We start from the raw sequence: 144,179 nt of genomic DNA, 5'->3' as shown, positions 1-144,179 counted from the left end.
GGTGGCAAAACACACTTACTTCTCTGTCCTTATTGTGTCTGCAGATAACTCCCCAGTAACCCTGTTTCACATGCCTAGGTCTCTTCTGGATAAGGAGATGTGAGGGAAAATCTTACAGGGGTGTTGTAAAGAATATTCTCAAGATCTGCTAGACAATGTCACTTGACTTCGTTCAGAGTGTGAAGATATGTTGTATGCCATGTGCTGTATGCAATATGATGTCTGCAATACGCTGATGATACCAACTGTATATCTTCACCCCGATTCACATAGGTAATTATGTCACAGAGCTGTCCAATGCCTGGAGGCTGTGAGCCTTTGAATGGGGAGGACTTAGACTCCACCCTGGGAAGATGGGGTGGATTTGGGATTTTGGCCCCTAGCGTTTCAGTATAAGCCTGGCTCTCAACAAGGTTGTGCTTCTGAAGGTGGAAATGGTGCACAATTTCAGGGTCCTCCTGGACCTGCAGCTACTGCTCAATGAGCAAGGATCATCTATGTCTAAGGAGAGGGCCTTTGATATCATTTCATTCAAAAGCAACAATCCAAGAATAAAATGAAAGGAGATTAATTTAGCAAAGTTGACTGAATGTCGATATGGTTGTTAGCATTATTTTAATCCAAAAAAGGGAGAATCATAACATTCCATTGCTTTCTAATCATTTGATTAAGAAAAATGGTTTGAGAAGAAATGTATAATAACCAAACAGCAAAGTTTTGCATCATATTCAGTCAACTTTCAGTTAAGGAATTAATTGCCTAAGGGAGCATGAAAGGTTATAAACTGACATTTATTTATACAAAAAATTGTGATCTTTATGTTATGAAGTGGCATGGTAGCTAAATAAAATACCCTAGTCCATATTTTCTGTAAGATTTATGTAACATTTTTTTAAAAAATAATTGACTGTATCTAATTTATCCATGTGGGTTTTTTTTTTGCCTTATATCAATGGCTCTGCTCTGTAATGGAGGGGATGTTGGTAACATTTCAGCTGCAGGTGTTGGCTTCACATCCAGTTGTTTTTATGGGTCTTCTAGAATCTGCCATGTAATGTGTAATCATGTATCTCAAATTCCTCACTATGCAAAGCTTCCTCTTTACAATGTGAAGTGTTGGGTAACTAGCTATTTCTCAGTTAGGGTGGATGTAGATCGACCCATACTTCCCTCATATGTCTTGTGTATCTTGCATATCTTCTCTCATTAAGTCTAAATTTCTTCAATTCTAGGTTATCTTTTCTTGTGTGTGTTTATTTTGATTGACCTGAAACTTCTTCCTCCTCTTCCTACAGATTTTTACCATCTAATTTCCATAAATAATTTACCCTTCTTGCTGAAAATGTTTCCTTCATTTTTTCTGATTGCTGTTGCTTGCTCTTATTTTCTTTTATACTGATTTCTCCATTGTGATGTCATTATGCAAACAAATTTGCTTAGTTTTGTTAATTCACATAATTTTATTCATTTATAGCTAGAGATATATTCGGTCAGTGAAGGAAACCTATTGATAACATCATCATTCTTTGACATCATCCTGTTCCTTACAATATCCAAACGTTAGAATTCAGAAAAAAAGGATGAAACCACACTGCTAGAAAAATGATAAATTTATGGCATGCATTTCTCTTGCACAAAAGAAATCCTTTGTGGCAGCTTACATTTTTTTAAAGTAACTTCTTAAAATAGTTGGGGGAAAGTAGTATTTAATGGTAACAATATCTCCAAAACATTTCATAAGAGTAAAGGATTATACAGTCTGGGTTTTTAGCTAAAACTGGTAATATCAAACTGTAAATCAAATAGAAATGTTCATCGTGACCTTTGGCTGAAAGTAAAAGTCATAACATTCAGCAGTTAATTTTCTGAGCTGAAATTTAATGCTGAGAGACAATGAATTCACATACAATGGATTTAAGAAATTTTGTGTACAGTGTTTCAAGTTACAATAGGTTTCACTAGACTTAGCTCTGCAAAATTAGCACTCAAATATACAGTAGATCAAATAAAAGATAATCTATTGAACTTCTAGTAGTAGCTACATACCATGACAAACTGTAGTTCAATGATTGGGCCATTGTACCTGAAAATCCATGAATGAGCTTACTATGATTTTCACTTTTATGTGTGTTCTCAGATGTTCCACTGACAATATAATATAAACAGAAGCCAGGTGCCAATAATCAATATTATCATATCCCTCATAGAAATCCCATGAAAAGCTGCTATTGAGAAGAGAAATGAAAAGGGAAAGAGACAGAAAAGGCACACAATATTTAAGGAGAGAGATTTTCTTTTCCTTTTAAAGTAAGTTTTCAGAAAGAAGAATGGAGGGAAGGGAGGACCACTAGGCCTGTGTTGAGAAATAACTTAAGATGTCACAGGAATCTGATCTGTCATCCTTTGGATGACTTGGAGGGTGAGTAAAGCTTCTGAACCAGATACCCACTTACCACGACACAATCTTGTCATTATTTATTTATTTATTTTATTTAGTTGCATTTGTATACCGCCCTTTCCCTGAGGACTCAGGGCGGTTTACAGGGAATTAAAAAATCCAATATACAAAAGTTAAAACCATATTAAAAATATTAAATTAACCCTGTACACAATTAAAACCCCAATTAAAAAATTTCTCCTCAGAAATTTTTATGTGTTAGGCAGTGTCATTTGCAGTTGTTTTTCCAGTGGTTTGTGACACTGGGTGAGGGAACAAATAAAGCAAGTGGAATCCAGTAAGTATTGTCCTATATGCCATTTATAAATACAGCACCCTTTGCAGGCTTCAGGCAGACTAGGCCTTAGTAGTTGAGACAATGCAATGTATTTATTTAACAATTAATGTAAGCCATCCTAATCCAGTGATCTGGACAGCATACAAAAGTTCAAAATATACCCTTGCCATCCAATTTGACCGGTTAAAATAATAATGACAATGACAATAATGACAATGACATTATGAGAGTCGCTGAATAAAACTCAGATCCAATGGCTCACCTATTAGCCAGTGGTGGAATTCAAATACCTGAACAACCAGTTCTCTTATTCGATGCAGGCCTGGGCCTCCGAGGCCATGAATGAACTTCTGGAGGTGGCATCCATGCACTTCTGGTGGGCCATTCTAGGCTTGGGAGGCCTCTGAGGTTGAGAACGAACTTCCAGAATTGGCATCCACACACTTCCAGTGGGCCGTTCTAGGCCTGGGAGGCCTCCTCCAGGCCTCCCAGACCTACACTGGACTTCTGGAAGCCAGCCAGTTCTCCAAATGCAGCAAAATTTAGTTACTGGTTCTACCGAACTGGTGCAAACTGGCTGAATCCCACCACTGCTATTAGCCCTTCAGGAGTAGATTGCACTTGAAAACCAGAATTATGAATGCTAATACTATTTTATTATACAATTATTATGTATAATCTTGTAAGTCTGAATATGTTTCCTCCTTCTCTTCATCTTCAAGAGATATTTTCACAAATTATACTTCTACCCCAGACTGAAATTTATTTTATCTGACCATTGAGACTGTCCATATTTCAGGGGTTGTTATTCTATAAGGTGGAACTACTAGCAGGAAAATCTGCCACCTGATCCATGCTCCATGAACCTCATAAAGAAAAGGAGAAATGTACTTATGTACTTGAGGTGAGCAAGTTAAGGGTAATTAATCTGAGTTTTTGTCCTCACAAAGAATAAAGATCCATTTTAAGCCAAAGGACAGATTGTACACAAGTTCGTCTTATGTGTTTTGACTCTTACTCTGGGCAAGCCATCCCACGTAGATTATGAAAAATCAAATTACATTATCAACTTAAAGTTTAGGATAGGACACATGAGAAACTTTGCTTATATTCTTTACCATCTTTTTATTTTTTCCCCTTTTTATGTTATATACTGTATGATTCACAATTCCAGGGCTGCAAATATTTGGATGTTTTCTGGATGGTAAAATGAAGGTTTTGAAATCTTTTTTCTAATGCCCAGCTGGAGTTTTGCAACTAAAATACAGTAAGTCTAAGATAAAAGTAATCTAAAACAATATTATGGTTTTGGATGGGACAATCTTTCTTTGTTTCCATAACTTAAACTATTTTGGAAATAGAGTAAGTTATTGTTGTGTGTAACAGTATGTGGACAAGGGTATGTGTAAGTAAGGTGATTTTTTGTTTTGTTTTGTTTTATTAAATCCTGCCTGAGCAATAGTACTATTTGTTCTTCTGAGCGGATAGAAATAAAGATGAGGAGTTAAATCTCAGATCTCATCCTAAGCAAAGTTAACTGTTAACTTTGCTGGCTTGGTCATAATAATCACATTTTTAAGTCTTCCATAAAGTTTAAGAAATAGGACACTGTTTTTTAAAAATGTGCAATGTAATCCACACAAGGTGAAATTTCCGGGCTTCTTACTCTTTCTAAATTTTCCTTGTAAGATATTTTCAAATAATGTAATTTCCATGGAAGCACTGAGGAACATACATATGACCTGAACTGTGTTACTTAATACCCAAATCTGTTGAATATTCTTTTTTTCAACCTTGTCTGTAAAATTCCTATAGGCATGTCCAGCCAGGACTTAAATAATGGCAAATAAATTTCATAATATAACAAGCTGTTTTCATTCCTTTTGTTGCCCCCTCTATTTATGTTAAAATGAAAAGATGATGATTGTTATTACCACATTTCTGTATTATCCTTATCATTAGGGATCATATCAATGTTTCAACTGTTAGAACAAATAACATTGTTTTTGCTCTCAGGGGAAACTTCCTCATCATTTCTATTTGCATGTGAGTTAATTAAGCACTCTTCACTAGCCCTTCAATTCTCACACTAACTGCCAGCTCCTTTGGAAAAAAAACAAACTTCCACTAAACAATCCTCATTATTTTTATTTGCATTATTTAATGTACATCTTTCTTTTCTGTTAATGGAACATTCAAAATGGGCAGCATAAAAATACCAAAATTAAAATACTAGAGTTTAAATTCTAAAATATTATTTCTATTATTGCCAAGAAAAGCCCTGTTTAATTATTGCAATTAGAACTGTGAGAAGGAGATAGTAGTGAATCTGCTAATTCTTCACCAATTCTACTTACTGCTACCCACCGATCAGGGGCCATCTTCACAGTCTGAAATTTTGAGAATTGAAATCCAATTCTTTGGATGGCACCAGATGGCGAAGATTGTTTGTTGTTGCATTTTAAGAGAGATGTATTTATTACAGCTTAGTTGCTGAGTTAAACATATAGGTTCTGTTGGAGGCTGAAGTGTTTTGTGAGTGTTCCTGAGAGCAGGAATCTAACAGAAACAATAATTAGTGAAACAGGTTTTATCACTACGAAAGAATTTGTATTCTTTACAAGAAATACTTTATAGAATAGGCAAAACCTAGCATCTATCTTACTTATATCCTACCAAGAGGATAGTCAAAGGGTATGTGTTCTGCATATATGTGCCTAGGAAGAATAGTAGAAGAAAATGATATTTGGTTAACAATCTCTTAGGGAGGGAAATAATTTTTTAAAAAGCCCAAACCAGGCCATTCTCTTAAGGCACCGAAGAATCAATACCATTGGATTTGGACCTACAACCAATTTTTAGCTGATGCTTGCCAGCAGCACAATTTAAAACTAACTCAGCTAATGAAAGCTGGCCAGTTGATTCTTAATTGCAAGCAATATCTTCTCTTGATAAAACTTTAATCAGCTGGAACTAGAATTTCCAAAGGGTAAATAATCCAATTTGTTTGTTTTAAAGAATCTCCTTCTTTAAAACTATTCTTAAAATAATCCTTTTTGGTTTAGTAGTTAATCCTTTTTGGTTTAGTAGTTAGTATTAATGGGTGATTTGTTTCTATTGACTTGGGATCAGTAACAAGGACAGTATTTAGTGCTGTAGAAATGACCTTAAGGCAAATATATTCAATGTTTCAGAAATGATTTATTTTGCACAATTCTATAATATAAAATAGTGTTCTATCAAACAATACCACCATGCTTTAGCATTTTACTAAATACATTGTTAGAGTTCTGCTAAAAAATAAAAATGCAGAAGATATAGGTTGTGTAAAACACGGCTAAATAGATTTTTGAGAAAGCCTAATGCATCACATAAAGGTAAAGGTAAAGGTTCCCCCGCACGTGCGTGCTAGTCGTTTCCGACTCTAGGGGCCAGTGCTCATCTCCATTTCAAAGCCGAAGAGCCAGCGCTTGTCCGAGGACGTCTCCGTGGTCATGTGGCCGGCATGACTAGACGCCAAAGGCGCATGGAACGCTGTTACCTTCCCACCGTAGTGGTCCCTATTTTTCTACTTGCATTTTTACATGCTTTCGAACTGTTAGGTTGGCAGAAGCTGGGACGAGTAACAGGCACTCACTTTGTTACGCGGCACTCAGGATTCGACCCGCCAAACTGCCGACCTTCTGATCGACAAGCTCAGCGTCTTAACCCACTGAGCCACCGCGTCCCTAATGCATTACATATTTCCTCATAATTCCTTGTTCACATAACTATAGATATCTAAGTTCACCTTTATTTGGGTTCAGGAAAACTTAGTGGCTGAAAGATGTATTTTGTTTCAGTGACTATGCAAATTTGTTTCCACAAATATTCAGCTTGTGTAAAACCAAATTACATTTATATGCAAATATATACATTGGGGGGGAGGACCTATAAATACTTCAAGGTTTGACATTAGCATATTCCACACAGCACTTTCTGTGCCTGAACAATATGATGTTGTAAAAGATTCCATTTTGGCAGAGCATTTTGCTAGGCAGAGAAAAAAAATCTAGCACAGATTTTTTTTAAAGACCCACATGAAGGTTCTTTTGAAAGAAAGTAACAAAATCACATAGGTTGCAGAGATCATTTAAACAAACATTTCTTGATTAGTGTGCTAGATCCTTATTAAAGGAGCTTTTGTTTAATCCTTTTCATGTTATCATTTACTTTGACCTGCAGATACCTATTGATAAATTGGTTAATCTTCTTGTCTTGAAAGATTATTTAATTAATTGATAACTTGCTATCAAAAACAAATACTAAATGTTTTATGGCCACAGGGTCAATTAAAAATTCTACATTCAAATATGGTAATCCTAAAGAAGATATTCTGGTAATGTTAACAGCTGTTAAGGACAAAGGCTTCAGTCTAGCCTGTCAAATACCTGCAGATATATGGAAGAATCATTTTCATATATATTTACAATGTGACTTAAAGTGCTCTTCCTGACTACTTTCTGTATCTCTGTCTACTTTCTGAGGTTAAGGATCTCATTTCACAGTTAAGACCTGGGAAAGCATCAGGAGAATAATTTTTCCCCTCACCCCCCAAAATTATTAAAAGAGGACAAGGATTAATGGCCTTTAGGGTTGGATGCTTTACTTGTGCATATTAACAAATTAGTATGCTTTCTGTCAGACTGCAACCAAGCCATCAATCACATTATGTGAATATTGTGTTTCCTGGGATGAGACAACGGTGCTTTTAGCTCCCTTACTTTTAAAATGGGAATATTAATTCAGTAATTCAGCCTCTCCCAATTCCTAATTATCACCCTCCTGTAATAGTAGATGAATAATTCCAACAGTTTTGCATACAGGTGAAGTTGTAACCATGTTTGCTTCCAGATTAGAAGAAAAAACATTGAGGATATTGGCCTCTTTTTGCCTTAAAAAAACTTTATGTAAAAATCAGAAAGCTAAATTTCTAGTATTTGCATGAAATTTCCATAACATCTATAGTTGGCAATTTAATGAGAATTCTATTAAGCAGGTGTGTACCTATGAATAACTTTTTGTTCTTCCAGGCCTCTAGAGAACATTTTCCCCATCTAGCTAGCATTACTTATTATAGCTCTTCAGCTAATCTGAGATTTTTTTTTTCATTCAAAAGATCCCTGTGGTTTCCAAGACCTTTGTAGCCAAGGCCATGTCTCCGTTTCTCTACTGCGCCCAAGTATGTACTTTTACAAAGATTGACATCATTGAAATAATATAGTCTAAGTTTCTTAGAGCTATTTTGGCAGTTCCAAGATATATTTAGAATGCAGCTATACATTTACAGATTGGTTTGGTCTCCATTGATGCTACAGTTTGCAATCTTTTAAACTTCGGCTTAAAGTTACTATTTTTATCTAGTAGTAGTCCCATCGGTTCTTCAAGACCATTTTAAGTGAACTTGATTTTTGTTATGTTTTTTGTTGTTTTTTAAAAAAAAATTGGAAAGCTCCACTCCCTAACTCCCTAGGACTGTCATGGGAGAACCTTTATGAATTAGGCCTTGAAAGCCAGAGATGTACTAAAGCAGTATATCTGGGTTATTGATTTTCAAATCAATCTAAACCTGGTCTGTTATCTTACAGCTTCTGGGAATTTTTCAGATTGGTATGTCCTGAATGGTTTTCATTCATCCCATTCTGACAAGATTCCCAGGGTAACTTCTATCTGTCACTCCTTCTATTTGACCAGGATTCAGTTATCTCCTCCAGAACTGCTCAATTTGGTGTCTCTATATGTAGCCTTTATCTTCCACTGTGACTGAAAATTTGTCATATTTTTCTTTCCATTTAAATTTTAATAAATAAATCTATTAATTTAATTCATTTCATTTTCTTTTTTTAAAAAAAAACATTGCATGCTCATTCACAAGTGCACACATGCACACAGAGGTATTCATTTACATACCATACAGAAAGTCATAACCATACAGACTCACACATGCATATTTTATTGTATTTTAATTCTGTATGTAGCTACAATAATACATTGATCCATGGATTGATTGATGCCTTTCATCACTGACCCAAAACTGGAATGTAAATGCAACGGATAAATAAATTAGGGCAGCACAGCAGTTTCATCATCCTGCTCCAAATCTCTTAAATGAAATGCCGTGATGAGAAGAAAAGAAAGAAATCTATCCCCAGAGTAACTCATTCAAACACTTTCCCATTGATTGCCCTATCGGACTGGACTCCACAATCAAACAACCAATTACAGTGCCTCAAATGGGGCAAGATCAGGGGAAGACCTTATCAGGCATCGGTTGGGAACAGAGACAGCAAAAGAGATTGGACTGCAAGGAACTGTGAGGACCAATGTTTACTGTATTGTAAGTTTGGGAAAGGTGAAAGTGATTTGATGAAGCAGTTGCTAGGGTGTGAAAAAATAAACAACATGCATTATGAGACTCTGGATTGAGAGAAAAGGTTTTCCTTGAGGCACATGGGATTCACTAGTACTTAAAGGAAGGCTAGGAGGGAGTCAAGAGGTTATTTTTTGTCACATCTTCCTCCCATCTTTTTACATGGAAACTTGCCTTTACAAAGCCATTTATTCATAAAATCATTTCTATGAATTAAAATTAATCATATTTAAGATATGATTAATATGTTCTTAAATGTATACTTACAGTACTATAACTTTTTGTCTTGATGAAAAATGTTGGTTCAGGGAATATCTTTATAATCACAAGCATCTGGCTATTACCACAATGAAGGCATCCAAACATAAATATAAACTAAATACCTAGGGAATGTTGTACAAGGGGCATTTTTGTGGCCCTACACAGAACTATCCCATTCTCACACCCTAGAAAACTGGGTGATAGTTGAGGGGGGTATCCAATCTTTGCCTGGATCATTTAAGACAACTTTTCTAGAAAAGGCTTCTGTTTAGAGGCTCTGAGTGAGAATTTTAAATTTTAGTTGTAAATTGTAACATAGTTTGTTGTGTTTGAACCATTTCTTTTAAAAAATAGAAAAATGAAGAACATTTTTAAAGAGAATAATCTTCAAAAAATACCACAAAGATGATAATTCCAGATTCTCAACTGAACTCTGCTTTTCTTTATTATGTTCTGAATCCAAAAATGATTTGAACAAAACTCCAAGCTGGATAGGTTAGTTTAGAGTCTTGGTTTGAACTTTGAAGTAGATACATACTACCCATCTATCTGTCTATCCATCCATCCACCTGTCCATCCATCCATCTATCCATCTATCCTCTATAAATCCATCTATCCTCTATCCATCTATCCATCCATCATTTATTATCCATCAATCCATCTATTTTCTATCGTCTATCATCCAGCCAGCCAGCCATCAATCTATAATCTATCATCTATCATCTATCATCTATCATCTATCATCTATCATCTATCATCTATCATCTATCATCTATCTATCATCTATCTATCTATCTATCTATCTATCTATCTATCTATCTATCTATCTATCTATCATCTATCTATCTATCTATCTATCTATCTATCTATCTATCTATCTATCTATCTATCTATCTATCTATCATGGTGGCTCAGTGGCTTAATGACACTGGAGATGGTCTTTGCTCCAGGACACAATAATTCCAGATAATTCACTTATTATAAAAAAAATTAACTGTTTTTGTACGTTCTGTATCAATAAGTGAAGACCAAAATGTATGGAAAGCTATTTGTAGAGAACTGCATTCTACATCTTTAATTTCATATCACAAAACTGTTGAGCTATTAAACAACATACTGGAGAGTAAAATATTATTTTAGTCTACTTTCTGGCATTGTTTCAGAATAATCAAAGACTATTAACAAATCAAAATGCAGTACACTTTTAACCAGAAAATGAAATGTCAAAAAGAATGTTACCAGATGTTGCAAATACATAGGACTAGCATTAAAAGCATCTTTTCTTTCTGCTCTCTAATATGTGGGGAAACATGTTCTGCATCTTGATGACATCACATTATGCATTTTTCACTTTCTTCAAGAGGTAGGCAATATTATAAAGCCAGATTAGAAAAAAGCTGGATGATTTCAAGAGGAAATCAATATGTTTTACATATTTATATATAGGTGGGGGAAACACTCTACCTAGGTGGTATTTGGGATATTAGACCTTGGGGCAAAAGACATATGTAGGCTTTAGAGGGGATGATACAGACCATCTCACTAAAAGGCTGCTAGACAGTTGAAATCTGCACATTCATCAAATAGATGTCATGGTGGGCATGGCTGGTCTCAGATTCTCAATGAAACAAGGTTAGCTGGGTTTATTTATTTCACAAATGAAAAAGTTTTAAAAAGACAAAAATGAAAAATGAAATAATTAGTGACTTTGATATAAACCAACCAATTCCCTCCTCCACCTTCAATACAATAGAGGCTCAAATCTTCACATTCCCCCAAAGCCTGGAATAATGTAAGTGCCAGATGTTCACTAGCTTCCTGAATGCCATCAGTGGGAGCTAGTCTGATTTCTGGATGGATATTGTTTGGATGTTGTCGCCATTCACTGTATTATTTGGATGTTGTCATAATACATTGTATGCTTTCTATTCTGTACATCCATCTAATGGTCTCTTCTTTTCTTTAGACTCCTGTTCTTTTATACTTTTAGTTTTAATACATTTATCATTTTAGAATTGTAAGCCATTCAGAGTGACTTGGCTGGGTGATTATAGAAACAATGAGTGAATTAATATTTTCTGACTTCTAGCTTTTCATAATTTCTTTAGATTCTGTTGTATTTTCTATGCTTTATAGAAAATACATAGACCCCTATGCTCTTCTGTGACCTTGATGAAGATTTGATTTTACTCCCAAAAGGTCATACAAACTAAATTTCTGAGCACAATACTTGCTGTCTCAAAAAAAAAAAACTCTGAAACAACTCTCAGACTTGAAGTAGGAATGCCTCCCAAAAAACTTTAGCTTGAAAGGCAGTTTTGACAGTGGTTGAAACTTCTGTTTTTCCTATAGGCCTAGCACTTTTAACTTTAATGGATGATTATCCTTCTCCATAGGACTTGACAATAATAATAAAAAAAGAATTAACCACCATTGATTTATCTGAGGAACAGTTTACCTTTGATGGATACAATCAAGGCAAAATAAGTATACATCAAAGGCTGGAGGATCTAGAATAACAAACTTAAATTAGCTCCCTTAACATTGAAGCTCCAGAGTAGTAAAGTAGTGGGCAGTAGCTGACATAATTTTAATTTTATTCTATAGTTTATACTTAATATATAAATATCAAAAATCTAATGTATTCTCCTCCCTTACTTAACAAGTCTATGAATAGTTATAAACATTCCCGTCCGTATTTGACAAAAATATTACATAAAAAATATTCCTGATGTGGAATCTATTGTCTAGTAATTGAATCAACCCAACCTCTGTTCTCTCTCTCTCCCTCTCTCTCTCTCTCTCTCTCTCTCTCTCTCTCTCTCTCTCTCTCTCTCTCTCTCTCTAACAAAGGATCCTAAAGTTTTTTTTTTAATATGAAGGGAAGGGTTTTCAATTGCCTCAGTTCAACCACCATCTTAGTTTTTTACACCCTCTGTGGTGCCCTTCTGAAAACCTCAGGATATATGATAATGGGTTCATTATTTTTCCTTCTTTGTTGGCGAGGAAATGCATTTGAAGACTCATATGATTTAGACATACTATCTGGATATTCTATATTGGTTTAATATCCTTAAACTTGTTAACTCACTTGTCAGAAGTATAGTGGTAGTAAAGTGTATTCCAAAAATTTGGATATTATTTATGAAGAACATTGGAACTATTACACTTGGATTGTTAACAAAAGCAGTACAATATGTTCTTGGAAAGACACTGGAAGTCATAGACTCTCAGTCTTTGTATTAGCTTTCTCTCATCTTAATGGGAATGCTGGGAAATAGATTTTGCATTGTCAAAGTTTAATTTGTTGATTTATACAGGTCATCCTCACTTAGCAATCACAATTGGGTCATTACTTTTCTTATATATGTTACAAAATTCAACAAACAGATTGGAATTAAGTATGAACCACTTGTCAATTCTGGCAGAGTGAGCAAAAATAAATTCCCCATGTGAGGAAAGTAAGACCTTATCATTTTTCTTCTTAAAGGAGATGTAGTCTGTGATGTTGAACATCTATGTCTTTATGTCCTTGGATTTCATCAACTCAGACCCTAGAGAATGAAACTTATTTTCTCTTGTGATCCAAAAAGATACTAGGCATTTTTAAAAAGGAAAAGGATTAAGACTGTTTTTCTCCAAACAATAGGTAACCTGAAGCTGTAAAAAAAGCTCTTAAGTATATCTATTATATTTTCCGTCACTTCTTTCTTCATTATTGTATGACTAATGAAACAGTTGAGACATATCAAGAAATTACAGCAGAAGTAAAGGTTTTTGGGGGCAGAAAAAAATGTTTTATTGAGCAGTAAGTATTTGCCTTATATTATTAAAATTCTCTCTATATTTAATATAAAGCCTGAGTTTTGTTTCTTCATTCCCTAGAACAGGCATGTCAAACTCGTGATGTCACGTGATGTTGCATGACATATCATGACTTTTTCCCCATTGCCAGCAATGGGGTGGACATGGTTGTGGTGTGACGCATCCGGCCCATGGGCTGGCAGTTTGACATGCCTGCCCTAGAGGATTTCAAAAGATTCTCCCCAAAATTTGTTAGCAAAATAGTTATTTTCAGCAATATCTTCCTTTCCATTTCACTTTGTTCCACTAAATATTATTCAGATTGGAATTACTGGTTGAGACCTTTTCACAAGTTCACATAGTTCTAACGCTTAGTAGTTACTGCTTCTGAAATCAGGAAGTTTTGGTCTTATATTCTTAACACTTTGATTTTCTAAACTCAGTTAATTATATAGTATGGGACTGAAAATCTCAGCACAGCTTTGGCTAAAGCAGGGGTCAGCAACCTGAAACAGTGAAAGAGCCACAAGGAAAAACTAGGAGCCGCAAAAAATGTGTGCGCATGCGCGTACATGCACACATGTGCAGAACAGGGTTTGACTGAAGAGTGGAGCCAAGGCGAGATATGCACCTACCCTGCATATTTGAACTGATTGGTTGAACTTTTTTAATCCCACTTTTTTTTTGGACTACACATAGCAGAAGACTGGGAGCCGCAGGAGACGAATGAAAGAGCCGCATGCGGCTCTGGAGCCGTGGGTTGCAGACATGTGGGCTAAAGGAATAATACACTGATGCCCCCATAATGCCTGTTTAAAAAGCAGAAGATTAGTAGATGATCGCCAGGTACAGTATGTCAGTAGAAAATGAGGTTATAGATTAATTAAGCATTTGATCTTTTTGAGTTAATCACTGTTTTAAACATTTGCAGTGATTTAGGTTGCAACTGACAATGAGTCTGGGATTTTCTATTCTATTCTGATTTCACTAGGGAATCATCTCTTACATCACTCATAAAAAGTGAATCAAATACAAACAGATTTTGATTTCATATTCATTTTAAAAATTGTTTTTGTTATAATCCAACTGGTCTGGTGCTGTTCAAATGCTGAGTATTTTGGCCTGCTTAGTCCCAACACATCCAGAGGGCAACATACTGGGGGGAGCTGCTATAATCCATTAAAGATATCTCTCTCTCTCTCTCTCTCTCTCTCTCTCTCTCTCTCTCTCTCTCTCTCTCCCTCTCCCTCTCCCTCTCCCTCTCCCTCTCCCTCTCCCTTTTCTTCTTTGTGTGTACACGGTACATGAAGTCTGAATTTTTCATTCTACAATTAATTCTTACCATTCAAGAGCCAGGTTTGAAGTTACAGCTGCATGTCTCAAATACCCCACTCAAACTTTGTAGACAACAAAATTTTTCTCATTTTGGACAAATAATTCTCTAATCATTCAGTGCTGGGTTTGCAAAAGAAGCAACTGAACTGGCAGACTAGCAGCATCAACTCCATAGTGCCTGAGCCTAACTCCTGAGAGGAAATGACAACTCTCTGCTCCACCAATCAAACAAGTATAGTGTGGGGAATACTTAGAAAACAATTTGTAAAGTAGTTCCTTTCAATAAGATGCTCTGTCAAGAGGAGGAGAAGATAAAATTTCAGAAATGTTCAGTCATCCTCATGAATAGCATATTACCTGTCTTCTGAGAGAAAATTGTCATTCAGTTTTGGAGGTAAGCATAAACGTGGTTTAATAGAACTATATAATGTAGAGGTGCTTAGATACACAAACCCAAACTTTGACTACAACCAAAGAACTAACAATGCAGAAGATAACAGAAGAAGTGGAACAATCAAATATTAAGACAGAGGACTCAACTGACCAACAAATACAGTTAATGGAAAATCCAGAAAAGGGACTGACAACACTGAAAATGGAAAAGACTTTATATAAATCAGAAGAAATTTGAGAAAGAAGAAGAACAGATTGAATGGAAGATATACATATCAGGGCAATCATGGGAATTGGAATAATAGAGAGACAACTTAATAAATACAAATGGGCTAGCCCTTCCAAAAAAAAATAGCAATTAAATGGTCTCTTTTATTTCAAATAACATATATAATAATAGAGGGAAATATATTTGATGATCTAAAAGCACTGATATGGAAGGCTGAAGGGAAAAGAAAATCAGACGAAGGGAAAGGAATTCAGACCCCGGTCGATAAGAGTTGTCCTGAACCAGCCAGGCAGCCTCGTCTCCAAAAAGAACTCCCCCGAGCACTGCCCACTGAACTTTTATTCACCTCCATCATTACAAAAAAACTACATCAGTCTCATACAAAATAGGATACATAGAAATAATTGGATTACTCAGGTGCCTATGAGATCACACAAAAACAAGGTAGCATAAGATGTATGTGAAGGCTTTATCATAGCGTTTCCCAAACCTCTCACATGCTAGCCCCCCTGCCAGCCAGGAGAGTGTGCTCTCACTGAAGCTAACAGAGGGCCTGCTAGCGGGGAACGGAATGTCTGAAGGGTGAGAAACCAAATTCTTGAGAGACCAAATTCTGGCCATTCCCACAAAGGCTAGTTTGCAAAGGAAGAAAGCCAGAATAAGGCTGAGAAAAATTGGGGTTTTGATTTATTAGAGGAGATTTCATATTATTAATTAGAGAATTAAAGGGAAAAGTTGAGATAAGAGGAATTTTGGTCATTAGATTTAAAATATTTGGAAATTGGTTGAAAATAAGGATTTTATCTGTTTAATATTTAAAAGTTAGACCTAAAAGAAAAAAAAATATTATGAATATGTTTGATTTATTGATTAACCCAGGCAATATATATAATGGTTTTGATTTATTAAAGGGGATATTATATTAATAAATAAATGATTTAATATGGTGGGAAATAGATAACTTTTAGGAAATAGAACAAGACTATATTCAAATAGATAAAATGTGTATTTTGAATAATAAATTCTGTTATGAATTGAGATAAGGGAAATTTTGGTTACTTAAAGCCTGAAAATTATAAATATCAAATGTTAAATTGGAATATTGATGGGAAACTAAAAATTGGAAAAAATAATAATAGGATATGGACTGTTTATGAAGATTGCATGTAAAAAGTAATTAAGATATGTATATGTATAAGCTAAAAAGATTCATAATGATCAAACAGGATTTATAAGTGGTAGACAAATGAAAAATAATGTGAGACATATTGTAAATTTATTAGAATTTTTGGAAAAAAATAATCAAGTCCCCACAGCGCTGATTTTCTTGGATGCTGAAAAGGCTTTTGATCAATTGAATTGGCAATTTTTATTTAAAGTATTGGAGAAGATGGAGTTTGGGGATAGGATTTTACAACCTATTAGGGCAATATATCAGAAACAAAGAGCCCAAATAATAATTAATGGTAGTTTAACAGAAGCTTGTAAAATTGAAAAGGGTACAAGACAGAGATGTCCATTGTCACCTTTGTTGTTTGTTTTAACATTGGAAATATTATTGATCAAGATATGTGATTCAAATAAGATAAAGGGAATTAAAATAAAATATCAAGATTATAGATTAAGGGCGTTTGCGGATGACTTGGTTATTATATTAAGTCAACCGACTTTGTCGGTTGTAGATTTGATGGAGATAATTTTGCAATATGGAAAAGTTTCTGGATTTAAGATATGGTAAATAGGCAAAAAACTAAAATACTGTCTAAAAATATGACTATAGAACAAAAGGAAGTCCTAGGAAAATTAACAGGATTTGAAATTGTTAAAAAGACTAAATATTTAGGGGTATATATTTCAGTTTCAAATGTGAAATTATATAAAAATAATTATGAATTGTTACGGTTAAAAGTACAAAAAGAGTTAGATAGTTGGAGAAAATTACAATTGTCTTTATTGGGAAGAATTGCAGCAGTGAAAATGAATGTCTTACCAAAATTTTTATTCTTTTTTCAAATGATACCTATACTTAAAAAAAGACTCAAATTTGGAAGAATGGCAGAAAGGTATTATAAAATTTGTTTGGGCAGGGAAAATACCGAGAGTAAAACTTAAGATAATGCAAGATATACGTGTAAGAGGTGGTCTTAAAATGCCCAATTTTAAATTATATTATGAGGCTGCGGTTTTATCATCAATTAGTGATTGGTTTAATTTAACACAAGGAAGATTATTGAATATTGAGGGATGTGTTTTATTATATGGTTGGCATGCATATTTGTTGTATGATAAGAAGGTGGATAATATCTTTAAAACTCATATATTAAGATATGCTCTGTTGCGAGTTTGGGAAAAATACCGATACAAATTAAATTATAAAATACCAATTTGGGCAATACCTAAACACGCAATAGAAAATATAAGCGTGGGATTTAAACATGATATATGTTGTCGAACTATTGATTAACCCAGCCACCATGTTGCTTTTTAAATACTTAAATGTAAAATTGGAAAATTAATAAAATGTTATTTTTTAAAAAAAGAAATACATATATTTGTGTGAGAGAGTGAAGAATTTGACATAGAGCTTAACCAGTCCTATTAGATGACATTCCGGTATAAAATCCAAAATCTGGATAGGACAAGTTAAATGTATAAAAATGTCAAAGCAAGGTTGACAGCAGAATGTGAGCGAAGGATTTAAGGATTCTAGGTGAACACTGACTGACCAAGAGCAAGCAGTGTGATGCAGAACACAAAATTCCAATGTAATTTTGAGCTGCGTTAAGATAAGCACTGCATCCATATCATGGTAGAAATAATTCCAATGTATTTTGCATCGGTTAGATCACACTTGAAGTACTGGGTCAAGTTTTGGTCATTGTATTTTAAAAACAACAACAACAGCAATATGGAGAATTTGTAGCAGGTTCAGGGGGAAACAGTCAGAATGTTGAAGAATCTGAAAATCAACTCCTATTAGTCCCCAGGAGTTGGATACTATAGAAATTTATGAACTAATTAATTTATTAAAGGAGTTGGGACCTGCTTTCCTTGCAGAGGAGAAGACAGGAAAGATAGGGTAGGGGAGTACAAAAATATAAAAGACTATAATCTGGAAGAGGGTTTGCTGTCTGTAAAAGAAAGAACATGACAAAAACTCAGATTGTTTCTTAGGGGAAAAAAATGATAAAAGCTGTTACACTTTGGAATAGTCTACAATGGAATCCTCCCCACTGAAGATTTTTGTAAGAATAACTTGGGGTTCCAACTCAAGCTGGGGCTGCACAAGAATAAATAAAAAATGAGATCCAGGCAGCTGTGAGGAAAGAAGAAATATGTATTCCTAAAAGCAAAGAGTTTGCCTTTAGGGGCAGCTGCAGAGAAATGGCATAGATTTGGAAGTGTCTATGTGATGATTCTAGGATAACACTTGAGTTGTGTGTGTGTGTGTGTGTGTGTGTGTGTGTGTGTGTTATGTCATCTATGGTGTTTATTCTTGTGAACCTAATTTAATTAACTGTATTTGTGTTTACAGACCTTATCCTTAGATATGTGAATTACATCTTATTTGGGGATATGAGGAAGTCTGAGTAAAAGATTTTTCCCCATTTGCTATTTTTATTTGATTAAATTAACTTAGCTTCATCTTGACTGTCAATTATCTAGTGGAGATGCTGATTTTCAGTCCATTGTGGATTCTATTATAATGTTTTAAGCGAAGATAGAAACACTATAAAAATAATATATATATTGATATAAAACTTTACAGTTTTCAAAAGGAGGTGGGATCACCATGTGTCTGGATAATTAAGTGATTTACATTACACAGTGTGTTGGACTAGAGGACCCTATAACATCCCTTCTTGCTCATGCAACCCATGATTCCATAATCCTTTGGGATAAGACAGACAACAGATCTCTTCCAGTGTAAGTGGTTTAAGGATTAAAACTTAAATCCTTAACAGAAGCAGAGATGAGTTGGTGCAATTTTTCAACACAGAAGAATGTGGCACTTTAGGTGCACTGCCAGCTGAGAGATAATATGTCATTCATTAGGTGTGTTTTATGGTTGGGAAATTCTGAATGTTATGCTGCAGTTAAGCTGTATAACTATTGATGTGACAAAGTGAAAACAACATCCTATAACATTCTTAGCATTTTAAGCTGGAATGAAGCTTATTTGATGCCTGTATTTAATATCTGAATCCCTGCCATGAACAGCAAGCTTCAACAAGACAAGGTGAAAAAGACTGCCAAGTTAGTTTTTTGGCACTAATTCTCCAAGATGATCATAAAATGAACCAAGTTGTCTTGTCATCAATATATTCTATTTGTTCCAGCCCAGATAACCTGCAGAGTCTCCAGAAGAATATCCGGAAAGAAGATTTACAAAATCATTACAGTCAAGGTTGTTTCATTCATAAAGGATCAAAAACTAATCTGCTCTTTAGCTGCGGAGAAACAGACTTGGTGGCAAACATTAAAACTGTCTTCCCTATGTAACAGTTCATCTTTCACATTTACACAAATTTAAACTTGAATATATGGTGACCTAAGCTGGATGATGTTCTAAACCAAGGGTCTTCAATCCTGGCCCTTTGATAACTTGTGGACTTCAACTCCCAGAATTCCTCAGCCAGGCACACTGGCTGAGGAATTCTGGGAGTTGAAGTCCACAAGTCATAAAAGGACCAGGTTTGAAGACCCCTGTTCTAAGCATTCAATCATCTTTTCAAACATGGCTCCAGAAGATGGTGGGTTTTACTTTATTTAAAAAATAAATAAAATGGAGGGAGGAAATAAATTTGATCTGCCTGGATAGATGGATGTAATGAAGAATCAGCCCCCTTTCAATTTTCAAATGAAATATAAACTTCTAAATTAAAATATATTAATCTGTTCATGCTGTATTACATTTGTTTATGTAAAGAAGGTAAGCAAATTTCTTTTTTAAAAAGGTCATTGTCAATATTAGAATCACAGAAACTGTCTCTCACAAACTCAGTCTGGCATTAATTTTCTTCAAGCATGATCTCCTTCCTAGTCTTTAAGTCATCATCTTTCCTGCAATGTAAAACATATTTGTTTATGAAATTCATCTAGTATTTTGGTCACTGATGCTTTATTGCAAAGGAAAACAACAGCTGCATCCTTTTTGGGAATAAAAATACTTATAAATGCACGTTACAGAGACTTAAACATATTTGCTCAGAGCACAATATTTGAGTGCACAATTTCAAAAGGCTTTATTTCCCAATCAGCATGTTCTGGATACAAACAAAATCTTTAGTGCTAAAAGTAATTCCAAAAATGAAGTTTAAGGATTTGGGGTTGGTGAAAAGGGGAACCATTTGAACATCAAATTTCCATGACACTGTCAATAAGCATTCCTGTAAGTGCAGCAGTCGGATTGGGGGTTTGAAAATATCCTTGGACTGTAGCCAACGAGAGATTTGTTGTACAAATTGCACAGGTCATGGAAATATAAGCTGGAATGAACTATAAGGATCATTTAATCCAATCCTCTGCAATGTGCTGAAATACACATATTGCATGTACAAGGAAGCAAGAACTGGTAGATAATTCTGGTCAGAATCCGAAAGGTTCAGAGGTGCAAGACACAAACATCATCCATAACAATCCAAGAGACATACGTACCAGGAGTTAATCAGGTGGTCCAATTCAAAGAGCCAAGAGGCTGAGAAGAAAGCAAAGACACACAAACATATATCCAAGATCAGTGAATTGGCCCCAATGCAGAGCTGATGGCTGGCAGTTACATGAGATGCAGGTGGCTACACCTGTTCCTGATGATATAATGCTGAGCGATCCTTAAACATCTGAATGCCAACCAGCTTCTGAGACTGACAACCTTATGGATCAAAGCTTCTTATCTTGACTCCAAGAAATCAAAGTAGTCTATAACAGCACGGTTGAAATATTTATTTCCTATACAGGTGGTCCTCAACTTACAAGAATTTGTTTAGTGACCATTTGAAATTATAACAGCACTGAAAAAAGTGACTTATTTTTCACCCTTATGACCATTGCAGCAGCCCTGTGGTCACATGCTTGACATTTGGATGCTTGACAATTGACTCACATTGATGATGGCTGCAGTGTCACGTGATCCCCTTTTGTGACTAAGCAAAGTCAGTGGGGAAGCTAGATTCACCTAACAACTGTGCTATTACTTGAACAACTGCAGTGCTTCATTTAGAAAATGTGCCAAGAAAAGTTGCAAAATGGGGAAAAACTCACTTAACAACTGTCTTAACAACTTAGCAACATAAACACTGGGCTCAATTGTGGTCGTAAGTGGAGGACTACTTATAGCTGTCTTTTATTTTCCTGGATATTTCTGTCCTTTCTGAACCTCTACAATTTCCTGCAACTATTTAGTGGAGCTTTCTACCCATGTGATGCCATTTAAAAGTACATTGTGAATAGGATTTATATAATGCAGTAAATGTCAACAAACTGTACCAGATGGTAATAGCATTATATTTAATTCATAAATACTACAAAATGTAAATAACCTCTGTCCAGTTAGCATGATTCCCAGTTAGAAGAACTCTTAGATTTATTCCCGGTCAGTTTCAAAATCTGCATCTCAGAGACATACCTTATTTTAGAATGCACATTTTGTATTCTGGCATGCAGACTATTTACATCTGCATTGTTGTTTAGAACAATTAATTTCATCTCTATAAGTAATGTCTTATGCCCAACATTGAGTTAACTGGTAATTCCCTTTCTCCTCAATTTCTTAGGGAAATTAAATGGCTATCAAGGAAATGGAACATCAGGTTTGAGCAAAGCAGGGGATTTCACATCATTTTTATAGCTCTCTGAAATAAACACTTATTTGTATGCGTAACTAAATTATAAAGCGTGGAAGTGTATTATTATTACTTACCCGACTGTTGAAATGTACAAAGGTATTACTTCCAACTGACAAAACCTAAATAATGCAGTTTCAAACACCGAAAGATTAAATTAATCTACTACTCATAAACATACCAACTTTCCCCTCAGTGTCTGCCTTGAGTAATTAAATTTTACAGCTTTTTTACTTGCAGCATCTGTTTCATATTTTTGCTCTGTAGTTAAGCTACTCATTTTGGCAGTATAATAACAGCATTGAGATGGTAGCTCATGTTAACTCTAGCAGTATTGACTTAGCAGTTATCCCTCCCTCCCTCCCTCCCTCCCTCTCTCCCTCCCTCCCTCCCTCCCTCCCTCCCTCCCTTCCTTCCTTCCTTCCTTCCTTCCTTCCTTCCTTCCTTCCTTCCTTTTTTCTCCTTCTCTCTCTCTCTCTCTCACACACACACACACACTTTTCCCCAGTTGCTCTCATATTATTAATGAAAATGTGCCATGTATAATGTGAGTGCCATGTTTTAGAATTTCAAAAATAGGATTCTTGGCAACAATTGTTTCTTTTTTCAATATGTTTGATGAGGGGTACATTGAAAACCTAACCAATCCTTACTTGGTGTTTCTATTGAAACATCTGTTGGAATCTGTCCAGCTCTTGCACTAGGAGTAGGTCTTCCCTTAGGTATAGAGATTGGCTGGTTGACTGTGGGCCAGTCACTTTCTCTCTCTCATTGAGAAGATGAAAAATATCATTGAAGAGTTCCTTGATAGTGAGATGGGTGGTATGTAAAACAAACAAACAACCCAAAAAACATATAATTAGTAGATTCTGGTGTGTGTGCACACCTTTTGAGTTAGTGTTTACTCCTGGCAACTGGTTGGACAAGTCCCTGCAGTCTTTTTCGCAAGATTTCAGAAGTGATTTGTCATTGCCTCCTTCCTAGAGTTGATAGAGAGGTCACTCAGATGGTTTTGTGCCTACACTTGGATTAGAACACAAAGTCTCCTAGTTTCTAGGCTGACACCTTAACCACTATACTAAAGTAGCTCTCTCTTCCTCTCTCTAAAAATCTGTCTGTTTGCACCCTGATAGGACTTGCCATTTTAATGTCATTTACTATGTATATGTATAAGTATAATGTACAGTATATGTATACATGTAATGTATGTGTATGTATACCTGTGTGTTTTCACACACATACACATGAATGATGATGATGATGTCCATTCAGTTGAGTGTGACTCTTGGTGATTCTATGGGCCAGGTCCATGGACCTGTAAATTGAGTATATATCAACAATTGTCAATGGAATCAAAATGGATACTACAGACAATTGAAGCCCAATTCTTTTTTAACATATGTCAAATTCCCTCTTCCATTCATGACCTCCATTTTGATGTTGCTGACCATTGCTGCCTATAGGCTACTGTGGCAGGATTGGGGGATCTGGGGCTTCTGAGTTGCCTTCAAATGCTAAGCCTCTTTTTTGACTCCTACAAATATTTTTACACAAGATGCTCTAAAAGACCTCTTACTTTTCCCAAAGTTGGGAGAAAATGGAATCTGCCCATGACCATAAGAAAATCCAGCCAATTTTGTATCACCATCCTATCTACTATGGTCTGGCTCTTGTTTATATGTAACATTTTAACAGCAGCTCTTAGCCATCACAACACTGATACACAATGGCTTTATATACGTAGCAATAAATACATGAACACTAAAACCTAACATGGTTGAGCTCCCACCATTGCTAATACTGAGAAATTGCTAGAAAAGTTGTAGTCTTCCTGGAGTAAACTAATGAAATGTATCTCATATTTCTTCTCCCAGAATATTGTGTGGAACATTATTAAGAGGCAATGTCTGCACGTTCCTCCCTTTTTATTGCTATTGTTGAATGTCTTTGTTAAGGAAATAAAGGAAAAATGTATCTTGTACAACAAATGACAACTCAATGACAAATGATACAAATGGTACGTGTGGAAGAATTTTCCACGTGCCTAGGTGTATTTCATCCGACACTGCATTAATGTCACCCTTTTGTACTTTGAACATTTACCCTTTCTTTTGATCTGTTTTGTCACTGCGTTTCGAGAAATAAAAACATATCCTTGAATTTTCAGGTTAATTCTGCTACGTGTATGAATATCTCTCACATGCAGGTGTAAAGTGTGAAGGTTTTCTTCTCATTATTATTATTATTTTTCCTGTATGTGTCTTCCTCACTCCCTTTCTCTAATACCACCTCTCCCATTTTGTCTTTTGCCCCCCCTTTGCTTTTCTTTTTTATTTTTCTTCATTTTCATTCATTTCTTTTCTTCCTCTTTAAATATTTGTATAAAGTTGAGGGAGTAACTGAAGAAGATGGGGATGAATGCACAAAATAATTTGAGTCTTCCTTTTGATTTTTCTCTTCTAGAAAATCCAAGGAGTTAAAGCTTTTTTTAAAAAAAAATGGTAACAGAATCAGTTTTGATTTCACTTTAGATAAGATTGGCCATTATAAGGAAAAAAATATGTGTTTTTGAAAACAAAATAAAAATATTTACTTAGCCGGATAGTAAATAATTGCTGCAACTTTTATCATATTGGTGATTCAGTAGAAATATATTCAGAAGATGTTTCTTTGCCTTTTTAGGACATCAATAATTTGTTGAGACAGCATGGCACAAGAGCTGCTTAACATGTAAGCTGACAAATGAACTATTAAGATTCTTATTAAATATATTGCTGTTTCCTATTTTATACACAGTAGACTGAATTTTGTTAATCATGTATTCACCACACTTCCTGATGCTGAAAATTTTTCTTTCCATGCAGAAAAAGTGAACTCCTTTTTAATGTTAGCTTATATTTAATAAGAAGTACAGATTCTGTTAAAACCTGAAACTGATGAATCAGACATCCCAAAATATACATGTGATGAAAAAGAAAATTTTCAAAGCCGATCTCCTCTAAATAAAAGTGCTTTTCTTAGAAAAAGCAAAAGATTGGCATAACTTTTGTCATGTCTGCTTCCTTGGATTTAATCAGATATGGTGAGCAAAACAGGTGGATTTTTCCTTTTGTGCACATTTTTTAAAAAATAAGTAGAAAATTATCATGAATACAGACTTGTGATTTTTGTTGAAAAAAGTACCAAATCACAGGGCCCTGGGCATTATATGAATCATGTGAAAGTAATTAATATCACTACAGTAGTAGCTAATATATTACTGAAACATATATCAAAATGAATATTAATGCAAGGGTTGCAAAACCTATTAGAAAAGAAACTGGAAAGGAATGCAGGTTTTAGAAATTACTGAAAATAAACACTTGTTTTATTTGTTTAATCACAAAGTGGATGTAATATGTAGCCTACTGCAGCTAGAAATTACTGTGAAGTTTGTGAGATTCAAATTTTTTGTTAGATAACAGCTGAGAGTGACCAGACAGATATGCAGAATATGCTTGTTTATAGAACACTGAGGAGCAATTATTTCATTTTCTCATTTTAGATTACTATTTACTGTCCATGAAACCATAAAGCAAGGTTGGATACACATGGCCTACAACTCATAAATAGCATCAGGAGATCTGGTTTTTTTTATACACAAGCACCTATAACCCCTCCCCTGCCCCCAAAGATTTGATGCCAAAATTGTGTAAGAAAAAAAAAAACTACATTATAGCTTCCCCCCTTTGTATGTGCTTAGATAAACAGTTAAATAGATGTGCCAGGATCATGCTATGCATCTGACCCACCTCCACAGTTCCAAAACAAGAAATAAATGGCTGAGGATATGAGGCCCATCTGATTTGGTGACATCTCTGCATTACTACCTCATTTCTACTACTACCATAGAGCCTAGGGGGACGGAATAGTAAATGGAAAAAAAAATGATGCCATACCACAAAAAGAATCCCAGTCTCTACTCTAAGATGCCACAGGACTTTCAGAATGCATGATGATATGATAAATCCTTACATCGGTAAGCTGGATGGAAGTGTTCAACTGATCCGACTAGGATTCTATTCAGAGTCAGAAATAAGATAGAAATACGAGAACATTAAAATCTCCATTTTATTGCTAATGCCTGAAATAAAGGACAAGATCCCTCCAAAGTCAGTACTCTTATGGGTCAGAGAGCAATGAAGGGCTAGGAATAAGCACTGTGATATCTCTCATAGCAGAAGGGGTGCATTATCAAAAGATACTGCTGTACAGAGTTCAGTTTTCTTACTGGACTACAATATTATGTCAATCTATTATCTAACACTAATGAGAATGAAATATTTTATCTGGAGGTTTAAAAATATAGACTTTTACTGCAACTGGAGCTAAGTTTAACATTTACTTTGTTATCTTAAGAGGATTATTAGTTTCCCCTTCCAACTCCCTCTGTTCACCACCCAACACCTCTCCTGGATGTTGCTTGTCTGACATAAAAAATGCCTTTCAGTCTTTCTGTGCTACTGATTTTCTTTCAGCTCCTTCTTACTTGTTGTTAACTTGTTTTTTAAGACAAAGCACTGGGGTTCATATAAAAAGGAAGAATGTGCTTATTGACAACTTGCTTCAAAATCTCCTGGCAAATGTGGCTTTTCTTTTGAAAATGTGAACAACTTAATCAAGTGCTAAGATATACTGTTTGGGCCCCAACATCAGAGTAACTATTACATTCTGTCAAAAGTTATTGCATACAGTGGTCTAAAGTCTGACATACCCTCACCACATTGTTGCTCTTTCTAAAATGATTTCAGATTTGAATCAATTTCCCTTAATGTAAGTAAAGGCTTTGATTATATTATTTTCCAAACCACAGGCTCCCATTTAATGTACACTCTGGCAGCACCAGACTTTAGTGTCTATCAAAGGGTAGAGCTCAAAGTTTGCATATGGAAACTGATACTGTCCCACAAGGATGACCACTAAAGGACACATAGGGGTCAGAGCAGAAATAAGGAAGACCTCTAGACTGGGAGGTTGCTATGCAACAGAGAGGCTCGTACAACAGCAATATTCCCAACCAGTCTCTAGTGGTCAACTTAAATGAACTTAATGAAGAGAATCTTGCATATGTTGACCTGTAGTGCAGTGGCCCTGAAAGCCATAAGGAATTCCTGATGACAATTGCCACTGTCAACCGTCTGACTAGCGAACTCAAAATCAAGGAATCTTCAAGGCTTTGAAGCACCATAAAAGATAAACTCGGAACTGAAGAAGCAAAACCGCTTCTGAATATAATAATAATAATAATAATAATAATAATAATAATAATAATAATAATAATAATAATAATAATAATAATAATAATAATAATAATACAGTCAACCAGATGTTCAGACTGGATTTGGCATTTTTGTCTACCTATCGAGACCTGGGATAGGCAGATGTGGATGTTTGATGGTATTATAGATATTGTCGCTGGATGGAAGCAGTTCCTAGTGAGGCCACCTTTTGCAATTCACTGATGGCAAATTTGTCAGTGCTAATGGTGTTCAGGTGGTGCTCCAGCTGTTTTGAGATTGCACTCTAGGTACCTATTATTATTGGTACTACCCTTGCTTGCCTTTGCCACAGTTGTTCTATTTCTATTCATAGGTATGTCATTATTTTCTCCAATTCTTTCTCTTCTCTTCTGCTGTCTCCAGGCATTGCCAGGTCCACTATCCAGATTTTTTTGTCTTTCTTATCAACAATTGTTAGGTCTGGGGTGTTATGTAGTAGGTGCTTGTCTGTCTGAATTTTAAAGTCCCAGAGCAATTTAACTTTTTCATTTTCTACTACTTTCTCTATTTTATGATCCCACCAGTTCTTGCTTGCAGGCAAATGATATTTCTTGCAGATCTTCCAATGCACCATTGTTGCTACTTCATCATGCCACTGCTTGTAGTCAGTCTGTATGATCTTCTTGCAGCAGCTTACCAGATGGTACACTGTTTCTTCAGCTTCTTTGCATAGGCAGCACTTGTCTTCTCAATTTTGACTTTGTATCCATTTGTGTTTAAGGCTTGGTCTTGTGCAGCCAGAATTAGTCCCTCGGTCTCTTTCTTCAACTTTCTTGCTCTTAGCCATTGCCAGTTCTTGTTATTATCTGCTTTCCCAGCTATTTTTTTAATGTAATGGCCATGTATTGCTTTGTCTTCCCATGCCTCCATTCTGTTCTTCATTTGGTCTTTCTTGTAGGCAAGTTTGGTCTCTCCAGTAGTCAGTAAGCCTTCCTGATATACTAACTTCAATGCATCTTCATCATTGTCCTTCAGATATCCTTCCAAAGCCATTTTTCTTCTTCAGACATCTGATATACTTGCAACATTCCATGCCCACCTATTTGCCTTGGTAGATAGAATCTGTCAATGTTACTGCATGAGTGAAGGACATGATTCATTGTCATTATTCTTCTGGTCTTCCTATCCATTGCTTTTACTTCTGCTTGAGTCCAGTCCACTACTCCAGCTGTGTATCTAATGACTGGAATTGCTCAGGTGTTGATTGCTTTCATGTATTTCCTCCATTGAGTTTGGACTTCAAGATCTTTTTGACTCTCTTGATATATTCACCTCTGATCTTTTTCTTGACTTCACTGTGCTTGATGTTGTCAGCTTGAAGGATATCCAGGCATTTGTAGCAATCTTCCTTATCCAGACTCTTAATAATATTTTTGTGGGGCATCTTGATTCCTTCAGTTTTCACTATTTTTCCTTGTTTCATAGTGAGTGTGGCACATTTGTCCAAGCCAAACTCCATTGCAATACCTTGGCTACATATACGGACAGTGTTGAGCAGTGATTCTATTCAGATGATGTTTTTCCATACAGCTTAGATTGTCCATTTAAAGGAGGTGGGATAGTCTGGCAGATGTTTTTGATGTTTGATAGCCATGGCCTGAGTTCTTCAGTATTGTTGACAGAGGAAACCATGCAATAACAAATAGCAGTGGTGATAGTGAACATCCTTGAAATATTCCTCTGTTGATATTAACCTCTCCCAATCTCTTACCAATGACCTGCAACTGTGTCTTCCATTGTGCCATCGATCTTTGTACAAACTTTCTGATGTTTCTAATGACTCCTGTTATTTTTAGGCACTTGATTATCCAGTCATGTGGCAAAGAGTTGAATGCCTTTTTGTAGTCAATCCATGCTACATTCAGGTTGGTCTTCCTTCGCTTGCAGTTTTCCAAGATCATTTTGTCTATTAGGAGTTGATCTTTTGTTCCTTTTCTGTTGGGGGGGTTTCTGCTTTCTGCTCAGGTGGAAATAGGTTGTTTTCAAGTAGATACTGTTGGACTCCATCAGCTACCACACATCATCATCATCATCATCATCATCATCATCATCATTATTATTATTATTATTATTATTATTATTATTATTATTATTATTATTATGGAAGGTTATATCTGAATGAAATAATCTATTTGAAGAAGAGAGACATGCACTAACAGAAGGATATTGATATTTTAGAACACCCGCAAATACAAACAAACACATATATAAATAAATATTCTGCACTTCAGAAGATTAAGAAAGATTCAGCATACAAATATTAAACATTGGAAATATGGAGAGATTGGATTAATTGTCAATGAACCGATGATAGAGCTAGCAGAGTGGAAAAGCTGTAATCAAAAACATATTATATTATGTTTCTATATTTGGATTTTTGGGTAATTTTTCCAAGCTATTAGGGGGAAAAAACTAATAAAAAATGGATAATTATTTCATTATTTATTTATTATTTATTTATTAATTTAATTTGTATACCGCCCTTCTCCCGAAGGACTCAGGGCGGTGAAAAGGGCAATAAATACTAAAATACCAAAATACAAAAGTTAAGAAGAGATTAAACGATAATGCCCAGTACAACAAATAAATTACATAAAAACAGTAATAAAACCCAAACCCATCAGACAAGGCCAGCTTGTTCAAACAAATAGGTCTTTAGCTCACGTCGGAAGGAGCGAAGGTCGGGAGCCATCCGGAGCTCAACCGGTAAACGGTTCCACAGATCAGGCGCACCCACAGAGAACGCCCTCCCCCTGGGGCCATCAGTCAGCACTCTCTCACCTGCTGCCATTCCCTAACGTCATGGGAATAGGTAATCCCACAACCTGCTCCAGAGCCCCAGAGGCAACCAACCCGAGCTCCCCCCACATGATCAATCCCGGACCTGGCCTGAACAACAGTTGGTGGACTCCCCCCATTTCCATCCAACCACGAAATCCCTCCCCCCTCCCTAACCCCACAAAAAATTAACTAAAAAAGTAACCAGGGTCCTCTTATTAAATTTGTACTGGAGGCCCCTGTCCCTGCCCAGCCATCTCTCAGGGTCCCAACAATTGGGGCCTTCATCAAGAGGCGGAATGGAAAAAGAGGCAGGTCGCACCCAGGATGGGTGGGCCCCCCAGAGGGCGAACAAGACTGTGCTGGAATAGCTAAGACGCGTAATGATTATCGAAATAAGTCCAGCAAAAAGGCAATCCCTAGATCAAACAGGAGGATCTTAAATCAGTAGGTAAGTGTCCAGTCTGCGAACCCAGCTCCACTGCCACTTGAGCTGGGTATAACCCCGGGACAGATCAACCCCCGTCCTCTCACGACAGTCAGGTCCGGGGAGCAGCATGGAACACACAACCGGGATAAGGCATACCACCTAGAGCTCTCACCTCTAGGAAGGTAGCAGATGGTAAGTCTTGGCCACTCTCCCACAGTGGTTTTGTACCGGGTCCTTCCGAAACCTTTGGGGAGGGGGGGCGACGGGCAAAAGAGTCAGCAAATTAATCCAAGGCATAAAAGCCTGCAGAGTCGCAAAATGGTGAAAAATCCTGGCTGCAATGTTCTTCTCCGCGTCAGGAGAGGACCAGGGGATGAATAAGCCAATAGAGGAGGAAACCAGGAAACCCATAGTACTTCCGCTGGGCCACAAACTTGGTCTAGCTGGTTTCTGGCGGTGCAAAGCTGGTTTGTGCCTCCCAACCGTCCAAAGCACAAAGCGTCCGCTCTCCACCATTGGGGCATAGTCTCCATACCGGAGCGGCTGCGGCACTCCAACTCCCCTCGCCGCCAGCCACCCCAGAAGCCACCACAATGTCTCCACCACTCCACCACTCCGACGCTGCTCCAAGCCGCAACTCCAATGGCACTGACCATCAGTCGGCCGGCGCCCCACAGAGCGCGGCTCCTCCAGGCAGCTGGTAAGCTCTCCCGAGCACCGCCAGGGTCCGCCAAGTTCTCCCGGGCTCTGCCAGGCTCTGCCGGGCTCCCACGGCACCGACAATCAGCTGGTCAGTGCCGCATGGAGCACAGCTCTTCCAAGCTCTTCTGGGCCTTCCGCCAGGCTCCATCGGGCTCTGCCGGGCTCCCACGGCGCCGACAATCAGCTGGTCGGCGCCGCACGGAGTGCGGCTCTTCCAAGCTCTTCCGGGCCTTCCAGGCCTTCCCAGGCTCCACCGGACTCAGACGAGGGCCCTCCGAAGGTCCAAGGCTCATGGAGCCAACTCCCGTAACAGCGAACTGCACAGCCGCCCCAGAACAGCCACCAACAACCTCTCATCGTCCGCCCGACCCAAGCCCCATCACAGAAGGTAAAAACACTTCTGTGGGACTCCCAGGGTAGCTAAGTTGCTGAAACTCCTCGCGGAGCTCAGCCAAGCACGTCCGCCATCTTGGGCATGCGTAGAATAAATTTTAAGTTTTGTTAGAATAGAAGTTGATCTAATATGGAATTCTGCCAATTGTTGAATTGTATATGACAGAAACAGCCTCACCTGCTTATTCATGCATCTAATCAATGAACACATTTAACAGACAAATTAAAGTGTTCTAATATTCCCACTGGATGATGTACATGTGTTTTTGGTTGTTGTTTTTTTTTTAAAAAAACACTCTATTCCCTCCATGTCAGTTACTTCAAGCATTACTTTTGTTGGCCCAAGTTCTTTGAGCATCAAGGTAGCCTGGGAGAAAACTACCTTAAAATAGGTAAAACAAACAGTAGATTGCAACCACACACTAGCCCTTCCAGGCATTACCTTCTCTCTAAAGTTTTAATATAAGGTCATAGTGATAATACTGGTTTCTATGGATCCAGTGTCAGTCCTTGCATTTGTAAGCTTTAATATTTCAGACTGTACCCACAAAGCCTTCCACTCCAGGAATCTTAATAGTTTATTTAACTCTATAAAAGAGAACCTTATATTTGTATTAGATAGGGATGTGTAATATACATTAATAATATGAATAATATCTGGCATGGCTGTTTCAGGTCTGCTTAAGCTCTAAATAGTTTAAGTGTAATATAGTGAATACTGAACTTAGGGAACCAAGCCATGGAAATCAAATCAAGATATAGAGTAGAAGGATTGAAACACATTGGGGTTTTTTTTAAAGGAAAAAAAAAAGAATACAGGAAGTATTAACTTTGGGGCCAGATTTATGGAGTTTACATTCATTTTGTGGGGAGGAGGTTATATTTTAAAGCTGATCTGTGAGTAATAACTCAATAACACACCATTGTGTGTTACTGACTTGTCCACAGGTCAGCAGAAAGAAATTCTTTATGGAGTGATTTTTGCTTTCTTTCTTTTCACTGCAAGTTATTTCCAGGTGGTACAAAATAGGCTCATAATACTTTTGGGGGACTTGTAAAGATGTGTATTTTTTGTGAGATCTTTTCCACATTGTAAGAATGCTCTATTCCATGTCTATAATGTATTTTATTATGCACACTACCATAAAATGCTACTGGTGGGGAAAGGGTTTGCATTTTGCACAATAAAGTGTGTAATAATGCAGTACCAAACTGTAATCTAAACAGCAATAACATGACAAAAATAACTCTACTCACTGATAGTTACCAAGAACAAATTTGTACCTGATATTTGTCTGACTTAGATCATATGGTCTATATTTTTATACTGTCATGTCCTAACAAATCATTTCTTCTGATGCCAGGATCAGATAAAAATCATTAAATGCTCATCCTATGTAGATGAGCTGACAGATTTCATCTAGTCTAATGCTGTTTTCACCATTCTATTTAATCTGCTGAATGACACTCAGTAGCATTCCAGTTAGAAATGCCATTTAATGAAATGAAATCAAACAAACAGCCAGAGCTCATGTTTCACCCATGTTGGAAGGCAAGGGAAATGCTGGAGGAAAAAACTCCTGGAACCCAGTTTATTTTATATATTGGGGGAAAATGCAGACCTTATAATAAAAAAGGCCAAACTATTCACCACACCAGAAGTCAGCATGCCCCAATGCTTGTTATGAATGGCTCGTCTGAGTTTTTGTAGCATTTCACAGTAGACTTCTGAATTGATGGTCAAACCACACTCCATGAACTTCACTAGCAGTACTCCTTTGGCATCTTCACATTTGGTGGGATTTTCTATGGCACCACTTCCGGTGTGATGTTGGTTTATGATAATGCTCTCCCACACACCGGTAGACTCACCCAACAACTTTTGAAGCAATTCCATTGGGATGTTTTTGATCACACACACACACACACACACACACACACAGGTAGCCCAGATTTGGCACCTAGCAACTACTACTAAGGAATTTCAAACCTTGTAAGACATTATGACAAGTGGCTCAATTTGAATGGCGATTATGTCCAAAAGTAATGTAATGTTGTAGTTTTCTAATGTGTATAATAAAAGTTCTGTATCTGCGAGTGTCTATCATTGATAACCAAACGGAGGTTTATTTCTGAATTGCCCTCATAAAATATCTTTCCCCTTCTGTAGCAACAAGCATTGCAATTTGTCAACATATTGTAAAGAGGTTCTTGGGCCTGTGGGGAACTATATGCAGGCTTAGGATCATAGCCTGGCGCTCTTGGTTTAAGATTCTGGAGACTGAACATTGGATAGCATCAATATATACAGTATACTACTATATGACCCAACTGATTTGCACCCAGGTTGCACATGATGATGGAAACATTATATGTGATAATAGGCTGGCTATCAATTAGCAAAGTAAGTTCTACTTTTGATATATAAGGATTATATATAAGATATACTGTATATCAGTAATTTTGGATCCAGAAATCCTGGTAGATCTCCTTTATGTTGCACAATATTAAACCTTAAGATCTTCACTAAGATTGTTTCTGTGGGTGTTTCAGTGTGTCATTTTGTGATTTCTCATGAGTTGGCCTTCTCTGTGATAGGATGATCTTCCCTTTGATATTTACAAATTGTCTACTGTTACATCTTTAGGTGTCTATTGAAGACTTCTCTCTCTCTCTCTCTCTCTCTTTTCAGACTTTCCCCATATAAATATTGGATGAAAGGATTTAGTTTTCTTTTCTTTTTCTTTTAATTATTAGGTATTGATATAGATATGGATAGTTTACCTTTTGATCTTATAAAAACTGATTGGATATGTGTCTTTATTGGGAAGAAGTATAAAAATACTTTAAATATGTAAGGATGGGTGGATGATGTAGCTATAACGTTGTCATGTTATTGCAATTAGTTATGATACTAGAGTAAAATCAGCAGACATATATTCAAGTCTTCTTTAACCTCTGAGACCCACTGGATGAGTCAGGGATCCCTAATTCCAACCTACTTCATAAAGCTGTGGTTGTGAGGCTACAATTGGAGAAGATGTAAATGAAGACTCAATCATCCAGGCCAAAAGCATCCCAAAAAGTTAAATCATGGCAACTGGACCATATTTAACTTTGGTTCAGTTGCCAAAATTGGAGGAGATGTTTGGCATTTTGTACTCTGGGATGAATACTGGAGTGTATACATTTATAAAGCAAAGTAATAATCATTGGGTAAAGCAAACAACATTAAATCCCTGCACTCTGTTTTGGCAACATTTCTTGTAGTGGCAGCCTGGTTTCAATTACTCTGCTGTGATATCACCTTTGCCTATTATCACACAGAAGTTAAATGTAACACTCTTGCATAATTTCAGCACCTGCCATGTTAGTACCTATATGGGCCTTTCATAAGAGAGAGGAGTTCATGGGAAAGAGAAAAGATTATGAAAGGAAATGAGAATGGCAACAAATAGGAACGACCATAGACAGCAGTAACTGGCTTAAATTAATAAACTGTTTTCTCACTGTTTACAGGAAAAGAATATGCCATCTAGAGTTACGGGGAGAAAATATGACAAGTGGAACCCAAATTGAAATTTAATTTAAACTCCAAGCAAATTGTTTCACTGGAATACACAGGAGTTTAGGGCACCCTAGTAAAACCTTTATTACTGAATATATATGCAGAGGGACAGGCAACAGCAACAATAGCAAATCTCAAGGACACCTTTGCATCAGAGGAAATTTCTGTGTGTTTAACTGCAGCGTTCTGAGGAAGGAGAGAATCACAAAGTTAGAATTGTGTTTTGGGGGAAAAATGTACTTGAATAGATTAATCTGAAGATGTGGTCTTATTAGGATGATTATCCACTGAACTCAGAACTGGTATAGCCAGTATACAGAACTGGGGTTCTTTTGGGTGTTGCTAAATGACAACTCCTGCAGCACTGATCATGCTAGTTAGCCCCAAGTATTAGAGAAGAAACGGGCAGAAGCTGTGTGGCTACAAAAATGACAGTGGCACATCAAACAAGGCAGACAGTCCTGAATCTTAGCCTTATGAACTTACTGACTATGCCAGGTTGTTATGGGGAAAATGTCCATTTAAATAAGGAACCAAAGCATAAAAGATGCATCACAGTATATTTTATTGACATCCATAACCATAGTTATCACTGGGTTCTTGGCCAAAAGAATCCCAAAGACCCCCCTCCCAGTTAAAGCAAAGTTATAATTATAACCTCCCCCCCCAGGAATCATACATAGGAATGATAAATCTTCTTCTTCTACTACTTCTACTTCTTCTTCTTCTTCTTCTTCTTCTTCTTCTTCTTCTTCTTCTTCTTCTTCTTCTTCTTCTTCTTCTTCTTCTTCTTCTTCTTCTTCTTCTTCTTCTTTTCTTCTTCTTCTTCTTCTTCTTCTTCTTCTTCTTCTTCTTCTTCTTCTTCTTCTTCTTCTTCTTCTTCTTCCTCTCTTTTCTTTTTATGACTCTGTAATCTCTTAATTTGGGGTAGTGTAAAGGTGACTGGATGGAGCTGAGCATTTACCGGCTAGAACCCTTCCTGATGCCCATGAGAAGTTCACAGTAGATTTTTTTTTATTTGTGCACTGAGAGAGAAACATCTGCCTCTAACTAGGATTGAACTTTCAACCTTTCAAGTGGGAGGTGACGTCTTCACACTAGGCCATCATGCTGCATAGGAATGATAAAGCAATGTAAATCATAAACTGCCCTTTACAGCTGGAATCTAGATTTGATAACACTATGGGATGACCTTACTCTGCGCTGCTCAAGAACTTCTAAATTTCTTATTACTAATGGGACTCCATCGTTGTTGTACCCCCTGCACCTCAATACCGATGGTAGCATGATGCACTATAAACAGTGACTTTTCATTGTGCCCATATACTGATTCCTTTCATACCAGAGGAAAGACAACATTTACAATTCTCTTATCTGTCTTCTCTGCCTCCAGGGTCATAAGTGAGTTTGCTTGCTTCGTTTTCTGTTTTTTGCCATGTGCATATTATTTACCCTCCACATTGTGCCCCCATTGGACTATGATATAGCACAGCACAGTCTCAGCATCCTCACAATGCTACATTAAAAAAAGAGAGCATAGTATTTCATATATATTCAATTAATATTATGTCAAACAGAAGAATCAAGAAGATGCTTAGGGTAAAAGTGCCAGTTCCTATTGTACCAGACAAGTTTATGTTCCTTTGAATGTATGATTTAATCGATGTAATTAACATACAAGCATATCACGCTGTATACTTTCATCAAGGCTCTACGGTACAGTATTAAACAATTCCTGGAGATGGCAATTACTTTGGCTAATAACTTGTATCTGCACGAGAGACCATGAACATGAAATTACTGTCTCACTTGCTGCATTGCCTCAAGGATGTTGAGATCTGAGATTACTGCAACTGATCTACAATTCTTTATTTGCTGAAACAAATGTCAAGAATTGGTTTAGCAATTCTAACTCCATTTCAGACATATCAGCGATTTTATCTCAACAGTGAGTAGAAGTAGCGCTGATAGCTCCTGTGGCATTTCCACTTGTGACAATTTGTGCTTTCATGTAAAGAGGTATAATGTAAGTCACCTCATAGCCATTCAGGGATAGGAGCAGCAGATTTCTAAATTATTGTTTTGTGGATCTCCTGGAGCCAAGTACATCTTAACAATGAAAAAGATGGCAATTGACAGACATGATGCTGCCGAATGACTATCCAGTGAGGCATTCGTGCAAATGAGAATTCTATTCATATTAGAATCACAACATTCTTTTTTTGTGGGGTGGGGGTGCAGGGTAGAAGGGGTTCCTTCTCTCATACAGTTACAAGTTATTAGCCAAACTAATTGCCATCTTCAGGAATTGTTTAATACATTCCAAACATTCTTTTCAATGCAGTTTCTCAACCCATATCCCAGTCCTGAGAGTTCTTGGTTTGGAAAACTGTATTTTTTGAAAATGGTCAAGGAATTTGCTTGAATGAAATTCTGAATTTTCTTGTTATAAAGCTATTAGAGGTCATAACTGTAAAGGATGAAATCTATATACTATTGAAATTTTCATTCATGTAATTTTAACTGGGTAAAATGTTATAGGGCAACAGTTTTTGAATCAAGCTACTTCAAATGGTCCTATTACCACAACAGCAGCCTGTGGCATTGAAGCAGCCATGTTTCATTTTCTCAAGAGTTATGGGTTCTGGATTTTTGACAAATCTTGTCAATTATCACATTTGAAGATCTTGATTCAAAAATGATATACCTATGATGCAGAGTTTCACACAGATCAAGGTCATGACAATAAAAGTTTTAGTAGTATATAGATTTCCCTTGGCAAAATTCTAGTACCTTGTGATATGTTAACTGTTTTTGTTTGCATATTATTTCTCATCTATAAAATGATTTTTGTGCAAAGAGCCAGAAAGATGTTTCAGACACAACCTAGGTTTGTATCTATTCCATATTCTCAGTATGGTACACCTAATGATTTCGACTGATGACAATTATTTGTTGATAATGATAATGATTTTTAAAGTCCACATTAACTTGACTTTGTTGAATCTCAGATTATGTCCTTCTAATGACAAGAGCCTTCTGTTTCTCAGTAATACCCACTTTGTCATCCAAACCAAACAATAAACTGCAAAATATGGTTTCAAATTGAGTAAACCCAACCCTCCTCTTTTCTTTACAAGATGTAAACCCTATTTTTTTATATAGACCATTTTATAGCAAACAATTTAGAGCAAACAAACTGACCATTTTTTGTCTCTTAATAACTACATATGTTAAGAGCAAGACTTACTTCTTAGCATTATTCAATGCAGATGAGGATGGCAAAGCTTGAAGCTACTCATTAGTTCTCCAATACTTTCTTTCTAGAATATAAATGTACTTAATGATGTTATTTTACAAAATCTCTGAGGGACTTAACATAATGGCCTCTGACCACCATGGCAGCATAGCATTGTCACATTCCAAGCTCTCAAGAACAGGGAAGTCAGCTTTAATTATTTTATCTCATTGTCTTTATAAAATGTTATACAAAATGCAAAAGATTACTGGCTGGATGTTAGATGTCAGATCAATATCCATAATAGTATGCAGAATATGAAACCTAATCCGCCCTGAGTCCTCAGGGAGAAGGGCGGTATAGAAATATTAATAAATTAAATTAAATTAAATTAATCTCAAGAGAGAAGAACTGGAACATTCCAAATTAACTTCACTATGTATTTAAATCTATGGTGCATTGACTTTAAGAATCCCACTGTTCTGCTCATCACAATAGCCTGTTCCAGACCTCAGCCAAAACTCAGAATTTTTCAGGAGACTTTTTTTTTTTGTAATACCAAAGAAGTATTTCAGTTTTGTATTGATTTCTCACATTCTTAGTGAATCAGTTGGGTGCTTACTCTTGATCTGAACAAACAAACCCAATTAGCATTGTGACACTTTCCTGCATCATGTCATGGAACAGATATCCATGTAATTTACACAGGAAGGATATAACCAATATCACAAATATTGGAGAATGGGAAAGGGTAAATATGCTCTATAATACAGATGTGCCAAGGAATGGAATATTTTTTTGAAAAATCCAGAACATTGTAAACTTCATTATGGATTATGCCATTCCACTCTGGCAGTTTCCAAAAGTGAAACCACTGAACAGGAAGCACCTTAAGGTGTTCCAGACCTGATGTTTTAGATTAATATGGTTATCTTGGAGCTGGACTAATCTCAGAGCATTTTGAGCAAAATTAGTTTGGAATATTTATTTCTCCATCTGTTGAACATCAACCAAAATGGCATAATTCAAAGTCTGTTCCCAGAGAGAACCAGACAGTCTAAGCTTCTCTCCAATTTCCCATCTTTTCATAATAAGTTTTGCATATTTGTAAAGTTTAGGATGTAAGCAGTGGTGGGATTCAAATATGTGAGCAACTGGTTCTCTGTGTGGCTGCCACTTCCGGAAGTCCATTCTGGGCCTGGTCAACAAAAAATTAGCTACCGGTTCTGCCAAAGTGGTATGAATCTCACCACTGGATGTAAGTGGCATCTATCATATAGAAATTAGTAAAAAACATTAAAGCTGAGAAAAGAAGGTAGTTATAAATAGATGCCTTTGGTGGACTTTTTACAAGAAATAGAAAACAGAAATAAATTATGATATATGGATTCAATGATTGTTGAAAACTGTTGACTATTTGAAAAATGGATACTATAGCATAGTTTTGAACTAAGGGTTGAAATTAAGCTTTACTTACATCTTTTGTAAAAGAAGTTGGAAGTCACTTTCTTTTTATACTTTTTTTTGCTTTTTTGTGCACTCCTATCCACTATCTTTCTCACCATTATTTCTATCTATCCCTCTTTTGCCTATTTATGCTTGTTAGATTTTTATCTTTATGTTCTATAAAAGTCTTCATGAAATTATATTTTAAAAATAGTTAATGTTGAACAATATTTAGTTCAGTTAAAGCAAGTTTGAACTTACTAGGCATTGGTCATATACCCATACAGAAAAGCACACCACGCAATATAAACACAACTAAAATTATTTCTTTAGCTCTAGAATAGAGCTGATGTATATTATGCGACAGTTTCTAATAATCAAATAAACCTAACAATTAATTTTACATGCCTAATGGATATTTGAATATGTGGGAATGCTCTAGCCTATTATGGACAAATGGCAAATAATTTCAAATATGGATTTCAAACAGATTACAACTTTTCTGAAATTCCAGCAATAAAATAAAATAAAATAATTTAGCAAAATGGAATGGATTGCCCTTTTGATTTTTACCTACTTATAACAAAATGTTATATTTATAACAAATATTTTCTCTTACCTAGATCTTTCTTAGCCAATATAGCTAGATTCAAGGTTTTGTTTCTTCCAGAAATATTGAAATATGAAGGAAAGAGGCATAAAAAAGTGTGATCTAACATAGACTTTCTTGTTTACAAACAAAGATTGATTATTATGTAAATCTCACTCTAAAAACTATTAAGGTTAGAGAACAAAAAATATTCATTGGCTATCTGGAAAAAAAACTGACCACAATTGAATCTGCTTAGTATTCGGATGGGAAATAACTAGGAAATAGCTAACCATTTTATACTGTTAGTGAGAAAAATTATATACAGTCACTAAGATGTTGATCTTGATTCAATAAGGTCTTTTAAAAAGAGGATGCTATTAAAAACTATAATAATCTTATATGTCACCAGTGTCAACACAGTTATTCAAGTGTCACAGAAGAGCCAATTATAGAGGAAACAAGAACTCTTTGAAAGTGGAAGGCGTTTGCCCTGGAGGATGGTGGTCAAGTATATCATTATAAATTTAAAAGTTTGAAACTTTTAAAAAGAGGAAAAATATAAGCAGAGCAGTTGTATGGCAGAAACAGCAAGGGGCTATAGTGTACAAATCGTTTATGTTTCTTTGTGGGTCTCTCTCTCTCTCTCTCTCTCTGTTTTATAATGAATAGCAATAGCACTTAGGCTTATATACCACTTCGTAGTGTTTTATAGCACTCTCTCAGTGGTTTACAGAGTCAGCATATTGCCCCCAACAATCTGTGTCCTCATTTTACCAACCTCAGAAGGATGGAAGGCTCAGTCAACCTTGAGCCGTTCAGGATTAAACTCCTGGAGTGAGCAGTGGGTTAGCCTGCAGTACTGCATTCTAACCACTGCACCACCACATACATAATGAACATACAATAAGACTTTCAACTCCTTCATTTGCCATTAGTTTCTTGAGTTAATTATAATTTTCACGCTTGGATAAAGAGAGATGAGAGACTATAACCTTTCTGCCTGCATGTGTTAATGACAGGATATAGATCACACATAGTAATTTTTCCTATGGAAAGGGAAAAAGCTTACTGAGATGTTATATAGCCATTCACCTCAAGTCAACCCCCTCTCTTTTAAAAAAAACATTAAATTTTATCATAAGATAAAAATATAAAAGGAAAAAAGAGTAAAAAAACTGGGAGGAAAAAGAAGGGTGCAAAGGGAGAGAAAGAAAAAAGTAGTCACTTCTGACTTTTTTCAGTGGAATAGAGAATGCTTTGCATGTCACATTTCAAGCCATTTCTATAACAAGAAAATCATTCTAATCATCAAAACCTAAAATCAAAGCTCTGGTGTTTTTTTTTTTAGTTTCAAGCAAAAAATCCAAAAGTGATTTCCATGTAGGGGAGAAAAAAACTGGATAAATTCTCTAATTAAAACAGCTTTGCAATCTCTGCCAAATCCATCACCCTTAACTCTTCTATATGGGGATTAATTGTTTTTCCATCTTTGTGCATATAAGGTTCTTGCTGTTGCCAGCATATATAGTAACAAAGTTCCAAATTTTCTTTCAAGCTCTTTGTCCATCACTTCAAGTCAACATTCTTGAAGAGGGTTCATAGTCTGGTAGTAAAAGCACTGCTTCGTGTGCAAGGCCCTGTGAAAGGAAAACAAAAAATCTTAATAATTCTTTTTGTATAAATTAAACATATTTCTTTGATAGTCAATTAAAATAAAGAGAAATATTTAGTAAAAGAAAGAACTGTGACCTTTCCAGTAGATGGTGAAAGATTGTGGTTAGCATACATTTCCTTATACAAGCTGAACAAGGAACAAGAAAGTATGAGAATTAAGGAACTGAACCTTGTTCATGGGTACAATGACACATGTAGAACTGTAGTGAGGAAAGTAATGGTTAGAGCAAGGACAAGGAAGAACAGGAAACTGGCTCGATAGCCAGGGCAATGGAATAAGAATAAGGAACTAACACAGTGGTCAGTTCCAGAAATAGGGAGCTGACCCAGAGGTCAGTCCCAAGGAAGGGAAGTAGCAAAGAAAGCATTTCAGAAATCATATGATGATGGGTTTAACAAGAAGAGGGAAATGGGATGGCTATTGGGTGGCACCAGAATTACCACAGTGCCAAGGTATAAAGCCTGCCTCAAAGATCTGGGTGTTGCCATTTGGCTCAGCTGTCATACTTAATGACTGCTTGTCCATCTAGCCCTTATTGCAATAAGTTGTTGAAATGTAAGTACTGAATTTGTGTATCAAATTTAAATAAACCTCTGGATCCTAAAGTGAGAAATTTGTTGTGTGTTGCTTCTTGTTTCTCTTTAAAAAGTTTTTCCCCTGATAGCCCTAAGTTTAAATCATAAAATCTTAAACCCAAACAAAGTTCAAGGAGGAGCTCATGAAGATTCTCACTCCTTGATCCCTTGGAAAGCTGTTATCAACAGGAGTAAAATATGTTAGTAAAGTCAGTTACACATTAGTGATGAACCAAAAGGACTGCAAGGATGAAATTTCACATCATCAGAGAAGAATGGTAGGGAATGCAGGGATTATGCTACAGCAGGTAGCAATGTCTGGCTAATTTTGGCTTTCTTGAAAAAACTCAGTAAGTTAATGCCGGTGAGAGCATGGATGAGAGACTACTAGAATATCCAGAACTAGTTAGGGAAGTTTTTAATCCTATGGAAGGCGTTATTTATTTATTTAAAAAATTCTTTTAGCTGCCCATCTTCTAGCCAACTCTGTAAAATTGAACAGAAGGAAACATTAAAAACAACAAAGCCCTGGCATCAAGTCAACCTTCTAATATGTAATGATCCAATCTTGGGGGGAAATTAATGCTTTGGGGGTGGGTGGGGGTGGAAGCCAGGTCTTCAAAGCTTTACAAAATGCTAAGGAAATTTTGACTATTGCCAAACTTCTGGGGGCAATACCAAGCTACTTCCGTATTGTTGCCAACAAAACAACACGGACATATTGTTTGTAGGGGAGGTGACCTTTTCCAGTTGGAAGCTTTGTAACAAGAGGAAAATAGTACATTTTTTTGCATTCATATGTTGTAAAATGTTAGCAGTCTAGTTTTAGACCTGTGTATAGACTTCACACCATCACCGGGCACCCCTATGTTGGACCTTAGTAAGTGCTTTTTACAGATTTCTATTTATTGCTTGCCATTTCTGTACTAATCCTAAAAAAAAAGAATATCTTGTAAGGTTAAAAGAAGGGGTGAGAGTCGGATACTAATACAGACACAGATGTCTGTATTCTACTGAGATCCAGAAAGATGAACATTGCAGGAATCTATTTTTCTGAAATGCAACCATGAGCATCAGATGATTGAACTAATTGACTTCTTTATTAGTATTTTTCATAGCAAGTGACAGAACTGACAGAGATTCTCTGTAGGCTCTTGCCATCTCCCTATGATTAAATTGAAAAAATGATTAAACTTTGATTAATTCATCTGATAACCTGCTACAGTTACCATTGTGTGTGGTTTCATATCAGTCACTGAAGATGATATGCAAAATATGTACTGAATACCAAAATACATATACAGCTATGTGCAAATACACATATCAAGCCAATCCTAACTTGCAAGTATTTAGCAGAAAAAACAGTTAGAATGTTCCTTCTTGAAATATCAAACTTACCCTTCATTTGTTATTGAATTTATGTAAATATATGTTCTAAAACAAGATAACAAAATTCAAAAGTAACTTCTCTATCCCACTTTAATAAATAATGTGAACAGGAAGCCGGCATGTTTGTTGAGAATTTGGGGTGACTTTAATGTCTTTAAATTAAATATACAAATGCAAATTTACAAATTATGCTGGGGCAAGAGATCAGGTTTGGCAACCACCATTTTAGTGTATGAATGAGGAATTAGTGGAAATTTGAGATGAGTGTAATAAGGCAAAAAAAAAAACAGAAAAGAAAGTGCACAGCAGGCAAATTAATAAAAATAGTAGAAAGGAGGGAAGAAAATTGTCAAGACCTGTATGAAATATTAACATATACTTTACAGAATGTAAAGTATTTCATGGACAAAGTGTCAATCCTTCATGGTAATTCAGACTAGGAAACCAAAATTATGAATGCTAATACTATTTTTATTATAAAGTTATAATAACAGAAGCTTAATCTTAACAGAAGCTTAATCTGTTTTTCTCCTGTTCCTGCCTTTATGTTCTAGGGAGTATTAAATCTGACATCCTTTATCAAATGCATTCCTTCTTTGGATGCATATTTCACTTATCTGACCATTGTCTTGGTTGCAGTTCTTCTAGTTGTTTCTCTAGTTTATTTTCACAGTATATTACCCAAGGAAAGCAAATTAATTTGGGGATTGACATGACAGCACATGGAAACAGTCATGTCAAGAGGGCTTATCCAGTGATAGGATTCAGCCGGTTCGCACAGGTGCAATAGAACTGGTAGCTAAATTTTGTTGAGTTTGGAGAACCGGCTGAATGCACACTGCTTCCGGAAGTCCGTTCTAGGCCTGGGAGGCCTGGAGGAGGCCTTCCAGACCTAGAATGGCCCTGCCAGAAATACAGGGATGCCACTTCCAGAAGTCTGTTTTAGGCCTCGGAGGCCCAGTCCTGCATCCACACAGAGAACCAGTTGTTCAGGGATTTGAATCCCACCACTGGGCTTACCCAAATACATCACAATGTCTCTATCAGCAAATAATGCTCTCTGAAATGGATAAGCTACCATGAAAGATAGTGGAAGGAATACCAACTTTTAGGATATTATGACCAAAAATATTTAATAACAATAAAATACAAAGTACAAGTAGATGCAGTAACAACTAGCCCCAAAGTGAGAGAGGAGAAAACATTACATTGCCCTAGGTGGGCAATCAATAAAGATAGGACAGGGTTTGATTACTAGCAGGAAAGTGAATAAACATAACAGATCAAAAGTCTGGGGAAAGACCATAAGAGAACACATTATTTTGTGGCAGCTAAACAAAAGGGCTTCCCATTTTTTTTCTTTGCTCAAAGTCAACTTGGGTGCACGTGTGTGAATCAGTGCTAATTGGAAATACAAATGACAGAGAAAATCAGTAAGTATTAGCAGTAAGCATTCATCCCTCTAAGAAATATATAAGCAGGGAACAGACATGAAACAATATAAATACTGCATCTGTGCTAAATAATATTCTATAAACTGTAAATCAGCACACAACCTAGCCTGTAAATAAAATAGTTCTGTGTCATATTGGATCAGATTTCTGGATTTTTCCAAGATCTATATCAAAGGATACTGTTGTTAATTAAGTTGTTTACTTCTTATAGTACTACCTGATCTGTACTGGTGAAAGCAAAGCATCAGTACAGTATATAGGAGCATAAAATTAATATCTGGATTAATGCAGCCAAAGCTGGAGGAATGTTTGCAGGGAATGATTAAAAAAAAAGACAAGAAGGCAGTCATGAGGAGGTGGTTGAAATTCTCCTCAATTTTGTACACATTGTAATGGAATTTTGATTGCACCATTATGGTCATCATATTAATTTATTACCATATGTTGCTATGCTGGGTAGGTCTACCCCCTCCACAGCAGCACACCAAGATAGTTTAGTTCCATTATTACTTCAGCAGCTGAGCAACCTATAATCATTGGCTTAGTTTGCAAGGAGTTTTCAAAGGAGGTCACAGATAAGGGATCCTGAGAGCTCAGCCTTGTAATAAAATTTCAGGGCTGATATCAGGACTTCTATCTATTTAGTAGTGTTCTAATTATTTGCATCTTATTATATGTTATATATTTTATTATTATTACATTATTACAATTGTAACTATATTATTGTCATTGGTTGCAAAGTTAGCCAGATGTTTAGACTGGATCTGGCATTTTTATTCACCTATTAAGTCCTTCCAAAGGACCTGGGACAAGCTGATGTTGTTTTATAATATTAAAGTAATTGTTGTAGGATGTAAGCAGTTCCAAGTAAAGCTGCCCTTTTGCAATTGACTGATGCTGATGTTGTCAATGCTGGTGGTATTCAAGTGGAGCTCCAGTTGTTTTGGAATTTCACCCAAGGTGCCTATCACTTATTGGTACTATCTTTGCTTTCTCCTATCACAGTTATTCTACTTCTATTTGCAAGTCTTTATATTTTGTGATTTTGTCCAGTTCTTTCAATTCTATTCTGTTGTCTCCAGGTATTGCAATATTCACTGTACAGAGTTTTGTGTTTTTCTTACTGACAATTGTTAAGTGAGAGGTATTGTGTGGTATATGCTTGTGTATTTGAATTCTAAAATCCCAGAGCTCTTTAGCTTCTATCTATTTTGTGATCCCATCACTTCTTGCTTGCATGCAAGTCATATTTTTGCATATTTTTTGCAATGCACCATTTTTGACACTTTGCAATGCTGTTTTTTTCAATCAGCCTGTGTAAACTGTTCGCACCAGCTACGATGATGATGATGTAGTATATTCTTGGATAGAACGTTATTATTCATAAATATTAAAAGTCTGTCAAATAAACAGAAGCAATGGCCAAACTCTCCTTGGCTTTCTTGGAAGCAATTTGCCCTTTAGATTTATTTTCACAAGCTGTTGGGAAAAATCTTTTTTTTTTTGAGTTGCCTCTGTCTTGCAGTGTTGGTGGATGTGGGCTAAAGGTCCTACATAGGTCACATAACTGCATTGTTCCCTTGAAATTGTCAAGAATGAGAATATCATCATTTTGATTACTGAATGTGACTTTGGACAGCTAAATGCTGATTATGCATATTTATTTTATTTTTATTTTTATTCCATTTATATCCCGCCCTTCTCCGAAGACTCAGGGCGGCTTACAAGCTTAGCAGTAAGCTAATCATGAGATATATTTTATTTTATTTTTCAAATTTCTGAACCACCAACCTTCCTCAAAGAGGTGCTTTGAAGAGAAGAGCCTCTTGGGAAAATAGTACTTGGTTCATAACAGGGAGAAGCAGTAAAAATGGGAGTCCTTATTATATTAATCAGGGTAAATTACAAACTTTGGTCCCAACTTTAGCAACTTTAATTGACTCTGGAAAGGCAGTACCATAGCTGCTGATTTATTATCTCAGTTCTTGACCATCTCATACCTTATGATAAACAAGAGTTCCCTCTGATAGGTACTTCATATAAATTGATCCATTGAGATTTTTTATTTATACAGTTTATTTGGGAAAGGCAGAAGGCAGATACGGGACACATACTTAAGAGCTTATTATCTTGTGACTAGGATGTATGCATGGAAGATTTCCATATTTGCCTTAAGGTCTTAGAGATTTCTAACTAATGCTGGCACACAGAGAATGTCAGTGGCCTATTCAATTACAGCTATAGGATTTTGTTAGTTTCATATGACACACACAACTCTTACTAGATATTATCCTTTGACAAATTAGTTTTCCCACCTCCTAACTTAATGTGTCAGCAATAAATATCCAGAGTATACAGTATTCCTCATGGGAAAATATGCCTTTTTAGAAGTTACAATCATCTGATTTCTGTTTTCACTTCTTTTGTCATATGCCTACTCTCAGCTTCAATTATACTGCTAAAGAGAGAACCGAAGCTTACTGCAGAAATAATAGTTACCAGGAACATATTTCAAATCAATACTGCAATAGTTTGCCCTCTGGTTACACAGCTCTGATTTCATAAACCATATTTTTCACAGTCATTCTGTTTTGTTTTGTTTGTTTTTTTTAAAAAAAATCTTGTGGTTCTTTTTTCTTTTTTTGAAATTTCTTGTGATCACTATATTCATCTAAGCAGGATCTTTCCGGCATGCTAAATGAAATAAAATCAGAGAATTAAACAATAAGAGTTGGAAGGGACATGAGAGATTACCTTAGCTAACTTTTTGCCCAGTGCAGGATTTCATTGCTATAATAGCTCAGACAGATGGACATCCTAAGTGGGAAAATCCACTTATCTGTCATGATATACTTTTTCCACTTTTGAACAGATCATCAAGAATATTTTTTCCTGCTGTCAAATATAAATCTACTTCCTTGTAATTTAAATCTATTGTGTCAAAATGCCAGCCTGCAGGCTAGAAGCGTCATGACTAAACTGTGCCCATCCCATTGCTGGCAATGGGGAAAAAGTTTCGCTAAGTCGCATGATGTCATGTGAAGTTGCGAATTTGACATGTCTGTTCTAGTCCATCTTCTACAAGACAGCCCATCACATATTTAAAAGCAGTTATGTCTAGCCAAAGTCTTTTCTTCTCCAAATTAAACATAAACAACACCTCTAACCGTTCCTAATTTTTACTTTCAAGGATCTTGTCATTTTGGTTTCTTTCCTGAGGATATGCCTCAGTTTGTCAATGTCCTTCCTAAAATGCAATGCTCACAGCTGGATGCAATATTTGGTCTGATCTGACTAACACAGAGTAGAGAGGAAAAATTATTAATCTTGAGCTTGACACTATATTTCTGTTGATGTAGCACAGAAGTTCATTTGTTTTGTTTTCAGTTGTATCACGTCACTGATCCATGTTTAGCCATGTTTCCCGTATTCATTTTTATACATTTTTGTCCAGTTTATGGGAACATGACTCTCCCAGACCTGTACTTAATATTTGCTATGTGCCTTATAATGAAATCCTCTACTGAAGATGATTTTTATTTCAGCATTTTGCAAACAACAAGCTGTTCAATATACTTTTTTGGTAGGGGAGAAGGCACGGTGGGGATTATTGCAAATTGATTTTAGATTTCTTTGCCAGCTGCTTTTCTCCCTAAGATTTAGTTCTCACTTTGCTGTCTGGCAAAGTTGAAGTCTCCTGGGAAAGTGAATTGTCATATTTTAAAAAGCCAGTCCTTTCAGTACTTAGATTTTTTTTTTTCATTCACAACCTGTCCTATGTTATGTTAAAAAAAAATACCTGCACGTACTTCCTTTTTGAAGTTTCCATTACTCTTTATTTAGGGATATTCTGCCTAATTCATTTGCAAATGAGAGTCATAAAATTCTTGTGGCAGCTTCTTTACTTCCTGAACATCAAAGTATCTCCCAAGATTATTAGCTCCTGAGCTGCTCAGTGACTCTAGGATCTGAAGAAAGCCAGACTTCTTTTTAGATGAGAAAAGTAGAAATCACTAAGAGGAAAATATAAATAGAAGCCTAAATCCATTTTAAGATAGCCAGTTTGTTACTAACAGTCCTAAATTTGTATAGTCAGAAATAAGCTTAATTGGGTTAAGTAGAATTTATTCCCAGGCTGGTATGCAACTATTTTCACTTCCTCAGCTAAATTATGACAGGATACAAACTTGTTTCCAAATCTTACTGTGTGATGGGCAATAAACCTGGTCCTGGAAATGCAAAAGGAATGAACAAACTGTCAACAGAGGAGAAAGTTCAAAAAAAGATTACTTCATCCTATGAATGAAGATAACTTGAAGGGGGGAAAAAGTAAGAAAATGCCGCATTGTTGATCTTTCTTTCTTTCTTTCTTTCTTTCTTTCTTTCTTTCTTTCTTTCTTTCTTTCTTTCTTTCTTTCTTTCTTTCTTTCTTTCTTTCTTTCTTTCTTTCTCTAGATTTAATAGAGAGAAACTGACAGATTTTGAAGATTTTATTACTATACCCTACAACAATAAAGACCATTTCTGAAATTTCTGCTGCTCCTGGTTGACATAGTGGATCTTCTTGTCAGGTCAGACTGGATTAATTCAGCAATATAGAATTATTTATGAAAGCTCAATTAATAGCAAGAATTCTCATCCAATTACTGAGTCTAAGCACAACTTAGCTACACTACATACCTGCTTGTAACATGGCTTCTGCCTCCATTTTGGAAATGATTCATTTCCAGAAATCCTTCCAAAATTCTAGAAATCAGTTCTGCTAGTTTTCAACTTTCTTAACTGTTGTACAATATACCTTTGTAATTCAGAGATTACATGCACAGAATTGTTGAGCTATAGGATGTGACTTCTCAGTGTGCAGTTATTTCAATAGATTTTTTAAAGAAAATATTTGCTTTAAATTGGTTTGTCCTTTTGTAAGATTGTGATGCATGTCAACTAATGAATTTCAATGTTTTCAAAACTCAGTTTTAGTCAAAATCCCTGACTAATATTCTATTCTGTATTTCTTTCAATATATTTTACAGCATCACTATCTTTGCAATTACAACTCAGATTGTAATCTAGTAATAAATCTTGCCCATATTAAGACTGAGATCCTAGGTTTTAGTAGGCATACTACTTAACAAAAGCTACAGATTTAGGGCAGAATCTATTTTCTTAGTTGTGTTTCAGCACTGGTCTAAACTCTCTACTTCCCAGTTTAAAAACTCAGAGGCAAACACTATTATGTGACCATTATGTGACTAGAGATATGTTTTTCCTCTCCTCTGTTCCCACCTACCAGAGAAAGACCACTCTCACAAGAAATAAAGAAAAAAAAACATTTAGAAAGACTCTATGTATATATTTTATATAATAACTTTTTAACTGCAACATTTTACAATTGTTAATATGCAGAGCCGAAGGAGCTAGAGATGAAGGAGCAGAAGGAGCTTACTAATATTCAAAATATTGCAGGAAGCAAATTGGTTACAATAAAAAAAAGAGCTAAAACACTGATCGTTCCCCAAGGCTCTTAGTTTTTCATAGCTCAAATAATACCTCAGAGGGGAAAACTGATCTCAAGAGAGCTGATAGACATGAAGGATCTCATGCACAAAAACTGATATATGCATAAAATTTAAATACACAGTTACTGAATTTATACAGAAATATGAAGAATATTCTACTCAAGCACCCCACTGAGAAAATACATTATAATTTATATATAATGTAATATTACTCTACCAAAAGTGCTTATCTATTCCTTAGAGACAATCTGAATTCCAAAGAAGCCTTCTGCTTCTTTTCCCTGGATCTCATCCCATCCTCTAAGGTTTAGAGAGGGCCTCCTCAGGGTGCCTCCGGTCAGGGAATGTCGACTGGTGGCCCTCAGGGGGAGGGCCTTCTCTGTGGGCGCTCCGGCTCTTTGGAACCAACTGCTGGTTGAGCTCCGGATGGCATTGGACCTTCGCTCCTTCCGGCGCGGTTTGAAGACCCATTTATTTGAACTAGCTGGTCTGGCCTGATGGGGGGACGTTAGGGTTTTTTTAATGGGTTTCTTATATTATTATTGTATTTTTTAACTGGGCACTTGTTTAATTCCCTTTTAATTTTTGTAATTGCTATTTATATATGCCCTGTTCACCGCCCTGAGTCCTTCGGGAGAAGGGCGGTATACAAATTTAATAAAAGTAAAGTAAAGTAAGTAAAGTAAAAGTATCCCCGGTGCTAATCAGAACTATTGTGGAAATAAATAACTCAACTTATTTTTCCAGTTTAGCCACAACAACATCTTCTTCTATTTCCCCAGAGTTCTATATCTGATATACAAAACAAACAAAAAAGATTCCCCCCCATCCAGGAGATGATGGGGCATCTGTCATGGTTTTATATGACAAAAATTATTCATTTCCTGCAGATTCTGTTCAATCTTTGAAGCTGGCTTTCATTCTTTGATTGCAGACAGACATCAGACCAAATGCAGTAATGCCATCTTTCTCCAAAAAGTGTATTGTTCCTCTCTACAAATCTCCCCTACAAATCCTTCTAACTGAAGTGAAGTAATGATAATAAGAGTTGAAGTTTCTTTGGGGAAATTTCCACAGACTTTCATGGAAAGCAAATAAAAGTATTAATGAGGTTAAGGAAAGCTTCCTAAAATGCCCATTCAAAGTTTTCCATCACTTACCAATTTTTGAAGGAGGAAAGGCATAGAAAACATGGATTTGATGTAAGATTATTACACATTGTGGTTTTTCCAGGACAGTCCTTGTTTTCAGAAAGTTGTCCTGTGCCAAGACAAATGTTCTGTTTCCAAAACACAAATTCCGAACAAGCAACTGGCATAAGTAGATGCAAGCAACATAAGGCACAGAAAGGCAAACAATTTCAGAGTTTGATGCTCATTACACCTGTGTGAAAAACCACAACCTACTTTTTGGGAAGCTAGAAAAATGTGGGATAGACAGCATCACCACCAGATGGATTTGTACCTGGCTGACAAACTACTCAACAAGTAGTTCTTCATGGTACTACATCTACATGGAGAGAAGTAAGCAGTGGTGTACCACAAGGTTCTGTCTTAGGTGCAGTTCTCTTCAATACCTTCATAAATGATTCAGATGAGAGAATAGAAGGGAAACTCATGAGATTTGCAGATCACTTAGCTAGCAGGATTAGCCAACACCACAGAAGACAAGCTTGGGATCCCAAAACATCTGACAGACTTGAACAATGGGCCGTATCCAACAAAATGAAATGTAATGTGGAAAAAAGCAAGATTTTACACTTAGGCAGGAAAAACAAAAAGGTGAAACTTGTCTCAAAAACAGGTGAAATTAGGTGAAACCTGGCTCAAAAACAGTGAGAAGGACCTTGGAAAGCTAGTGTATGATCACTTAAATATGATTTATACAATCCTTGGTTGTATAAATAGAGGCATAGAAACAAAATCGCATGATGTATTAGTACCACTTTATAAAACCTTAGTAAAACCACACCTGGTGTACAGCATCCAGTTTGGTTACCACATTACAGAAAAGATGTTGAGATTTTGGAAAAAATGCAGAGAAGAGCAACTAGGATAATTAAAGACCTGGAAATAAAAACATATGAAGAACAGTTGTAGGAATTAGGTATGGCTAGTCTAGAGAAAAGAAGGACTAGGGGTGATACTGAAAGCAGTATTTCAGTATTTGAGGGGCTGCCACAAAGAAGAGGGAGTCAACTTATTTTCCAAAGGACCAGAAGGCAGGACAAGAAACAATGGATGGAAACTAATCAAGGAGAGAATCAACCTGAAATTAAGGAGAAACTTCCTAACAGGGAGAACAATTAACCATAGGAACAGCTTTTGCCTTCAGAAGTTGTGGGTGCTTCAACACTGGAGGTTTTTAGGAAGAGACTGGACAGCCACTTGCCTGAAATTGTATAGGGTCTCCTTCTTGAGGTGTTGAACTAGAAGACCTTCAAGGTCCCTTCCAGATCTACTGTTTGAAAACTTGAGCAAGACATTATATATAAAGACTACAGTTCCAGGCAGTAATTTGGTGGCAGCAATCGGATTTTTGCCATCTGTATATTGTATGTATGTATGTATGTATGTATGTTTGTTTGTACTGGTATGTATGTATATATGTATGTATGTATGTATGTATGTATGTACATATCTACAGTATGTATATATAGTGCTCTAACCTGAGCACTGAAATATAATTGGCAATGGCAGAAAAAAAAATAGCTGTAGAAATGACATCAGAGAATAAGGCCCGGGTTTACTTTAATTAATCAAGGTTGGGTCCCCAGACTGGTGAAATGAAGTAAGAGAATGAAGTATTTGGTAATGATTACTTCTTGGATGAAAAGTGAAATGTTTTCAAGTGAAAAAGAAGAAGTCCAGTTGCCTTTTGAAAAAGCACATTTGGAACAACCAAGACCTGGATGATTGAGAATCTCCATAGACATAATGAGAATGAAGGAGAACCCCTAACCCTTTCTCCATTTCCTGGCTGATAAGAGAGAAGTCAATAATACATTAACTTGCATTGACCTGGAAATCATTTTCTGTAAAATGTCAGAACACAATAGGAAAAAGATAGTGCTTGTAATAATTGCCTGGGACTCTTAGAAAATTAAATTATGTGTTTTTATCAATATGTAAATATGAACAAATTTACATTCTAGATTGATAGAACAAAATGATAATGCTAATTAAATATAGATTTAGCATCAATATAGTGCGGAGTTTTAGCCTCCAGAAGCTGTGAATGCTCCAATACTGGAAGTTTTTAAGAAGAGACTGGACAGCCATTTGTCTGAAATGGTATAGGGTTTCCTGCCTGAGCAGGGGGTTGGACTAGATGACCTCCAAGGTCCCTTCCATCATCATCATCATCATCATCATCATCATCATATAAAACTTTTATTCATAAAACATGAAACTCAATCAACTGAACACTCAAATTGACTGGCACTAATGGCTGACAATGTCAGAACACAATAGGAAAAAGATAGTGCTTGTAATAATTGCCTGGGACTCTTAGAAAATTAAATTATGTGTTTTTTATCAATATGTAAATATGAACAAATTTACATTCTAGATTGATAGAACAAAATGATAATGCTAATTAAATATAGATTTAGCATCAATATAGTGCGGAGTTTTAGCTGTTTCTTCTGAGACCTGACTTCAAATGCCTATATCTTCATAACTATGGAAGTACAAAACCTATGCTTGGTGATACACACTTGACAAAACTTTTTGGAGAGGTGGGATGGTGTTTATCTTAAATTTAACTTGCCAGTTTTTGAAAGCACCAATTACTCTCTTAATTGGTTACTAAATCACTCAGAGTTTCAGAGTACTTACTCTACTAGCTATTTTAGGAGAACTTTGATTAGCTTCCTTTTTTAAAGTTCTCAATTTTGTCTCATTATCTCTCTATTATCCCTTCTGTTCACTTTAATGGCTATTAAAATTGCCCCTCTGAAACTACAAGAGAGGTTAACTTACGGTAAGTTACTTAGGCAAGTATAATACTTACTAGTTTCTCCAGGGAAATTAGCTTTTTCATACTAAGACAGACATGGATGAAGAGGGGAAAAAACAAAAACAGATCCAGGCTCAACCACATTTTCTTAAATTCTGTCTTTGCTACAAAGAACATGTTATAAAGGACTTCAACAAATTTCTTTCACGTATCCTTACAAAGATTATAAAATATTTTTTTTTCTCTTTGACCTACATTTTTTTCTTGTCTTTGTTCAATGGTATATCAATATTAACTTGTTGTTTCTGAACATACAAACAGTTTAGAAACATAAAAAGGAAATTTTATAAATATTTACCTGACATAAAATCTGTTGAACTCAGATGTTGAAGCTTACTACTGGGAAATCATTGTATTTGAATATTCATCCTGAAATATAAAGATAGAATTAGATCTACAACCTCATACAATGGAATAAAAAACTAATTAATCTGATTTCAACCAGGGAGAACAATCCTGTTTTACATTATACATTTGTCATTTGATTTGCTTATAAGCAGACACTTCAAAATCACTCCTTTTTATTCTTTAATTGGATGCTAATAATGTGCTTGCAGTCCAGGGATAATAGCTAAAGCATCATGACATATCAATAGCTTTTAGGAGAAAATCCAATTTTTAAAAAAAGAACTTTTCTGCTATGTTGATTATTTTCTTTCAGTCACAACAAAAGAATATTAAAATATTGTTGAGATATTCTCTGAGCTTTTTTAGTTTTTTTTATTTTAAATGTTCCATTCTCACTGCATAGCTTTATTGAGAAAATGCTTCTTAAACTGACTTAATTTCAAATTAAGTAAGGAAGAAATATAGCAGTGACTAAAATCAGGGCACAATCAAGTTGGAATAAAGTATTTTAGCAGTGGAATCATAAAGAAGACTACACACACACACACACACACACACACACACACACACACACACACAGGTACTTAAAGCAAATCTGTTTGCTGAGAGCACTCCAGTTACTAAGTACTTCCGTAAAGTTGGCTGCAGACCACGGCAATGATAGAGAGAAGCAATATCTGTTGCCTATGTTGGAGGGAGGAATAGAGGGAGGGAAGCAGGGAGGCAGGCAGATAGGCAGGCAAGAAGACAAGGATTTAGCTGCCATATGTTGTAGCTGCATTTGGCCTTTGATGTGGGACTGGATGAAAGGCCTAAAATTAGTGGTTAATTAATTGATATCTATCTTCTGCCAAAGGAGATAAAGAATATCCTTTAAGTTTCCATACATATACATCAAGGGATCAGCAAAATTTAGTAGACCTCATCCTGGCTACTACCACCACACTGTTTTCTTCCAAACAAGTTTTATGACTTCTCAGTCCACTGCAGAGTCCCCACCCCCTGGCCGCGGCCTACGACTGGGCTGTGACCTATTTGGAACCAGGCCGCATGAGTGATGGGGCTGTGTGCACACGCGCACCCAGATCAACTTACACAAGCAGCAGGCTGATGTGCACAACTCAACTTGTGCAAACTGAGTTTCACGCATGTGCGTGTGCACCTCGGCCCACCACTTGCATGGCCTGGTTCCCTCTCCCTGTCCCCAGTCAGGGCACCAAGCTACAAAGTTTTGGGACTGCTGGTCCAGTGTACAGCTCTGGTATTCATAGAGATCTTATGTCCAAATACTGATAAGTCCAACTTTGCTTATACTTTTATGGAAACGAGATCACCCTGGTGCTGCTTCCCTCTGAGACATTCTATAATATCACACAGTGGAGTCCACCATCTGAAAAGGGTCAGGCATTGATCTTTGTTTGACAGGAGTCAGGCAGCATGAGGATCAGAGCTGTCTGGAGAATCCATCACTTTCCTCAAAATGATGAAAGCAGTATTTCAAAAACAAGTTCCACTCCTTTCATATATATGATGTCATAGCACATATATAAATAAGACAGAGCATTGCATCTCTTGGAAATCTTCTCTATCACTAATACCTCTGAATCCTTGTGAAAATAACCCCCTCTTCTTTTTTTTCTCATCAGAAGAAAAAGTTGGCACAATTGCATCTAAAGTTTAAGACAAGGTTAAACAGTTTTTTTTTGGGGGGGGTAAAATCTATTGAAAAATACATTAATAATGAATTATTGGCATTGCTTTACCTGTTGCTGCACACAAGGTATCTTCTTTAACATGAAAATGAGGACACAACATGAAGCGTTTATTTCAATAAAGTGAAAACTGCTCAGGCAATATCTTAAAGATTGAACATTGCCAAAATAAATCTTCTTTCTTGAAAGTTATCTTGCATAGTGTCACTTCTGATATTTTCAGTTGTACTATTCAGCTTCTATTCAGAGTACCTAACATTTGTTCATCAAGAAATCAGGACTAAGCAGTTTCAAATATAAGAGTCTCTTATGGATTTCTGCTAGTAGATGGATATTATCATGACAAATCATTCTGGAGTAATATTGCTGCTTTTCTGTTTTTTTGTTTTTGTGTTTGTGTGCTTGCAATGTAATACAGCGTAATGGGTGTGTGTGTGTGAGAGAGAGAGAGGGAGGGAGAGAGGGAGAGAGAGAGATGCTATGTAATATATACATATTTTAGCATACACCAGACTCCCATTTTATAAATTTACATATATAGTAGGCTTTTCTCTGCTCAGAGCATTCTTCAAAAGTGCCACATTGGAGCAAATTGCAACAGTCTATAGACATTATTTGAAATAGCATGCTTGTTCTTGACAAAAGCTGGTTCTGCACAATACTGTATTCTACTGAGTTTTAGAGACTGATTATTTCAGAGAAAAAACTCTTGTTGTTTTGATAAGCTATTGTTTTTATTTTATTTTATTTTATTTTGTGTAATATTCCCAGTGTCTTTTCAATTGCAACCTTAATAGAACAAAAACAATCTCTTTAGAACAGAAGTACCTAGTCAAGTTCAAAAGCAAAGCTACATTTTAGGCCCATAATGATTTAGGGCCTATAATCCAGGCTGTTTCAATATTTTTACAATGCCAGGAATACCCAGATTTTAAAGTTGACCTCATATGCACTTATAATTCTGACCTGACTCTGTCTTTCATGTGAACTGTTTTATCCTTGTTAGTAGAACAGCAAAGAATGCTGGCACCTAAAAAAAAATTTTTTCTGATAAACTTGTAGTATCAAGAGGCTTTGTGTACAAGCTATTTGAAATACACATTGCAAAAATGAACTGCCAGACATGATGAGCTCCTGCCAGAGATCCAATTATTTGTAGGTTAATGAAAGTAAATTTTGCAAAAATTGATTCATTAATAGCTTAGCTTAAAACAATATCTATTGTTTTATCAGCAAATCTTTCAAGATCTATAGGAAACAATATAGAAAGTTCTCCACTTTTAGAGTTTAGATAAGTATTGATTTTTTTTAAAAAAAAAAACAACACCAAGATCTTTTAAATGCTGGTATCCTTTCTATATAATGCTCTCCCCAGGAGCATTATCTAGTGCAAATCCCGTATCTTTCTGATACCAGCTAAATTCAATGAAGTGGATTTTCATTATCCAAGGATTGATTTTACACTTCTAACTTTCCCTGATTATCTGCTCTTTTAATTGTATTTTGATTTATTTTTAAGGAACCATTTGTATTTAATTCAATATACTTAAAGTACAAATGTAAGCATTTCACTTCCCCACAGAAGAAACATTACCTCAGAATGTACCTCAAAGGTCACTCCATACAACCCTCTACCTTTTGGCCAAGCTCCATAGGACAATTGGGGAGTTTTTCCAATCACCTGGCTATCTATTAAATAAGATATTTTACTGATCTCTGGAAAATAGATGTGGTAAAGACATCTTCCTGTTCACTAATGCAAAGGATTTCCTTGAAAAAGGCAAGAAAGCAATATAAGTCAACATGAGCAAGAGCTCACATTTGGAGCTACATCATGGGGATAAAGTGGCAAAGTGTCAATATTATTATTTTTTTATAAGAAAAATTCAAAAGATATTTAATAGCACAACCAAGAAGGAAAAAAGAAAAGGAGAAACCAAAACAAATAGAAAACATTTATAAAGAGTTTAAAACTGAAATAGAATTTTCAAAATAATATTTGGTTAATACTGCCTATAAGACAATGTTAACTTACTGGAATCAAGTCAGCAAGCAATACTTAGCAAAAATGCCAAATATAATAAAAACCATCAATCAGAATAAACAACTAACAGAAATTTCTGTTGAATTAAATATCATTGTTAGATCAAAGCTGACAAGATTAAATGCTTAAAGCTTTATATTAAGAAAAAAAACATACTTCAGTTATGGTAAAAGTCCATAAATAAAAATGGTTATTTTATAGTAATTTTATTAAACACTACAGTTATATGAGTAAAAACTAAAATAAATTACGTAATAAAATAGTAAAAAATAGAAAGGGAAGAAAAAAATATTAAGAGAAAAATAGAAAAGAAAAAATAAGAATATAGAAACAGATGGAAACTAGTCAAGGAGAGAAGCAACCTAGAACTAAGGAGAAATTTCCTGACAGAACAATTAATCAGTGGAACAACCTGCCTCCAGAAGCTGTGAATGCTCCAACACTGGAAGTTTTTAAGAAGAGAGTGGACAGCCATTTGTCTGAAATGGTATAGGGTTTCCTGCCTGAGCAGGGGGTTGGACTAGATGACCTCCAAGGTCCCTTCCATCATCATCATCATCATCATCATCATCATCATCATCATCATCATCATTATATAAAACTTTTATTCATAAAACATGAAACTCAATCAACTGAACACTCAAATTGACTGGCACTAATGGCTGACACGGGTTGCTGCCAGCATTCTAGGTATCAACCAGGTATCTCCTTAAAATGTAAGATATTCCAAGTAGCACAGTTTTTTGTAGCTTTGCTGGAGTTATTGCAGGAAGCTGCAATTTCTTGATGTATTTTGCAAGTTTTTGGACATAGTTCCCAGTGGCCCGATGACAATGGGTATCACTGTTACACGTTTCATCCATAATCGTGCAGTTTCGATGGCCAGCTCGTGGTATTTTTTAAGTTTTTCCAGTTCTTTTTCTTCAACTCTGGCATCTCCTGATACAGCGATACCAATCAACTGTACGATTCGGTTCTCTATGACTGCGATATCTGGCGTGTTGTGTTCCAAATGGCGATCTGTCTGTATTTGAAAGTCCCACAAGATCTTCACCCTCTCATTTCAACAACTTTTTCCACCCTATGTTCTCACGAGTTTTCGGACACAGGCAAGTCGTATTTTTTACATAATGCCCAGTGGATTAGTTTAGCAACTCGGTCATGTCTAGCTTTGTAATCAGTTTGTGCGATTTTGCTGCACTCACATATTAAATGTGAAACAGTTTCAACTTTGTTGTTGCAAAGTTGGCAATTTGGATTGTCAGTAGATTTTTGTATCTTCGCTTTCATGGCATTAGTTTGTAGTGCTTGTTCTTGAGCAGCCAGTATTAAGCCCCCTGTTTCTTTCTTGATGGTTCCCATCTTAAGCCATGCCCATGTGAAGTTGTTATCACATTTTCCTTCAATGTTTTTCAAACGCTGTCCATGCAAAGCTTTGGTTTTCCATCTATTTAATCTGTCATCCAGCCATTTTTCCTTATATTCTGCCTTTGTTTCTGTTATTTTTATAATGCTTTCTGTTTTCACAGCCTGCAGCAATTTTTCTGTACTTTGATTTACACAGTCATTCAAACTTCGTTTTTCTTCTTCTACAGTTTGGTGGATTTGCAGTAGCCCTCTGCCCCCTATTCTTCTTGGCAGGTACAACCTGTCGATGTCACTTCATGGATGTAAAGCATGGTGCATATTAAAAATTTTACGCATTTTCCAGTCTAGGTGTTCCAATTCGGCCAATGTCCAGTTGATAATTCCAGCTGGGTAGTGTATCACTGGGACTGCCCATGTATTAATGGATTTAATTATATTTCCAGCATTCAGCTTTGATTTTAGTATTTTGCGGACTCTTCTGATGTATTCCTTTTGTGTTGACACTTTGACTTTTCCATTCAAGATGTTATCTGCTTCCAATATGCCTAGGTATTTGTAACCGTCATCCCTTGCTAGTGCTTTCATAATACTTCCGTTTCCCAGTTCTGTTCCTTCTATTTTTCCCATTTTTCTTCACTGCATGGATAATATAGCATATTTTCCAAGTCCAAAGTCCATTCTGATGTCGCTGCTAAACAGTTGAACTGCACTGAGTATTGATTCAAGTTCAGTGTGGCTTTTCACATACAGTGTTAAGTTGTCGTCGTCATCATCATCATTATTATTATTATTATTATTATTATTATTATTAATGTCAATCTGCCATTCTTCTAAGGAAGATATTGTGTATAATTTCCCAGAAGAAGTGTAAAGTATCCTGCAAAGCTATTATGCATAAAGCCAACTCTGCCAATAAAAGGTTTAGTAATACTTGGCACAAAAACAAATTCAAGGAAAGAAAAATAAATATTTTAGATTTGTTTGATTCATTCATCTTCCAGAATTTTTGAACTGTACAATATTGTCATATAGAAAGAAGGAAAGAAAGAAAAACAACAAAAACCTTATTATTGCATTTCCAGCCATTTTCAAAATATGGATCTGTTTATTTTGGCAATCAAGATTGGATCAATTTACGATTGTTAATAAAACATCTAATACTACTCCAAAGCATCAGTTTGTTTTTGTGCTTAAAGAATCCTGATTCTACCCTCTTACTCAATCTGGCATTCTGGTTATCCTCCTGTTCTAGCTAGGACCTTTTTCTTGTTCTATTCGGCTTGTCTCCAATATCTGATTAACTCAGCCAAAGATAAGTAGAAGCTGTAGGAATGGAGCAGCTCTGCATATGAGTATCAGTTCTTACTGTCTTACTATCCCTGGCATAATCCACACATTACACTAAATCATGGTTTATTCAATCATAGTTAATTAAATCAACAGTATCTGGCTGAGATACTACAACATGCTGTGCCATAAATCATACTTTACAAAGCAGCATGCCTGAATCCATACAGAATTATACATTAAGGCCAAAGCAACTACATTGTCATGGTTCTGACAGACAGAGACAAAGCAGAACTCCAAGGATTGAAAATTCCTGAAATAACATGTTCATTAGTCACAAAGTATTGGCACAATCAAAACCAAGTCTGAAATTTCCACTAAGAATTTCCCAGTTACAAAGTATAATGTCCCACCTACAAAGCTATGCCATCACTACATTCCCCAATACATTCATTTGGTGGGCTTTCTTATACAACCCCCGGTCCCTGATCACAGGAGCAGTAGATGACCTTGGTTCCCATGGGACAGAAGATTATTTTGACTAGTGAAGCACCTCAGCAAGCCCCCCTCCTTCCATTTTATGTGGTAACCTAGAATGAAGAGAAAGGTGGCTGCAGCCAGGCTCATTGTAGAATTGACACACATTATAGCTGAGCTTGATGTGAGCCCAGACCCTGTGACCAGCAGGTAGCTGATTTCATTGTGTGCTGTTACCAGCAACATTTATTTTATAAAATCCCATTACGCTTTAAAATAAGAAATAATGTGTGAACGGTATCCCAAATTGCAATAATCTGTGAATTCAATTCAAAGGAATGAATGCCAATTTTACCACAAAATATTGAAAAAATAAATGTATCCAAGAGACAACATTGCTCATTTCTGAAACAATATTCCATAATTATGTTAATTATGTTTGAAATTCACCCCAGTACACACTAATAGGCCTGTGCCAGTATGAAGAAAAGTCAGGGTCAAGACCTCTCATAGAATTGTAATAGACCAAATAAGGATTATTTGGCATTTTGTGATACGCTTTTTCATCTGCAAGTTTTTACGTTGTGGTCAGAACACTGAAGTGTGCATCTTTTCTCTCAAATCCAACAAACATATTCCAACTCATGACCCTGCAGATTTGATACTTGAAAGTTAATATCAAATATATTTCAGGTTTTACCATGTGCTTTGAGGAAATGCTTCTAATACTGCTGTCTTCTGTATGACAACTGCAGAAGTAAATTCTACTGATTTTTTTTATTCAACTGGCAATTAGGGAGATATCACTATATTCAGTCTCTGTTAGTAAACCCATCGTCCTAGGACTACTTCCTTCATATCATACTTGATACTTTCATTAGAAAAATAAAAAAAATGTATTTGTGAGGGAGCAGGGAGAGTTCTACATCAGCAGCCAAACAGTTACTGTCATCTTGATGAACAGAATTCAGCCATGGGAATTCATGTGACGTTTTGTTTTTTGTTTTTCCTTTGAAGTCTGGACAGTTAAGCAGAAACAACGGATATATTTTAAAGCAGAACTATGCTTCTTTCCATAGCCAATTTCCCCCTTTTTAAATTGCTATAGCTCCTTTAGTCTCTTTCAAATGTCTTATTTTAGTTTTTCCCCCCCTCCTAGTCAATCTGGACCTTTTTAAATTTATAATATGACCCTAAATCAGTGGTGGGATTCAAATATGTGAACAACCGGTTCTCTGTGTGGATGTCGCTTCCAGAAGTCCATTCTAGGCCTGGGCAACAAAAAATTAGCTACTGGTTCTGCCGAACTGGTGTGAGCTGGCTGAATTCCACCACTGCCCTAAATGAATGATTGATGCCATGCCTAAATTTCTATTCTCTTTATAAATTGAATTCTTGAGGCTAAATACGGACAGAAGAATATTCAGTAAAAACGATTTCCAAGGGTACTTCTGGCTACCATAAACAAGCCAAAGAGATGTTTACATCTATACATCTGTTAATCTTCAACTCATTTGATGCACATTTTTTACTCAAAGCTTCCCCATCATTTGTCTTAGTGTAAATTCACACATGTAAGCTCACCCAAGTGATGGTTTGCAACTGTGAGACTTTTATTTGCACAACGTGCTTTGCATTCTTAACTTTCATACCATCTGGCAAAAGGCAGCATATTTTTCCCAGGTGGAACAGTTTATATTTAGCTACAGATCATTGGAAAATAGGCACACATTTGGTGAATAAGGTCTAAATCTGCTTAGATGGTTCTGATATGAGTATTCTTGGCCAAAGAAGGAAAGGTCAAAATAAACCTAAATTACACTTTTAGAAAATATATTATTAAATCAGTGCAATATACATGCATTTGTCTTTTGTGCAAATGCTAACTAGTCCTTTCAGCTAACAACTCAACCTTTTTGGACAGAAGAGGTGATATACATGGCTGGAAACCAATTTGCATTTATCAAGCTTGTTTCACTATCAAATGAACAAATAAACACTTTCAAATCCTATACTATAATGGATCTGGATGATGTCCCTTTGCTACTTTTCCTGCATGGCTTGAAAATATCATTTTAATAGCCAAGGGCAAACTCTTCCATTCTATGTCAAAATGTTTGCACTGAGGGGAAAAAACCTACTGAATTAATAGCAGTAGTTTATCTAATCTGAAAAATAGATCGATATTGTTCTGATTGATGTGCACAAAGCATTTTGCTTATTGTTTTCTAAGTGGACAGATAATCTTGCTCTCAAATAGTCCTTTCTGCTCTCAATTTGTTCAGTCCCAGTTCTGTATTGTTATACTGGTATATTTTAAAACCTGATAAAAGGATATTATGCAATGTTTTATATGCTGTTTTTGCATATTTTGCAGTTGCTGTATTTTGTTATATAACATCTGTAAATTGTTTTCATAAACATCTGCATTTCTGCATACAAGATTTCCTAAAAATGTGATTTTTTGTGTGTAGTTCTTGATGAGAAAATTGAGCCGCAGCATTCAGAGAAGTTAAAACTAGTGAGAAATTGATTTTATTTTCCAGCATTAGAGCCTTGTTCAGAAAGCTGTGTCTTTCTATAATGTGTATAATGTATAACTTCAGCTTGGTGGTTTACACCTCAAATGAGAATTCTCAGTCAATTTGTTTGATGATCCATTAGTTTATTTTCATGGCTGTCCATAGTATTCTGTTTAAATACTTTTTATATTTTGCTTCTTTAAAGTCCAACTTTCACTTCTAAGAGTGTCACAAGAAATACTATAGTTTGCATGATTCTGATCTTTGTATTCATACTGTAGTAATCAATCAATCAATCGATTGATTCAAATTTATTAATTCAAAGGACTTCCCCCGTATGGCTTAAAGTTTTCTTATTTGATAAATAGATTGGACTATTGCATTGCACACAGAATAGCATGAATAGGTTGGACAGTAATAATACCAGTGATTACTTTGTCACATAAATCAAAATACAATGTGATAGATGACAAGCAAATACATTTCGAAAGAATTTTAAAAAATATTGTTGTCACAAGGAATCTTGTTTTCTGCAAGTTATTTTTCTAATGAAATTTGCCTTTCTTTTTCCTTGTGGTAACTATGACAAAATCCAGGCAGGATACTTGTTCCATCACTCAACAAAATAATTTACAGTAAAGCTTCAATTTAATGGATCATCTGGGTGAAGGGGCTATTTCGAAATGTGAATATCTACTAAGTATAGATTTGCATAGTTTGAATCTATTTGTGTCATTTGTGTAATTTTGGAATTAACATAAATGATGTCATTTGCAATAAAACTTTAATTTAATTGACAGCTTCTCTCTCCCTCTCTCTCTAAATCCGTTTATCACTAATAAGATTACAAATAGGAGGAGCTTTGTTATTAACTAACCTGGCATTAAGCAACAAGTGAAAGTCTGGGCCTCTGTCCCTCTGCTGACCAGGGCCTAGGCCTAAGTATGGAGAGCTAGAATCCACCACCAGTACCAAACACTGGGGTTGACTTCCCCGTAAGTAGCTTGCCCACTGTCTTTCATCCAAACATCCCATATTCATAACCATCTCAATAGAATAACCCACCACAAGCTTTCCAGTGTGTTCTTCCCCAGCTCTAGCCTCTTGGCTTCGCTTCCCTGGATAGGTACTCCTTTATCCACTCTGGTGTTGTGGAATTCCTAACTACAACTCAGAGGTTACAGGGAGGCCCCCTAGTATTTCAGCCCTCACTCTCAGCACTTTTGGGAGTCCTAAGCCACCAAATCCACCACATCTAACTGTACCCCCCCCTTAACCAGCTGGTCTCAATAGCTGACAACATGGAACCCAAACCAATTATCCCCTCTTCTCAACTGTCATTCCAGTAAAAGAGTGCCCAATTATCCACATATTCATACATATACATCCAACCTCCACACTTAGGCCCATTCCCCACAGCATTCATTCTAGTGGACAAAGGCCTCCTCTACCACACCAGTAGATTCCTGGTTAAATTACTCTCCATGTGGGATCTCTGTTAACCAGTTTATATCAGATCCTGGCCACTAGTCTTAGATGACCAGGCCATTGCTGCAGTAAAGCTTGTGACTCTAGCCACTGCTTGCTAATATCCCAGCTCTTTGTTAGGGCCACTTGTTGTTGCTATTGCCACCTCTGCTGTGGTCTTGCTGTTACCTTTGAGTGCTAACTGCTCACCTGTGGTTGCTTCATCCAGAGGCTCCAGCTGCTTGCCTGGATTCTAATCACTTAATTGCCACTCATTCCAGCCTGCTTGAGCTTTTTAATGGGTGTTAGTCAACTAAATAGAAAACATGAATCCATTGTATTTGAAATAGTTAAATTGAGAGTCATATTTGAGAGTCCTATATTTACAATCAAATAGGCTGTCCCTCATTTTCCAGAAGATTGTGCAAACTTTCATTGATTGATACTTACTTAACAGTACAGGACAAATGTTTTGAATCTTCTGGAAAACACAGGACAGCCTATTTGACTTCTGTTCCTAATACCTAGCCATTATTTTACTTTTGTAAAATACTTTTGTTCTTAGTACTTACATATTTTGAGCCAAAGAGATGATATCCTGTTGGTAAAAGCCTGAACAAGTACCTTGAATCATGAGCATTAATTAATAATGCTCGGGATCTTTCCAAGGATGTTTGTCCCAAGCACATATTCAAGGATTCTATGAAGAAAGTGCTTTGGCAGAGGACCATGTAATTTTATTTCTTCCTCACTTGACTGGAAAAAAAAGTATTGGAATGTAACAAAAAGACCTTGATGTATGATCATGGAATGTAAGAGACATTGACCATTGAAAATTGTCATGCCGGGAGCCTCTTAACAATAGCAATAAAAATGACTTTAGAACAATGAATGTAAGAGTTGCCATTAGGGAATGTCATAAGTATGGCTGCTTTCATAAAGGATTGCACATATTTCTCTACATATCACTATTTCTACCTCAGATATGCCATTTTCTTAATTTAGAGAATCTCTTTTTACATGACTTCTGGATCCAATAGATTTCCCTCTTTGGCAGCTTAGCAGAATAACCTGAATTGCTTTCTCTGGCCACCAAGAAGGAATTATTGCCACAGGCCATTGTATCAGGAGCAATATTCCATGTCATCGCAGAACCCTTGATTAAAAATACTGTTTATTACTCTGACTAACCAAAACAAGAATGTAAAAAGTGAAAGTTCAGCTTTGAAAGAGCTACCTTAGAATGAGATTCAGTCAAAGGCTAACGATAGGTATTTCTCTCAGGCTTGGTCAATCCACATTGCCTGCAGGGTTGAATGTTGTCAGGAAAATCCATGGGGTCGAGGCATGCATTCAAAAAAAGATAATAATAATCAAGAAGGCAGCCTTGACTATAGAATTGAATCTCTAAATTTTATCATAGAAAAGTGGCAGGGCTTTGATTGGGCAGTCACAACACCAGCTTGCTTTGTTTGATCACCTGTTAGTGTCTCTTAATATCCTAATTCTTTTCTATAACCAAAAGAAAATTCCCTGGAATTATCCCTATCCCTGCTTTCAAAGACTTCTAGTACAACTGAGAGAAAACCAAAAAGTCAGATTTCTTCATCTTTTCTTGGAGAATCATTAATAATCTTAAGAAATGTAGTAAGTCTATATTTAAGTAGGAAGCTAAGTGTATGTATGTTTCTGGGAGAGGGGTGTTTCATTTTAATATGTGTTTATTTAATTTGTACTTCTCAGTTCCGTTTTGCAAATCAGAGCTCTTTTGAACTCTCCAGTCAAACAACATGGGGAAAAATAATCTGTGAATACAAAGCCTGATTATCATGGCATACAGGTTACCTTAGACAAAACTGCAAATATGTGCATAAAATAATAGTAGTATTTTATTAAACATGAGAAATGCAATGAAACAAAACTGTGTGAACTTGAACAGTTGTCACATAAACTGATTACATGTGGAGGTTTTTTTTAACCAAATAAAGACTCAAGGGGGTTCTGTTAATATTATATAAACACAAGAGTGGTAGGAAGATTGTACACTTTAATATTATTTTCAGTATTAAATTATTGGATTAGCCTTGGATTCAGAACTAACTTCTCCCATCCCATTGCTCCTGACATCTTCATAACAATATCATTACAATCAACTCCCTAGAAAAAAATAAGAAGCTGGTTTGGCTGAGACTGGAAAAAGAACTCAAGGGTGTTTGTGCTGAAACCGTAAGTCATTTCCAGATTCCAAATAATAACAAAACAACAACAACAACAACAACAAAAACAGGACTGCAAGCCACAGTATCAGGACCCTTTCCCTAAATTTATAAAAAATTCTATCTAAATTCCTTAAAATCCCATAAATCTATGACTGCAGGCCATTTTATTATCAATTATCCTTGCAAATTCTTAGGAGTTTTGGTAATCTAAATTTGAACAAATTGTCAAGTGCTGGGGAAATCAGGAGATTCAGACAGTTCAAATAACTATAAAGATTTATTGCAAGCTCAAGCTCTCTACAAAAATCTGACCAAGTAATGGTCAAGGAAAATGAGCAGGAGATAAGAGAGGCATTCAAGGTGGGCTGGACTTAGATCTCTTGTGGGCACACAAGGAGTCATGACTTATGGAGTGTTTGACCTCTCTCTTGGGTTCAGCCTGATCATCTCCTACATAAATAGTTTTTTTCAAAGGAATACCCAAGTCTTTTAAGTAATTCAGATCAAAATCTCTATACAAAAGAAAGCAACCAATCCAGTTTCTTCCTTATCCATGAAAGCATCATCATCATCATCATCATCATCATCATCATCATCTGAAGCAGGCTAATAGCTATTGTGATCATCAATAACTAGAAAGAATACCTTCGCACCAACTTTAAAATCCTTATCATTTTTAAAAATTAATTGAACAAAATATTTGAGAACAGTGTTTAACACTGATATTAAAAAAACAAACACAATTTTAAACTGCATCAGTAGCAATGTAATCAAGACTCTGTGCCCTTTAAGATAAGTTCTAATTTGATATAACAATCTTATTTGAAGAACTTGCAATATAACCCAATATAAAAATGTGTTTTGGGGTTGTCTTGTAAGCCTAATGATCTACAACTAGGATGGTCTTTTGGACACAAAGACTTGAATTTAAGTTGCCCCTTGTTTTGAGATGCAGAGGCCTATTTATATCTACCTATTCTAAATTAGGTAGGGTAATTATGTGAAATTCCATATGATGTCACATCATATGGTATGATGGTATTCTGTGTATAGTTTCCAAAGAAAGGGGAGTAACAATTCTACAATACTTGCATTGATCAGACCAGTTTGAGGTATCACATTTAAGGATCATAAAAAATTAAGAATTCAGAAGATGGAAACTGTGTCTCATGAGGACAAACTGATGGATCTGATCTGTTTAATCTTGAGAAAAAAACATTTAAGAGGTATATATGATATAATTGAAGAGTTATCAAGAGAAGCAAATAAGATCTATTTTGTCATTCCAAAGAACAGGACACAGGACAATGATCTTAAAGCTTCTGGAAAATTAATTCTGGCTAAGCAAAAATGTAGAGTTGTTTGATGGTGGTGAGGTAGATATAAGTTCTCTTTCACAGGATATACAGTACTTACGCAGAACTTGAGGAGCTAAGTGTTATGGATGATTTAATTTGGATTCCTGACCACAGGAGGAATGGCCTAAACAGTATTTGACAACTCTATGATTCTATGAAAACTTTGAACACCCTATGGACAAAATTGCCTTGTTTAGCTGAATACTGTTAAATATTTGCTGTAGTACAGTTGCATTTGGAAGTGGAACTAGAGAGATACAGAATACAGAATAACAGAGCTGGAAAGGACAATGAAGGTCTTCTAGTCTAACCCTCTGCTCAAGCATGACTCTATATCATTCCAGACAAATGGCTGTCCAGGCTCTTCTTAAAAATGTCCAGTGATGGAACACCGACAACTTCTGGAAGCAAGCCATTCCACTGATTAATTTTTCTCACTCAGAAAATTTCTCCTTAGTTCAGATTTATTAATAATAAACCTAATAGGTTTATAGGTTGATTGGTTTATTGAAAATAGAGAATAAAGAAAACCTATCAAGGAGGTTTAGTTTATCAATGAACTAAATCTCCTTGATAGGTTTACTTTATTTTCTATTTTCATTTTCCTTTTTAAAAAGGGAGGAGGAGATAGGGAGAACTTTTATCTTATTAATTTACTATGGAAGAGTGACAGACAAAATTTCATTATCAATAAATAGATGTATATTTGTGCAGTTGTTGCAAATGATATTGCAGGAAAAAAATGCTCAACTTTCCCCAGCATATGCAATTATGTTTGATAATTAGCCATAGATATTTTCATTCCACATAAAACTTGTTAGCTTTTTCACTCAGAGGTTAACACTTTAAATGATGTCTTCTGAATAGCACTTAATAATGCATTTCATTTAGATTAAACTGTTTAATATATGCTAAATAAACATTAGCATATTTTAAGGACCTTATTAATTAAACTCTAAGTGTGAAGACAAATAATAAATGGAAAGTATATAGTCAAGGAACCTGTCTGTCCTACACAGCAGATGTTACAATCCTTATACTGTAGTACATTGTAGATAGCTCCTGTTTTTTCCTCTTGAGCTACTGGATTTTTTTTTATTTACTCAAGACTTTGAGGAGGGGCTTTTGTTGATTTGCGTGCTATAGTAATGCTATGTGATTGTAGTAGTCTGTTAGTTATTTCTGAGATATTTTAGATGTATGTTAGGTTTATCATTTTCATAGCTTCTGTTGGTTGTAATGTAGTGGGTTGAGGGGTGAGGCATATTTTGATAAAATTACATCGGAATCCATTTCATGGAAGGTGTTGTATAGGTGGTCTGTTTCCTTTTTCTAGTATTCTCGATTGCTGCTGTGTATTTGTACTTATCTGAATGATGTTCATACATAGTTCCTCTTTTGGGAGGCTGGGTTGTTACTTTGGTAATGGAGCAGCTGGTGAGTGTGCAACTAGTGTATTTCTTTCAATAGACTTGCATTTCTAATTTGCCATCCTTTCCTCTGCTAATGAGGATATCCAGTGTGTTGGAGTAATGTGTTGTTTCCTTCTTCCCTTGTGAATGTTATTCCTTTGAAGGTGTTGTTGATAGTTTCACATGTCCTCTCAAACTGTTCCTTTTTTATTAAGACAAAGATGTTATCTACATACTGGATCCATACTTTTGGTCACAGGTGTGGGAGTGCTACATGCTGTTTTACAATCTCTACTGTGAGTCCTGAGAGTGAACTATACTATTTTGAGAAATGTCTTAATGTGAAAAAACACCAGCCTTAGAAAAGTTTAGAGGTGGGAAGGAAGAATCAGTCTTAAAGGTCAATGTGAAGAGTCCAGTTTGGGAATGAGAGAAGTGATCAGTGCTATAGCTTGGGGGAATACTGTTTCAAGAATAACCTGAACTGCAGCTTAAAAGACAAATAGTGTTGTTGAGAAGTAAATTATATATGGAGTAGAATGAGAAGATTCAATTCTGGTTGAAAAGAAGCCATTCTGTAAGCACCCAGGTGCCATATGGTAAAGTGTTTATAGATGAAAACCAGCACTTGAAATTGCATTAGAAAACGTCTAATGGCTAGTACAAGTTTCATTTCATAGATATGATATGCTCCCAATAATTTTGAGTTAGCACATAAGCTACTGCATTTGAGCTGTTTCGGTAGTAAAATGAAAAAGTGATTTTGTTCCTCCTAGCCTCATTTTTTTCAATAAGGTTTACTTGAACCTTGCAACTTATTCTAACATTTCAGGTGAAATTCAGTGACAATTATAATATTGAATGAATATATCCTAAGAAAATCCATGCTGAAATTTTCTTAAGTCACATGTTTTCAAACTACAGATACTGTTAATTTTTGGACTTGCTAAGGGTTGATATAGCATAGCAAACGATCAATTAATTTTCTCTAGACTCTTGACTGAGGATTTTTTCCTTTTTTTTTCTCATCTCAGTTCAGTGACAGTTTCTGACATGATTTTAGAAGCTGAATTCAAGGCTTTCACAAGTCACTTGAAATCCTGTTATATCAAGTTTATTTATTTAGGCATGTGTTCCTGTCCTTAAATCTGTTCATGCATTTGGTTTAACATTATTGTCCTTCTGACTTCATATACCACATACCATAGGCAATGGGACAAGGAATGGCAAATATCAAAAGCAGCATTACCTTCATGAGATGCAAACTTTGCCTTTTTTATATAGACCCAACAGAGGCTTCACTTTCTTAGGATCTTGCGGAAGAACAGGGTAGAACAACAGCTAATGACCCTCTTTTACTGGTCTACTATAGAGAGCGTCCTCTCATATGGTATTGTGGTTTGGTATGCCGGTCTGACAGCCACGGATAGGAAAGTATTACAGAGGGTGGTGAGCACAGCACAAGACATTGTGGGCTGTTCCCTGACACTACTGGATGACATCGCCAGGGCTCGTTGCCTTGGAAGAGTGAGGAAGATTCTCAGGGATGACTCACACCCTGGACGGTATCTCTTTACTCTCCTACCATCCGGTAGGAGATATAGGAATATAGCCAGCCGTACCAACAGGCTGAAGAATAGCTTTTATCCGTGGGCTGTTAGGCTTTTGAATGGGATGTAATCTTATGCAGAGTTGACTTGGGAGGCTGGTGTGTGGTGTAGTTGGTTCACATAGTGTGGTGGGATGGAGGGTTTGTTGTCACTGTGTGTTGGGGGGAGAGAGCACAGGGGGAGGCTCAGCTAATCTCAATGTACACATGTTGTACTTTGACAATAAAGGTTTATTATTATTATTACTGTGACATCAAACATATCTACAATCAGGGCACAGTTTGCATCATAACAATGCATTTTGACAGTATAACATTATTCTTGTCATTTTGACAGAAGTGTTGGAGGCTGCAGATGCCTCAGGACACTTTTTTTTTGGTCTAATCCATGTAACTCATTGTAACTCATACTGATAAAAGGTCTGCAGAGTCTTTTTGTTCCAGAGACAAAATCTGGAGGTGGTTGCTATACACTTTAATATTATTCATACAGTACTGGGTTGGATCCATATGTACCCATATTGAAAACACACTACATGAAATCAGTAGGAGATAATTGGCAAAGATGTGCTGCATTTAGAAAGCTAAGAACTTGCACCAAAACAATACTTAATATTCCCAACTATTTTTGGGCTGCAGTCCTAGAGCATGTTACTGGGCAATTAGTCTTATTGAATGTACTAAGATCTGTATTTAAATACTTAGAACTGTATGTTATTATTATATTATGAGTAGGGCTTTGACAGTATTCCAAGTCAACTCAAATAAACAAGACACTTTAAAGCTCTGCTAAAAAGGACAATATAGATTTCACAAAATTGCAGATGCATTCCAGCTATGAACATCATTATATTCTTTTTGCTATGGCCTATTAGTTTATATGGTATGCAAAATACATGGCCAAATTAAATGCGGCTGGAATTTATGTAAGAAGGGAAATCTTTTATGAATAATGGCATAAAAATATTATTGCTCAATCTGGAATTTTAGATTCACATTTCTCATTTTAAACCTTCAAGCCTACATCTGCAGGGGGAAAAATGGTTTTTACTGCACACAAGAGCTTGAATTTTCCTATACCACAGAACCATATGGAAACAATGGATTAGGAACATTCTATTTGATGGGTCTCAAATGTGGTGCAAATAAGAAATATTCTCAGTTAACTGCAAAAGCATTCAATTACTAGGCCCAATGAGTTGGTGAAATTTTTTTAGAAGTCCAGGGATATTATACCAAACTGATGATTGTTAGATATGGGTTTAGAATTGAAGAGAGGTTTTCTGAAAAATAAAATTCACTTACTGTAAGATCAGATGAATCAAAATGCTGACTAAACATTCCTCTTATTTCTCTGGTCTAATTTGACAAAAAAAGTTTAAAGTTTTAGGAGGCTTTTTTGTTTTTTAAAAAGCAATTTTCATTCAATTTGAAAGAATAAATCTACCAACACAGAGAGAGAAATGTATATTGAAATGTATATTGAAATATATGAGAGCCAGTTTGGTGAAGTGAGTAAGGAAAAACCAGGAAACAGTGAGTTTTAGTTCTCCCTTGGGCAAGAAGCAATAACTCTCTCTCAGCCCTAGGAAGAAGGCAAATGCAAATGCCTCAAAGAAAACTCAGTGTGCAAATGGATGGAGGGACAACTACACAGCAGAAGAATATATCCACAAAATTATGAGATCTGCTGTGGGACTCTGACACTTAGCTTTGAGGTGGGGGACACCCAAAATCTTCAAAAGTATGATTGAATAATTATGCCAGACTAAAGTACAGCTCCGGTTTTATTTTATTTATTTGTTTATTTAATTTAATTTGTATACCGCCCTTGTCCCAAAAGACTCAGGGCGGTGAACAGGGCAATAAATATCAAAATACCAAAATACAAAAATTAAGAACAGATTAAACCATAGTGCCCAATACAATAAATAAATTACATTAAAACAATAATTTAAAACCCAAACCCATCAGACCAGGCTGGCTTGTTCAAACAAGTAGGTTTTTAGATCACGCCGGAAGGAGCGAAGGTCGGGAGCCATCCGGAGCTCAACCGGTAAACGGTTCCACAAGTCAGGCGCACCCACAGAGAACGCCCTCCCCCTGGGGGCCACCAGTCAACATTCTCTGACTAGTGGCACCCTGAGGAGGCCCTCTCTGTGGGAGTGCACTGGGCGAAGGGAAGTTGATGCCAGCCGCAGGTGCTCCCTAAGGTATTCCAGATCCATGCCATGTAGGGCTTTGAGGGTCATTACCAGCACCTTGAATCTCACCCAGAAGGCAACTGGAAGCCAATGCAGCTCACGGAGCAGATGTTTAACATGGGAGTATCAGGAGACCCCCAACACAACTCTCGCAGCTGCATTCTGCACCAGTTGGAGCCTCTGAGTGGTCCTCAAGGGCAGCCCCATGTAGAGAGCATTGCAGTAGTCTAACCAAGAGGTCATGAGTGCATGAGTGACTGTACACAAAGCATCCCGGTCTAGATAGGGCTGCAACTGGCACACCAGGCGAACCTGGGCGAAGGCCCCCCTAGTCACAGTTACTATATGATCTTCTAAAGAAAGCTGTGAGTCTAGGAGGACTCCCAAGTTGCAAGCCCTATCTACGGGGGGTAATAACTCACTCCCCATAGTAAGAGATGGAATGATCTGAATTTCCTGAGATGCCGCACAGCCACTCAGTCTTGTCAGGGTTGAGCCGAAGCCTGTTCCTCCCCATCCAGACCCGAACCGCCTCCAGGCAATGGGACATCACATCGAGGGCATCACTGGGGTGGTTTGGGGTTGAAATGAAAAGCTGGGTATCATCAGCATACTGATGATACCCAACTCCAAAACCACGAATGATCTCACCCAGAGGCTTCATATAGATGTTGAACAGGAGAGGCGAGAGGACCGACCCCTGAGGCACTCCACAAACGAGAGGCCTCGAGGTCGACCTCTGCCCCCCTGCCAACACCGACTGTGAATGTCCCAGGCGGTAGGAGGAGAACCACTGAAGAACCGTGCCTCCCACTCCCAATCCCCTGAGACGCTGCAGCAGGATACCATGGTCGATGGTATCAAAAGCCGCTGAGAGGTCTAATAGGACTAGGACATAGGAACATCCCCTGTCCCGGGCCCTCCAGAGATCATTCACCAGAGCGACCAATGCCGTCTCCGTGCTGTACCCGGGCCTGAAACCCAATTGGTATGGGTCTAGATAGTCAGCTTCCTCCAGGACCAAAGGGAGTTGATGCGCCACCACGCTCTCAACAACCTTCGCAAGAAAGCGAAGGTTGGAGACCGGACAAAAGTTGTTCCCCTGATACTCTTGTTTGACCAACTTTGTTCAACTCAGAGTCAGCAAACCATGTAGATATCAGATGTAGACATTTGCTATAGGGCAGCAAATGAGATTGCGAGGTGTTTTAGGCACTATGCCTAAATATAAAGCAAAGTTGATTTCTCTTAGCAAACAGGGTGGTAAGACATCCCATGTAGGGAGAGGAAAGTCTAGGCCTGGATGAGAATAGAGACAGTTCTTAGAAAGAATCATAAAGTACAGATCTGAGAAGAGAAAGAATCTCAGATTCTCAGAGAGGCAGAGAAGTCCACAATGGCACAGCAACTGGAATGTTCATGCAAAGCTGTGCATGAGCAGGCTAAATTATATATTCCAGGGCAAAGTTATTTGCTTAAAGTTTATAAAAGTCACAGGCCTGGAGCTTTTTCAGTGATTCCAAAAGATGAAGTACTCACTAAGAAGCATTCCTGATAAGCCTTTATTGAAGTTGCTTAAATTAACCTACCCTTCTCAGGTCATTTGATAGAGGGACTTACATGTGCTATTAAGAAGTTTTTCATTCAAGAACTGAATATTCATGGCTTTGCTTTAAAAAGTCAGTCTGTGCCAAAGGGTGGGGTGATGTAAGTGGAGTGGGGAGTGTGGAGAGACCGCCAGTCTATTCAGAAGAATTTCTCTGATGTTTTCTTCCTTTGAGAAAAAAAAAAGCAAATAGATCTCTTGCAGCAAGATCAGTGAGACCAGTAGACAAAAAAAATGCAAGATGTTTTTTCCCCCCCAGATTGACTATACTGTAATAAAGTATTAGTCGGTACTAGTAGTTTTACTCAGTGCCAGTTGCTGAAAACACAGGAAAGCTGTACAGCTTTCATAATTTCTTCTTGGGTTTTGGTTAACTATTTGGTTAACTACGTACCACAGGAAAGAAGACACTGGATAGGTCACATCGGATTTGGCAGGAATCTTATATTCAGGGTTTCTAGTGTGTATTCATGGCAAACTAGACATCTCTGAAGGAGCAGGGATAGCACTGCAGCGGAGAATGATGGCCAAACAGCGAATTCTGGCCAGCGCAGTTTTCCCTGATAAAGGAAATATTGCGGCATTGCCCACTTGCACTCTGGACAGCTGCTCCTCATGAGTCAGCTACAGGAAGCAAGGAATTTAAAATGAGGACAATGTACCTGATTCAAGTCCTTACTTAAATATCCCTTTGTTATTGGGTAATGGGTTTGTGTGTCATTAGTCGAAGAAAAATCACTTTTATCCAATTTTGAGTAGTTTGTCCAGGTTTGGGAAGCACTGGCTTAGAGGGATGGGTCAAGGACAACTCGCCGGGGCCAACTTGTGGTGGCCAACACACTGCAGGATAACTCGCTATAGGACAAGAGTTATACAAATATTGAAGAAATGTGAAATAGAATCATTAAAGAAAAGATGGAAAAGGAGGGACAAAATGAAATGTGAATGACAAAAACTAAAGTAATTTTAAATAATTTTAAATACTTAAATTGAATGGTTGAATTGTCCCTCAGCTAGTTTTCCCATGGTGAGTTGGCCACAGTGAGTTGTCCCATGGTAAGTTGGCCATGGTAAGTTGGCTGTGGCAAGTTGTCCATGCCAAGATGTCCCATTCTGTAGAGCAGGGGTGTCAAACTCACAATATCATGTGACGTGTTGCAACATATCACAACTTTTTTTCCCACTGCTGGCAGTGGGGTAGGCACAGTTTTGCCATGACACATTCGGCCTGCGGGCTAGCAGTTTGACACCTCTGATGTAGAGGGATACTGCACATAACTACCTTATGGGAAAAGGACATTAGAAGAAAATTGATTTTATATGTAGCAAAAATAGATAATTGCTGAAAGCAGAATAATTATAGGTATAAAGTGATTTATTTCTTTTTATTGCATATCAGACTTTTTTACAGGTGAGGCTACAAGAGGATTAGGAAGAGAATACCTGTTTACCTGTTTACATTTTTTTATCCTTTTATGACAGAGAAATTGATTTCTTCTATTTTTGTACAAATAAAAAGAAAAAAAAACCACTAGAACGTTTTTCATACTGGAGTTTGTCTCCCTCCCCCCCCCCCAAGCACACACATTCTATGACACAAGCAAAAGACAAGATGTGACACTGGAAAAATATTTTATCACACTTCTATTCCTGTTTGCTTTTTAATTATCATTTTGAGAATATTCTTTCTGCCTCTGGGATATAGACACAGCCATTCTAATTGGAATAAATTGATACAGTAGTTACTTTTAATTTACGTTTTCATTTACTTTGCTCTTTTTTTTCTGATGTTTCTTTTTATTTGTGCATTTATATACGTTTATTTTACTATCATTGCTTCTTTGCTTTGAGAAGAAACCTGACACTTAGATATTTATAGGGCATTCTATAGATGTCAACAGATTAATTTAATTGAGACTGCTCACCATTAAATATGAAGGATCTGGAAAACTATCATATTCCAGATGAATTGCAGTATAATAAACATAAAACTAAGTAAAAATTTGCAAATTGGTTTGTCAATATAGCAAATTTAAAACAGCCTTGAAAATAAAGATTCTTTTTTAAATTACAACTTTGCCTAACCTACATAATACATTTCTTAAAATACTTGAAAGGGGCTAAGATAAAAAGTCAAACTTGTTCTATCTCCTTTTGCAAGACAGGGATAAGGGATTTAAGTTATAGGATGGCAATTTCCCACTGAGCATTGGGCTGTGGGGGGAATCCTCATAGTAAGCTCAGTAATCCTCAGCAAGGCTTTTTTACTCCAAATGTTGGGGGATTCTTTTGCTTTGGCTGCATTCAGATTGATTTGGAAACTAGGGAGCTATTTGTTACAGATATTTTAATTTGGATACCAACACTGATAAGGTGGTTATTGGACTCAATGCCTACATGGCTCTTTCAACTCTGTGATACTAGATTGGTTTTATATAATTCTAATATAATTAGGGAAACATTTTCCTCAAAGTATACTTAAAAAAATACAATGACCACCAATATATGCAACGACATAAACATATATACCTTCCTATTCACAATTCTCTCAAATGGATTTCCACTAGTGGGATTTCTTTTGGCTTTGCACCTTTTAACTCAAGGGTCTTCAAACTTGGCCTTTTTATGACTTGTGGACTTCAACTCACATAATTCCTCAGCCAGGCATGCAGGCTGAGGAATTCTGGGAGTTGAAGTCCCCAAATCATAAAAGGGCCAAGTTTGAAGACCCCTGTTTTAACTGTTTGTGTACTTGTTTTGAGCAGAGAATAATGGACCATTGCAATTATGTTTCATTGGGCCTTTTACTGTGGTGATACAGTCCAGTTTGACAGACTGAATTGTTTCAGTTCAAAGCCTAAGCCAGCATAGCCAAAGACCAGAATTTGGGACTTGTTGAACTGAGCTTCTGGATTCATGCCTCTTGCGTAGAGAATTGCAACCAAAACAGATGCACTTCCTGCTTATATTACTGAATTTCTCTCAAGCACATAGGTATGTAATACCAGATCTCTTTTTGTCTAAATGCCAATACAATGCCAATCTATTACATAAAACCTCTAGCTCAGATCACTATCTACATTCTTCTTCCCAGTGCTTTTTTTGTAAAAGAAAAAGGTGCCGGAACTCACATATGTCATACAACCCACCTTGCCTACCCTACAAGGTTCCATCCAAAAAAGTTGCCGGAACTCCATTCTGAGCGTTCTATGAGAAAAAAAGCCCTGCTTCTTCCACTCCAATTATAAAAGGAAGCAAAGACAAAGTTATTCAGGCTGAGCTGAATAGGAAGCTATATTTTATCAGCATTTGATTCTGATGAAAGATGTTCCTTTATTAAGACATCCTTTTTCATGCCCTTTCCTAGCCAGGCACTTATGGGGAGCAAATGTATTCCCTATTGCTACAAGAGGTTGCTAAGAGAGCCAAGTTCCATTGCAAAAAGATTATTTGACAAGTTGTCTCTGGATTTTCCAGCATAAGTATAGACACAGATAGACACAGTATAGACACAGGGTTTTGATATTGTTCACCAAATCTTTGAGCAAAAAAGTTGGGTAGATGATTTCTTTTTTTGAAAATGTCTCTATAGGAAGAGAATTTTTCATCCAATATTGCAAGAACAGAACTTTCCCTTAGCAATGACCACAGCACTACTATATTGGGGGGTGGGGGCGAGAATGCAAGGAGTTATTTCCAAGAATATCGTCTTGGATAGAATTGAAAGGTGGGAAGCCAAAGAGATCCCAAATATTGCAGACATTATTATGCTATGAAAGACAGGATATAAACTTGCAGATTTTGCCACCTCAGTTTTTAATATATCCTCTTCTTAGAATTTCTCAGAACTTATGTTCTTTTACAACAGTCTTTTTTAAAAAAAGCCTACTATCATTTTAAACAAGAAATGGTGGAAAATAAATGCTGGGAAATATATCCTGCTAATACAAAATGAAGCAATGGTTCTGAAGCAGAATATCAGTATCTATTGAGAGCTGGAAGAATAAAGTGTGAAAGTTACTGAGTTTTTTATTTTTAATTAACTTTTTCTACTCCCCCATTCCAGTTCATTTTTATATACTAATCACATACTGTGATTTCCTTTTACACCAAAACATTATTTAAAAGCTTCTCCTTCACTAGAATGGTAGAGTTTTTCTACAAAATCAATTCTGCTGTCAACAAGTAGCAGGTGAGTGAAGGTAAGCATAAGCAATTTAAATCTAGCAGCAGATTCATTCCATTTTTCAATAACAGATCTATTCTTCAGAAAATTAGGTCAAACTGGAATTATATTTCTATATCACACTAAAAATCTTTCTTTCTAGATGGTCATGGTGGATAAGAACAAATAGATGTTTAAAGCTGCAATGTTATACACTATTTCCTAAAAAAAAACCTATACTGAACTCAGTCAATTTACTTCTGAATAGATATTTAAGCATGGCAGTGTTGAAAGAAAACTCTTCAGGTGCAGTCAAAGCCAGGAATAAACAAAATGGAGGCTGTTTGGAAAGAAGGTTCTTGTTTGTAATAATAATAATAATAATAATAATAATAATAATAATAATAATAATAATAATAATAATGATGATGATGATGATGATGATGATGATGATGATGATGATGATGATGATGATGAATGGACTTTGGAGGTCATCTAGTCCAACCCGTGCTCAGGCAGAAAACCCTATACCATTTCAGACAAGTGGCTGTCCAATCTCTTCTTAAAAACTTCCAGTGTTGGAGCATTCACAGCTTGTGGAGGCAGGCTGTTCCACTGATTAATTGTTCTAACTGTCAGGAAGTTTCTCCTTAGTTCTAAGCTGCTTCTGTCTTTGGTCAGTTTCCATCTGTTGTTTCTTGTCTTGCCTTCAGGTGCTTTGGAGAATAGCTTGACTCTCTCTTCTTTATGGCATCCCCTGGGATATTGGAACACTGCTATCATGTCACCCTTTGTACCTTTCTTCATTAAACTACCCAATTCCAGCAGCCGTTCCTTATATGGTTTAGCCTCCAGCCCACTAATCATCTTTGTTGCTCTTCTCTGTATTCTTCCTAGAGTCTCAACATCCTTTTTACCTCATGGTGACCAAAACTAGATGCAGTATTCCAAGTGTAGCTTTACTAAGGCATTGTAAAGTGGTATTAATACTTCACGTGATCTTGATTCTATCCCTCTGTTAATGCAGCCTAGCACTGTGTTGGCTTTTTTTGGCAGCTGCAGCACACTCCTGGCTCATATTTCAGTGATTGTCCACTAGGACTCCAAGATCCCTCTCACAGTTACTACTATTGAACAATGTACCACCTATCCTATACCTGTACATTTGGTTTTCTTTCCTAAATGTAGAACCTTACTTTTTTCACCATTGAATTTCATTTTGTTAGATATTTCCCCATCTATCCCCTCATCCAGATCATTGATGAAGATGTTGAAGAACACTGGGCCCAGAACAGAGCTCTGGGGAACCCCACTCTACACTTCCCTCCATGTAGATGCAGTTCCATTGAGGACCACATGCTGAGTAGGGCCAGCTACAAATCCATCTGGTGGTGATGCTGTCTAACCCACATTTTTCCATCTTATCAAGTAGTAGGTTGTGATCTACTTTATCAAATGCCTTACTGAAGTCGAAGTAAATTACATCCACAGCATTCCTCTGGTCCACTAATCTTGTCACTTGGTTGGCAGAAACTTCAGCAACAGCAGCATGTTTCTAGGGTGGCTGACAAAATGGAGCTGGGAGTGGTGGGTTTTTATACCTTCTTTGGGCTTTGTGTTTGGAGTTGTTCCTGTTTGAGGTTGTTCCTGTTCCTGTGCAATGAACTTTGACCTGAGGTTCAGTGTGCCCTTTTGGTATTCTAATGGTGGTGGGTTAATCCTACTATGTCCTAAAGGTCATGTCCTGCTTTTCTGTGGTTGATGACTATGTCCTGTGTTGGATTTTCGTGTGAGGGGTTGCTGGTTCTAACCCTATCACTCTGCTGTTGTTAGCTATTAAATCTTGTTCCAAGGGATTTCAAGAGATCCTTTCTTGAATGGACTTCTGCAGGTACTATTTGCTTATGAATGGGGCCTCAGTCTTTCTGAATGGGTTTATCAAATCTGCATTTCTACAGAGCTGGCCTGTTTAGTTTCTGCTTGGGGCTATTAAGAAAAAACTGGGCCTGCTTTTCTGCCTTTAAGATCCTTTGGGGAAATATAATATTCTGCCTTTTTAATATTCCCCAAAATATTTCCTTCTCTGGTGGGGGGGTGCTGACTTTCCACAGCAGTGCTACCTAATTCTCAAGCTCAATCTCCAAAGCTGGAGCAAAGCTGTTTCCGTCAATGAGCCTTAATTAAAATAATGGTATGTGTGTATGAATAAATAATGTAATAGGTCATACAACAATATTTGTTTAATAAAAAAGTTTGGGTTTTTTTGCAAGAAGCTGTTTTCTTATCCCTTTAATTTTGAAAATTGTCAATGTAAAGCAAAGCAAACATTTATCAATCTTTCTCACAGGTAAGGATTTAGGTTCAAGTAGCCCTACGTATACTTTTGACAAAAACCAAAGGGAAAGCATGCAAGCATTCTGGTTAGGAGCCACCCACCTTCCTTTTATTCATTCAGTTTGTAAGTGAATATATGCATTTATTTTTAAAACCTGCTTGCTTTTCTTTCTTTTTTTATTTTTATTTTATGCTGACCAGTATTCAGGAAAACCTAAATCCAGTAATATCTGGAGAGGTGCATATTCCCTAACCTTGCTCTGTACCATATTTTCTACTCCTGATCTGTAGAGTGCTGTGTAGCACTCTGTGTAAGAATGGCAGAATAAACTTTAGATATCTCCTTTAACTTAAGGAATGGGGATCTGAACTGACTTTGCAGACTTGTAATGAAGAAGCATTTCAGGTAACAAAAACTTATTGATAATCTACTAAAATGGAGCATTTACAAAGACAAAAGTGTCAAAACAGATAAATTTTAGCAGACTAATTATGTTCACAGATAAATTGCTCACAAATAAGAACACAGGTTAAGTTGCCCCTAGTTCATAAATTCCCCTATTACTTGTCACTATTTTTCATGTAATTCTTCACTATATTTTTAATATTTGACATGCTCTATGGCACTTCTGCACCACCACATTTTCTATTCTCCAGTCATTCAAAAGTAATCCTTGGCAGTTTTCTTGTACTGGCTCACATAAAGCAAGAAGAGGAAAGAGCCACTACTAGCTGACTAGTAGGTTAGCACAAAGAACAGCAATAAACTGGAATCTTGTCCTTTCTACTGCTAATCCCAGAATAATAATAATAATAAATCCTTTCCCTCACTCCAAAGTACAGTACAGGAAATAAGGGTGCATTACTAACCTTTCTCATCTATACCTTTTGTTTATATTGTGCACTTTTATCTGATCATATACAAAAACAGTCACAGATTGATTCAAACACACTCCTATTAGGCCTAAAATAAATTGCCCCCACTCTTGAATACAACATGATATGAAATGAAACCGGCCCAAAGCTGCTTCTAAATAGGAACAAAGACTATGTGCAGAAGTGTGTAACATCTGTTGTAGTGGTGAGAATCCCATGTAAGGGAAGAATTGGAAAGGCTGGCTTTTTCCTCTTATTTTGCTGTGCCCCAAATAGGGTGCTTGCATCACAAATTTACATCAGAAAAGATGCACGGTAAATTTATAAAATGATTGACAACTCTAAGTTCTAATCATAGCAATTGGTTTTATTGGGGATGTCTAATCAGTGTTTTAAGGAAGCAGTACTGGATTTTGTTGCGGTATGGGGTTATTGCTCAGAAAGAATTGGATATTTCAATCTTTCTGCCTCTGTCACTTTTTGCTTCATATCCATCATCCACCTCTGTACTATACAGCTTTGCAATAAATAGTTGCTACCAGGGTTCTCAATTCACTCTGGGGATGAGATTTTGAAACACTCAATTACTTGCCCTGGGGTTCCTTTCTGAGAGGGACAGATTAAAAAGTTTAGCTGGAGTCCAAGCTATTTGGGAAAGCATAGCAGTGTGTGCTTACTGGGAAGATGGGAAATACCAAATGCTATTTATTCTATTTCATATTCTGTGACTCTGCAATTCTGATTTCAACTTAGCAAAACTATTCCCCCTCTCTCCCAAATCCCTTCCATTCGTCATTTGCTAGTCCTGGAATCTCTGTCAGAACTGCCATTCTTCTTCTTCTTCTTCTTCTTCTTCTTCTTCTTCTTTTGCCACTCTAGGATTAGCTCTTTTTCAAGGGAGGCCGGATATCAGAACTGCTACTTTGCTCTCTGACCTTGCCTCACTAGATGCTAGGTTGGGGGTAGGGAGCTGTGGGAAAAGGAAAACAGAAACCACTTATCAATACCATCCCGAGACTGGGTAATTTCTGCATGCAAAACTTTGGCTTTTGCTCTACTGTAACCATTTGGCTTTTAGTAAAAGCATATCTTTCTCACAAAAGGAGTTGAGGATCTTTTTTTTTAATAGGAATCCAAGTCGAATGCTTGATAAAGCTCTTGGTTATAAGCCAGACTGGTAATAACTAAAGTTCATAAAGGAAGAAGCTGCACCATAGTAAATGACTCTTTGAAGCTACTTTTTGTTTCTGTCTCAGCAATAAAAGAAAAAGCAAGCAGAAAAAAAGTGAAGTCTGGAGGAAGAACAATAAGGAAGGGTGGCAGAATAGCCAGGAGCATAATGCAAAAGTTAAGGCAAAAATGCACGAAGCAAAGCAGAAGGGAAAAAGTGACCCAATCTATGAAAAGAATGGAGTACTAAGTAAAAAAAAAGTGCTAAAAGTATTACTTGTAATGTGGCTTGCTTCCTTCAGATTGTAAACTAGATTTATAAATACTCTAATGTTGGCCAGGCAATTATATTGCCCCGATTCCATTACTCATAATTTACAAGCCCAACCATGTATCTGTATGAGGATTCCACCATTTGTCTTTGACTTAGAACAGGGATCTTCAAACTTGTCCCTTTTATGACTTGTGGACTTCAACTCCCAGGATTCCTCAGCCAGCATGCCTGGCTGAGGAATTCTGGGAGTTGAAATCCATAAGTCATAAAAGGGACAAGTTTGAAGACCCCTGACTAAGATGTTCATATCCACAGGCATTAAAGAGTTAACAACTACTAACCAACTGAGCTATGTCTCTGATATTCAGAAGAGCAAGTCAGGGAGACCTTTAGAGAAAGAGTAGACAAACTTTTGTCAATTAAAGGCCAACCTCCCTTTTCAAAACCATTTCAAGATAATTCCATCAGTGGAATGATGGATTTGGGAATGACTTTCTTTTTTTCTTTATTCAGGGGTGTTACACCAGATAGATGTAAACAACCTCCCAGAAACAATACTTGTAAAAAAGGGTAATTGGTGTGTCATGAAAATTGCTATTTTACCCCTGATGTTAAGTGGTGTATTCCTATGGGACTACAGAGTGAGAGTTAAACGCATCATGCACAATTGATTGTTTTCCTCTCTTCTACAACCTAAAAGTGATGAGACAGATGTACAAACAACTATGAATTGGGAGAATATTAGAGAAGCTATGTCATGATGAGGATATTCCTTTGGGAGTCTGTATTTTCTGTGAGATCTATGGGAGAGACACCTTAGAGTGGGAAGCACAACCTGGATCATAAACACACATAGTTCAGCAGAGACAGAAAAAAAGCAAAACTTATTGCAGAAGAGAGAAGATTGGAATTGAGACAAAGAGGCTGTCTTGAAACTGAAAAGAAAGTAATTTGCTGTGGGAGGATGTCTGGAGAGAAAGTATATGAAGAAGGGAAGTCTGAAAGCATGGTGTCTTCTCCCCACCCCTTTGACATTCATAAAAGTCATTAAAGTCCCATGTCCAGCACACAGGAATAGAAGCATAAATGCGGATATTACTGTCTTAAGGAAGTATTTATTTTGGTGATGTTATACCATCACCAAATAGTATTAAAAATTCTATATATTAGCAATACTTTTCATAAACAGGATTAACCTGTCAGTTAAACTAGGTCAAATTTTAAATAACAACCTTAAAAAGTATTTCAAGGCAGAAAATTGCTGTGTGTGTCCATATTTTCAATGAGATATGAATGTTTAGCATAGAAAATTAGAATTCAACCAATGAGAAAAAAATGTATTTGTCTAATACCATCCTTCTTCTAGTATCAGTGTATATTCAGTGACTTTAATGGCTGACAAGTTCTTTTTTCAAAACACTTTGAACATCTTTAAACATCAAGGTCATCTTTGTCTGACTAGAATAGAGAGAGAGGTTTGTGTGTAGAACTAGGGATTCCCCCCCCCCATTTTTTTCCCTTTTGGAGAAGATCATTGATTATTATGGATCGTTGTCATTATAGATGTGGAATGGGGCTCATCATAAAGCTGTGGTAGGTCCTGAACACCTGTTTTCCATCATAGAGGATCTTGAGAAGTGTCTGAACCACATGTTGAAATATAATATAGTGCAAGTATATTTTACACAACTCTTGCATAGCTGCTATACACCTCTCCACAAGCTTTGGGATTTAGGTTACATACTCATTCTCATTTATGTGGAGCCTAAATAAAGCAGTTTTGCAAATTAAACTGAGATTTAAAAAAATTGGAGCCATTTATATGGCTTATCTCAGCAAATGGCAGTACCTAGCCAACTTTGACTGATCTAGTAAGTTATGCAATGTCCCGTCTGGTTAATATTTGAAGGAAAGAATTTCCGGGGAATTCCATGCATGTTTCCTTAAGAGACAGACCAATTACATATTGTCTGAATAAAATGGAACAGTGGAATCATTTTTTAAATCATTATTTGGGGGCTTACAAAAGCAGCATAAGGACAGATTCCATCAGCATAAGAAAAACGATGACAGAGGGCTACCTGCAATCTATTACCCTAAACAGTGGGAAAATATGAAAGTGCAGAATAATTAGAACTTCATTATCTTACTCTAATCAAACAAATATCTTGATATCACTGTTTTGCATAACTAAAAGATGAAGTTAATTGTGATGAAAACCAATTGCCAGACACCCATTAAGATGCAAATGAACATTTATACACTCATCTAACCATCCCTGATTAAGTGAAAATGCCTAATTTAGAATATTAATTTACTGACAGTTTATATGGCTCTCTTTCCTCCAAGTATTGGATTTGACAATATAATCTGACAAAAGGAGAAACAAATACATTTGATCATGGGAAAAATAATTTCATTGTGAATTTCTCAAATGACAGACTTTTAGTTTCTTAAGCTCTCTTAATAGGCAGCCATCAGCTGTAACTCTAATGTTTGGATTTTTTTTACTGGTTTTATACCCTTTGAAGTTAGTTGCTTGTACTCTAGTAATCCCCTAAACAGAAAAAGGATGAAGTCCTCCAAATGTGCTCACATATAAACTGGATTTATTTCCCAGATATCCTTCAGATGCCTGGGGGAAAAAAATCACATTTCAGTTACTTGTGAAAAGAATATGTGTGAAATCCAGGTAGTGCAATGTAAATTCAATTGGTTACAGCCTAATTTCTCAGTCTTAGCCTTTCTCTTTTGCAGTGAGTGATATGAAACTTCTCATTCCTATCACAGCCAAGAAGTGAACAGAAAGGCTCAGTTCTTTGACTAATCTGGATTACTGTGCCTTTTTGGATTTAACAGACAAAAGTTAGAATCTGCCACAAGGTTAGGAACGAGCAGCATACATCAGTTCATGTTTTGAAAGAAAAGTCTTAAAAGATAGTGAACTGATGAGAATGATTGATCACAAAAATATTTTAAAACCATTGCAACAGCACCTCAAATGTGGCCAGTCATCATCTATTTTCTCAGAGTGCCTTGGAAATGACTCTAGGATAAACAATGCCTTTCTTATTGCAGATCATTTGTAAGGGCACTTCCAAACTTCTGATGGTACTTTATGCATTATATTCAAACACAATGACAGCTGTCATAGGCCGCTTTTTACGCGGCCGCACTGACAGCTGTCAAAAGACTACATGTGTGCAGCCGCCCACGCGGCCTACAAGCACACGCGGCCGTTTGACAGCTGTCAAACGGCGCGCATGCGCATTACCGACTGAACTGTCAAAACCGCGGCAGGCCCCCGGCGGCCGCCGCAAGCTGTCAAAGTTAGCGCATGCGCAGTAGCGGCGGCGAGCTGTCAAAACGCCGTCCGCGCGCCAAAACCAGCTGACGGGATTCCCCTGCCTAACTAACGCGCTAGCGTTGTCTCTGGGGAGATTCTGCCCTAACAGCTGACCGATTGGCCCCCTGTTCTTGGTGGGAAAACGCGCCCAGCTGATTTGCTGTCCCGTTTGACAGCTGCCTATATAAGGCATGTTTTTCCCTGTTCTGTCGTCGGGCTTACTGAATAAACAACCTGTTACTGAAGACGCGTCTCCCTTGTCCTTCCTGCCGATAATCTACCTGGCGACGAGGATGGGATTCCGGTACTAGCTGAAGTCACGGGCCAGGAGCGTGGCTGTCCGGTCAACCGCTGAAGTCACTAACTAAGTCACCGACCAGACAAGCCAACCTTCCAGGTGCCCGAAGTACCGTGGACCCGGAATGGCAAACCTAGGACACATAAGGGAGTTCGACGTCCGGCACCCCGAAGGTTGGGAGTCGCATTTGGGCCAGGTCGAGGGATACCTCCTTGTGAATAAAATCACGGAGGACCGCCACAAGGCCGCCGCGCTCCTATGCCTGAGCGGGCCAGCGGTTTACGATGTCGCCGTTGGCCTCTGCAGCCCGGACCCGGTCGCCACCATTCCGTATGCCGAGCTCACGGACCGCCTCAGCAAACACTTCATGCCAAGGCGGTCAGAACTGTATTGGCGGCTCTATTTCGCCCGACGGAAGCAGCAGCCGGGTGAAACCTCCACCGCTTTCATCGCGACCATCAGGCACGCCGCCCGCAAATGCCATTTCCCCGACCTGGAGGACCGGATCCGCGATCAAGTTATCGCCGGTCTCCAGAACGCGCGTCTGCAGAGGAAGCTTGTGGCAAAGCCCACAATGGACCTCGCAGAGCTCACGCTGGAGATAATGGCGTTCGAAGACAGCCATCGCGACGAAACCGAGACGTTTGGCGAAAACTCAGGCAACTCTGTCCATCAGGCCAGGGAGCTCGACCAAGGGCCGCCAGAGCCCGAATCCGGGGTCGATGCGATCCTCTCCCGCTTCAACCGGATGACCGCCGGCCGGGAAAGGAGCCACAACCAAGACCGACAATCGGGCCCCAACACGAAGAAGCCGCAGACCAACGCCAGGGCAAAGTGTGCAAGCTGCGGCGGAAGCCATGGCAGAGCCACCTGCAGGTTTAGGAACGCGAAGTGCCACGGCTGTGGCAAGACCGGCCACATCCGATCAGCATGTCGCAGCCTAAACCGGGAGACCCTCCATGACCTTGACGAGATCCCCGCAGGTAGGACCGTCCCTCCCCGCCCTCAACCAAGGGTTATAGGGTCCGTATGCTCCCTAACAAAAACCCCCGCTAACAACATCCCCAGAGCCAAGGTTAGAACGTGGGTCAAAATACAGGGAATCCCCTGTGAAATGGAGGTCGACTCAGGATCCTCCGTTTCCATCCTGTCAGGGGACACCCTCCAGAAGATAGCCAACAAAACAAATCACCGCATTCCCATCCAACCCTCCAGGGTCTTGCTGGCAGATTTTCAAGGGGCGCAAATAGATTTAAAGGGACAAGCCGTCCTGAAAGTCGATTTTAAAAAATTCTCAGGCCACTTAACAGCCCAAATAACCAAGCAACCAAGAACTAGCTTAATAGGATTAGATTGGTTTGAGGCATTAGGCATTCGCCTCGAAGGGACAAACCGCATCCAAACCAATTCCTTAGAAAATATCTGCAAAAAATTTGCGGATGTGTTTGACGGCTCACTGGGCAAATACAATGGCCCCCCCATCGACCTCAAGTTCAAACCGGAGGTCGGACCAATTAGAATAAAAGCCAGGAAAGTTCCCTTCGCCCTAAAACCAAAAATAGACAGGGAATTAGACCGCTTGCTCAAACTAGGAGTCCTAGAACCCACTGACAGCGGAACTTGGGAAACCCCCATAGTGACACCTGTCAAACCCAATGGTGACGTCAGAATCTGCGCGGACTATAAAGCGACCCTCAACCGCGCACTCAACCTGCATGCGTACCCAGTCCCGTCAGTAAGAGATGTTCTTTCAGAAATAGGGTCCGGCTCCATTTTCGCCAAATTAGACTTGGCACATGCCTTCCTGCAACTCCCTGTAACCAGGGAAACCGCAGAAGCCCAAACCATAGTGACGCACAGAGGGGCGTTCAAAGTGAACCGCCTCCAATTTGGCATCTCCGTGGCACCTGGAATATTCCAGGAAGTCATGGAGCGCACTCTCAAAGGCATCCCCGGAGTCTGCCCGTATTTTGATGACGTCCTCATCGCGGGCGACTCCTCCCACTCCCTAGCAACCAGGCTGCACGAAGTCCTCTCAAGATTCCGCGCAGCTGGCTTAAAATTAAAACGTGAGAAGTGCTCAATCGGAGTACCCTCCGCAGAGTTCCTGGGGTACAAAATAGACGGCAAAGGCATTCACCCCACCAATGCAAAAATACAAGCAATACAAGCCGCACCCCCCCCTAAAAATAAAACGGAGTTCCAGGCATTCCTAGGGCTCCTAAATTTTTACCATTCATTTCTGCCCGGAAAAGCCACAATAGCAGAACCCCTTCATAGACTCCTGGACAAAGGGGCCCCCTGGAAGTGGACCCCACTTCATAATGACAGCTTCAAACAGCTAAAACAATTACTTTCCAGCGATACAACCATATCGCACTACAACGAAACCAAACCTCTATGCATCGCCTGCGATGCTTCACCTTATGGCATCAGGGCAGTCCTCAGCCACTCTCTTAACGATGGCATGCAAGCCCCAATCGCATACTACTCTAGGACACTTTCAAAAACCGAGCGCAATTACGCGCAAATAGATAAGGAAGCCCTGGCTATTGTAGCTGGAATTAAAAAATTCCACGATTACCTCTACGGCAGACCCTTTACAATCTATACAGATCACAAACCTCTCCTGGGCATATTCACATGGGACCGTCAGACCCCGCAAATTTTATCCCCGCGAATGCTTCGCTGGACGACATTCCTCTCTGCCTACTCTTATCAGTTAATCTACAAGCCTGGAAAGGAAATGTCCCACGCAGACGGCCTTAGCAGGCTCCCACTGCCCCAAATAGACCCTGATCCAGCCCCAGCCGGCCAAGTCCTGGCCATACAAGAACTCACAGAATGCCCAGTAACAGCTAAAGACATCACACTTGCCACAACCAGGGACCCCACCCTCAGCAGGGTACTCTCATGGGTCACATCAGGTTGGCAATCAACCTGCCCCTCACCCCCCATCCAACTTTATTTTGCAAAAAGACAAGAGCTTTCAACACATTTAGGCTGCATCCTTTGGGGCTGCAGAGTAATAATCCCTTCATGCCACAGAGCAAGAGTTCTCCAAACACTACATGAGGGCCACCCTGGCATTTCAAAAATGAAGGCCCTGGCACGCAGCTATATCTGGTGGCCATCCTTAGACAGGGACATTGAGCAGCATGTAGCCGGCTGCTATCTCTGCCAGCAAACCAGACCCTCCCCAATCCTTGGTCCCGCATCCACCTCGATTACGCAGGACCGTTCCAGGGACAAACCTTTTTAATCATTGTAGATAGTTACTCTAAATGGCTGGAGGTTCTCCCGGTTTCAAGCACCACATCAGAGGCCACCATTCAAGCATTAAGGGGAGTTTTTGCCACCCACGGTCTACCAGATGTCATAATCACTGACAACGGGCCTCAATTTACCTCCCGTGACTTCCAGATCTTCACGAGGAGGAACTGTATTAGACATGCAACATCGGCTCCGTTCCACCCGTCCAGTAATGGCCTCGCAGAGGTCATGGTGAAGACCACCAAAGACTCTCTGCACAGAATGATCGTCGGAAACTGGCACCGTCGACTCGCCCGCTTCCTCCTCGCTCACCACACCACTCCCGTGTCCACCACCGGAAAATCTCCAGCAGAACTAAGATGGGGTCGCCGACTGGTCACTCGACTCGATAGACTGCACCCAGACAGGCCAGCGGCCGAAAAAACCAACAACTTGCCACACAAAACATTTTCTAAGGGACAAAATGTCTGGGCCCGAAATTATGGGGGAAGGGATAAATGGACCCAGGGGGTGGTTCTCGATCAAACCGGCCCCCTGTCTTACACCATTAACGCGGGCGGGGGACTCACATTTAGGAGGCACGCAGACCAGCTTCGCCCCCGGTCACCCCCCAACTCCTCCACGCCAGAAGTGGCGGCCGAAAATTGGGAACCCCCCAGCACCGACTACCCGGAAGAAATCCCGTGCCACACAGACCCTCCGCCCATTCCCCCCGTAGAAGCCCCCGAAACCATAGAAGCACCTGCACCCCGCAGATCCACTCGTCAGAAGAGGCCGCCAGCATACTTAGCGGATTTCGAATGGGCCGGAAGTTCGCCGAACAGTTCCAACACCAGTTGAAAGTTACTCCAAGTTGTGTGTTCAGTTCAAGGGGGGGGGAAAGGGGTGCATTATATTCAAACACAATGACAGCTGTCATAGGCCGCTTTTTACGTGGCCGCACTGACAGCTGTCAAAAGACTACATGTGCGCAGCCGCCCACGCGGCCTACAAGCACACGCGGCCGTTTGACAGCTGTCAAACGGCGCGCATGCGCATTACCGACTGAACTGTCAAAACCGCGGCAGGCCCCCGGCGGCCGCCGCAAGCTGTCAAAGTTAGCGCATGCGCAGTAGTGGCGGCGAGCTGTCAAAACGCCGGCCGCGCGCCAAAACCAGCTGACGGGATTCCCCTGCCTAACTAACGCGCTAGCGTTGTCTCTGGGGAGATTCTGCCCTAACAGCTGACCGATTGGCCCCCTGTTCTTGGCGGGAAAACGCGCCCAGCTGATTTGCTGTCCCGTTTGACAGCTGCCTATATAAGGCATGTTTTTCCCTGTTCTGTCGTCGGGCTTACTGAATAAACAACCTGTTACTGAAGACGCGTCTCCCTTGTCCTTCCTGCTGATAATCTACTTTATTTCCGATGATCCAGGCTTCATTGAGGGTTGTGATATCTGAGGACAGTGGTGCAGTGATTAAGGCATTGGGTTAGAAACTGGGTCTTAAACTGGGAATGAGAAAATCTAGAGAAACAGTGTCCTATAGTTGGGAGTCTCAAAGGAGCTTTTTCATGAGGCAACTGGACTTTCTTGTTTTTCTTTGAAGACATTTTGCTCCTCATTCAAGAAGCTTCTTCAGCTCTGACTGAATGGTGGGAAATCCACCATCCCATGCCACAAACAAATCTCCTAGAGTGGATCCAAGCATGACCCTAGAGCTATCAACAATCATGTAGTTGGTAGCTTTAAGTCACCTGGAACAGGGACATAGTAATATAAGTAGTCCCTGACATGATTCATTTAAGGTTTATTTAAAGTTATGATGGCCTCCGGAAAAAATGACTTATAACCTGTGCTTGCAAGTACGACAGCTGCATCACACACACACACACACACACACACACACACACACACACACACCACAATCACATGATCTCAGTTTGGGTGCAAGGGAAACTGGCTTTCAGTTATGATCAGTTGCAGGTTCCTGTGGTCATGTGACTGTGATTTACAGGCTTTTTTTTTTTAAAAAAACCCCAATTTCTGATAGAAAATGCCCATTGGGAAAACTGGATTTGCTGAATAACCACATGATTTGCTTAACAACTGTGGTGATTTAACAACCACCATAAAATCTGCCAACTTGACTTACAACCACAGCAACTTAGGATGGAAATTTGAGTCCCAATTGTGTCTGTAAATCAAGAACTACCTGTAGAGGTATGTGGTGTTTTATTATCAGCAAATTTCATATTTCTAGGCCATCGGACTCAAATGACTGCATGTGGCAAAACATTGTATTGCAACCTTCTCTCCTTTTGTACATGTGGCATTGTCACAGAGACATAAAGAAGGTGGCAGAGTTTCAATGGGAACATCATGCCCACAATCCTGCAAATTTTTGTACAAACAAACAACAACATGGTGGGGGCTCATTCCTTCAAAGCAGGAGTCTCCCCAGAGATAAAACTTATTGGGATCTGAAAGTAACATACATTGGGGTGTACCCTAATTTGATCATAATTGGAACCCTATAAGACTGCTTCAATTATCTTTAAGGTCCATGGAAAAGGATATCTGGCTCCATTATTACCATCAAACTCTTGCCAATTTGCGTTGTCTTTTTTTTTTGTAGCTATCATAAAACTATATATATACACATACATGCATACACACAAACTAAGCATTTAATTCCATGTGACCATATAGTTGGGCTACTAAAACATCTTGGAAGTTCCAGTCAAAAATAAGAATCTGCAGTTACCTGGATATTGTTACCACTTTTATCATTTCATTAAACACCATATCCATCTTTAGTTCTTCCCTTATATTTATGAGGATTTGTCGATATCTAGAGCTCAGTAGAAAATCCCAGTTTTATGAGAAATGATTTTAAAAAGAATCCCAATTATGTTACAAACCAGCATTTTTGCAGAGAAGATAAAAATGGATTTTCAGTCCACCAGCTTTTCCAGAAGGCTATATAGATGTTTTGCTAATGAACAGAATAAAGAGAATATTTTGGCTAAATCTAATAGTAATAATGAAGATCTCTTTGGAAATTTCCACTGGCATTTTCAATTGGAAATAATTTTATCAAACCTTACTGTATAAGCATTCCTCATTAGTAAACTGCACACTAAATTTCACAATGGCCTATCTGTTTAATCAGTGATATCATCAAAGTAAACAAACCTCACATTATGGATATGTCACCTGGTCATGATCTTAACTGGACATGGCATAAATACTTCCTCATATAATGCTGGAGTCACATGATCTGGATGTCTACTAAACATGTGATCAACTTGATCCCATGAAAAAAAAGAATGATTATCACTTCTAGACTGTACAATTATCTGACCAAAGCTAGCCCCAGTCCACTGTTGATTTGTACCCAAGTATCTGGAAAGTAAATCTTATTTGTGCATTGTGAAATAAATAATAGCCAAATTATGCTTTTAATTTTGTGAAAATTTAAAATCAGTCTTTGAATGCAGAAAAAGGGGACAATGCAATTTGATTTTCTGATCTCTCTCTCTCTGTGATGTGCGTGTGTGTGTGTGTGTGTGTGTGAGAGAGAGAGAGAGAGAGAGAGAGAGAGAGGGAGAGAGAGAGAAAGAGAGAGAGAGATACATTTGCTCTTACTGCATCTTGCCTTCTCCACTTCCAACTCATGGCACACCGACTCCAAACATGCATGACAAAAATATTGGTAATTGTGCTTAAATTTGAGGTAATAGGCCAGTGATGGTGAACCTTTTAGAGACCGAGTGCCCAAACTGCCACCTAAAACCCACTTATGTATCATTGGGTGCTGGGTGGGTGTGGCCCATTGGGTGGGCATAGTCCATTAGGTGGGCTTGGCTGCGGTGGTAATGACAGACTGGGTGGGACTAAAAAGTTCAGTCAATCAATTCCAACTTTGCAAAATCTTTTTTTCCCCATGAGAAGTTGAAATTGATTTATTGATTGAACCTTTTTTTGCACACAGCAGCATAGGCCTACAGCGAAAAGGTTTTATAAAACCCAGCTGAAGGCCTAGGACTGGGGCGACAGCGCCTGCCCACAAAGAGGGCTCTGCATGCCACCTGGGGCACACGTGCCATAGGTTCACCACCACGGCAGTAGGCTGTGTGGCAGAGTTCTCAGAAGTACCATTCACCCATGAATGTTGATCTCATAGTAATGTTTGTTATGTAACAATGTAAACCTCAGTTTGTCTTCTTGGGGCCTACCTGTGACAAAAAAACCCTCCTCCTCCTCCACCATCACTTAATTATAAAACAAAGTCTTTATAGTTATTTATTTATTTATTTATTTATTTATTTATTTATTTATTTATTTTATTAAATTTATATACTGCCCTATTCCCGTAGGGCTCAGGGCGGTTTACAGGGAAAATTAAAAGCATAACATACAAAAATTAAAATCAGTTAAAACAATTAATTAATTCAAGTCCCCAAAATTTAAAACTAAAACTCAATAAAAATTAAAACCCCTCAGCCTGGGCCAGACAGCTCGAAGCGCCAAGTTTTCAGGTCCCGGCACGCCCACAGAGAACGCCCTTCCTCTGGGAATAACCCGCCAGCATTCCTTAACCAGCAGTATCCTGAGAAGGCCCTCCCTGTGGGAGCGCACAGGACGATGGGACGTTGATGCCGGCAGCAGGTTTTCCCTTAGATAATCTGGACCCAAGCCATTTAGGGCTTTATAGGTCATTACCAGCACCTTGAATCTCACCCGGAGGGCAACCGGAAGCCAATGCAGCTCGCGGAGAAGAGGTGTTACATGGGAGTATTGGGAAACTCCCATCACAACTCACGCGGCCGCATTCTGCACCAGTTGAAGCCTCTGAGTGGTCCTCAAGGGCAGCCCCATGTAGAGAGCGTTGCAGTAGTCTAACTGGGAGGTCACATGCGCATGGGTGATTGTACGTAGGGCATCTCGGTCCAGATAAGGACACAACTGGCGCAGCAGGTGAACCTGGGCAAAAGCCCCCGTGGTCACGGCTCCTATATGGTCTTCAAAGCTGAGCCATGAATCCAAGAGGATGCCCATTTTGTGAGCCCTATCGACGGGGGGTAACACCTCACCCCCCATCATTAATGATGGAACAGCCTGGCTAACCCGAGATGCTGGTATGCACAGCCACTCAGTCTTGGCAGGATTGAGACAAAGCCTGTTTCTCCCCATCCAAACCTGGACCGCCTCCAACCAATGGGACATCATGTCGAGTGCATCACTGGGTTGGTTCGGGGCGAAAAAAAAAAGTTGGGTATCATCAGCGTACTGATGACACCCCACCCCGAAACCACGAATGAGCTCACCCAGCGGTTTCATGTAGATGTTGAACAGGAGGGGAGAGAGGACCGACCCCTGAGGGACCCCACAAATGAGAGACCTTGGGGTGGACCTCTGCCCTCCCATCAACACCGACTGCGAGCGGCCCAGGAAATAGGAGGAGAACCACCACAAAACAGTGCCTCCCACTCCCAACCCCCTGAGATGCCGCAGTAGGCTACCATGGTCGATGGTATTGAAAGCCGCAGAGAGGTCTAATAGGACTAGGACAGAGGAACAGTCCCTGTCCCGAGCCCGCCAGATATCATTCACCAGTGCGACAATGCTGTCTCCGTGCTGTACCCGGGCCTGAAACCCGATTGGTATGGGTCAAGATAATCAGTTTCCTCCAGGAACAGAGGAAGCTGATGTGCCACCACACTGTCAACAACCTTCGCCAAAAAGCAAAGGTTGGAGACCGGACAATAGTTATTTAAAACAGCCAGGTCCAAGGCAGGCTTCTTGAGGAGGGGTCTCACCACCGCCTCCTTCAAGGCGGCGGGAAAGATGCCCTCCTTCAAGGAAGCAGTTATTACTGCCTGGAACCAGCCTTGTGTCTCCTCCCAGGCTGCATAAACCAGCCAGGAGGGGCACGGGTCCAGTAAACAAGTGGTGGAGCTCAGTCTCCTCATGATCCTGTCCACGTCATTGGGGGAAACAGGGTCAAACTCAGTCCAGATAACATGCTCAAGACCACTCGATTCCTCCATGTCAGACTCTGTCCAGTCAGAGTCCAAACCAGTCCAGATCTGAGCGATTTTGTCCGCCAGATGACGACTAAACTCCTCAGCCCACCCCTGTAAGGGATCCTCCCTCACCTCCTGGTTAAGGGAGCGAGTCACCCTAAACAGGGCGGCCAGGCAATTATCTGCGGACGCGATGAGGACAGCAAAGTAATTAGACTTCGCCGTCCTCATCGCCATGAGGTAAGACCTTGTGAAGGCTCTTAGTCGCAATCAGTCAGATTCAGACTGGGTGGACCTCCAACCGCTCTCTAGACCCCGTCTCCAACACTTCATCTCCTGGAGCTCCACAGAAAACCATGGGGCCCAGCGGGATCTGTGCCAGGTCAGGGGTCGCAAGGGTACAACACGGTCGAGTGCCTTGGTGGCAGCCCTTTCCCAGGCCTCCATCAAGGCATCGGCCAGGCTGTGAGTGAGGGAGATAGGTAAAGACCCAAGCGCCATCTGGAACCGTTCTGGGTCCATTAGGTGCCTGGGGCAGAACCACCTGGTCGGTTCCACAGCCCAGTGGCAGGGGTGACATAGTGGAAGACCAGCCACAGGAAATAATGATCGGACCACGACAGGGGGACAATCGTTGACAAGTCCCCTCCCAAATCATCCAACCATCGCCCAGATAAGAAAACCAGAATCGAGAGTGTGACCCCACCATGAGTCGGGTCCTGAATTACTTGCGTCAGGTCCATGGCCATCACGGAAGCCATGAACTCCCGAGCTAACTCTGACAACTCTCCCAGGGAAGGCAGATTGAAGTCGCCCAGAACTATGAGTCTGGGAAACTACACCGTCAATCCTGAGAAGGTGTCAAGCAGCTCGGGTAGGGCCATTGCCACACAGCTGGGTGCCAGGTATGTTAGTAACAGGCCCAATTGAGCCCAAGGGCCACATCTCAGGAGAAGGGACTCACTCCCGCCTATCTGTACAACAGTGGTCTCCCGCAGACATAAGGTCTCCCAAATAACCACCGCCACCCCACTGCCCCTGCCCTGAGCCTGCGGCCGGTGTAGCACACAGAAACCTGGAGGGCACAACTCAACCAGAGGGACACCGCCCTCTGGGCCCAACCAGGTCTCTGTAATGCATGCCAGATCCGCGTGTTCCTCCTCGATCAACTCCTGGACGAGGGGAGCCTTGTTCACAATGTATCTGGCATTAAAATACACAAGCCTGAGCTCAGGGTCCTGATCCTCCTCACCCCCGGATAAAAGGGTACCAACTGGAGGGTCGGAGCATGCCACCACTCGAAGACAGCAGGGGAACGATCCCAGATGTTGATATGGCCCTCCATGTGACTGCCTGCTGCCATTCCCAATCATCGTGGGGATTTGCAACCCCACCCCAGTACAAACGGAACCAAAAGCCCATACCCCCAACCCCATCTCACCGGGAACCATTGTAGGCCCAGACTGACAGCCAGTTAATGAAACACACCCCGATTTCCTCCCCTCCCTACCATTCCCCCCTCCCTAACCCTTTAAAAAGGGTTATATCTAGATACTCTTCAAAGATTGGTTTTTGTGTGTGTGAAAAATCAGTTCTGCTATCTGTGGAAATATCAACTATTTATTCAACTATCCTTTTTTAACTTACTGTATTTTATATTGAGCCCCACATTTTATTATTCCTGTCTATGCAAAATCTATATCTATAGGTAATCAACTCAGAAGTGACATACACAATGAGATCATCAATTCATTGAATAAACAAAGCCATTTATTTATCTTTCCAATGCTACAAAATCACTCATTTAGCCATAGTAAGGGCATTGTAAGTAAATCACCATCCCACCACATCAACATTGCTTTCTAGCATGCTTTCAACAGGGTTCAGGAAGTCATCAGCATTTTAAGCCACTCTTATTTCTTCTAATAGAAAACAAGTAAATCTAAACCATTTACATCAATCCTGAGTTATACAGTACAGAATCATTTGGGCTTATGTCATTAAAAACATTATTAAAAAAGATTCATCTCATTATGAATAGCATACATGGTATTTGTGAATGAACATATACAATCAAGGTTTACAAATCTGTAGCGCTGATAGCATTCTATTGCATTGTTATTGCAGACAGGTCTCCACCATGTTTGTATCCTTTCCAGGTGGGTCAATGACAATTCACTGCAGCCAACTCACCACGGCCAACTCGCCATGGACAACTCACCATGGACAACTTGCCACAGCCAACTCATCACAGCCAAATCACTCCAGCCAGCTTGCCACAGCCAACTCACCACAGAACAACTCACTGTAGGACAAGAGTGACACTAACATCAAAGAAATGGTGGGATAGAATCATTAAAGGAAAGACATAAAAGGAAAGACAGAATAAAGCATGAATGGCAAAAATATTTTTTTTAAAAAAATATTTTAAATAATTAAATTGAATTGTTAAATTGTCCTGCAGTGAGTTGTCCCATGGCGAGTTGGCCATGGCTAGTTGGCTGCGATGAGTTGTCTCATTCTATTCCAGATATACATACAGTGGATCTTTGTATTTATTAAGGTTTGGCCCTCTGACTGTTGCAGAGAATAATTTATCTACTCTGCTGATTGAGATTCTGGCATAGATCATTTTGTATTAATAACACTACCTGGTGACCCTGTAGGAAATCCCCCAGCATGTTTTTTTTTCCCTTTTTGCAGGAAGGGTCAAGATAAAACAAAGAGAAACAAGAGAACATTCATAATAATGTAATACCACCCTTAGATTCTAAAAGCTCTTTATATCTGAACAAAACACTGTAGATATTTTACTTCTAATTGTTTGTGTACTGCATAGTTTGTGAAAGTCTGAGAGCCCATAATTTGATGGTGACAATGATGATGATGATAATAATAATAATAATAATAATAATAATAATAATAATAATAATAATAATAATAATATAACAACAATAACAATAATAATAAATATTAGAGTTGGAAGGGACCTTGGGGCTCTTCTCATCCAAACCCCTGCTCAGGCAGGAAACCCCATACCATTTCAGACAAATGGCTGTCCAGTCTCTTCTTTCAGTGTTGGAGCATTCACAACTTCTAGAAGCAGGTTGTTCCACTGATTAATTGTTCTAACTGTTACCATTGTGAATTTGTGGACTTTGGAAAAGCTGTAAAAATCTGGTCATCCTTCCATTCTGAAGGGAAAAAAAACAAAACAAACCCACAGAGTCAGAGACACTGCAGAAATGCTTAAAGGGATCTAAAATTTACTCATGTTTATTTCTGTGAAAGAAAAAAGGACATAGCTTTATAGGCTTTCAGACATTGTGAATCTGACATGTCATTCTAATGAAAGGAAACAACAGAAATCATAAATACTATTTTTCATCAGACAGTGAATATGTTTCAAAAATTAGCCATAAAATTGTTTCTTATTAGCATCCATTCTGAAAACAGTCTTCTAAGCTGACAAATGATGCAGGAGGGTAGATAAGTCAGAAACCCACATACAGAAGCAGTCATGTAGGTGCCCTATTTTATACATGTTGTTGATATTACAAACTAATCACATCAGAGACAACTGAATTTTTAATGCCTTTTGTTAAAAAAAACAGACTCCTACATGATCTGGCATGGGTCCGGATTACCTACGGCAGACATGTCAAACACAAGGCCCGGGGGCCGGATCCAGCCCGCAAAGTGGTTTCATGTGGCCCGCGAAGCCATCCTGGAAACAGTGAGGGAACGGCCCCCACTGCCTTGGCCCTGGCCCAGAGACCTTCTTTCTGCCAGAGACCCTCAGATCTGTCCCACTCCTGCCCAGGCCCCCATAGGCACCCTTGATGAGAACAATGTAGAGCTGGCCACGCCCACCCAGTAGGCCATACACACTCTAGCCACACCCACCCAGTAGGCCACGCCCACCCTGGCCATACCCACCCGGCCCCCTGAGGGCAACCGCAATGCTGATGCGGCCCTCAATGAAATTGAGTTTGACACCCCTGACCTACGGCAACACCTGCTGTCAGCGTCAACCTCCCTCCGTCCAGTGCGCTCCCACAGAGAGGACCTCCTCAGGGTGCCACCGGTCAGAGAATGTCTACATAGTTTAGATCAGGGGTCCCCAACCCCGGTCCCTGGACCAGTACTTGGCTGCAGCATGCCAGCAACCGGGCTGCACAAACAATGCAAAGCCCCATCCACAAGATGCAGGCAGCACACAAAACCACGCACCCTCCGGTCCATGGAAAAACCTCTCTCCACGGAACCGGAACCGGTCCCTGGTACCCAAAACGTTGGGGACCTCTGGTTTAGATCATGATCTGATGACATATGCATCATGTGGGATTTGTTTACTTTGATGAGGTCTCTGATTAAGCAAACATATAAGCCATTGTCAAATTTAGTATCATGTTAATACTACTTCCCTCTCTGGATAAAAAGGAAGAGATATGGATAGATTGAGAAAAATTTAGCTGAATGTTTTTGCAAATAAGGAAGCAGATAAAGGGGAGGGTTTGAGGGAGATGAAATAGATATTCAATATTTCTCTTTCCTTACACTAGATGGCACACCTTCTCAATCAGTGAGAAAAGTTTATCTTCCAAGTTTGACTAGAAAATACCGGTAATTGCTTTTTCTCATTTTGTCCTTTGCATGAGAGTGAGGTCAAAGCCATTGATTATACCTGTATGCAAACTTCAGTGGTCTACATTGCACTATAATGGTCCTCAAAGCAGGAAGCTGGTAATTTTTTTAGAAAAGGATATACAGTACACAGTATATTTGCTAAATCAAGAGCACTTTTACACAATGATATTGGACAAATCTCAATGCAGCTCTGGGCCTCTGGCTGCAAACCCTTCTTTCCCTCTCTTTTCTCTTTAATGGTGATAAAGAGAGACACTTTGTTCTACTGGTTAAAGCACCAGGCTAGAAAATGGGAGATCCTGAGATCTACTCCTGCCTTAGGCACAAAGCTAGCTGAGTAGACTTGGGCTAGTCATTCTCAGCTTAGGAAAAAGGTAAATGACTTTTTCCTAAAAACCTTGCCAAGAAAACTGCAGGGACTACACATCAGGAGTCAAACTGATTCAAAGCATACATCCCCCAAAGTGGTGTTTAAGATTTGCAACCGAAATCTAAGATGGGAAAAGAAATAAAATGTTATAATTCTGTTGGCAGTAGTGAAAATCTATAGGTGAGGCTGTGGGTACTGAGTTTTTCTCATGGGCTGGAATTGGAGCCTCATCTATCTCTCAACTCCAAGGCTTCAGTTGGCTTAACATTCAGTTTTCAGGTCCTTTAAAGAAGAAAAGTGCCTTGAAGGCTTCAGTTCATAGCAATAAAGCCAATATTTTTTTTTTTTTTGCATGGCACCCTGTAGATTATATATTAAAATCCAGGCATTCTGCTCTGGATTCTTCTGAGTCTTTGAAGAACATTACAAATGTTCTGGGATGCATCTGAGAGATGAAAAAAGCTAGAATGAAATTGGCAAATGTTTGGCTGTTTTCCATTTTTATTCCAATTGTGGACCAGGTGGCATTAAAAGCTCCTGGCTGTTTGCCTTTTCTTTCTTTGTAACTACCAACCTTTGGATGGAATGCCAGCAATATTACTTTTTTTTTCTTTTTTGTAGAGATTTTGTAGAGTGTGAGTAAAATTTTGTTACTCCCAAAATTTCTCACCCTCTATTATACCACACAGAAAGTCTTCATTTTGCTCCTGATAAATGTCTTGATAAAGGCATTTGTTTATCTCATGTACATTTGTTTATGTGTATTGTTTGGGCGTTGTTTATAATGATAATCTCTCACTGAAGCAATATGCAATCATCACTAAAGACAATGTTTTGGAAAAGCATGATCCCCAAAATGCAAGCATTCTTTCCTTGCCCCAAAGATAAAGGTAAAAGACTCCTTGAAGATTTGTACTCCCCTAGTCATTGCCAATTATAGGGGCAGTGCTCATCTCCATTTCAAGGGTCATTGAATGAATGAACCTTTATTGTCAAAGTACAACCATGTATATACCCAAAGATGTTTCCATGATCATGCAGCCAGCTTGATATCACAGAGTGCTCTTACCTTCCCACTGATGGCTCAGCAATTAAGACATGAGACCAGAGCATTGTGCAGTGGGGTGAGCTCCCATCTTCACCCTAGCTTCTACTAACCTAGCAGTACGAAAGCATGCAAATGCCTTCCCCCCAAAAAATACCTTAATATTTTTTTTTACTTTAAAGTATTTTCCTCAGCCCCAAAATACCTTAATATTTTTAGCCCTTGAGAACTGAGAAGAAGAATCACCTCCAATCTGAATTCAATTTTTATTTATTTTAATAATTCAACTAATATTCTGCCCATCTTGCCTGGTTCCTAGTTACAGGAACCTACAATATGTGGATAACAACCGAGTTTTCCTAGCCTGATATTAGTGGTTTGTTACTGCTTTCTTCCAAGTATTTCTGACTTCCCAGTCAACCCTTTAGCCCTAGATCCAAAAGAGTCCACCACCCAAGTACTAACTAGAACCAACCATGGTAGGTTCATTTTGTTTAAAAGCTAAGTTGACTCCCACGTAGCTGGGTAACCTGAAGAAAATGGGGTTGAAATGCATATGTGTGAATAACAACTAGAGAAAACAACTTGTTGTTAACCTTGCTGAATACTTTAGTCCTGGATTCTTTTATTTTCACCAGCACCTACTAAGAACTGTCTAAGAAAACCACAAGTGGAGATGAAGATAACCACTAGTAGTTGACATTTAGACATAAACTGCATTGCTATGCAAATTATCTAGGTTGAAAAGGCTAATAGCCTGATTGGACCACTGTGGGGAAGCTACCATGTCCCTTTGACAGATTAATGGAAATGGAGGGAGGCAAGGGGGGGGGGGTAAAATGACCCTCTCTTTCAATTGACTTCACTGTTTTGGCTAAAAAAAGACTCTCTCCCTTTGCCCTAGATGTCTACATCAGTTATCTAGAAAAGGAGGGAAGCTGGGAAGATAACTTTCTGTCCTCAAATATTATTTTATTCAGAATTAGAAAAAATGTGTCTTGAGTTGCTTCTTTTAGTCTCTTAGGATTAACTTTCAAACTCTGGCAAAAATCTCTGGTGTCCAGGGTCTAGGAAGTTAAACATCAATAGGGCAGAACTCATTGCAATTTTTTTTCAAAGATTTCCCCACAACCACCACCCCATCTTCCTTAACTCCATTGATCTTTTTTTTCCTCGGATGAATCAGTTCATGAGAAATATTTTTGCTTTATTAGAAGCATTCTGAAATTAAAGGTCATTTTGAAGTTATCCATCCACTTTTTAAAATAAAAGGCATTTTATTTTTTTCTATACAATCGCCCCATATACATTTCTGAAAAAGTGCCTTTCTCATGTTCAGCTTGATTCCATTTGATCTGAGTGATTCCTGGATAAACGTCTGAAGTACAAAATAGCTACAGCAAAGCAGATCACAAAAGGCATGGTAATATTATGCACTTGTACAGCTAATCCAAATAACTACAAGCCTTCAGAGAAAGATAGGACAACACAACCCATGGGTGGAATCCTGTTGGAGGAAAATATGCTTTAAGCATTATGGCATGAAGGCAATGTCTACCCATAATGTATGTTTGTCATTTCTGTGGGATTAGCAGGCTCACTTGCAAATCTCAGCTTAATGTATAAGATTCATGAAAAATATCCCTAAGGCTCAAGCTATTGCTGAAATTTGTGTTCTTTTTTTCTTGTAGTGCTAATGCTGCAAAAAAAAATCATTTTCATTTTGCTGGTTTTTCCCCTCTTTTTTTGCACATGGCCAAAAGAAAGTTTGAAAATATCATAATTCTTTAATGCATATCCATTGAGTTTGCTTTAGCTCGCTATTTGGCTTGGGGGAAAAGTCTGTGCAGAATTAACAGCATGGTATAAAGTCAGTATATTGAATACACTGCCTTCATTTTTCAGTTTGTTCTGTTCTGCATTTCAGTACTGAATCAACTTGTTCTCAAGGTGCTATCCAGATGGGCAAAGAGATGGTTTGAAGAGCTGCATCTTGTTCTGAGGAATCTTATTTTGTGTTTGTTACCAAAGTGAAAATGCTGAGCATTTTTCAAAAGTCAAGATACACTTGTAGAACCACTTTGACCTTAAGATGCTTAATTTTATTTTGAAATTGTTGTAGGGGAGCCATGGTTGACCACTTCTATTTCCATCTTTCTCTTCCAATTGTGGTACTAATACCACTTTACAATGCCTTGGTAATGCCACACCTGGAATACTGCATCCAGTTTGGGTCACCACAATGTAAAAAAGATGTTGAGACTCTAGAAAGGGTACAGAGAAGGGCAACAAAGATGATTGGGGGACTGCAGGCTAAAACATATAGGGAGCAGCTGCTGGAATTGGGTATGTGTAGTTTAACAAAGAGAAGGGTGAGGGGTGACATGATAGCAGTGTTCCAATATCTCAGGGGCTGCCACAAAAAAGAGGGAGTCAAGCTATTCTCCAAAGCACCTGAAAGCAGGACAAGAAGCAACGGATGGAAACTAGTCAAGGAGAAAAGCAACCTAGAACTAAGGAGAAACGTCCTGACAGTTAGAACAATTAACCAGTGGAACAACCTGGCTCCAGAAGTGGTGAATGCTCCAACACTGGAAGTTTTTAAGAGGAGACTGGACAGCCATTTGCCTGAAATGGTATAGGGTTTCCTGTCTGAGCAGGGGGTTGGACTAGATGACCTCCAAGGTCCCTTCCAACTACTTCTTCTTCTTCTTCTTCTTCTTCTTCTTCTTCTTCTTCTTCTTCTTCTTCTTCTTCTTCTTCTTCTTCTTCTTCTTCTTCTTCTTCTTGTTATTATTATTATTATTATTACTATTATTATTACTATTATTATTATTATTATTATTATTATTATTATTATTATTATTATTATTATTATTAAAGTTTAATCCACTTGCACTGTTTTATGTTTACATGTTTGATGACAAACAGCCTTATGTTTATAAGTGACAGTTTTCCTACTAAGTACCTGCATGTCATAAGCATTTGAATTAAAATTACCATATTAAAATTACCATATTCTTCTTCTTCTTCTTCTTCTTCTTCTTCTTCTTATTATTATTATTATTATTATTATTATTATTATTATTATTATTATTATTATTATTATTATTATTATTATTTCTTATTCCTTATCACATAATAGGAAGTGTGTGGAATTTTGCTTGAGCTTTCTGAAACCAAAACATTATTTGCATTTCTCAAATCTTGGGGATAGATCCTCCTTCTGAAGAATATCCTATGCATAATCAATTATCTCTATCTGGTTACCCAGAGATAAAATAAAGAATATTAGAAAGGCAGTTTTGCTCAGCCTTGTAAAATCTTTTGGCCATCTCTCTTCGTAGAAGGATGCATATTTGAGGAAATTTAATGCTCTCACCAATTAGAGCTTCAGATAAAATTTGCCTGCTCTGGTGTCAACAAAAATTTGAAATGAGATTTAATAATGTTTACTACCATCTGCTTTGGCTTTTAATTTAAAAAGAGATTAATTAAAGTCAGTTGAGTGAATATATTAAAAGTCAAATCAGCTTTAAAAGTTCTAGGCTAGAAAGTTATGGAGTTTTCTAAAAGGAAACTATCCTATGTGAATGTTATTTAGAAATTGCATTTTTATCTCAGTTCCCATCTTCTGTTTTCAGTTCCTTTACTGACACACATGCAAGAGTAAATAAAAATAATGTTGCAATGTATGAATAAACAGGCAGAGGATTGTTGGCTAATCTATAGAAGGAAACACGTCTCTTGCATATTTTCAAATCCTAGCAAAATTTCCTCTTGACATGGAACATGTGATAAAACTTTAACTTCAAATATTAAAGAGTTATCAGCATTCTAGTTTCTGGTTTCCTATATCATTATGAATATATCTATTGCAGCATGATTCTGGAACAGTGTAAGAGTATCTGTATTTGTGCACATATGGACAGCCATACATCCATACATATCAACTGATGGTTAAATAAAAGCAAAGTCTTCAAAAAATACTCACTGCTATTACATCAAAATAGTAATAGCAATGACAGCAACAAAAAAGTTCAGATTTTAGATTTTAAAGTATTTTTTTCTTGTGCCACTGTACTTTTCCTGGATAGTAACAACAAGAAAAATGGGGAAAACACCCCCTTTTCATCTTTCTTTGAAAAACAAATCAGTAGAGTAGGGGTTTTGCGCTCTGTGGCCTCTTTTAAAATTATGTTTGTATCTTTTATCCTATTTTACAGCTAAATTTGGCTTGGCTTGGAGTTGTTGCAAATTTCATTATATTTTGTCTATGACTGCATAAAAAATATCTATGCATTCTTGACACCTACATCATACTGAACCATATTATGATTTTGCATATCCCCATGTTTGCCATTTAAGACATTATTGACTAACTTTATTGTGAATTTGGGGTGGTGGGGGAAGGTTGGTATGGCTGTTTCAGATTGCAGTGTGTAATATATATTTCACAGCTAACTCAGGCTATAAAACAGAACTGCCAAAAACATGATGGTGGCTTTGCTGGAAATGTGATAGAAATTTGATAGAAAACAAAATATATTTACAGACATTGAAGGAGTCAGACAAGAACCAAAGAGCCTGCAGAGTCTGGAAGTTTGTCTTCAGGAATGAAGGTAACTTATCATTTTTCCCAACTCATACTCTGTACTACGGCTGTTTGCTTTCCTTCCTACCTGTATTAGAATTAAGCACAACTAATAGTTTTATCAGAAATCTTTATAATTATAAAGCAGTCTGATCAAATAAGGGTCATTCACATCTCAGCATGTTATCCAGGTTCCTTTACCAATCAAGCTAATGTCATAACAGAGAAACTGCTACTCCGTTAAAGTCTACTGTGGCTGACAGCCCTGAGCTCACTCAGAATTTAGCTCACTAGTTAAGACTTTTTTTTAAAGTATTTGTTAATCCATATAAGACAATCGCAAGCACTACATGCAGTCTGTATTCAGAAAAGGGATGGGAGAAGTGTTATTTATTTATTTTTTTTTCTACTTTGGCTACCATCTCACAGTTGCAGTATCAGGTTTGTTGCAGCCTAGCTAATGTAGCCCAATTTTACTATTGGTTCTTTTACATATTTTATGTAAATTATTGTTTTGTTCAAGGTTTTTTTTAACCATCTCAAGAAGCCTCAGAAAAACTGCATGGAACTGCAGCACGTGAATGCCTGGAAGTATTTTCAATAAAAATGAAAGCGATAGAAATGCATCTTTTTATTATTTGTAGCACTGATAATATGCTTTCTCACTCTGATATGCTGTTATTGTCTGTAACTGTAGCTGAAAAAAAGGGGGAAGATTTTTTTGGGCACAGATCAGCTAGAGTGCTTGGCAATAAGAAAGCATATCCTTTAATTGTTTTCGCTAACATTTAAATTGATTCTGTTACAAAAATCTATACAAATATCCTAGGGAGGGTTTTTTAAAAAAATATTTTATTCCTCTGGATTGATTTTCATTTTTCTGCTATGTCTTTAAGCTCACGAATGAAGAGGAGAGCTATGTATTCTTTTGCATGTCTATTCAAAAGCGGCTCTTATTGAGTTCAATGAGATTTACTGCCAAGGGAAGGTGGCATTGTACTGTAGATTGATTCCTGACACACATCTGCAAAGCTAGCAAGAACTGTTAAGCGCTGCTTTTCTTTTCATTCCCTCCTAACTAAAGATATATTCCCGTGGCTGCAGAAACCTAATTATCTCTTATACGAGTGACTTTGACTTTATTCATGTGAATTACAGAAATGGTACATCTATTCCTAGATTAGGAGTGTGTGTGCATGTCTCTCTCTCTCTCTCTCTCTCTCTCTCTCTCTCTCTCTCTCTCACACACACACACACACACACACACAGACCGGTATGTGTAAGGAAGGCTTATCTGATACCAATAAAACCAGCATCTTGGGAAAAGAGCTCAGTTGAAAATCTTCCTGGCATTTTAGGTGTTTATTTATGAGACTGATTTTATTTCATCTGAAATAAATTTACTTCAGGGAGGTGTCCCAACATATAGCTAACTGTTTCATATTATAATGTGATTTCAATTATTCATAGATGGCCCTGAAAATAATTTACTGAAGCACATTGATTGAAATGCTTTCAGACTCGTCAGCTACTTGATTTACAAAATCATTTCTCATGTATGGTTAGATATGCTTCTGATGCAGAAAAGGAAGTTTAAACCAGCTGTTGCTAAAAGAAAACATCTATTACTTCAAATCAAGCACTTAAATAAATTTTTAAGCAAGTTTTTTTAAAAAAATGCCCAGATTTTAGGTTTTTTTTATTATTATTATTAGGAAGAACTTGGTTTAAAATGATGGTAAGAAGAGCTGTATGAAATTTATACTACTCTTGTGTCTGATGCTATTAATGATCTTGGCCATCTAATTTATGGAAAGAAGTTGCCAAAGATCTCAAAGTATATATAAAATACATTGGAGCCATGAAATGAAGTATACTTTGGAGTGATCTTGTCCTCTTTTAATTTTTACTCACTACTAAATGTTTTCACAACTGCAGTCTAAAGGTAACGAGCTTTGATGGCGGGGACCATTCTTCTGAAAATGCTTATTTATTTGAAAGCTTTGATCCACTTCAAAGGAACTCTTTATATCAAGTCCATTTTGAGGTTATTGTTGCTGCGATCATTATATTTGAGAATGTACACATGTCTTTGGAAGGAATAAAAGCATCACTTCTCCTGAAATTCTGGCATTTGGGAAACATTGACCGATGTATTACTTTCTCCCATTAGCAATATATACATTCAAGATATATTAAATAAACAAATTTTAGATTGAGTGGAATGTTAATGTTATAACAGAAAGCAAACAGTACACACACATGCAATCAAATCAGCTGAGGAAGGGAGGCAATGGGTAAATATGAATAGATATGAATCACTGTTTTGGGCAGTTTTCAGATCTCTGGATTTTTAACAACACACTATATTATTTTATGTTATTATGGCATTCTTCATGAATGAGCAAGCTTTTAAAAAACTTATTTTAAAATTATGACATATTTTAAAATTATAGTTATGAACATAAAAAAGAAAATAGTGATAATATTTATTTAGGATGTAATTATCCAGTGTGCAGCAGCAGCCAAAAAAGCTATTGCAATCCTTTGTTGTATAAATAGAAGCATTAGAATCAAACTCACTGAAGTAATAATACTGCTTTATAAATCCTTATTAAGACCACACCTGGAATACTGCATCCAGTTTTGGTTACCACATTAAAAAAAGATGAGACTTTTTTTCCCAAAGTGCAAAGAAGAGCAAGAAAGATGATTAAGGGCCTGGAGACAAAAACACATGAAGAATTATTGCAGGAATTGGGTATGGCTAGTCTAATGAAAAGGACTTTCATTAGAAAGAAATTCCAGTATTTGAGGGCTGCTACAAAGAAGAGGGGTCAACTTATTTTCCAAAGCAGCAGAAGGCAAGACAAGAAACAATAGATGGAGGGGACTTCTGGGCGGCAAGGCTCCGTCAATGGTGGCCGTTTCGGCCGTCAGCCCCATTGCTTTCTGTTTGAACTGCTAAAACAGTGACGATCAGCTGTTTTGCAATTCAGAAACCCTCTCCTTGGGAGAAGAGGGGAGGGTGAGTGTTCAGGTAGGGGTAGAGCTCCCCTAGACCCCCAGAGTTAAAATTCTGGGGTTTGAAGGGTGAGAGCCCCCCCGTAGCCTGAATTTGCTCCGGACTCGGGGATTCCTCTGCTCCAAGGCTTTGGAGCAGAGCAGGATGCTGCAACCATCCCTGTAATCAACATTTAACTCTGGATTACTTGGATGCAGGCAGAGCTGTGCAGGAGAATATTGAAATAGCAAGTATTTGAACTTTAACTCCGGTTTACTTTGAAAGAAAAGTAATATGATGCAGGAGTGAATTGTTAGTGACAACGGGAAGAATAAAAGGACAGGAGGAATATTATATAGATTGAGAAGAAAGAAATTGTGCCTTTTTTACAATCACCCCTTATAAATATTTGGAACTGATCTAATAAGTGATTTTAAAGAATTGGACATTTCACAGGGAAATAACAAAGTTGTAAGTGGGGTGGAAAGTGAAAGTGCACAACAACAATTAACTGGGTGTTAAAATGGCTTCTAAATCAACTAAAGCTTCTGTTACTAAAAGTGCTGGTGTTTCACCAGTTCAGCATTCTTCATTACAGGCTTTGATGCCTCCACCTGTGGCACCTGCACCTGCATCTGCATTAACATTAAAAGATTTACAAGATGCTTTAAAAATACAATCTCAGCAAATAGGTGAACTTATTGAGGAGAAGAATACTGAAATAAGAGCAGACATTTTGGCTGCATTTCAGGGGCTTGCAGTTTGTATTGAGCATCTGGATGAGTGTGTGGAAGAGGTGAATCAAAATAATCTGAGATTGGATGCTAAAATTTTGGAAGCCGAAAATAAGATGGAAAAGATTGATGATGATGTAGTTATGATACAATAAAGAGATATGGAGTTTGTTTTGAGGATTAGAGGATTGAAAGAGGACCCAAAGGAAAATTTGAAAGAGTTATTGGCACAAGCTCTCAAACCGATATTGGAGTGTCAAGCGGAAGATATTATGGGGAATATAGACAAAATATTTAGTGTCAATTTTTGGATTGCCAGACAAAGAAAATTACATAGAGATGTGGTGGTCTACTTTACAAAGAGATCGATTAGAAATGTGATTATTCAAGCTTTTTATAATAATAGATTTAAAGTGGCTGAGCAAGAAGTTTTAATTTTGAAAGAGATTCCACTGAGAATTTTAAGGAAAAGAAAAGAATTTGCTTTTTTGGCAGATGAATTAAAGAAACGGCAGCTTCAGTTTAGATGGGAGATACCAGCAGGCTTGGTGGTGAATTATGCTGGCACGAGATATTGTCTTAATACAGTTTTGAAGGCACAAGATTTTTATTCTAATATATTGAAGGCATATATTAAGATATGCCCTGTTGCGAGTGTGGAAAAATATCATTATAAGTTGAATTTTAAAATTCCAATTTGGGCAATACCTAAACATGCGATAGAAAATATAAATGTGGGATTTAAGCATGATGTGACTACATATAAAGAAATTCTTAGATTGGAAAGAAATGTCTGGCAATTAAAGCCATTTAATATTTAAAAAAAAGAAAAGTTAGTACAAACTTGGTTTCAGTATGGGCAGTTACAAGCTAGATGGAAACAAGATCAGAAATTTGGTATTTCTATAGTAGATGAAAATTTGGTTAAACAAATTAGAGATCAAAGTCCTGCACATATAAGAAGGATATATAATGCATTGATAGAATTAGATTCAGAAACGGAACTTGTTAAAGATTGTATGATAAAATGGGCTCAGAATATTCAAGAACCAATAACGATGGATATTTGGGAAACAATATGCGTCAGAAATGTAAAATTTACACAGGCACAAAATTTAAGAGAGAATTTTTGTAAGATGTTTTATAGATGGCATTTAGATCCTAAGAAATTGGCATCTATGTATTCAAATTATCAGCCTAAATGCTGGAGGTGTGGTTGTGATGATGCAACGTATTATCATATATGGTGGACCTTTAAAAAAGTAAAAGCTTTTTGGATTAAAATTTGGTGGAATATGCAGAAGATATTTAAGAAAAAGATAATTTTCTCCACAATTATTTTTGCTGGGTATTACTATTGACTCTACTGCTATAGAAACTAAAGACTTTTGGTTGCGCAATATTGGAAGAAGGAGAACTTGCCTTCTATAGAAGAATGGGCTTTAAAAGTTTCTAACCTGGCAGAAATTGCGAAAATCTCAGCATATTTGAAAGACCATTCGCAACAAAGATATATTTTGGAGTGGAGAAGATGGATTGATTATATTCAGAATAAATATGGGACCAAAAAGTTTCATTTAGCATTTGAATGAGTATTAGATTTAGAAGATTTGTTATTATTTAGTTATTTTTAAGGAGAGTTAAAGTGCGATAGGACTTAAAGTGCTATTATAGTTAGTTTGCATATTATAGTTTAAGATTGTTAGGGTTAATACCCTGTATTTGCTCTGTGAAGTCGGGGGGGGGAGAGGGAGAGGGAGGGGGAATTGGGTGGGGGTGAGGGGGATGGGTTTTTATGTTCTTTATGTTTAAAATGTATCTGTAAAACTCTTTAATAAAAAAAGAAACAATAGATGGAAACTCATCAAGGAGAGAAGCAACCTGGAATTAAGGAAAAGCTTTCTAACAGTGAGGACAATTAACCAGTGGAACAGCTTGCCTGTTGTTATAGGTCCTTCATCACTGGAGATTTTAAAGAAAAGACTGGACAGCCACCAATCTGAAATGGTATAGGGTCTCCTGCTTGAGCAGGAGATTGGACTAAAAGACCTCCAAGTTTCCTTCCAGCTCTATACTGATTAACTAATCTATGAGAGCAGAGATTTTTTTTTTCATTTTTTTTTTGTTTGCTGAAAAGGAAAAGTAAAGGAGGCACAATCAAGTAAATTTTAAAAGTTCATTAAGCCTATGGGAGTTTTAAAACATCTATTTTATTAACTGCACTTTTGAAAATTGCTTTTAAAAAAGTCAGGTTGCCATAATTCAGGAGTCAGCAATACAATCAAGCAGGTTTTTAGGAGTTTAAGCAGTCCATTGACTATTCATTTGTGGCAGAAACATTCTTGGACTTGGAAATAGTGACAAGACATTCAGAAGTGCTTGGCTTTAAGCTCATGGGGCCTTAAGTCAGGATTTTTCCCTTGATTTGCTTTTGTTCCTGATGTCCTTTCGGAAAGCAGGAGAGGCATTGCTTCACTTGAAAATCAGATTTGAAACAAATACCGTATTGAAAGGAAAAACTTCCCCATTGTTCATTGGTCAGGAGTTTCTTAAATCAGCTTAGTCTGCCCTCAGACTACTACTATTCTTCCTACTATGTCCAAAGACATTTTTAAAACTAGACTAATTACCCTACTGTAAATCAAAAGCCAAAAGCCTGCCAAAGTAGCCATTGTCCTCCATGGAGTTTCAACTAATTGCGGGTCAAATCGCCAGTGCCGCATAACAGAGTGAGTGCCTGTTACTCGTCCCAGCTTCTGCCAACTTAGCAGTTCAAAAGCACGTAAAAATGCAAGTAGAAAAATAGGGACCACTACAGTGGGAAGGTAACAGCGTTCCGTGCGCCTTTGCCATCTAGTCATGCCGGCCACATGACCACAGAGACGTCCTCGGACAAGCGCTGGCTCTTCGGCTTTGAAATGGACATGAGCACCAGCTCCTAGAGTCGGAAACGACTAGCATGCATGTGCGGGGGAACCTTTACCTTTACCTTTATAAAAGGAAACCTCTTGCTGTTCCTTTTAAAAAAAACAAAAAAAACAAAACAAAGAAAGAAAGAAACAAAAAAAACCAAAAACCAGAGGATGTACTGTATCTGCTCTGGCTTCTTTTCTTTTATACAATTTTGCATCCTTTAAATGTCAGGTTTCCATGTCAACACTGCAATGACCTGAAACTAAATCCATTTTCACTTCTTTTTCGGTTGCCATATATTTAGAAGGAAGGAGGGAGTTAATTCTGAGTTAGCCAAAACAATTCTTATGTATTGAGAACCAAGGTCATTACTGATAACATTTTGGCAGGCTGGAGAGCTGGGAGGAGGGCCCGCATTTTCTAATAATTGGTGAATAGGATTTATGACACCTAATTGGGGTGGGAATTGCAACTTCTAACTTTGTAACCAAGGAGAGGGGAATTTAGTCTTGGGTTCACCTTTGTACATGCCATTATTTTGTAGCCAAATAAAAACATTCTTTGAGGAAGAATTCCTTGCCTTGAAGTTCTTTTAATTGGTCTCATCTACCAGAACCATGACAACATTTATACTTCAATATACCCCCACTTCATTATTGCCTTAGCACCTTCCCATTTTTTACTTAGCAAACTATAACTCTTTGGCTCCATTATCTTTTTTTTCTACGCTGCTATGACTGCATAAGGGAACAATCATGCTGTCTGATGCAAAGATTTGGAATAGTAATTAAGCCTTCCTTTTGACAATATTTGTAGTCAAATAAAAATCTTATCCCCTTCATGGATTACTGCCTTGTCGTGGTGAAGGGGCTTGCATAATTCAATGAAGCTATGAGCTATGCCGTGCAGGGCCACCCAAGACGGAAAGGTCATAGCAGAGAGTTCTGACAAAACGTGATCCACTGGAGAAGGAAATGGCAACCCACTCCAGTATCTTTGTCATGAAAACCCTATGGACAGTACTAAAAGGCAAAACGATATGACGCTGGAAGATGAGCCCCTCAGGTCGGAAGGCGTCCAATATGCTACTGGGGAAGAGCAGAGGGCTAGTACTAGTAGCGCCAGAAAGAATGAAGCGACTGGGCCAAAGCTGAAAGGATGCTCAGCTGTGGATATGTCTGGTGGTGAAAGGAAAGTCCGATGCTGTAAAGATTTTTTCTCCATAGGAACCTGGAATGTAAGATCCATGAATCAAGGAAAGCTGGACGTGGTCAAACAAGAGATGACAAGACTGAACATCGACATCTTAGGTATCAGCGAACTAAAATGGACAGGAATGGGTGAATTTAATTCAGATGACCATCAGGTATACTACTGCGGGCAAGAATCCCTCAGAAGAAATGGAGTAGCCTTCATAGTCAATAAAAGAGTAGGAAAAGCAATACTGGGATACAATCCTCAAAATGACAGAATGATCTCAGTTCGAATCCAAGGCAAACCATTCAATATCACAGTAGTCCAAGTCTATGCCCCAACCACCGGTGCTGAAGAAGATGAAATTGACCGGTTCTATGAAGCCCTACAGCACCTTATAGAACTAAGACCCAAAAATGATGTCCTTATCATCATGGGGGATTGGAATGCTAAAGTAGGAAGCCAAAAGATAACTGGAATAACAGGCAAGTTTGGCCTTGGAGTGCAAAATGAAGCAGGGCACAGGCTGATAGAATTTTGTCAAGAGAATACGATGGTCATAGCAAACACTCTTTTCCAACAACCCAAGAGACGGCTTTACACATGGACATCACCAGACGGACAACACAGAAATCAGATTGACTATGTGCTCTGCAGCCAAAGATGGAGAAGCTCTATACAGTCAGTAAAAACAAGACCAGGAGCTGACTGTGGCTCAGGCCATGAGCTTCTTGTTGCAAAATTTAGGCTTAAATTAAAGAAAGTAGGGAAAAGCGCTAGGCCAGTCAGGTATGAACTAAATCATATCCCTGTTGAATATACAGTAGAGGTGACAAATAGATTTAAGGAATTAGATCTGATAGACAGAGTGCCTGAAGAACTATGGATGGAGGTTCGCAACATTGTACAAGAAGTAGCAACCAAAACCATCCCAAAGAAAAAGAAATGCAAGAAAGCAAAATGGCTGTGTGAGGAAGCTTTGCAAATAGCTGAGGAAAGGAGGGAAGCAAAAGGCAAGGGAGAAAAACATAGATATGCCCAACTGAATGCAGAATTCCAGAGACTAGCTAGAAGAGATAAGAATGCCTTCTTAAATGAACAGTGCAAAGAAATAGAAGAAAACAATAGAATAGGGAGGACCAGAGATCTCTTCAAGAAAATTAGATGAAAGGAACGTTTCATGCAAAAATGGGCATGATAAAGGACCAAAATGGCAGGGATCTAACAGAGGCAGAAGAGATTAAGAAGAGGTGGCAAAATTACACAGAAGAACTATACAAGAACAAGCTTAACGTCCCTGATAATCACAATGAGGTGGTCACTTACCTCGAGCCAGACATCCTAGAATGTGAAGTGAAGTGGGCCTTAGAAAAGCTGAGCAACAACAAAGCTAGTGGAGATGACAGTATTCCAGCTGAGCTATTCAAAATCTTAAAAAACGATGCACTAAAAGTGCTACACTCAATTTGCCAGCAAATTTGGAAAACTCAACAGTGGCCACAGGATTGGAAAAGATCAGTTTACATTCCAATTCCAAAGAAAGGCAGTGCCAAAGAATGTTCAAACTATCGCACCATTGCACTCATTTCTCATGCTAGTAAAGTTATGCTTAAAATTCTACAAGCTAGACTCCAGCAGTATGTGGATCGAGAACTACCAGAAGTACAGGCAGGATTTCGAAGAGGCAGAGGAACTGGAGATCAAGTTGCTAACATACGCTGGATCATGGAGAAAGCTAGAGAGTTCCAGAAAAACATCTACTGCTGCTTCATTGACTATGCTAAAGCCTTTGATTGTGTGGATCATAACAAACTCTGCCAAGTCCTTAAAGAGATGGGCATACCAGACCATCTTATTTGTCTCTTGCGAAATCTATATGCGGGCCAAGAAGCAACAGTGAGAACTGGACACGGAACCACTGATTGGTTCAAAATTGGGAAAGGAGTCCGGCAAGGCTGTATACTGTCGCCTTGCCTATTTAACTTATATGCAGAGCACATCATGAGAAAGGCAGGGCTAGATGAATCAAAAATTGGAATTAAGATTGCTGGAAGAAACATCAACAACCTAAGATATGCAGATGATACCACTCTAATGGCAGAAAGTGAAGAAGAGCTAAAGAGCCTCTTGTTGCGGGTGAAGAAGGAGAGTGCAAAACTTGGGTTGAAACTAAACATTAAGAAAACCAAGATCATGGCATCTGGCCCTGTCAATTCCTGGCAAATAGATGGGGAAGAAATGGAGGTAGTGACAGATTTTATTTTCCTGGGCTCCAAGATCACTGCAGATGGGGACTTTAGCCAAGAAATTAAAAGACACTTGCTCCTTGGGAGGAAAGCCATGGCAAATCTAGACAGCACACTAAAAAGCAGAGACATCACCCTGTCAACAAAAGTGCATATAGTCAAGGCTATGGTCTTCCCAGTTGCAATGTATGGGAGTGAAAGCTGGACCATAAGAAAGGCTGAGCGCCAAAGAATTGAAGCCTTTGAACTATGGTGCTGCAGAAGACTCCTGTGAGTTCTTTGGACTGCAAGGCGATCAAACCGGTCAGTCCTAGAGGAGATCAACCCTGACTGCTCTTTAGAAGGCCAGATCCTGAAGCTAAAACTCAAATACTTTGGCCACCTAATGAGAAGGAAGGACTCACTGGAGAAGAGCCTCATGCTGGGAAAGATTGAGGGCAATAGAAGAAGGGGACGACAGAGAATGAGGTGGCTGGATGGAGTCACTGAAGCAGTAGGTGTGAGTTTAGATGGACTCCAGAAGATGGTAGAGGACAGGAAGGCCTGGAGGAACATTGTCCATAAGGTCGCGATGGGTCGGACACGACTTTGCAACTAACAACAACAACAACAACAAATCTTATATTCAGTCATCTCCATTGCTGTTCTCAAGTGAATTTCCTCATTGTATCAATCACAATGTATAGTTCTTAGTGCGTGTGTTATAGTCATACTCCTCCTCCAGTTTTCACGACATTTAGTATACCCTCGACAACCTTGTGAGCTGCTGGGTCATCCTTCAGGAGAAAGGCAGTGCAGTGTGATGTGACCAGAATGAGCATTAAATGTTAGGCTGACATTTTTTTTTAATTCCAATGTTGGATAGTCCTTTAATCATCTAAAAAGAGTATATATCATAAATTGAAAAATAATTGTAATGGCAAGCAAACTTCAATAAGTTAGCTACCTAAACTGAAAAACAGAAAGATCACAGGAGCAGGGAAAAAACCCACCAAGAGGGAATGGGAATGACTTTCTGTCAGTTTCCACATTGACTTTGCTTGTAGAAAGCTATTAGGGAGCATCAGAGTTCATGACTGTGTGACCAGGGGATCATTTGTAAATAAACCTGGTCTGAACATCATGAAATTTCAATTGCACAAAAATAATGAGACCTGGATTTTGTATGAGTCTTTTAAGATTTTAGATACTTTGTTGCAAAAATTCTTGTACTTTGTACTTTGGACTAATTTAAAGGTATAAGCAGGCAAATAGATAACTCAATGAGAGTTGTAGTAGTATACAGATGCATATTCTGCTCTTTCATTTTGTCTTGGAATCTTCACCTGAGGCTTTATAAAATATAGGTTAAGTCACAAATAAGAATATTAGCAGTTCCCTGTTGGACTATACCCCTGGACCATCTAGTTCAGCAGCCTGTTCTCAGAGTGGCCAACCAATTGCATAAGGAAGCAGTCTCCCAGTAGATAGCTTCGAAAAGCAATCTCACTGCCATCAAAGCTAGTAGTTATTAATTCCCATGACTTTCATGAATCTGGTTTAACTGTTTGTAAAAACCACCGAAGCTGGAAGCTGGCATCATCTTTTGTGGTGCAAAGTTTAATTATGTGTTGCATAACAGTTTTTAAAGTAAAGGTCCCTAAATTCTTACCTCCATGGGTTCTGTCTGCTATGTTATAGTATAACTCACAGATTGGGCTATTGTTCCCCTTCCTATCAGTTTTGTTGGAAGGAAAATCATTCTTCCAGTATGAATAGGTTTTCACTCATTTAAGTGATATATCATTGTCTTCTGATGGGACATTTTGTACTTCCCAGGGTAGCTTAGAGTTCTGGGATTTCTGTTCAGTAATTAACCTGGCTTCCATTCAGTAATCAACCTGGCTCAATCATCAAGCTTTCAAACCAAGACAATATACTTTCTTAGCATGGTATCATACCAAGGTTTATATTGTTGAAGGAAAAGTCTTCATCATGGTTCAGTCCAAACTGGGAATAAACAACATGGTGACTGCTTCAGAAAGAAGGTTGAAGTTTATTGAAGAGGAGAGCCAGACAGGAAGATGGCTCTGGAAGAAAAGAGAGAGCAATCACATGTAGGGAGTGGGTTTTTATACCCTCTGGGGCTCTTGAGGTTGTTTCCTATTCTTGTTTGAGGCTTTGTATTTCCCGTGTCATGTATTCTGACCTGAGTCTGAGTGTGCCCCTTTGGCATCTGTGGGTTAATCGTATTATGTCCTGTCTTAGAGTTTGAGTGGGGTATGTGGTTTTTTGTCTTCTTAATCTTCTAGCTTCAACCTTCATGAATGGTTTACATCTGCATTTCTACAGAGCTGGTTTCTGCTTAGGGAAGGGAGACTTGGGGATATTAAGAAAAAAATGGGGATGCTTTTCTGCCTCTTTAAGATCTTTTAAGGAAATACATTTTTCTGCCCTTTTAATATTTCCTTCTCTATGGGAGCTGACTTCCCACAATATCTTAACTAATCCAATTGTGATGGTATTTTCTGTTGTAGAAATTGCCTTTAAAACCCACTTTTAAAGCTGTTCAATCAATCATTCCTAATCACAATATGCATGTCAGAATGATGAACTGTGCATTGGGATGTCATAGCCGAAGTTCTGTCATTTTGTACCTGTGTTGCAAAATAAATGCATGTATGTAAGTGACAATTTACATCATTACATTGTGATTGGGATGGTTTCATCACTTCATCCTCCACATGCCCTTCTTCCCTACTTAAAGTATACCTAGTGGAAAAAAACAACTCCATTGGTGTGTTCTCTAGATAGTAAACATTTTATCAGGCTGTAGCAGACAGTTATAAAGTGCAGAAAAGTTAATTCCATTGCTCTGTTTCTGAACTATTTGATTATTTGAAATGTGCTTTACATGGGTAATGGAAGCACATTCAACCACATCCATACTATTTGCACCAATTGTCAATTACTTCTGCGGTCGTACCATATGAGTAGGTTATTCACACTTTAAGGTTGGACTCTTGCCCTAAAAGTCCTATCTTCTGCTAAGTCAAATCAATATTCTTCTTTTAAAATTAAGTTCACAAAATGCATTAAAATCTACCCCTGCTCTTTCTACCAAAACTAGAAAGGTGAATGTTCGCAAAGATTTTCAAACAACCTGAAAGGTGACATCCAAAACTATATCTGCTGTATCTCTTCTTTTTTATTTTATTTTATTCACAGTTCCTTTAATATACCACAAAGTAACATTTGTTATATCAGTAATGCTGTAGGTATTATATATCGCCATACATAAGTACATACACGTAAGTTTGGGTGCTGCTCATCCATTTCCCCTTTCACTGTATCCACCCTCCTTCTCTCTCTTCCCTCTTCTCTACTTTCTTTCTCCCTTTCTCCTTTCTTTCCTACTTCCCTCTTCTTCCTCTCCTCTACTCTTTCCCTCACCACTCCCCTCCCGTTTCTCCCCACTTCTCCTCCTCTTTCCCTCCAACCTTCCTACTTCCTTCCCCCTCCTCTACTCTCTTTCCTCTCTCCTCTCCTTTCTTCCCTCCCATTCCTCTTCCGATACAATTCAGGGGTGATGTCCGAACAGCTCCTCTCCTTGGATTTTCAATGTCTATATTAGGTATGATAATATCCTTATCTCCTCATTTTTCTTCCATCTAAATTAGTGTTAGCTGTCTTTTAAGCATATTCTCTTTTTCACCCACTCATAAAATTTTCCCCAAATTTCATAATACTCTGACTCTGTCTTATCTTTAATTATCATTGTTAATCTATTCATTTCCGCACATTCCATTATTTTTCTGATCACCTCTTCTTCTGGAGGAGCTTTCAGTGCCTTCCAGTTTTGTGCAAACACAATCCTAGCTGCAGTGGTTATATGAATAATCAAATATGTGTTCTCTTTACTATATTTCTCTGGTAAAATACCCAACAGGAATATTTCTGGTCTTAATTCTATACGTTGTTGTATCATCTTTTCTATCCATGATTTGATTATGTTCCAATAGGTTTTAGCTTCTGCACACGTCCAGCACATATGATAGAAAGAGCCTGGTACTTGATGGCATTTCCAACATTTCATAGATCTGTCCTTAAACATTTTAGCTAGTTTTTCTGGAGACATATGCCATCTGTAGAACATCTTGTACATATTTTCTTTATACGCTGTCACCATTGTCAGTTTATAGTTTCTTTCCCACAATTGCTGCCATCTATCTAATTCAATTGTATATCCAAAATTTCTTGACCATTTTATCATTGACTCCTTAACTTGCTCCTCCTCTAATTCCCTATATAATAAATAGCTATACATTTTTAATCCATTTTTCTTCAGTTCCCATAAGTATTTCATCTAACTCTGTTCTCCCCAAATTAAAACCATCTATTTTAGCATTTTTTTCATATCTAGTTTGTATTTGCATTCTCATGTACCAATCCATCTTTATTCCTTGTTCTTCTAATTGTTGTTTGGTTTTCAGCTTCCCCGTGTCTGTTAGTAGGTCTTTATATCTTACAATGTTTCCCATGTTAAACATATTGGGGTGTATTAATGCTTCCATTGTTGAGAGCCAATCTGGAATCCTCAAATAATGCTTCCTCTTTATTTTCTCCCAAACCATCAATTTTTAATTTCCCCAATTTATTTAGTGTTCTTTTTCTTTTTATAGCCAAATTCAGTCCATTTATGTTTATCGAAATTGCTTTTATTTCTTCTTCCATAATTATTTATTTGAAATTTTAGTTGCTCTCGTTATTCTCATCTCTCTTTGCTCTTTTGCCTCTTTTGCTCTTGTCCCTTCTCTCAACAACCTTTCCTCCTGTTCTATGCTATACTTACTACGTTGCTTCTCTGTCTTGTCTCCTTGCTGTCTGATTACTCTTTCCCCTCTCAGCCTTTCTTCTTCTTGCTGCCCAAAGTATTGATCATAGAAAAGTTCTGCTTTCTCTATTGTGTCCAGTCTATGTCTCTGTTCTTGCCAATTTATCATTACTCCTTCTGGTATTAACCATCTAAAATTTATCCCTTTTTTAATTAAGTATTTTGTCAGAAATTAATACTCCTTTCTCAGGTCTCTCACTCTTCTTGGGATCTGTTTTAACATCACTATCTCTCTTCCTTTATATTTTATTTTAACATTTCTCAGCTTCTGTAGTATATCTACCCTTAATGCTTTTTTAGTAAATCTTATAAGCACCTCTCTGGGGAGAGTATTTCTCACTGCATATCTAGTGTATATTCTAAATATCTCATCTATATCATTAATTATCTTTTCCTTGCTTTCCTCCAATGCTTCTGCTAATATTCTTGCCATTACATCTGCTAGGTTCTCTCCCTTTTCTTCTTCAACATTTGGGAATCTTAAAAAATAATCAGCTCTATCCATCTCTAAAGCAATAATCATTTTCTCCTGGTTCCTGTCTGTTAATGTAAGTCGGTTATCAATCTCCTCTAGTCTTTTATCTGTTGATTCAATTCTTTCTTCAGCTGGTTGCAATCTTTGTTCATTTTTCTCCATCAGTTCTTTGACCTCTTTTAGGTCCTCTTCTATTTTGCCAATCCCTTCTTTGAAGTCTGTGTGTAGAGCCAGTATCATATTTTTCAATTCCATGTTGGATCTATCTTGCTGCGTTGTGTTGTCCAGTGATTTCTGTGCCACCGGACTCTGTGATATTAGGGCAGCTGTTGCTGGGTGTGTTGTGGTCTTCTTCATTTTCTCCAGTAGTTTGTAATCCAAATGTTGAAGGGGTATTATAATCGAATGTACTCCAAAAAAAAAAAGAGTACAAAAAATTTCAGCGATAAGTAAAGGTGAGTACAAAGGGAAAAGGAAAGAAAAAGAGAAGGAAAAAGCCAAATATCCTTATATCTAAAAAAAATAAAAATAAAAATTAATCCATACAGGTTATGCTCTTTGTTCGTTTCAGAGTCTCTGTGCCTTAGTCCAAAAGAAAAAAAAATCAAAGTAAAAAACAATCCACCATTCTGCAAACTAAAAAAAACAAACCCCAAACTCTGTAAACTTCTTATTAGTGAGTTCAGCAGCTGTCATTCAAGGTCACTTACTCTCCCTTTTGTTCTTAAGCTTCAAGGGTATTCTCAGCCGAGATACTTAATTTATTGCCTTCTTTTGCCTTCCATTGTTGTCTGCTGCTGCAGTTCCAGGAGAGGAGCAGTTTAAAAAATCCGCTCCCCTCCCCCACTTCTCCACAGCTTCAAATTCTTCTTATTTCCCCCCCACACAGTTTCCAGCATTTAAGGATTCTCAATCGTCTCACCCAGGCAATCCTCCAAACTTACTTTCAAGATCTTCCAAGTGGCCACCCTGGCTTGTGATGGCTCACAATGGCCGTCTGACAGCTGCTGGTCCAGGAAGCGTCCGTCGGCTCTCCAAGAGGTTGCGATCTCTCCTGTGCTGCCAAAACTGTGCTTCCCTTCTTCACCATCCTTACAGGGCAGCTCTGATCTGTCTGAAACTCAGACAGATTCCCCCAAACAGCTGAAAAGCGACAATCCTTTGGGAGCTTCCAAAGGATGTCATCCCGCCATGGCACTGGCACTCAAAAAACAAACAAACAAACAAACCAAAAATGCTGTATCTCTTCAAGGATGCAGTTCTCTTTTCACCAGAAGATATGTCCTTGAAATGCCATATCTGAGATCTCGGGATTATATTCTTAAAACATTGTAAATGTTTGTAATGTAAATGTTCACATTTATAAATCACTGGCAATTCATTTTTAAATAAAAGAACAAAGAAATTATTCAGATTCAGATAAAGAATATCTCCTTTTTTTAGATTGATTCTGCAATCTTGTTTCTTTAAACATATGGGAAATATTTTTGGCACGTTGTGTGTCATCTCAGGGACTGAACTAAAGCTGACATTCTTAATGAGTGCAGAGTTAAATAACTCACTCTTGAAAATATGAGAAGCAGTTCTTACACTTACACTGAACATAGTAAAAATGGAATGCAATAGATAACTGCAATAAACACCATTTTAGAATACACTTATGTCATATCAGAGATAAGAAATTGCCACAACTTTGGTCTGGAGAAGATGGATCGATTATATTCAGAATAAATATGGGACCAAAAAATTCCATTTAGCCTATGAGTAAATTTTAGATTGTTATTATTATTAATAGCTTATGATAGCAGAATTTTTATTAGTTTTAATTATATGGTATTATTATTATTTTTAGTATTAGTATTGTTTAATAACTTGGATATTAATTTGTTTATGTTTTTATGATTATTATGTTCACTTTTTTTGCTTGTATTTATGTTTAAGGGGAGTTAAAGCGCATTATGAACTTGGTTATTTATATAGTTGGTTAATGTTAGTTAGATTATGATTATTATATTTGTAACCCTGTATTCAGCTTTGGGAAGTGGGGGAGGGAGAGGTGGGGTTTGGGTGGGTTGGTTTTGGGGATTATGTTGTAGTTTTTATAAAACTTTTTAATAAAAAAAGGAAATTGCCACAACTTTGAGAAATTCATTACAATCAACTACTAATGTCATAGGATTAAATTCAGTGTTTGGTAGTCTAGCATTCCTGATGCACTATCACAACAACTTCTTCTTAATTGTGAAAGATCCATCATTCCCTTCTCTTGTTTTAAAATTTGTTTTTTTTTTTTGTTAAAACCTATTTTATCCAGGGCAGTTATCTCCTCTGGCTGTTGTGAGATTAGATATTAGTCCCCCCCCTGTTTTTTTTACCTATTAAGAATCTTTTCCACCCATTTGCCTGATTCTGTCAAATGAGTTGCTTAGAATAATTAGTTAACATCTTGCTTTTCCTTTATAATTTATGAACATATAAATATGACTCCATCCTTCTTTTTTTTCTACAGTGACTCTGAGATTGCTTGGGCTGACATAGAGAAAAAGACAGCCCCAGTGAACTTCTATGTCTGAGGATGAATTCAAATCTTAGGTTCAGTCTGGGTATCACGTATGGGAAAAAAAAATAAAGCACAAAAGGAAGTACAGTCTGAGCCTGAATTGGAACTGATTGGAGCAAAAGAACATTGGATTGAGAAAGTAGCTCATACTGTAGCTTCAGTAAAACTTGATTGATAACAACCTATTTTATAATGAATCCAGACATGCAGCACTGAAAAGACTTAATAGTCCTCCTTAAGATGACACCAACATAGAAGGACCCTGAATGTAAAAGTCTGCCTACTAATGCTGTATGCCCAGCCGGATATTTCTGGCTTGTGCAGTTTTGAAAAGATGCTTGTCATAATTGTTTGTGGGTACCACTTGACAAAATCTAAAACAGGAAAGCTTTGATTAGTGAGATTCTGAAGACATTTTCTTTTGTTTATTTGATTCCTTTATTTTTCTTATTCTTCCCCATGATATCAACCTGAGAAGAATCTGTAATTCCAAAATGCAGTTTTATCCTAATCAAGTTGCAGTATGCCATCTTGTCAACACAGTTCTTGACACATTGCCAAAGATTACACAGTAGGTGCATTTAAAACATTGAAAATAACCATCCTGATGCTAATACCCTAATATGATAGGGCTTCAATTGATCTTGTAGATTGGGAATTGCTTTCTTTAAAGGTACAAAGAAAGATCAGCAGGAGTATCCATAACAACTGACACATATTAATCACAGAATTAATAATTTACAATAGTTTTAAATATTGTATCATTCTGGAGCTTAACTTAAGTTCCATGCTTTATTTTTGCTGCTTTACTCCAAGAACTATTTCTAATAGGAATTCATTCTGAGAGAACCACCACCATAATCAATGTGAAAATGTTCCCAGTTTGAAATGTTCCTATTTACCTGGTCAAGTTGCCTGGGCTTGTTCATTAAAAAATGTAGTTACCATATATTAAAGGTATCCAGCCTCTTTTCAGACACATACTTTAGGGCAGAAGGACATTATGTCCAGTCATATATTAGAGTCCTCAAGTAGGTTTTATGGCACTCTTTTCATCAACTGAGGTTAGGGCCACAACTTTATTTTTGGAAGCAGACATAGCTTATTGTAGATACCATTTCTAGATATCATTTCATCTGGGTTTCTGTGCAGTGCTTTAAATGTGCTTCACAGCATATTGAGCCAACTCAGTGATGATTGCTGAAACAGATAATACATATCCAGAAAATTGTTGGAAATGTAAACATCAGGTTGGAAAATTTCCATATCTCAGGGCAAGGTCATATAGTTTAAGTATCGTAGAAGATAATCTACTGCAGAAAGAAACAGGTCCTAATGGCTGACTTTTCTTTTCTATAAGTAGTTTTCCCGTTAAATATTACTGTCACTAGGATACTTTAAGACTTTTTCCCTTTTTTAGAAATCACATTTAATTCCCTTCATTAAAGGAATGGTAGCTTAAACTATGGGAATTTGTATTAATGTTCAAAATTACTTTATACATAACAAAGAAGTCCTGTGTTGGTTTCAATTTAATCTGAAAACCATTTATAGAGATTAATACTGTCAATGGCTGGCTGCCATATCTAAACTTTGGGTTCTTTAAAATAGGACTTCTACATTCTTCAACTATGACTATTTATTTTTATTATATACAACTTTTTACTAATCTGACACTTAACACTTTGATGTTAATAAGAGATGTAAATGTAAAGAAATGTTTTAAACCAAATTGATATATAGGAGAATGAGATATTCCTTCCAACAGAACAGTTTGTACCTTATTTTAAATTTATCTTATCTTATTGTGCAAACTTTCCAATGTAGTATCTCTCTCTCTCTCTCTCTCTCTCTCTCTCTCTCTCTCTCTCTCTATATATATATATATATATATATATATATATATATATATATATATATATATATATATATATGGATCTTTGGTCATTCTGGTTTTTTCCCGCGTAGAATTAAAGGTGTAGGAGCAACGTTTCGACGGAATCCCATCCGTCATCCTCAGGCTGGTAGCTTCAGCTTCCTTCTTCTGGGAGAAGCATGTGGTAGTGGCTGTTTGTTCCTCTTTTTTAAACTGCCAGAGGGGGTGTGTTCTGTGGGTGGAGGTGTGCTCTGATTGGGTGGGGGATTAAGTGTGTTCTGATTGGGTGGGAGTGTGTTTTGAATGGTGGGGGTGTTCTGATTGGGTGGGGGTGTGTTTTGAGTGGATGGGCTGGTCTCAGCTACCAGCCTTAGACTTGAGCTGGTGAGTTGTGCTGCTTTTGTTCGGATTCATGTTTGTGGTGGTGCCATGTTTTTGTAGTGGGTGTCAGTTTGCTTATTGTGTGGTTTGGAGGGGTTTAAAGTGGCTGATGTTGCAGCTGTAGTTAGGTTTCTGTTTTGTGGTTGTGCCTTGTTATCATTGTGGGTTCGGATTTGCTTTTTGAATGGTTGTGTGGTGGTGATGTCATGTGATGTTATCATGAGTTTGGGTCTGGTATCATTCTTGGTGGTTGGGACTCATCTGTCAATCAAGGCGGGTTTCCAAATGGCTGGTAAGCGAGAGGTATCATCTCGTTTGTTCATGCTGTGGGGGCGTTTTTCTATCTCAATGGCTTCTCTGATTATTCTGTTGTTAAAATGTTCAATTTTGGCGATAGTTTTGGTTTTTTTAAAATCAATTTCATGTCCCGTGGCTTCAAAGTGTTGGACCAGGGATGAAGTTTGTTCTCCCTTTCTGAGTGAGTTTTTGTGCTCTTCAATGCGTGCACTTATTCTTCTGTTGGTCTGTCTGATGTATGTGGTGGGGCAGGTGGTGCATGGGATTTCATATACTCCTTGGTTATATATGTATCTATCTATCTATCTATCTATCTATCTATCTATCTATCTATCTATCTATCTATCTATGGGTATGGGTGGGTGTGGGTGTGGGTGGGTGTGTAAATTATTCAAATTCCTAATAAAGAATTTATTAGCAATTTGAATACTTTACACAAATAATGAACTGTCGTAAGTTGTGACTATAGCCTGCGGATAGCCTTGGACTAGGCTGAAACAGGAAAGAAGACTTAACTAGCAAGCTATTCAAAAAGACTTGACAAATACTTAACATACATACATACATACATACATACATACATACATACATACGTGTGTGTGTGTGTGTCTTTTCTGAGGTTTTTGCGGGTGTTTGTATGTAGATCTTTGGTCATTCGGGTTTTTTCCCATGTAGAATTGGAGGTATCACACACTTCTCCCAGAAGAACGAAGCTGAAGTCACCAGCCTGAGGATGACGGATGAGATTTTGTCGAAACGTTGCCCTGATACCTCCAATTCTACGTGGGAAAAACCCCAAACAACCAAAGATCGATTGATCTATCTATCTATCTATCTATCTATCTATCTATCTATCTATCTATCTATCTATCTATCTATCTATCTATATTTCCCTACTTCCTTTTCTTAGCTAGTGAATGTCTTTGTAATTCAAACAAGAAGAAAGACTAAGAGAGACTGGGAGAAAGAAGAAAAAGAGACCAGCATATTAACCAGCAGAAAAAATAAAAGAGAGAGGAAGTTTGGATAAAGCAGCTGAGGAGCAGACTAAGGTCTTCTCCAACGTCCCCTTAAGTGAACCTCAAAGATGTCCTGCTTAACATTCTTTCATGTGATACAGCCTTTTCTCATTCCTAGCTCATAGCTGAAACTATCTAACTTCATATTATTGTTGTTGTTAGTTGCGAAGTCGTGTCCGACCCATCGCGACTCTATGGACAATGTCCCTCCAGGCCTTCCTGTCCTCTACCATCTTCTGGAGTGTACGGTCAAATCTTAAAATTCTATTATTTCATCTTTTCTCTATACAAGCTTTCTTTAACCCAGCTAGATATTATCCATGGTCCTTATCTAGAAATACCCTCACTGATAGAGAGATTGCACAATAGAACAACAGTGACTGAAGGGAGGCCACCACCTTATCATCACCTGAATCCACAGAACCTAATAAGTAATTTTGGACAGAGAAATGAGAGACAGAAAATGCTGGCTCTAATTCCTTCTCTTCCTCCTCATCATCAGAAGACAAATCAAGCAGTGCCATAACAATGGTTCTCAAGGCAACCTCAAATAGAGAGTGTTACAATAGTCCAATTGAGAGTTGATCAAGACATGATTGTCTGAAGGGCCTCCTAATCTAGGAACAGATATTTATTTATTTATTTATTTTATTATATTTATATACCGCCCTTTCCCGAAGGACTCAGGGCAGTTTACAGGGTGATTAAAACGAAAAATACAAGAGTTAAAAACAATTAAAAAAATTATATCAATCCCTGAACAAATAAAAATCCCAGTTAAAATTAAAAATTAAAATTCTCAGCCTGGGCCAGAGAGCTCGATATAAACAGCACAGTAGATGAACCTGTGCAAAGATTCCCCTCCACCTGCTTTTTTAACAATAGCTATGAATCCAGGAGGACCCTCAGTTTGTTCATTAGTTTCATCATCTATAACGACTAAACAGGGAATGGGCTAAGCAAACAATACCACCCAGTGTTGTCAGAATTGAAACAGAGTATTTTCTTCCCATCCAGGTCCACACACTAGACTTTAACACTAACACTTGATTGGCCTAGAGGTGAGATGTAAAATTGGGTATCATCAGCATATTGACCACAGACCAATGATGACCTTACTCAGTAGTTTCATGTGGTAGTTTCATCCACACTAATTGACAGCAGCCACAGAGGGAAAAAAGAACCATTGTCAAAAGTATTTCCCACTCTATAGGAATTCTATAGGTAATTTGCTATAGAATTGCATTGCTTTTCACCATTACTGCTTCCTCAGTCTTCCCCCAACCACAATTAAATACATTATTATAACTATATAAGGCTCTCGGACTTTCTCCTCCAGAAAAGGGGGAAAATTTGGGGAAAAAGTGCTTTTACTCTCATTGATACTAGGTTTGATTGATTTCAGAGATAAGATGCAGGATGCATCAGCAATGTTTATTGTTCTATTGTGCTTTCTGTCCCTAAAAAAATATGCTTTTCCCTTTATTAGTTTTTCAGAACATGATGGCAGCATACTAAAGAATGTCCACAATTCAGTTAAACACCTTCCCTTTGGCTAATCTGATCAAGAATTATGGGAGTTGCATGTTTGTTAGATGTGGAAGGCCCCAGGTTGGGGAATGCTAGTTAGAGAAGATTCCCAAACAATTGAATGATTAAACATAGAAGCCTAGCAATTTAGTCTTCAGCATGCTTCCTTTGGCCTTTTCTCTACTGCTGAGTTGAAATGTTCCCACCCGTTAGTGAGTCAGTACAAAACCATGCTAGGAAGAAATTTGATGACCCCATTAATGATCCCTACCCTGCCTTGTTACAAATCATTGAAGTCACCTGAATTTCGTCTAGACAAATGGCTGACAAAGTCTAACAGTTTCTGCCCATCTTGAGGCTGCTGTTGGATGGTTTTACAATAACAGGAAAAGTGCTACTTTAACACCAGGACAGTTAAGGCAATTTAAACCTGACTCATACACAGGCTGGAGATGAAATAGAAGAAAGTCATAGGGACATAGCAGAAAAAGACATTGCCAGATGTTGTTGGATCCCTGTTTAGAGGCAATGGGAAAAGACCCTCATAAGGAAAGACAAATATTGTGTCTCTGTGTATGTATGTATATGTATATGTACACACACCTTCCAGACTCTTTCTTTCACAGATGTAATGCAATGTTCCGCACTTTAAGAAAAGGGAAAAAAAAATATGGTTCTCAGAGGAGCTATCTAAACTCTTCCAGGAAGTATATTTTATTTTTGCTCTTTTATATTTTACTTTTAGGAGTTTAATGACAAGTTGCATAAAGTAAGATTTGTGTAGCAAATGGCAAGTAAAAATCTCTATATAACTCTCTTCCTATAAACATGTCTCATGAGTCAGTCACTAAACTAACAATTTCCCCTTCTTTCCATTCTTTGACTCCATTTTGATAATGTTTGATTTGGGATTGAGTTCTACAGAGACGAATGGAATTTATGCCTGACCAATCAACTTTAGTTTAAGGATTGGTTACATATGTGATGTTGATGTTATGGTTTACTTGCTAATGTCAGTGGGCAAATCGTAACTAAGATTTGTAGGCATTTTTGAATATCATGAGGAAGGCAGTGCAAATACTAAATAGGCAAAATGAGATTTATAGGTTTATAGTTTAAATTGTTTCAGAAATTGTGAAATATATATCTTGGAAATCTCTGAATATTATTTCCTTTTAACTAGAATCTATGAAGTTACTTTTATTCAGTATTCAATGTAGCTCTGTCAATTCCACATTTTAATTTTATGAATTTACTTCAGGAGGAACTCTCAAAAGCATTCTTTAAACAATTTATGCTGAAAATTAATTTTATGGGCACCAATCTGGAACCACTGATTCTATTTGCACTAATCTGGACTTAATGGTATAAAAATCACCTTGACAATGTACAGAGCTTTTCTTATGCTATTAGGAATTGTTTTTATAAACCACTAGCCTATTGAGTATTGTAAATTACCTTTTCTATTAAAAAGCAACATTTCTACTTTGAAACTAAAAGTAGCCATGCTTATACAGATTAGAACCCAAACATGATCTAAGACCATCACTATATTGTAGAATTGGTGTTTAATTGTCATTCCCTAGTTAGCCTGGAAATTGCAGTGCTAAAGATTCTATGGAGTTTTAGTTAGGATGTCTAACAGTATGTAATAACATGTATCTCTTGTGTTTACATACTTCCAAGGGCAGTTCTCTAAAAATAAGAATAATAAGTAATATCCAAAAAATGTATTAACTATCGATTATGCCAGATTTCTTTTCTGATTAATATTTTCATGGGAGATCACCAGCAAAATAGCAAGGTTGTAGATGAGTTTGGGAGTCAACACTAATTCCAGAAGAAGGCAACAAACAGCTTCTGCACTATCACCAAGAGAATTGCACAGTTGTGTCCATGTAACTATCATGATTACTTCCATCTTTACTTTTCCCATCAATGTATTTTGTCTGCTCTATTATCACCAATGGTTTAAGTTCAAATCATGACTCACTTTAAAAGAGAGATCTACACCTGTTAGATAAAAACAACAATAATAAAATACTTAGCATTTCAGAAAGAAGGATTCTTCTCCAGGAATGGCAGATTTGTACTATTACTTCTGGAACAAAGTAATCCTCCCCCCACAAAAAAAGCACTGATGAATGGTTGTATTTTTATTTTTTTTTATTTTAATTCCATTTATATCCCGCCCTTCTCCAAAGACTCAGGGCGGCTTACAAGCTTAGCAGTAGCCTTCATTCTATGTATATGCCTGCTTATTAGGGCTTTCACACACACCCCAAGCGGCATTATTACAAAGTCAGCTTAATTGCCCCCAACAATCTGGGTCCTCATTTTACCTACCTCGGAAGGATGGAAAGTTGAGTCAACCTTGAGCCTGGTGGGATGCGAACCTGCACTAATTGCAGGCAGCTGGTGTTACTTAAGGAGGCATTAGCCCACTGCTCCTCCAAGGCTCTGTATATATGGAAGAACCTGTGCTCCTTAAATTAATTCAACTGAGAAATGGTTCATAAGTCACTGACATAATTCCATTAAATTCTCTAAAACTCTGTCCCATGATGTACATCCTAAGAGCTCAACTTTGATGAATAGTAATAATGAGAAGTGGTTAAGCCCTCTACTCATGTAACCCATTCGGACTTCTGATTGCCTTCCTTCCACAGTAGTTATTTTTAAAAAAAGTAAGCTTAGGTGTTCAAATTCAAACTTGCAAGCCCCTGAAACAAGCACTTTTCTTTTGCCTAAATTAATATTGGAATTTGACCTGTCAGTATATATTGGAGAACAATGGTGCAATTTATTTTGAGCACAAATATTCGATAATACTTGAACTTAAATCTGAACTAAAACCTTAGAGCAGTGCTACGAAACAAAATTCCTGTTTTAAATTGTATTCAATAGAGCTAAATGAAAGAAATGAAATATCTCACTTGTTCAATAAATATTTCAGTATTTTTTTTGTAAATAGATTGTCCAAATTTTTAAATTTATTCTCCTATTTAATAGTAGTGCTCTTTTTGAGTTCCAAACCACCACATGTGAACTTTCAGAGACATCTCTTAAACTATCATGGGAAATTTCTTATACCCTTATCTGATCTTGCCATGTATCTTCTTATGTTATTTAGAAGTGTCAGCAATCTGTTGTTTGCTGGCATCTTATTTTGGACCTTCACAATAGGGATCTGTTATTATTCAGAATTTATAAACAGTTCAGTAACTGCAACACAAAGACTTTAATGGAAGCATTTGTTGCAGATTCAGTTTACAATAATATATGAAAACAAGGAATGTGGTTAGGGGTTGATTTTGTAAAATACGCTAGAGAATTTATGAAACCTACTGATAACCATGATGTGTGTCTTTATTATAAAAATAACTTAAAAGGGAATGAGGAGAACCCAAGTATTCAAAAGTAGAGAAATGAAATTTATATAGATATTTTTCTCTTTTCCAGTAATTGAAAACTAAGAAGATATGAGTCTTAATAATTAAATTAGGTTAAGTATTACAAGCCACAAAGGAGCAGATCTAGCATCATAGTTGAATAAATAAATAAAGCTAGACTGAAGATGTAATTAAATAGAAAGCAGTTTGTTACTTGGAGAAATATAAATTGGCAGAATCCCCTAAGTATTGTATATATGGTTTTGAACAATAATTTTACTAAATGTGGCAATAAACTAATAATGCTCTGGATATAGATTAAACTCAGAGTTCTTTTTTTTTTAAAAAAAAACCTCATTGCATCTATATGGATAATTGTTTTTGCAAATATCACTTATTTGAAATAATTGCTTCTTACCCTATCTACCACAGCTCTAAAAAACACTGTTTTAGTGGAAATGTGAGATATAAATTTAATAACTCAATCAATAAGCTCATAAAATTTACATAATATAGTACCTAGTCAGCATAACCATGAGGCTACTCTTTCAAGATAAGAAACTGTATACAAATATTACAGTAAAATAGTAAGAAATAAGCCAAAGAAATTAAACAGATAAGAAAATAGAGGTAATGTAGATCTAATATATTCTAACACAATTTATTTCTCTCTAGGCTGCATCTATCATACCAATCATTCTTACCACCATATCCATGTGCTATTTAATTTATTGGACTTTAAAAAAAAGGCTTCTCAACTCTGCTAATGAAGACTCAGTGTTATGTCCGTAACAGTCCTGGTCTCTCCCCACACCAAACACAGGAGAGAAGTACACATGAAACCGGAAAATAGGAACAAATTTTTTTAACAGAAGCTGAAAAAGCAAACAAAGTTAGCACTGGGAGTGGTTTGCTTCCAGTGTTCTAAATATCCTGCCCCTGCAGCTCCACCCTTCCCTTCCCAACAGGCTAGCATCCTGGTGGTTGGGTATAAATCCTTCCCCCCCCCCTAGATACAGCTTTTGGCTCTCCCCTGCTGTCCGTGCAATGTTCCATCCTGCCATCAATTCCATTGCCTGGTGAGTTCCTTTATTGTCCTCAGGAGTACAGCCAGTTTCAAAGGGGAGGGAGGTCTGGCTCCAGTCTGCCTCCAGGGACCTCAGCTCCAGCCTGCTTACGGAGGTACTGGGAGCAACCATCAGGCTCACCAGCTGTTCAGCAGCCATGGAGCACAGGTGCCAGTGTTCCAGCTGGTCAGTAACCCCTAGTGAGCACAGCCATTGCCTCTGCACCTTCGGTGGCTGCCAGGACCTCCCGCAACCCACCGGCTGCTTGGCCGTCATCCCAGCATCCTGGCTGCTCGGCGGAGTTCCCAGGAGGCAAGCAGTGTCAGCTCTGGCTCTCAGCCAAGCGGTGAGGCTCCCTGGAATCCCAGCTGCTTGGTGGAGCTCCCTCTGGCTCTCAGCTGAGCGGCAGAGCATCACGTGGCCAGCAGGTCGGGAGGCGGCAAGATGGATGGCTTCCCCCCAGCTGATTGTTGAGCCTGGGGCTTGACAGGCAGCTCCCCCTACCAGGGGTCCACCTGGAAAAAAAGACACATGTAAGGATGTGTTAGGGGACAGGATGGCCACCTTCCCCCCTGGCTTACCTGGGTAATGGTGATGAAACCTACGCAACAAACTGGGCAGCATGTACATCTGGTTCCTGCACCCAGGAAGCATCCGTCACAGGATACCCCAACCATCTCACCAAGTATTGCAGTTGCCCCCTTCGGTACCGGGAGCCTAGGATCTCCTGTACCTCATGCTGATCCCCTTGGACGGGACCTGGTTTTCCCTCCCTGGGTTCACAGGGGGTGTTCCCAGCCGGTTTTAAGAGGCTACAGTGGAACACCGGGTGTACCTTTCCTAGGACCCATGGTAATTGCAGTCTAACAGTCACCAGGTTAATGATCTGTGTAATATGGAAGGGGCCCAGGTATTTGGGGGCTAATTTCTTGCAGGGCATCCTTAACCGTAGGTATTTGGTTGATAGGTGTACTTGGTCCCCCACCTGGAACTGTTTCTGGGGATTTCATATTTTGTTGGCCTTGGCTTGTGCACTGGCCTCTGCTTTAACCAATGCTCATTTCATGTTACCCCATACCCCCATTTATGTGGTTGGTAGGATGTGGGGTCCCCTTGTTGGTACTCAGGGATAGCGACAAAATCCAGCCCATGCACCACTCGGAAAGGGGTATATCCAGTGCTGCTGTGCACCATGTTGTTATAGGCCACCTCTGCAAATGGTAGGAGGTCAACCCAGTCCACCTGCTGATAGGAGACTTAACTTCGTAGATACCGCTCCACCATTGTGTTGGCACGCTCTGCCGCTCCATTGGTACTGGGGTGGTATGTGGAACTGAGGCCTTGCGATGACCCAATGGACTAGATGAAGGTTTGCCAAAACTTAGTCATGAATTGTACCCCTTGATCTGAAATGATTCACTGGGGCACCCCGTGTAGGCAGTATACATGCTGTATGAACATTCTGGATAACTTTGGAGGTGACTGTAGCCCCTTGCATGGAATGAAATGGGCTTGTTTTGAAAACAGGTCCACAATGGTCCAGATCACCATGTAACCTCGGCTCTCTGGAAGCTCTACCACAAAATCCATCCTGATGTCTTCCCACGGCCAGGTCGGTTCCGCCACCAACTGCACCAAACCTGTTGGTTTCCCCATTTGGTGTTTTGTGGTGGCACTTTATCCAATTATGTCTTTCTCAGTTTTCCATTTTCTCTTTGTATATTCACATTCCTTCAAGTATTTAATTTAATCCATATCTATCCACCATAATAGATATCGGTGAATGTGGATTGAGTATACAAGTGAATGACCTGTATTAAATAATAAGAAGTAAATGTAGTGCAAATCACTACATTTACTTCTTACTATTTACTACTACACATCATTCACTTGTATACTCAATCCACATTCACCGATATGTATTAATTATTGACCTTAAAAACTTTTCTTTTCATGCTTTACTACATATGCATGAGTGCCCACTCCATTTGGTTTCTTCTGGCATACTCATTTCTTACTCCTCTATAACAAAGTAGGCATGGGAATCAGTTTGATGTAGTGGTTAAAGTATCAGGCTAGAGATAAAAACATCAGGCTTGAAACCAAGAGACAATGAGTTTGAATCCCACTTTAGGTACAAAGCCAACTGGATGACCTTGGGCCAGTCACTTCCTCTCACTCCCCAGAATGAGGCAATAGCAATAGCACTTAGACTTATATGCTGCCCCATAATGCTTTATAGCACTTCCTGGGGAACTTATGATGTCAGCATATTGCTCCCAACATTCTGGGTCCTCATTTTACTGACCTTGGATGGATGAAATGATGAATCAACCTTGAGCCACTCAGGATTAAAGCTCCTGGCTGTAGGCAGAATTTGCCTGCAATATTGCATTCTAATTACTGCACCACTGGGGCTCCAATAGCAATCTACTTCTGAAAAACCTTGTCAAGAAAACTGCAGGAACTTTTCTAAGCAGTCTCTGAGAGTCAGACATGATTGAAATGAAGAAAACAAAATGCCTATGCAGAGACTAAATGCAAAAAAATAATAATCATGTACTTAATGGATCAAGCTGGGAAATACAAAACACAACAACAACAAAAACATTTAAGTCGTTCTCTCATTGGTCAGTGTTTGAAATCCTGTATGCCAGCTGCAGGCAGAATCCACAAACCAGATTTGATTGAATTGAAGGAAAAAAAAAACTAGCTTGACATAAGTTCTGCATTTATGATAGTTATGATCCTTTCTTAATTTTCCAAAACAGACTGTTATAGAATATTGTCTACTAATTGGTGCAGCTTTTTAAGGTTTTCTAGCAGGGTTGATTTCCATTTTCCAAAAGCACAGATATTGGCATAAGAATGTGGGCATTTTGCATGAAAGGAAACTGCTCTCCTGTATTTTATCATAAGATATGATTATAAAGTTTATTAGCATCATATTCAAGTTCAGCTTGAGAGAATACCAAATTAAACAATCTTTTGTTCTAGTCAAACAAACCAATTTTATGAACTTTACAAAAAGGATAAAAAATGTTTCCCACAAAATTCATTTTCTAAATCCACAATTCTAAATCCAGTTGATGAATTCTATTTGAAGTACACCATCTGACTTTCTCATCCAGAATATATTAATTCAAATGTTTTATAATGCCAAGACAACCATGATAGAATATTAATGGACTCTTCAAATACTTCTGTATGTTTTTTATGCAACAAAGTGTAGAATCAGTCTGTATCTGTTCTATAATGTATGTATTTATTATTATTATTATTATTATTATTATTATTATTATTATTATTATTATTATTATTATTATTATTATTATTATTATTAATTTGGTTTATATACCACCCTACTCCCAAAGGACTCAGGGCAGTTTACAAGGCAAAATTTAAAAACAATACAATATAAAATTAAAATTAAATTAAATTAAGTCTAGCCCCAAAAAATTAAAATCACAACTTAAAAACATTAAAACCCCTCAGTCCAGACCAGATAGCTCAAAGAGCCAGGTTTTTAGGTCCCGGCGAAATGAACGAAGGTCGGGGGCAGTCCGGAGTTCCATTGGCAGTTGATTCCATAGGGCAGGCGCGCCCACACAGAATGTATGTATGTATGTATGTATGTATGTATGTATGTATGTATGTATTTATTTATTTATTTATTTATTTATTTATTTATTTATTTATTTATTTATTTATTTATTCCCAGAACATATATGCCTGCTCATTTCATACAATAATTCTAGGTGATGCACAACAAGCAATACAACAAGAATAAAAATGAAACCACAGTCCCTTCTCCAGGTTCCAGACCAATGCCTTCCCAGTTCAAACCACATCCTAATCCAGTGCTTGGAGGAAGAGCCAGGTCTTCATGGCCTTCCAGAAAAATATAAGGTAGGTATCCCTCAGATCCTAGATGGGAATCTATTCCAAATGGCTGGGGTAGCCCCCAAGGAGGCAAACATCCAAGGTCCCATATGGTGACAATATTTAAGAGGGGACCCTGGAGTATATCCACCCGATCAACTCTCATAGAATGAGCAGATACCCTCAGGGAGAGGCAGTCCCAGAAATAATCTTCCTCTGTGCCATATAGAGCTTTAAAAGTAACAACCAACACCATGAATTGTACCCAGTGCAGCTCATACAGCAAAGATATAACCTTTGGGTGAACCATAGAGTACCCAAAATTTTACATGCTGCTGAATTCTGGACCAGTTGCATCTACAAAGGCTAATGCAATTCAATGCATCTTTACAAAGAAGATAGAAATTCAATGAGTTATTTCCAAGAAAGTGATTAGGACTTCAGGAGTAGGAACTATATCTTACATATTCTACAGATTAGTTTCCTGCCTCTGAGGTTACCATTCCAATTATAACTGTGTGTTTTGTTCTTTCAAGGATTTCAAAGGACAGCCTTCATATCCTTACTGTATGAGACATTTAGCAGCTGAGCAAACAGCAACAGCCTGTGTTGAGGGAGAATTCTCGATCAAAGAGGAGAAAAACTCTAAAAGTTGTTGACTCTTGATTTCCACCAGTAGGTCTCACTCTAAAGGGTCATATCTTTTGGGCACTACTTACTGGAGAGATCTGCTTGCATGTAATAAATCTGCTGACTTCCTATTCTTTCAGAGGCTTAGATGAGGACTATGTTGCAGAAAGTATCCACTGCCACAACTTCATTTTCCCCATGACTACAAATGCAAATGCATTTTCGGTAAAAAAAAAAAAAAAAGAGAGAGAGAGAGAGAGAGAGAGAGAGAGAGAGAGAGAGAGAGACTGATCCAGTAATAGCAAGAATTCTTTCAATAGCACTTAGACTTGTATACCACTTCACAGTGCTTCACAGCCCTCTCTAACCGATTTACAGAGTCAGCATATTGCCCCCAACAATCTGGGTCCTCATTTTACTAACTTTGTAAAGATGGAAGGCTGAGTCAATTATGAGCCAGTGAGGATCGAACTGCTAGCAGTCGACAGAGTTAGCCTGCAATACTAAAATGCAGGTAAAATGAGAAGTTTTAGGAAGAGATTGTTATAAGGACTGTAGGCAGATCACCATCTTAGGTCCTCCTAGCCTGCAATTATTGTTGAAATATTCCTTTTCCTTTGCCAATGCTGTAAAAGTTTACTTTATCCCTATCAAAAATACTAATGTTGAGAAGAGGTCAAAGGTGATGTGAGGAAGATGAAAAAAAAAAAGAATTTCTGCCACAGGAGAGTACTAAAATTTTAGAACAGCTCTTGAGGTGGTTTATTTCTTCCCATTGCTTCAGAACAAACCTTAAAAAAAGAAAACAACCATCCTCCTTAATCCTTTCTGATTTCTCTTAGTAAATAAACCTTGCCAGTCAGCATGTTTTATAATCTCTGATCTTATCTTAGGTTCCCTATAGTTTCCTTAGAGCAAGGACAGAAGCAGATATTATATGGGATATTGAGAAATCAGCCCTCTGTGGTTGCTGATGCCATTTGCTGGATCCGTAGTCTTGTAAGTGCAGGGGTGGAGGGGTGGTACTCTAAGACACCTCAGATAATCTTCCTATTCACTCTTGTTTTTGTTAAGTGTATACCAAGGAACAATATTTTTATGTTATGTTGCATTACATTATGTTTAGAACAGAAGAATAGAATAGAATAGAATAGAATAGAATAGAATAGAATAGAATAGAATAGAATAGAATAGAATAGAATAGAATAGAATAGAATAGAATAGAATAGAATAGAATAGAATAGAATAGAATAGAATAGAATAGAATAGAATAAACAGAGTTGGGAGGGATCTTGGGGCTCTTCTAGTCCAACACCCTGCTAAGGCAGGAACCCCTATGCCATTTCAGACAAATGGTTATCCAGTTTCTACTTAAAAACCTCCAATGTTGGAGCATTCACAACTTCTGGAGGCAAGCTGTTCCACTGATTAATTGTTCTGTCAGGAAATTTCTCCTTAGTTCTAGGTTGCTTCTCTCCTTAATTAGTTTCCACTCATTGCTTGCTGTCCTGCCTTCAGGTGCTTTGGAGAATAGCTTGACTCCCTCTTCTTTGTGGAAGCCTCTGAGATATTGGAACAGTGCTATCATGTCACCCCTCACCCTTCTCTTCATTAAACTAGACATACCCAATTCCAGCAACCGTTCCCTATATGTTTTAGCTTCCAGTCCCCTACTCATCTTTGTAGCTCTTCTCTGCACTCTTTCTAGAGTCTCAACATTTTTTTTTTACATCTTGGTGAGCAAAACTGGATGCAATATTCCAAGTGTGGTTTTACCAAGGCATTATAAAGTGGTATTAACATTTCACGTGATCTTGATTCTATCCCTCTGTTAATGCAGCCTAGAACTGTGTTGGCTTTTTTGGCAGCTGCAGCACACTGCTGGCTCATTTTTAAATGGTTGTGCACTAGGACTCCAAAAACCCTCTCACAGTTATTACTATTGAGCCAGGTATCACCTATACTATACCTGTGCAGTTGTTTTTTTCTTGCCTAAATGTAGAAATGTACTTTTTCACCATTGAATTTCATTTTGTTAGATAGCACCTAATGTCTGTCAAGATCCTTCTGTATATTAACCCTATCTTCTGGAGTGTTGGCTATTCCTGCCAGCTTGATGTCGTCTGCAAATTTGATGAGTTCCCCATCTATTTCCTCATCTAAAGCATTGATGAAGATGTTGAAGAGTACTGGGCCTAAAACAGAGCCTTGGAGTATCCCACTGCATACTTCCCTCCATGTAGATGCAGTTCCATTGAGGACTGCACGTTGAATGCAGTTGGTCAACCAGTTACAAATTCATCTGGTGATGATGCTGTCTAACTCACATTTTTTTTCTATCTTATCAAGTTGTAGGTTGTGGTCTACTTTATCAAATGCCTTACTGAAGTCCAGGTAAATTATATCCACAGCATTCCTCTGGCCCACTATTTTTGTCACATTGTCAAAGAATTCAATAAGATTTGTCTGTTGTGATCTATTTTTGACAAACCCATGTTGGCTGTTGGATATGACTTTGTTTCCCTCTAGGTGTTTTCTGAATCATTCTTTCATTGTCTTTTCCAGAATCTTCCCAGGTATTGAGGTCAGACTGATAGATCTCTAGTTTCCTGGATCTATTTTTTGATAGATTTGACACATTTTGATAATTTAAACAAATTTCTTTAGGCAAAAACATTCAGCATTCTGCGGTTAAATAATAGATTATTATTTGTATTATCTGCATTATCAAAAGAATTTTTTTTTTAAAAAAAAGGTTCACGTATGATTCAATAAAAATATAAACCTACTAGTGCAAGGAGGAGTGGAGAGTGTCATGTGCCTCAGGAGGTACCATTTGACAAGTCAGGAATCTGGTAGTGAAAGGATTTTAGTCTAGTAATTAAACGCCCTTACAAGTATTGTAGTTTTAATTGGGTACATACCCATTTCTATATAGGAAAAAAGGATAGGGGAACCATTAGGTAA

Source organism: Vipera ursinii (assembly GCF_947247035.1).
Source record: "Vipera ursinii genome assembly, chromosome: 3".
Classification (NCBI taxonomy): domain Eukaryota; kingdom Metazoa; phylum Chordata; class Lepidosauria; order Squamata; family Viperidae; genus Vipera; species Vipera ursinii.
Note: the sequence above shows the minus strand (reverse complement) of the source record.